Genomic DNA, 144,179 nt, shown 5'->3' on the forward strand with positions numbered 1-144,179 from the left:
GTTTATTATCGACGGCTTATAAATGACGTAAGTTGGAATTCATAGTATTTTGTGATAGGATATATTGTATATCCGCCCGGATAGCGTCCACCGTACACAATTAAAACCCATAGTGGCTCTAAGTGTGTGGTTTTACGGGATCAGCCTGTGAATATCCGGTTCCAACAGGCCGGCATAATTGTGTCGACTGGAGGTAATCACTTCTCGTCGGTCGAAATTCTATTGGACCCCACCTCACTTACCAGTAGGAGACTTTGCGGTGTACGTATAAAAAATTATAATTTTGAATTAGATCACAAAGTAGAAACGAATTTTTTAGCAATCGACATAAGCTTTAACGTCACTGCATATATTGTGTATCCGTGCGAGCGAGATAGAAACATAATTTTTACCATAAAATATTTAATGGTGCTGTAATTTGAATTTCGAATTTCACACAAGATTTTTCTTTTTAAAACGTTCTTTTTAAAATATGTCCATATATTAATTATTGAAACATATCTTATTTACTGCGCGGCTTCACAATAATTCATGATTACAAATTAAATGTTCAATAAACATTTTCTTTTCAGAAATGGTCTACATTAATCATTGCAATTAACGTATTATTTGGTTCATCGAGTTGGATTTGTGGTGGTATCATGGTTGGAAAACAGTATGATGCAATTGAAGCCGCCATATTTGTCACAATCACTAATGTCTTTTATGCTCTTTGCATTTGTATTACAATATTTATTTTCGAGTATGGTAGAGTACGTGAGTGTTTCTTTTTAATATTGTAAATGTGAAAGTTTATTAATATTTTTGGATGTTTGTATGAAGTAAACGCAGCAATTCCTGGTTTAATATAAAGGGTACTTTTTATTTAGATAGCACATACAAGAACGTAATTCGAAAAGGCGGCCAGAGTCGCGTGTGATATTTAATTTTTGTAGTTATTACACGATAGCAATTTATTATATTACTTCACTTACTAAATCCTTTTTTTTAGCATTTATTGAAGACATTTTCAAGCTACCACCATTTACTGTGCTAAGTCGACTTTCGTACTGCATCTATGTTGTACACATGGCTATTGTGCAGAGGAATGTATTTTCTACAAGAATGCCTAGAAAATATGACACTTCTATGGTAAGTTTGACTTTAGAAACGGGTTAAATATAAAAAAAATGCTTCGAGGTATTGAATAAATCAGATGACAAGCATCCACCAAAAATCGAATTAAAGATTTCCCTTACTTACTTCGGTCGTACTGTACCTGAGAATGAGAACCTTTGCTAGCTCTTAATATTTTTTTGTATTAATAATAGTTCGAGCAATAAATCTTTCTTTACTTTACGAATACAGGATGATTTCAATGTTGTGTTACTAAATGAAACTACATAGTTATGTTATTAAAAATAACATTACAATTAGTCGAACCGTAAATGTAAAATAAAGGCATAAGTAACTTTGTACAGAATAAACATCAATAAAAAGTAATTCTATTATTACATACCCTAATGCCATTACTACTCTAAGAGAATTCGTCGCAGCGACATCACACTTTCAGTCAGAAATACACTCACGTACTCACATTTTTCGCATTAAACTACAAAATTATCAATAAATCTGAAAAGTGAAGCCGGGATTTATGATATTCGTTATTCATACATGATTCTTAGCACAATGTTAGCAGAGGTAAATACCAGTATGTGGTTTCATTTATTAATGCAATATTAAAATAGTCCTGTATATTTTTTATTGCTTTCAATGACGAGACGAGCTTGCCGTTCGCCTGATGGTTAGCGATACGACCCATAAACAGCAGAAACACCATATAACCTTGAATTACAAAGTATTGTTTGGTATTCCACTGCGCTCGCCATCTTGAGACATGAGATGTTAAGTCTCATTATGTCCGGTAGTTACACGGGCTATAATGTCTGTCATGGTTGTATATAAAAAAAATAACGAAGTTTTGTAATAAGAGACAAAACAGTGTACAAGTTATATAAATAGTCCTTGTAAGATGTGAAGCCGCAAATACTTCTCTTTAGTCGTTAATTCATATTTTTCCAGATTTTAGATGGTACAGGAGTGTTTGTGCTAGCAAGTATAATCAGCTTTGGCATGTGGTTACTCGTAGAAGCACCTCTAACATCTTTGTGTAATATATTACCAAGGTTAGTATGAAATGTTCTAGAATTTAATGGAAAGTAATTTAAAGCATTATCTAGTAATTTATATTTTAATCCGAATTTTTTAATTATACCATATTTTTGATATTAAATATACGTGAAAATTTTACGAATTGTTGAAGCCATTATATATTATACTAGCTTTTGCTCATGTCTTCGCCCGCGTGAAAGCTTTTCCGAGTTAAAATTCCAGCTATATATTTTACCGGGATAATAAATTGCCCAAGTCCTTCCCAGGGTCTCAAAAAATCTTTATACCAAATATCATAGAAATGCATTGGGTAGTTTTTGAGTTTAGCCTTTTTAGTACGACAAACGCGACAGAGATCTATGTGTTATATGACTAAGAAGCTTTATTCTCATTAGACTATAGCAATGAATCATACGATATGTTTTAATTTCGTAATCTATAACTAAGTAATTATGGCGGTTGATTCATGATAATAATGACAGACATTCTTTACAGAATCATAAAGAAAACTGAAGAATGTAAATCAAGAAATATCGACGCAAAAATACAGAATACTGTACAGCAAAATGGCAGTGAAAAGAAGAAATTATAGCTACATCTATCTTTATTTTAAAAGTATATTTTTACATTTCTATATATCCTAAAAATATCAATTCATAATAATAATAATAAAAACAACATCTTCGGAAGCTGTCAATTGGCCGTTGGGTCGGAGGCCAGATGCAGAAGGCAGTATTGCTGGACACGGCGCGCATTGTAAGGAGATTCCTCACTTTGAATCCCTAACCGCCGGTGGCTTGGATCTTGAGCTTCGCCATCGGACAGTTATAATTTTTTTAAATATATGTATATGTAAAAATGTAAAAAATGCCTTTAAAGTAAAGAGAATTGACAATTATAAAAACAGATAATTAAGTTATTAAATTGCAATTAAAATAATGCATGAATCTGTTTAATAATGCTGAAATCATATGCTACGCTGATGATACAGCGATACTGTTTCACGACAAGAACGGGAGGCAATGTTATGAAACTGCGACGGCTGGTATGGCAGTAGTAGCCGTCACAACCTTGGCTATTCACAATTCCTCTAGAACAAATTGCAACTGTGACAAAACAGGATATATATACTACTGTTTTCAGACAATTGAGAGAAGTTGCAGATCAAACTCTCTTGAAAAATATTTACACTTCACTTTGTGAATCCATTTTAATTTACTGTATGCAAGCATAGGGAGAGGCTGCCATGTCGACATTAATTGTATTAGAAAGAGCCCAGCGGTCACTTCTGAAAGTAATGTTGAAAAAGCCGTATCGTTTCCCAACCTCCCAACTGTACGCAGATGCACAGGTTCTTAGTGTCAGGCAACTGTACATACTGAAAATAGCTCTCACAACTCACAAATTTGTTCTTAACCAACCCAACTATAAAGAATTGCTGAAACGCAGACAGTTTTAGGCGCATGTACCAAAACTCAAAACCACCTTTGCCAGGCGTTTTTTCTCTTTTTCTATCTCCAAATGTTTACAATAGAATTCAGAAATTTTGCTGCATTAAAACAAAAACCATACGAGAAGCGAAAAAAACAGTCAAAAGAATGCTTCTGAATTTGAATCATGATGATACTGAGAGACTTTTGAAAGTTGAGATTTAAATTATTGCGATTTTCACATAAATACATACATATACACACACTCACACATACACATACACTCACACTTACCCACACGCATACACACCCCGAGGCTCCTACTTCTGCACGTCGTCCACTTTAAATTTTTCAACTGTGTTTATAGTTTTAAATTTCTGTATAATTATTTATTTGTGTTAGAATTTTTATTGTTTTTGTTTTCCTTTTTAATTTTATTCAAATGTATGTTCTAGAATTTAGATGGTATATGGTTTGTCCTATTAAACTTTGTTTTTGATGTCCACGATACAGGCATAGCCTAGTGTGGACATCGTTGCTAATTGGTATAATTTGCGTAACTTTTTTGAAAATAAATTTATTTCTATTTTTATTACTATTTTATTTCTATCTCACCAAAGCTATATTTATAAAAATGTAGCATTAAAATCTATAGTATAATCTCTGTTGAACATACAATAATATAATGAAAATCGATGTGTTGTTACAGTTGGTATAATCCTGTTATACTGACACCGTTGTTTTTTCCAATTCCAATCACAACACTTTTTGTTTACATAATATTGTGCGAGTTAAGGCGGTGGCTGTTTGTAATGATGCAGATTGTTTATTAGTGTTTGCAATGACTTTTTAAATTTATATACTAGTTGACCCGACAGACGTTGTCCCGTCTTAACTATGAATTTGCAGCGCGCATTCTGTAAATCGCTGACAGTTATTTCAAACAATTGACAGTTATATAAAATTAATATTTTCATTATGATTTCTTACATTTTCTAAGTTTTCGCGTAATTTTTTGATTATTTTCTTTCATACGAACCTTCTCCTGACAATAACAAACACAACAAAAAAAAAAAATAGTGAAATCGGTCCAGCCGTTCACGAGTGATGGCGTGACCAAGGGAAATAGGGATTTATTTTTATATATATAGATTTACTAGGTGTTGCTCACGGCTTCGCATGTGTCGAAAGCCTTTCTCGCTATAAAAGTTAATATAACGCAGTGCGACACCAGTGCCACACAGCCGCACAGTTAAAAAATCTGATTAAAACATATTTTTTTCCCATGGAAGAAAATTACCCATATACAAAGTAGCCTATATGTTAACTCACGACATCGTCTATTTGTGTACTAAATTTCATTCAAATCTGTTCAGTTTCTGTGTTTACTTCTAATACATTCTGTGTTTACTTCTAACAAACATTATAACACTTTTGCATGCATAACATTCGTTTTAACTAAGATAATATACACCCGCCATAGTGACCCACCTAAGTGTGTCGCGTTCCAAGATCAGCTTATATATTAGGTTCAGTCCGGCATAATTATGTCGACTGGGGGTAATCTCTCGTCAGTCGACATTCTATTGGAGCCCAGTCTACTTACCATCTGGTGTAGAGGGGTCACATTGTCCATATAAAAAAATCTTTACTTATTTCTGGCAAATGTATATGAAATTTTACGACATTCTACGCCTTAACTTGGAATCCTGACAAATGTTTGCTCCATGAGTCCAATCTGATTCAATCTGATTTCGTATGTTATTGGATTTAAAGGTGTACCTGGGAGGAGGGTGGGGGGGGGGTATCGCAATCGTCCAATTGGGCGGATTATCTGTCCTTGTTTTTGTGGGTCATTGATTTAGTTTAGACATAAAAATATTTAATTCTTCTGCCTATGCCTTTAAAAGATCGGAATCTTTACGCGTAAAATATAAAAAAATCTTTGAGGCTGAAGTGACTAGATGTGCTTCTGCCTACGTCTTTGAAGGCGTTACTATACTTTATTATATTACATTTCTTTTTATTTGTAAGGTTAAGCGTAAAACATATTATAAATTCTTGGAGGCTAAAATGTTGACTGATGCACTTCTGCTTTCCTTTGAAGGCGATACTGTTCTTTATTATTTGATTTTTTTTTAAATTAAGGATTTGACCTGTATACTGGTTGCATTAATTCTTTAGTATATGACAAACATATTTTTTTAATATATAGAGGTTTACTCTATACTATGTCCATTACTGCTACCTTTTAAAAATACGTTGCATAAGTCATAAATGGCAAATGATATAGAAAGGTAAATTCGAGGCGAAACATTTTTGTAACGTGGAATAAAGAATTTCTTGATGACAGTTTTTGGTTTAATTACATTGGATATTCTTACCCTAGGCAGATAAGTCAGGTACTTACCTGAAAAGAAAAATAAATAGTTAGTTACAATACATTCAAATTCAACACACAAACATACTTACTTTTAACTATAACAATAAACTTACTCCACTTGATTTAAGAAAAAGTTGGCATTGCTTTAGTACTTAAACATAATCATTTATTTTAGATACATTTCTTAAACATAATCATATATTTTAGTTACATTTCTTTTGCATAATCATTTATTTTAGTTAAATTACTTAAACATAATCATTTATTCTAGTTACATTTCTTTTACATAATCATTTATTTTAGTTAATTAAATTACTTGAATATAATCATTTATTAATTTAAACATAATCATTTATTTTAGTCAAATTTCTTAATCATAATCATTTATGTCATTAATTTAGTTGCACCTGTAAACTATGTAAAATCATTGATATCTTATTTTACATCTCTACCTACCATTCATAATAAATGCGTCACAAAATTTCCTATTTACTAGTATTTGAGTTCCAAGAACTTGATGCTGTTTCCCTTTGAGCTCATGATCAAATATAAATGAAATTAATTCTCGGAATACTGTTGGGGTTTCAGGTGTCACAAATATTACGTTGAGAAGGTTTAGGCATATTGCGAGTTCAATATCTATACATATTATAAAACAAAGTCCCCGTTTCTGTCTGTATGTTATCGATTTTCTCAAAATCTACTAAACTGATTTTTATGGAATTTAGTATGGAGATACTTTAAGACCCTGGGAAGGTTATAGGCTTTTCATTCCGCGAAAATATATAGCGGGACTTTTATCCCGGAAAACTCCCTCACCTAATTTCCTATTAGATTTATGTCGGGTAAATTAGATGGGTTTTGAAATGTAATAAACTCAAAATTTGATTTTTTATTTGCATATTTTCATTTGCTGATTGAAGTTTGATATTGTTGAAAATTTTTCAGAAAATTCATTGAATCTAAAATATTGTGACTAACCAAAATTGCCGTCCCGATTCACCCTATTATTTTTAATTATCAAGTTAAGGCTTAATAATCATTTATTACTCATATGATTATAAATCAATCATTCACTAAGAAGACTTTTTAACATAATTCTTTTATACCGACGAGTAAATTATAAAGGATTTACATTTCAAATGATAGTATATTTTGTTAAATTAACATCATGCACGTAACACAGTCATCAATAAATAAAAACATCAAATACACTTTTTTTTTCAAATATTTTTGGTCCACGCAAACAATATTATATGCCTTAAATGCTATTAACAAATAATGGTCTCTCTTTGTTTGTAACCTTTATATGTAGCACAGCATGCATAGTAAGTACCTATGTTAAACTATAGTGATTTTAAACAAATGCAATAAATATTTACTTTCGCCCTTATTCATAGACGTTATTTATCTAAGGACGGAGCATTGCTGTGGTAACAAGTCTGTTTCTCAGCTTTATTTATCTGGCAGTCAACTAGATTCAAGTTGTATCTCAATATTAGCCAATCACAACGGCCCTATGTCTACGCACTGCGAAGGCTGCCATACCGCCAGCACTGAGAAACAGACTTGTTATCACAGCAATGCTCCGTCCTTAGAAAAATAACGTCTATGAATAAGAGGGTTTGTGTGTAAATGAAAATTCCCAAGTGTTATTTTGTAATAAAATAACATTTTGTTTTTACAAATTCGCTTAGCAAGCAACGCGCCATGAGGCGTCAAAGTTGCATACCCGCCCTGTTAATTAGAGTATAGCCGTTAATTACCAAGACGGGCCGGAATATTCCGTGACGGAATTAAACGTCCACCGCCGATGTGCACTAAGCTTTATTATGCAGGACTGTTTTGTATAAACGAGACATTATTGTGATAATGCCTTTATCAGAATTAGCTATTTACCGTATGCATTTTGAGCTTCGACAGACCGAAGACAAAGCAAAATGGCGTATATTGAAGCAGGCCTATGTCCAGCAGTGGACAAAGATATAGGCTGATGTTGATGATTTTGAGCTAAAAGTATAGCGACTTCTGGCGATCAAAATTTCCAAAAGTGAAGCCGATAGTCACCTATCATACTATTTTATTTCTTATTAACTGTTTATACTTATGTTGTAAATCAAAGGTAAGCCGGCGGTGGCAAAGGGTCTCCATAACACGATTCCTATCGGCTTCCCTTTCCTAATTTACGTAAACTCTAATTATCAATAAAACGGTTAGACCGCATGCATATTGGTACCTATATGTTGTCAGATTCCCTTTTAGATAATTTCACCCTTCGCCTCTGTAAGCCGGTAATAATTCAATTATATAGAGCCTTCACCAGTGACTTTGTGAAAAGGTCATTCTAATAATTGCATTCCAGGGTTAAGCGGTATACATACAGTTATAATTCTGGGAAACGTCAATAGACGTCACTTTAATCATTTAACACTATTTTTGGATTAGATACAGTATAATATATTAAATCAGCACCATTCTTAATTTATTTAAAAGGAAACAGTATACTCTCCAATAACTATACGATGACTACAATTGAAAATTAGTACACAAGAGAATTAAATGTTATATAAATATAATATAATTTCCTTATTAAGAGAATGCTAGCGTCAGATGGTGCATAAGCGGTATAAATATTGGAATAAAATCTCACAAGCTAACTAAACAGAGTTCATTTTAGCTAATTTCGGAAATACTGAAAGGATTAAAGCTATTTCCGACTTTTTGAATAGTTCGGATAATACTAACATACGCAACGATTATCTCCGTGAGGTAGAAATGCTAGTGTTTGCGGTTATTATTTTCGTTTCATGGAGAAAAATCTCTTATCGCGCACGGATTAGACTGTAGGCACTGTTGCCACAAAAATCAATTGGTATTTACAGATAGCATTATAAGTTGATTTAAGAGATTAAAAACATTATCATCATCATCATCAGCCGCAAGACGTACTCTGCTGAACATGGACCTCCTCAAAAGATTTCCTGAGCAACTTGTAAGCGGCTCGCATCCATCGACCTTCTGCGACTTTAATGAGGCCATCTGTCCACCTCGTGGGTGGACGTCTGACGCTTTGCTTGCCAGTCCGTGGCCTCCACTCCAGAACCGTCTTGCCCTATCGGCCACCATTTTTGCGAGCTATGTGCCTTGCCCATCGCCACTTCAGCTTGTTAATCCGATAGGGTATGTCGGTGACTTTAAATTTATACAAACGGATTTTTCATTTGGAGCAGTAAGGGAACTTTGATTATTATAGCTACATGGAAACTTTGTTAGGCGACTATCATGTTTGAAGATATTAAGATCAGTAGATATTTACAAAATGTGCAAATGTAGATCTTAATACCATAAAACTATGGACTGATGCCTAAGATTTTTTTCTGATACATACAACGGTTAAGGTTTTAGTCCTTTCTAAAAAATCTACGTATAATGTGTTGTCTCCTTAAAACAATTAATATTTATCACCAATATTCAACTGCATTTTGACGTAATTAAACGTCTTCACAAAATTCCTGAACGAACATTCACGACGTTTATATACGTCGAAAATGTCCCTTGCCATGTTTAAACTTGTTAACAATTTTAATTAATGTTTTTGTCTAAATATAAGGGTTTAATTATGAAAATATCTGACAATGCGACTAGGGGTAAAAAGTGACCGGATTGCGGCGTCAGCGTTTAGGGACGTCCCGGGAAGTTTAAAGGACGCGTAAAAATATTATTTAGCTAATATGGGGGAAGGAGGAAGGGCTTTTTTGACGTTACCCCATTAAAATGTTAGTTTCATGGTTACCCCTTTTTATTCTAAATGATATCAACTTTCATATTTGTATGTTATTATAAATATTTCTAAAACTAATGTCTAGTAGGGGTAATGTATTAGGAATATTTACACATCGTTACAACGTGTTTCTGAATCTCATGACTAGAAATTGTTCTAGAAATTGATTAAAAAAAATGTAGTCTAACAATAACAACAAAAATTGTAAAATCTTTCTTAATTAATTGTATACAAAATACCAATGTAGTGATACATTTATATTTAATATTTATAAAACTACATTTCTTACACAAAAATGAAAATATAACGGAACAGTACTGAAATGTGACTTCGAATTGCAAGTACACCTAGAACATTAAATTACCTACATTTTTACCGTCACAAGTGTATGTACCCGTCCAAAATCAATACAAAATCACCTTGTGAATATCAAGTTATAGCGAAAAGCTTACGCAAAAGTAAACTGAAGAATGATTTGGACATGTTCAAAGGGAAATACGGTTAACTTGGCAATGCGTGAGCGAAATTTAGATGTAGCGTACAATGTGTTGGCCCGACTGCGCCCGCACTTTTGGGGTAAAAGGGCCGTGAAAATCTATTGTGGCTGGGGTAAGTATTATGTACTTTAGTAATCGTTTCTGACGAGTTAAGACGTATTTTGGTACTTTGGTTCGGGTCTAGGTATTGTGGTTTTTATTTATTTTACTAATACTATTATACAAGTTAGAAAATCATGAAAACAGGTTGTCTTTTTAAAAGGATATACATAATTTATCATCTATAACATTTTGTAACTGACAAGCATCATGTTATTGATAATGATTGTAACAAATATCTCTCTTTTTGCCATCATTCAATATATTAAGTATATATTTGCCTCTTGTATAGTGATGCATAATAATATAGTTTACAGTGTCTCATGTCCAAAGGATTCTATAGGACTATTGATTAACTTTAACAACTCTGAAAAACTCGGCCTCCAACCTTGCTTAATAGAGGTGCTTTTTAATATAAATTTATCCGATAGGACGTAAAATTACTCCATGTTAAAGAATCCCTTAAATAATTATTACGAATTTTCATTGACACGAATACAATTACCCCATGATAAAAAATCCCTAAATATTTTTTACGAATTTCCACTGACGCAAAATAATGGGCTATCAGTTCTTTAGACCTAATGTTTTACTCTAATTATTAATTGGATTCTTAGTATATGTATATTAGGCTACTGTTAAAATTATAACATCATAAGGAAAAAGTTGCTATTTATTAATATTTTTAAATAATGTTAAATTATCCCATAACGAAGGAAGATTTTTATGAATACCATTTTTCACTGACAAAAAAATTTACCTTCAATGTTTCAGATGTAATGGTGTCATCTGAGTCAGAATTTAAAGATCGTAAAGACTTATACCAGAGCCGATCCCTATGGCGCTTAATGGGGGAGGCCTATGTCCAGCAGTGGACGATTCCCGGCTGAATTGATGATGATGAAAGACTTATACGAATAATTGTCATTTTAATCTTAATTTTGACTGTTAATTTCGATATGTAGTTTACGGTCGTTAAGTTGAGACTATCACAAGTTCATGTCTAAAGCATTTAACCGAGAAATACTTCAGCTTTAATAATTCAGGGAGCATGCGAGCATTACAAGCAATTTATCCTAACCCATGTGAAACCCAGTATCAGTTACTATTATAATGAAATAAGTGAAAATGTGCCTTAAGTCGGGTAGCGAAGCGTTTTAATGGGGTAATATTGAAACTGTATTTTTGTATAGAAAATTTAGGGTGTATTGTTAAATCTGGTTATGCGATAAGAGTCATTATTGATTGTACTTTTTATAACTGTATAATATAGAACAGCTAATTTTAATTCAGTAAATACTGCGAGCAAATATAGCATGGCACTCTACTAGGCTCGTGTTCCTGAGATATGTTATGTCTTAAAATGAATTAATCATATTATTGGCTACGATATTTGTCTAACCTGTAAACTACTGATTAGCGACAAAAATAGACCAGCTATAATTAAGACGTGCAGTAAATATTGCAGTTAAAAATATTATAATTATTTATACGAAATTACAACTCGACGATTTTTATAGTACCCCGTGAATTTTTTTATGCTTGCCCGGCAAAGTGACCCCATTTCATCTGATGGTAAGTGGATTGGGGTCCAATAGAATGACAACTGACGAGAGATGATTACCCCTCGAGTCGACACAATTATGCCGGCCTGTTGGAACCTGATATACACAGACTAATCCAGGAACGCGACACTTACGTGGGTCACTATAGCGGGTTTTAACACATTGTTTACCGTGGTTGCTATAGCGGATATAAAATATATCCTACCACCAGCAAATATATAGTCATAAATTAACTCGCATGAGCATATTCCTTGCACCAAACGCCGAGGATACCTAATTTATTAGTAGCACCCTTGTTAAATAGTATCGTGTGCTTGTTTCTGTATCTCCGACATACGACGCCCTAATTAACAGACCTCCATCACTTTTAATTAAGCCTTTGTAAGAAATTTATGAAAAAAATAAGGCGGGAAGGTTTTTATTTAATTTCGTGTGATGGGTGAAAAATGTTTGATTATTTTGAGATAATTTTGTAGCGTTTTCGGGCGCGCAATTTACTTAATATTATGTGGTAAAATATATAGAATACATACAGGTGATCTATGAAACTATTATTCGATTTGATTTATTGGTTGGTCTCTCATATGTAAAAGTCCGTCTGGGTAGGTACCACCGCAACGTCCATTTCTGCCGCCAAGCAGTAGTGTACAGTCACTGTTGTGTTTCGGTTTGAATGACATTGTAGTCAGTGTAACTACTGGACATAATAAGACTTAACATCTTATGTCTCAGGATGACGAGCGCAGTGTAATATCAAACAATACTTTATAATTCAAGGTGTTGGATGGTGTTTCTACTGTTTATGGGCGGTCATATCGCTTACCATCAGGCGAACGGCAAGCTCGTCCTGTCATTCAAATCCATTAAAGGTCTTATTATTTCCAGTAGTTGCACTGGCTACAATGTCCTAATCGGAACACAACAGCGACTACACGCTGCTGCTTGCGCGGCAGAAATGAAATTGCGGTGGTGGTACCCAGGCGGACTCTCACCTATGAGAGACCTACCACAAATCGTACCCATTTTCTATTTTCAAGTCCAGTAGTCACAATTCCGGGATAGAAATTAAACCATTCTACAGTTGACAAGCGGTGTCGAGATGGTTTCCGGGTAGGAGCCGGGGCGAGCATTTGTTTAAAAGATAAATGATTGTTCGCACAACTACTTTGAGATAGTAAATGGTTGCTTCACCACGAAACAGTTTTGTTTTGTTTCATGCATTTACAATTTTAACTGGTTGAACGCTTTATAAATATAATTATAAACTTCGAAAAGGGTATATGTCTGAAAATACTAAGATATATAAAAAGAGTTCAGGAAATAGAAAATTCTTACTATTTTTTGAATAGTGCAAAAAAAAATTTTGGTTTGCAATTTGTGTTCAATTAGCAGTAAAAAATTACATAAATTTTGCTGTTATTTGTTACTATATAAACATTTCTAGATACTTTATATAAGTATGTGAAATTTGTCCTTTTCCAAATTTCATATTCAATTGTTTTTCTTTATGTCTACAAGGAATGAAAGACTTCATTGTAAGGTGACTATTGTGGGTGATACATAAAAAGTATTATTTTTGTATACCGCTGGCGTTAAGTTGCTTTGCAATAAACAGTCTGCGAACCACTATTCGTGTTTTAATACCGAAATCTTATAGCTTCAACTTGTGACTATGTGATCCGTTTCGGAATATGAAGTTTAGAACACAAAGATAATAGTGTAAGACTTTATAATCGAAGCACTACTTATATACAAAGATGAAAGCATAAAAAAAGCAGTTCGAGAGACAAAACACTGATTACAGATATACATGTTTAAATATTTATATTATTGTCAATGTCAGTCAATACAGCCCATGGCCATTTCAATGTTCAACGTACATTTTTCTTCCGCCCAAACATATACCATACGCTTCTATTACACCGAAGCCATATATGATTAAATACCTCCCCCCTCCCCCCACCGAATCGATATTCAAGCAAAACTAGAACGCAGAATTAGTTACAAACGTACATCACAATACCGTATGGAATAAACTTAATCTGGGCAATAAATGCGAAAGGAGGGCACAACGATACATCGCACAAAGAAAATTATAATAACAATATGATACCAGGCACAAAGGGAACTTTCATAACCATTTATTGGATTTAATTGTCAAAGGAATGAAAAGGTTTTACATGTGTGTTCGTGTTGTGCAGACGAGCGCTATGTGGTGCAGTAGATGAGCGCTCTGTGTCGCGCTGTGTCACCGGCGCGTACAGCCGCGTGCTGTCGCGTTTGGTGTAGTAGACGAGCGCTCTGTGTCGCGCTGTGTCACCGGCGCGTACAGCCGCGTGCTGTCGCGTGTGGTGCAGTAGACGAGCGCTCTGTGTCGCGCTGTGTCTCCGACGCGTACAGCCGCGTGCTGTCGCGTGTGGTGCAGTAGACGAGCGCTCTGTGTCGCGCTGTGTCACCGGCGCGTACAGCCGCGTGCTGTCGCGTGTGGTGCAGTAGACGAGCGCTCTGTGTCGCGCTGTGTCACCGGCGCGTGCAGTCGCGTGCTGTCGCGTGTGGTAGAGTTAACTCTATCATTCTGTTATTTATAGCGCACATCAAGCATTTTCTCAGATAACGAACTGCCATTTCTAAGAGCGACACAGAATATCTTATACATTTCCATTTTTTCACGTAGTCAGAAAAAGCGGGCGAGTGTCAGTGTTATCTTGGCAGATAAGCCTCGGAGCGGGGCCGAGACGTGACAAAAAAAACGGAGTCATATCGCGAAAATGTATCTGACGTAATGTTTTTTGCTGGGTATATTAAAAACATTGAGGCTTATTAATGCGTAAGTCGGGGACGTCACGTGTTGCGAAGGTCGCTGTAAGATGGCGCTTTGAAGCTTTATTTTAATTATGTATAATATAAATTGTGTTACGTTGTGCACATGTAAATTTTTGCGTATCTATCTTTATGGTCTGAGACTGAATTTACTAGATTTGTGTGGGTTTTAATAAAAAAAAAACCTTTTAGGTAAAAGTGAGGTAGGAGTGAGAACACACGCGACGTGATATCTATCGATTTTGTTCTGACTTTACATCTTATTACATCCAAGAATCTCATTCATTCAGCCTAAAAATGTGTTTAATAAAAAAGAAATAAAATTGTTAACCCTAAATCTCTACTGTTATAGCTTGTATTAAAACAAACATATTTAAATTCAGTCTATAAAAAGTTAAATTCAACCCTAAACAAAAAGTAATTGGTGAGCTAACATAAAAACTTAACCGTTTAAACGCGCATGTAATTGCCAACTACCAGGGGACAATTTAACCCTCGCATGGACTGTAAAAGTCTTGTACCATTCGGGCCTTTTTGACCCGCAGTTTTAACGCCCCCTGGCGTTTAATTCTCGCAACGATTTATAGTTTTGTTATGCCTTTCAATTCGCGGGGCTTTTGTTGATTTTGTTTTGGAAGAGTATTTTTTGGATTATTATTTTATGTTTTATATAAATAAGGTATTTTTTGCTCGTGGTTATGCCCGTGTTTAGGTACATTCCCGGGGCTAATAAGCCTATTTTTCAAGTCTTGGGTATCAAACATGGATTTTTAGTCTAAAAACCGCGATTTCAATTAAATATTTGTAATTTTTATCGCAAGGATCAAACCTATGATGTTTGTATATACAACAGACTCGTAACTTACTGCGCCATAGCATGTTTAGCTTCATTGAATTTCAAATATATTTGTGGAGAGACTATATTTGTTGCCTTTGTAAATATAAAACTATGTATACAAAACTAATAATATATAAAACTAAATACTACGTCTAGAAATGTAAATGAATTTTATAAAGAATATTTTTTAATAATCTAATCTTTAATTATCTTTCTGTGTCTTACTATGTCGTAAGATCCTACAAAGAATGATTTTAAACCTTATTTTAACTGATTAAGATGCAATATTAAATCTCAAAACATTACTACCTACCTCCTTATTACATTTCAATGTCTTTAAAAATACGATAATAGCAATTAAACTGGAAAATATATTATTAATTTATTTGATACGTAACTTGTCTCTGATGATTGCTATCAAACTCTTTAACTTACTTAATGATATGATATTTTCTAATGTTTGTGTATATTTGTTCTACCGAACCTACAACTCTTGTACTGTATTCTATTTATGAAAGCTTTTAAACCGCTTTCTTATATTTATGAACCTTTAATATTGTTTAATCCATTTGCAAATTTTCCGAAAATAATAAAATAAAACACATTTCTATCTCAAACTTTCCAACATTGTAAAAATAGCATGGAATATATTTTACTGTATTACAATTTGTAGAGTACTTGTCGGTTAGAGGTACTCTTGAGCCAGTTACTCCCACTTTTATTCTGACTGGAGGGGTCTTAACAGCCCGCTTACTGTCTATTGACCCTGTGGCAGAGGTCGAGTGGATGGAAAGAAATATGCCAGCGGAAATAAGTATACTGAGTCGAAAACGACCCGTGCGCGGCGGCGGGTTAAGTTTTAATATTGCTTGTTATAGTTTGATTCCCGCTCTCTTTTCTATATTGTGATATCGCTCTTATATGAGAGGGTTAAAGGATAATTTGTTATATCATTGTTGATTGTTTTGTTTAGTTGCAATTTTTTTTTCATTGAATATTTAGTACAGTGTCTCATGGGGGCTAAGATTTGTTTTAAAGAGATGTATGTGCATCTACACTACTAAATTACGTTGATGTTTTCATATAATAATAAATAATATCAGCCCTGTATTATATACTGTTCCACTGCTGGGCACGGGCCTCTTCTACTACTGAGATTAGGCCTTAGTCCACCAAGCTGGCCTAGTGCGGATTGCTAGACTCCACACACCCTCAAAATTCCTATAGAGAACTTCTCAGGTATGCTGGTTTCCTCACAATGTTTTCCTTCATCGTTAAAGCAAGCGATAATTCACAAAGAATACACACATAATTTATTAGAAAAGTCAAAGGAGTGCCCTTAGGATTCGAACCTGCGGACATTCGTTTCGACCTCCCGTTCCATACATAACTAGGCTATCGTCGCTTATATAATATTTCCCATATTTTACTATAATAAAATATCTAAAGTTGATATCTGATTCATTCAGTAACATATTTTTGTATTTCTAAACAATTGCCTTTGCACACCTCTCTTGCACCCATACAATGTCTAATAAAAAGAAAAATTCACTGATTAAAAAGATCTATTATCACATAACGTAAACAAAGCTTAAGGCGCGAAGTAAAATATCACTTACAAAGCCAACGAAACGAAACTAATAGCGTGTTAACGTTATTTATAACGCGTTATTTCTCGCTCCGTTACCTGCTTAAATACCATAGCGCACGGGTAAATGAGTTGTAAATGTAATGACCATGATTAACCATAAATCAACAGGAGTTTTATTTACACAAATTAACCCATTTGCCATCGGAATGATTGGAATGTTAGCCGGCTAACATGTCAGCTACATGACTTTACGCGTGTCACGGAAAAATAACCTTATTATGTAATAAATAATAAGGTTATATTCCCGTGACACGCGTAATGTCATGCAACTGTCATGTAGCTGTCATGTTAGCCGGCTAACATGTCAAGCATTAAGGCGATACCTCAAGGTCCATTTTCATACATTTTGTTTCACCTTTAATCTGGGTAACTAAACAAGTATTGGCAAGTAAAGAATTTAAATTCACGTCTAGTTAGTGATTAGTTCTCGCAGTTGAAGAAAAACGTAAAATAATTAATAATCATGGATATTTCTGCCTTTACAAAATTAGTGTAGATAACAATTAGTCAGTGGTAGGTGTAGTGTGCGAGAAGCGATCTGGGTCCTTATATGGTAGGATATATTTTATATCCGCCCAGATAGCGACCGTACACAAGGTACATAAGTATGTCGCGTTTCAGGATCAGTCTGTGTATATCCAGTTACAACAGGCATAATTGTGTCGACTGCAGGGGGGTAATCGTCTCTCGTCAGTTAACGTTCTACTGGACTCCACATTTACCATCAGTTGCAGTATGCACTTTACCATGCACATGAAAAAAAAATGGTATTTCGCAATAGATACCATTAGCAGAGTAGGATGCGCGTCTCGTCATTCTTTTAAGAAAAATTGCAAACAATAAATTAATGAATTAATTTCCGAAACTTTTACTCAATCAGGGAAGCGAACTCGAATTACTTCACACTCAGATATCAATTATAGCAATACAATTATATGTGCCAAACGATTATTATCCCACTTAAAATCAATTGCCGTTTCATATTTAACAACGTAACCGTGATAAATTAAACGATTGTTAATTGTTTTTATTTAACTGTAGTTATATTTACAACGCGTGCTGTGCGATTCTACCGCACGCAACGCCCTGCGGCGGAGGGTTTAAAACGTTCATTTCATTCGTTCGTTCAGTGATCCGTTCACTCGCGTTCAACCGTACGTGTTTACATAAATGAAAAAAGATTATTCTTTGACACGAAATAACCGATGTTTTTATTTTAACAATCATTCATTTCGTAATGTCAATCATATTGCATATTCGAAATTTAAATGTGTCTTTTTCATTCATTTTGGATAAACAACAAAAGGCCGATATTTCATTCACTATTTTATAAGAACGTTTATTAAAACGTACGTAATATCATTTTATTTTACGAAATAAGAGAATATGAGGGTATAACGGTTAAGGGATAGACAGAGATTTATCTACACGTCATCAACGATGTGGAACCATAATGTGATAGAGGGCGAGCCCTTCGTATCAGTATAATCTAATCCGAGCATAACTTTTCAAATGGAGTGGACGTTGGGAAATACGAATCGTTTTTTACATTTATATGCGGAATTATGCGATAGTCTGTTTGGAAATATACTATCTATTCTTACACTAAGTAATTTGGAGGACATTATAGCTAGTTACTGTGTATTATGTCAGCTATTGTCGAGTACTGTGAAGTAAAGTCTTCAAATAGTTATACTACTAATATTATAAATGCGAAAGTTTGTAAGGATGGAGGTATGTTTGTTCCTATTTCACGAAAAAACCTACTAAAGGGATTTGGATGAAACTTTACAGTCATATTTGTTATACATCAGAATAATACATAGGCTAGAATTTATAATAATTTTGTGTAATTTGGTCATAATATAACGATACATATCAAGTAAATCGGAAAAAAAATATCCCCGAAAACTCCTTTACACGGCGAAGCCACGAACAAAAATTATTAGTGTATAAGTTCTTTAGCTATATATTAGCATCTGTAGACAGTAATAGACCATCGCAAACACAACACGTCTGATAATTTTTATCTCCCTATTGCCCCTCCTTCCGCAAAAAAACAAAAGTTCAAACTTACTAGTATCACGCGGGCGAAGCAACAAGCAATACCTACCTTATAAACGTCTTAAAATTACCTTGTGTAAATACTGTGTAAAAGAGACAGATATATGCGTTAGTAATTAGAGAGAGAGGGATGATGGTAGATTTCAAATTGTCGCCAGCGCAATATTTGAGATTAAAAGTGATGCCTCGGTTGGCAACAAAACATCGTACATTCAAACGCTACAATGTTTTGCGCATTTTCTAAATAAATATTTTTAATTGGGGGATTTAAAGTTGAGCCGATGAACGTTGGTCGGCTTGACCGGGGCCATACCACAGTCTGGAAAGAAGTCAGGTTTCTGTTGTAATTTATATGGTTTGTCGAGCAATATTATTGGTTAGTGATATAATTATAGAGTACTTCTTTCGCGGGTTCAAACTTAAACACGAGCGGAGTCGTCAGTAATAACTAATACCAGCTAATTTAAAGCCAAATTTATTTTAAGGCATCAATAAGAGATTTTTAAAATCTAGCATAGTAATTTCCAAAAAATAAAGATACTATAAAAATAAAAAAATCATCACGCCTACATATCCGAAAGAGTAGGCAGAAGTACAATTAGGGCACCTTTAGCTTGTGTTATGTCCCATGAGAGGGGTTGGGTCTATCACCATGTCGAGCACTAATTCCAGACTCTGGGTTAATACTGTGTAGAAAAACCTAATATCACCGCCCGACCTGGGTATCGAATCCGAGACCTCAGCGAGGCAGTTTCCAACATGTGTATAAGAATGTAAAACACATGCGACTGTAGACTTATAAAAAACATTCGACAATTAAAAAAACCTAATTAATTATGATATAATCTGTTACACGTGGATTAAAATTAGTTTGAGGATAATTATAAAGACATTAGTATTGCTGATGGCTGCCATCTGTGTAAAAAATATTAATCGCAGAAAAATAACTTAAACAACTCAAAATAATGTAGTTTAATAAATGATTAGTCAAATAAATTTAGGAATTAAAAATTTTAAAATTCAGCACACAATCCAACAAAAGCAACACATTAGGTTATTTGTTTTATTCTGTTCTTTATATCTACCAAATATTTTCGTCGTATAAATTTTATCACGGAGAATCATTAATATCAGGTATAAATCAACAAGTAACGCCTTTAATTTTTTGTGGGAGTAAGTGTCAAGAAACAGAATAGATTCGCAATACGCGCACGTGACGTCATCGAGAACGATGCGTGCGAAAGAAAGAAATAAAGTGATAAATTCATTTCGCATGTTCCCGCCGATACCTCGTGAGTCATTTGCATATGAAACAAATGCTCAAGGCCATTTAGCTTTGAGTAAGGCCTTAAGTGACATTTCGTCTTGCTATATTTTGTCGTACGATCTTTTATTTTTAATCCCATAATTGCTTATATTTGACAATAGATGCCATACCAATATGTCAAGATTTCTACAGTGCCATGCTTAATTTTTTTGGTCATGATTCGAAATTACTAAATATCCTATAGTTTCAATAGTTTTGAAGAAAAGTTAATGCTTTTAAGCAGTAGCTCTTAGCATCAGGTCAGAGACACAACCATATTATAAAAACCCTCATTAAAATGTAAAGCATTCAAAGGTCCCATATTTTACATCCATAAATTACGTTAAATCCATTTAACTATCCAAGAGATCCCAAACTAATGTAAGACGATAGCCCATTACCTCGCAAATGGTTAGAAATTTTATTACAGTTAAAAAATATATTATTCTCTAAGCAATTGACGTATATCAAGATTTCTTTAGAAACCCTTTGAATATAAAGTGTATTATTTGGATTTTTTTAAATCCAGTCTGAAAACTAGTTTTAGACATTTGTAATAAATATAAAGCTTTATTTTAAAATAATGTGAAACCAACCAAATCATTTTGAATCGCAAAGATTTATTTGAAAGAATAATGAGATCAAATCTTTCCATATGGCAAACATCACGAATGTCTAACGTCTTATTGTTCAGAATTTTGAAACATGCTTTCCTTGGGATTGGACCTTGGGACCGAAAATAGCTAGGGTCAGGGCATATTTACACCTCTATAGACGCTTGAAATGGAAAAGGCGTGATGCTATGTATGGATTTGAAACGTTTGTTTATCCAGTAAAAGGCATTGTAGAATATCCTGAGCCTCAGCATTATGATCTCAGGATGCCAAGCGTAAGTCTTGAGATTTTATTAATTAGTGAACAACATTTCTTCTTATTCGTTTGTCACTTTCTTTTATTGTACACCTACCTCCGTCCTCTCTACACCACCCCAAGGTTGACTGGGAGAGAATGCCCATGGCATTAAGTCCGCCTGTATACCATGCGTACAAAGTGTTAATAAATAATAAATAAATAAATTTCTAAAGCAGCGGTTATATTTCCTAATACCCATTTCTTTTCTTTAAGGCATTTATGATCCTTCTGGCATTGTGTGTTTTTACGGGGGAAGAACTGGTCTAAATAAAATTAAAATTTAATTATAAATCTTCTTTGTTTAATACACTGTATGTACGAGTATTTACTTTGTACCTCTAAACTGATTTTTAAAAAAGCAATAGATGTTCTTGCCTTTTCTGGTGGAAATTGTTCAAACTGGTAGTAGAGTTAATTCTTGAAACTTAATAATGTTTAACATTCTATGGATACAATTATTTCATTTCGATAAAGATCATTTAGTATCAAGCTACCCACTCGCTCGTTTGCTACTCTATGTAATGGATTATGTCTTTACGTTTTTGATATTGTTGCGAATAAATGTGAATCAAACGTTTACATAAAAAACATCTATATCTAGAATACAACGACCATTTACGCTAACTTAATCAAGTTCTGTCACGCCAATACTTTCGTATCCATTGTCTTCCCTTCCAAATTCAGTAGCAAGGGACAACACACCTTCATCCAAAAACATAGGACTTCTTTTCGATGAAACACCAGAAATGGCTGATCTGATATTAATTTTGTCTGCGAAAATATATTTATGGACAATATTGTTAATATTTGGAGATTGTTATTGTTGGGTAAGTGAGATTTGTAATATTCAAGTCGACAGTAGCCATAAAAAGAATTTTCTAGAGGTAATGGTTTGACATTAAAGTGACCCGAATAATAGTAATAAACGTTTTTTTATTAAATTCAACGAAATGAAAGAGCTTCCTAGGAATTGCGGAGAAGCAATATACGAAATGGTTTATTAAATTCTAGAGAAATAGTATTTCTCATTCTTTCCAACGTATGTAAGATTTTTTTTTGATGAAAGCAGTTAGTTTAGAATTCTAATTTTACATTCCTTACGAATCGCATCTAACATCAGTAGCAAATGTTATAGTAATAACTCTTTTATGTAATGTAAAAAAAAATCTGTTTTTGACTACAAGACGTTCAGCATCTAGTTTTACAATACTGTAGTTTTTCGACAACCCGATGAAACCGTCCGCGCGTTGCCTTACGTCAGTTAACAAAAGTAAAATCACTTCCCTTGCAATCTCGGGCGAGCCAATCCTTCTAGTAAAATGTTTATTTTTCTTAAATCCTTTTACATCCCTAAGGATAGCCCTCGTTTCGTACATTCCCCCACCCCCTAAGGGAGGAATATCCCAGGTGTTTAGTATAATGACAAGTGTAAGATGTTCGCATAAGGAAAATTATTACTTAACATAAAGAAATTTTATTGCGGGTACGTCTTCTACCATTCTCGCAGGAGTATTTTATAGCATATTACCTGAGGAAACTATTTGAAGCTGACGTATTCTAATAAAACCTTGGATTCTTTTCTGTCTATATATAGTTGATCTCATTTTTTATAGCATGGGCTGGTAAAGGAACAAATCGATCGCTGTATTACCACGCCATCATTCCGGACGAATCACAGATGTGATGGCAGAATTAAGCTATGTAAATATTAAGAAGTGGGCTGTTTGGATCACTGAGAATCCGGTTAACACGTCCAATATTAAGTCATTTGGATTGATTAATGAAAAAAACCTTCCAATATTAAATCTTAAAAAAACATAAACTACTGTAACTCTTACAAAACTAATCGAAACAAAACAAAAATATCATGGGACCATCGCGAGAACTTATTTTATCAAATAAAAAAGGAATCATGCAAATCGGTTGGCAAATATCAAAGAAGTCCGTGTAAATACATGTCGACTTGAAGTCGGTTGAAATTTACAATGAATTTGAATACAATTGTGTGCTCGCCGGTCCTAGCGTCCTAGTTGCCCGGCCGTCCGTGTCTCAACCCGTCCAGCCGTTTCCGTCGAAACGCACGCCTTTTTCTAGATTTTCGAATCTCTGTTTAATTTTTCACGAGTTTCCGTTATGCGGAAGTGTTGGTGTGGTATTTTTAAGATATTCTTTTAGGACAATAAAGCAATGTATGATCTATTGTAAAATGTTTAATGCGCTTATTCCAGCTTCCTTTTGCATTGAAGCATCTTTGCATCTTAATTACATAAGCTTATTTCTGGAGATGTTTAAGTATTAGATGTAAACGAAACTGCTAAACGGATTTGGATGAAATTTGGTACACTTTCTTTTTTTATTGCTTTGAATGACGAGACGTCACCATTTGCCTGATGGTAAACGACACGACCGCCCATAAACAGTAGAAATACCATTCAACTACTTATATAAAAGTATTGTTTGGTATCCCACCGCGCTCGCCATCCTGAGACATGAGATGTTATGTCCAGAAGTCTTGTTATATCCAGTAGTTTCACTGACTACAATGTCCTTCAAACTGGAACACAACAATGACTACACACTGCTGCTTGGCGGCAGAAATAGGCATTACGGTGGTACCTACCTAGGCGGACCCTCACATATGAGAGACCTACCACTAGTAACCAGTTTAACCATATTCTGGACTAGCATGTAGCTTATTTTTTATTCCGAAAAAGTTTGTAATGGGTCTAGCATTCCCGGTAAGGTTTGTCATGCTAGCGAGTCTGAGAGCATTTTCATAGTAGTCAGTAGAATAGTGGGTGCACTAAATCTGCTGACCCATTTGGGTACATAGCGTACGTGTGTATATATATTATCGTCATGTAAAAGTCAACTAGGTATACCAATGTCACAGCAAATATGAAAATAGGCATTCTCGCGAAATGCCTATTTGCACATGTAACGTGCTCTATTTAAATTTGGTTATACAACATCCACCCAATTTACCAACATAAATAACCGACGCACACACGATAGCCCTCGCCCCTAACCGCTATTTATATGTATCTATGTCGCGGTCACTGTGCAAAGATTATGCGGTGTGCAAATTTTCTAGTGTGTTTTTTATATGAAATATATTTCTTGCGAGTTTTAAAATATTTTTGTTACTATTTGTTCCAGTGATGAAATTGTAGATTCTAATTTTAAAATGGCTTTTGTTGTATTTTTTTAATACATATACTGAGTCTGTTGGGAAGTACACTGCAATATTATTAATTGTAATGATCGAAAAGATAAAAGATTATTTTTAAGGCTCAAAAAAATATCTAGTTTTTGTTACCTACTGGCTGAATCGAGGACCCGAATTTTATAAATATGGTGGAATTTTCCCCATGTCCAACTGACGCAATAGAATATAAAATCCAAAACCAATTATATCAAATATATCATTTAACAACAAATCCAACATAAAATCATTTCAAAATCAAACTTTTCTCCATCAGCTCACACTTCGGCTTACACTCAAATTATTATACTTAAATCAGACTTTTCTCCAACAGCCCATACATATCACTATTACTGCAACAAATAGGGACATAATGCGACCCGTCCACAGGCGATCCCCGTCGGTTCGCAAACGTAACATTTCCACCTTATTGACAATATTGCGGGTATTTCAGAATATTCGAGTTTCGTGTAAAAAAACAGTTTTTTTTTGTGTTTTTGATTTCTCAGAGTGCATTACAAATATCGCCCAATCATGAAGGCGTCTGGACAGTTATGTTTTCTCTTACAACCCCTATCAATATTATCTGCCTACATTGATAGAAGATAATAATATAAAAGCGGCGACAGCCTAGTTGGGTGTGGAACGGACTGCTAAGACGAATGTCCGCAGGTTCAAATCCCAAGGGCACGCACCTCTGATTTTTCTAAAATCATGTGTGTATTCTATGTGAATTATCGTGCGCTTTAACGGTGAAGGAAAACATCGTGAGGAAACCTGCACATCTGAGAAGTTCTGTATAGGAATTTCGAAGATGTGTGAAGTCTACCAATCCGCACCAGGCCAGCGTGGTAGACTAAGGCCTAATCCCTCTCAGTAGAGGAGGCCCGTGCAGCAGTGAGACAGTATATAATACAGGGCTGATATTATTATTATTATTATTATATAGGTATATTGATAGATAGAAGTTAGTTAGTTTATAAATAGTACAATTTAGTTTTCGTACATTTTTTGTTTATATAACCCACTTAAGTATTTAAGCAGATGTTTATATTGTTAATTGTTTTTTGTAGCGTCGTTATAATATAATTTCAATTAGGGCATAGGTTTAAAGAAGACAGTAGTCTTAATGTAATTTACTGCTTAAGTATTATTTATAATGATTGTGTTCTGTGCTATGCATTTAAAAAAAGAAGTCAAGCTAACATTTTAGTAATTAACTATCAACCCCAATAAATTTTCGTGAACTGCTAACAAATTATGAACCTCATTTTTTGGTCATGCCAACGTAGACTCCTGTCAAGTCACCCAAGGACCCCTAGGAGTCTAACCACTTTGGGAATCAATGGAATGGATTAACCAATAATTACATCCGCTTTTTAAAGACAATAGAGCTTAGTGGTAAAAATAGACAACGCCACCACAATATCACAACTCGATAAAGTGCTCGGAGAGGCAACAGACGAGTGAAAGAAAGCAACAATTTCACTTAAACGTTAAAAACTTTGTGCAAAGTTAAAAACGACAGCAAACAGACACCTCGCAATAACTGACTTCTAGAACAATTTTACGAAGGAAACCTTTGCAATTTATATTATTTATTATAGATTTTTTTATGTAGAAAATACTTGTTCGGTTGACTATTCAATTCTATACTATTACTAGCTGACCCGACAGACGTTGTCCCGTCTTAACTATGAATTTGCAGCGCGCATTCTGTCAATCGCTGACAGTTATTTCAAACAATTGACAGTTATGTAAAATTAATATTTTCGTTAAGATTTCTTAAATTTTCTAATTTACCGCGTAATTTTTTGAATTGTTTCTTTCATAAGAACCTTCTCATGACAATAACAAACACAACAACAAAAAAAATAGTGAAATCGGTCCAACCGTTCACGCGTGATGGAGTGTCTAAGGGAAATAGGGATTCATTTTTATATATATAGATAGATTATAGATTTTTATGTAAACAAACATGTTCAATTCTATTCAATTCTATACTATTATATAAAGCTGAAGAGTTTGAATGCGGTAAACTCAAGAACTACTAGTTCAAAATGATTTATTTTTATTTTCCCATTCATCGAGGAAGGCTGTAGGTTATATAACATCACGCTATGACCAATAGGAACGGAGCATCAATAAAAAATGTTGCAAAAACGGGAAGAATTTTTTCCTTTTAGAGTTTCCGTTGCGTTTAATTCGTAACTGGTTTAAGTTACGCGATAATTATGTATGACGGAATTGTTACTCTTAAATAGTTCTAAAAAATCATTAAAATTCAAATAAGAAACAAATAACTTCTAAGAATCAAGAAAACATATTTCAATAAACTGATTTCAATATTTAAATTAAAAAAACAAGGCGCATTTCCCTACTCTCTTCATATGAAACAATGCATCTATAATATGATAACAAATCCAAAAAAAGGGCATCAACATTTTAAAATAAGCAATCAATGACATTTCAAATATACGTATTATCAAGAACGAAGTAAAATATCGCGCTGTCTTTTTCACACATTCAACTTAGAATAGCAATGACGTAACATTATTATCCTTTCTTAACTAAACACTGCCCTCTAGGAACAAAGTTACAATCATGTCTTTATACAAAAAATACATAATTTCTATGTCAGATATATCAGCTAAAACCAATTAACTATCACACAATATGCCTAGTAGCGAATATTCGACCAATTTTCAAAATATAAAAAAACAATCATTCATTCGGTATCCGTTACCAATTTAAAAACATTCTTGTTGTAAATCGCAAATGAATGACGAAAAAAGTATTTTCCAAATTCAAAACAATGGTAATTTAACATATAGAATCCAGATACGTAATTGGATAGCAAGTTGGGAGGCACGAACCACTTTGTAATGTTAACAGTTATAATTAAATCATAACAATGCTAATGAGAGTTTTAACGAGGTTCAATTACGTGGTTTATCATCGTCAGTTTAGATATCAAACATGTTTGATGAGTATGATTAACTTGTGAACAATATAGAATCTGAATTATATTGCGATCTCGGAATATATTAAAGTAAATCTGATTTAAGTACCATGTACTCTACACTGCTGGCTTATATCCGCCGGGCATAGTGGCCCACGTGCGTCGCGTTCCGCGATCAGCCTGTGTATATCCGGTTCCAACAGGCCGCTATAATTGTGTCGACTGCCGAGGGGTAACCTCTCATCAGTCGACATTATTTTGGGCTCCACTCCACTTACCATCAGTGTTGTACAAGTATAAAAAAAATACTACTGACTCCGATGGTTGCCAAAATGATATCAGCCACTTTACTGGATATCATATTGACTGTTTCTAGAGCGCGACTGGTTTAAACATGCTACAATGCTATATTGTCAATAACTAGATTCGCTATAGCTCCTAATTAATATGAGTATGAATCTGAAATATGTAGAGATCATTATAATTCAACCACTAACTCATTTCATTAGAGTATAATCTTCATCACTGTGTCTGTCTATTTCTAAACTATTTTATGCAAGAAAGTTTCTTAAAGAACTGTAATTCCTAAAAAACGATGAAGAAAATAACTTCCAAATTGTCACACGTTCAGCAATAACGATAGATCCACGTCGAAATTGATATTTTTTGACCCCCGACCGAATTATCTGAATACGGGATGGCGGAAAGTAATATCGTTTGGCAAATTTATACCTGCCGGAGTAGGGTTGCCCCGTCCGAAATACCGGTAGCTAAAAATTACCGGAATGTTAAATTTAATTAAGGCAAATTATACGTGAAATAATTTTCTTTTTAATGAAATTGTTTTAGTTTATTTTAGGGGTATGTGATGTTGGTTTTTAGTGGTTTTTGTTTTGTTTAAAACAAACCACTTTGGTTTTAACCACTTATTAGATACTAATAATGTGTGACTGCCTCGTTGGCGTAGTTGTACTGCATGCACTGCACGGTACGGCAACGCTTTGAGTTCCTGGGTTCGAATTCCGGGTCGGGCAAACTGATATTTGGGTTTTTCTGCTCAATATTAGCCCGGAGTCTGGAATTTGGGCCCGATATGGCGATAGGCTCGCCCCCCTATAACATCATGGGACGGAACACACTCGGCGAATAATGGGTGCCCTGGTTGCACCTCTGCATACCCCCTCGGGGATAAATGCGTGATAGTGTGTGTGTGTGTAATAATGTACCTCCTATTAGTGATACTACTTGCTGGATACAGCGTTATGTTGGCTTACTCCTCTGTTTATCCTAAGAAAATACAAGTGTGAGCTTGCTTTTTTTATTGCCATGAATAACGAGACGTGTTAGCCGTTCGCCTGATGGTAATGGTATTTCACTGCGCTCGCCATCCCAAGATATGAGATGTTAAGTCTTATTATATCCAGTTACACTGGCTACAATGTTCTTCTAACTGGAACACAACAGTGACTAGCACGCAACAGTACTGCTGGTTGGCGGCAGAAATAGACATTGCGGTAGTACCTACCCAGGCGGATTCTTACTCATGAGAGACCTACCACCACTAAATAATATTATAATTATAGCATGTCATACTGCGTTGCTTGCGGCTTCGCCCGCCAGAGCAGTCTTTACCCTTACAAAGGTCCTCAAAACACCAGTCATCTATTTCGAAATCAGATATTAAAAATTCCATAACTTCCCACAGGAGAAAATTACTGGGATAAAAAGTGGCCTATATTAATACAGGACATGATCTATCTGTGTACCTCGATCCAAATCCGTTGAGTTGTTTCTGCGTTTACTTCAAACAAACATTCAAATATCCAAACATTTCCACAAAGTTTCACATTTATATTATTTAGATTTTAAATGGAGTTAGCTTTGTAACAATATAATCCAAATTTTATTATTATAAACCGTAATTCCTAGGTATTACGAGTTTAACACCTAAAACCACAGGATAATGAGCGCTATGTCATGTATAACATCATAATCTAATTAGCTTGTTAATGTTTAGATAGTTTTAAACCTAAAATCAGAAAGGATATAACTTGCTTGTTAATCTATATATATATAAAAATGAATCCCTATTTCCCTTGGTCACGCCATCACGCGTGAACGGTTGGATCGAGTTCACATTTTTTTTGTTGTGTTTGTGTCAGGAGATGGTTCTTATGAAAGAAAAAATTCAAAAAATTGCGCAAAAAATTAGAAAATTTATGAAAAATAACGAGATTATTAATTATATAACTGTCAATTGTTTGAAATAACTGTCAGCGATTGACAGAATGCGCGCTGCAAATTCATAGTTAAGACGGGACAACGTCTGTCGGGTCAACTAGTATTTAGATAGTTTTAGACCTAAAATCAGAAAGGATATTATTAATACAAACGTGAAACTCTGAAGATGTCTCATGATTGTTAGAAGTAAATGCTGATACCACTGAAAAGTTCTAAATGAAGATGAATGAAGAATGATTAATATACAGGATCATTTTGATATTACGTTACTAAATGAAACCACATACTTATCTACTTGAAAATAACACTTAACAATAAGTTACTAGAACCGTAGATGTAAAATAAAAAAAGTGTATGTTTCGAACATAATATAATGTCATTTTAATTTTACGCGCCCTAATGCCACTACTACTACTCTAAGAGAATTCGTCGCAGCGGCAACATCATACTTTCAGTCAGAAATACACTTACGCACACGTCATATTTGCTTTAAAGTACAAAGTAATCCAAAAAATTTAACGCAAAAACCAAGATTTTTGGTGAATATATTCGTTATTAATGGATTTTTGGCACATCAGCAAAGGTGAAGTAAAGTATGTCATTTCATTTAGCAACGTAATATCAAAATGAGCCTGTATAATGGGGCTCCTAGCAAAGACCCAAAGAAATCATCAAGTATTGTAAATTTACATTACTTATCATGTTCTATTGTATATTAAGTTGAATTTCCAATGTTGACACTCACAGAGCGAGTTACTTAGTGTCCGACAGTTGCTAGGACGTGACTGCAGTCCCGGAGGTGAGTCACGTACTCTAAATGGCTGGTGACCAGATATTTACTTCCTTATTGAAGAATTGGTCTGATGTATTGTGCGGGATAGTGCACAACTTTGCATAAAATAGGATAGTTTCCTATGTTTGATTTAGTTTATTAATTTATATGTAACAGAAAATTATACGTAAAAGAAATTCTTTTGTGAAATCAGCATCAAAATTGCAAAAATAAAGCAGTTATTTATATTTGTAATATTGTTGTGAACAAAAGTTCGTGGTGGGGTTATCGCGCTGTCCTTTTCTCACTCACGCAGCGTTATCGTCGGTGGCGCTCAGTGACGTCATATTTCACTATTACTTATATTTGAAGTGGTTCTTTTTTTTTGTAAACATCTTTTAAACGCTATTTTTTTTTAATTCCGTTGTACGATGTGACAGAGCAAGCCATATTGGAAGCGAATTTAAATGCCTGCTCTATCTGCTGATTTCTATCAGAAATCTAGGTATTAAATCGTCTAGGAACAAAACCAAGAGACTTCTATAATATTTTTTTGACCAAACTTACTGTATTAACAAACAAAATTTAACTAAAGTCCATCCACCCTCCAAAAATCAAACTACAAACTCCACATATCAAACTGAAAGGAGGAAATTGTATAGAATTTATAAAAAAACATACCGGAAATCGAATACGCACACCCCTACACACCCTTTCGCCCTGACAAATGTTACACATTACGCACCACACGGGCCCAATCCTCTTAAGGGGCGTAAATAAAATTAATTCCATATATTCTCTTTTTTTTTGTTAAATTGAAGGTGTTAAGACAAAGAGGGGTGGAAAAAGTTTGCCGAGATTTTCCGTGATTTCGCAATTGGCCCACCCCTATGAGGGTACAAAGTTCACATAAACTTTGACTGCAGAAACGAAAAATGTTAGTTTACATATGTATATATATATAAAAATGAATCCCTATTTCCCTTGGTCACGCCATCACGCGTGAACGGCTGGACCGATTTCACTTTTTTTTTGTTGTGTTTGTTATTGTCAGGAGAAGGTTTTTGAAAGAAAAAATTCAAAATATTGCGCGGAAAATTAGAAAATTTTGAAAACATAACGAAAACATATTAATCTATACTATTATATAAAGCTGAAGAGTTTGTTTGTTTGTTTGTTTGTGTTTGTTTGTTTGTTTGTTTGTTTGAACGCGCTAATCTCAGGAACTACCGGTCCAAACTGAAAAATTCTTTTTGCGTTGGATAGCCCTTTGTTCGTGGAGTGCTATAGGCTATATATCATCACGCTATACCCAATAGGAGCGGAGTAGTAATGTCTTATCTCAGGAACTACCGGTTCGAACTGAAAAATTATTTTTGTGTTAGATAGCCCTTTGTTCGTGGAGTGCCATAGGCTATATATCATCACGCTATACCCAATAGGAGCGGAGCAGTAATGTCTTATCTCAGGAACTACCGATTCGAACTGAAAAATTCTTTTTGTGTTGGATAGCCCTTTGTTCCTGGAGTGCTATAGGTTCCTGGAGTGCTATAGGCTATATATCATCACGCTATGACCAATAGGAGCAGAACAGTAATGAAACATGTTGCAAATCGAGGAAAAATTATTAGTTTTGAGAGCTTCCGTTGCGTGCGCTGCGTAAACGGTTAAAGTTATGCAACAATGATGTATGACGGGATTGTTCCTCTTAAAAAGTTCTAAAAAATATATTATAAAACAAAGTCCCCCGCTGCATCTGTCTGCCTGAACGTGTTAAACTCAAAAACTACCCAACGTATTAAGATGAAATTTGGTATGGAGACAGTTTGAGACCCTGGGAAGAACATAGGCTCCCGGGAAACTACTACTTTTATAACGGAAAACTTTAGCCTGAAAAACTTTATAACGCGGGCGGAGCCGCGGGCAAAAGCTAGTTTTATATAACTGTCGATTGTTTGAAATAACTGTCAGCGATTGACAGAATGCGCGCTGCAAATTCACAGTTATGACGGGACAACGTCTGTCGGGTCAACTAGTATAATATATATTTCATAGGAATAAAATTGTAAACTACAGCCGTGTAAAATATACGCTCCTTTAAAAGAATTTCGTCGCTAAATAAAATGAAATAACTGAAAGCTGTAAACAGAAATTTAAAAAAGAAAGACGCAGGTGTTCCTGACGTCCATACACGTGGCTGTATGGCTTCATATAAAGCAGAAATGTGTTAAATCTCTATAAGTACCTTACGAGCTGTGATTTCATTGGACAAGTTATTTTACGATGTAGTTGAATTAAGTGTTGCTGACTAAAACAGCAACAATTTTTTAAATGATGGTAAATGGCCCTCCAGATAGTGTCTGACGAGAGAATACCCCTCAGCAGTCAACACAATTATGCCGGCCTGGTGGAAAAACTTTCCTCCACTCCCCTGCATTCGCTAAGCTAAGGACATTCCAGTATCCTATTGCAGGTTTCCCCTGGTGGGGACTACGGCGTCCAATACACCGAGAAATCCGGACGGATACAACTATCCCTCAACAAGAAAATTATAAGTAATGAAGTAATCAAAATTAGATCACCTCACTACTGTTTATAGCAAGCTTAACATCGGGAGAGCTGCTTGCTCGTTTCATCATTAAAAGGCAATAGTGTTATTTAGCAAGCGAATTACTCGTCATACAAAAACTATATTCAACGCTTTGCCGGCCCGGCCTAGATTAATCGTACAATGTTTTGAACACATATTTCTATGCAAAAACCTATTGTATATTGATAACAATTTATTTCTGTATGGAATACACCGTACCGCGCATGCAGTCAACTAACCCACTGAGACAGTCAAATGAAATTTAACGTAGGTCGCATTTCGAGTCTTCTTTGAAGATAAGTTATTGTCATTGCTGGTCATTACTCTCATGGTGGTACTAAGGCTTATAGTGTATTACGATAGGTTCAATAAAAAATGCCTTTTTTAACAATAATTAGGACACAAATTTGAGTCGACCAAGATTTGAGTTTATGTCCCAAACAGGCGTATCTTTAACCATAGTTATACTAAGTGTTCCAATTACATTCCTACCTACCCTTCAAGTATAAAGTCGTGAATACAAAAATAAAATTTACCTCAACTTCATACCGCATTAAAACCGAATAAAATTCCGACTTATTTGTAATATTAAAACAGTGCAGTAATAATTCCCAGTTTTGCGCAAAAAGGAACGAAGCGTCGATTCCCAGCTTTGTCCCATTGGGGGTTGAGGGGAATTGAATTTTACTCCATTTATAGAGGTTATATAATATTTTATTGCAACTCTTTATTTGCGTTTCAGTAACAACGCGAAGTTATTTTAAAATGACACTTAAGTTCTTTTATGGTAGATAAAAAAAAAATTATGCGACGGTTCAATGTTTTTAAATATAACTATTTCTTATAATGGCTCACTGATGATCACGATTCACTATTACTGGGGCTACTTTGGAAAATTTATAATAATTAGATATTTCATTTCATAAGCGCCTGATCATAAAAAATAGCAATATTACGCAGAACTAAGAAATTGACCTCATCCTAATACACACGTCACAGTGAGATATAGAAGTTTAATAATTTTGAAAAATTATACCAGGTAGTGTTTTTTCGAACCTTCATTCATTGCTTAAGAACAGGAATAGACAAACTGATGGTACCCACCAAGAAGTATTATCACCCAAAGGATTTATTAATAAATCACACCTAAGTCCCATTATAACACAAAGCCTTGCTTAGCGATGGAAATAGACAAAACGGCCTCCTCGTACACCTAGTAACTTCATACAAAAGTACACATACCTAGTACCAAACACAAACCTTTCAACACCAAAAGAAAAAAGGAAATTAAAAAATCTGTTTACTTTTCGATCCCACGCTGATTATTCCTTAAACATTGCGTGAGCAATCTTTTGTACAAAAAGGGAAAAAACCAAGATAAACTTAATGTATCCAGAGCCATCCCGCTAAATCCCGAGGGAGATGGCTTAGGGCCGGGATAATCGGGATGCGACGCGCACCAGCTGAATCAAATTGAGTTGATTTTTGGATTTGTGTTAACTGAGACTGGATAAAGGTATAAAGGCAAGTGGTAAGTGGCCATTGAGGTCTATGAACATTCAGATATTTTTTTGGTGTACATTTTGACATTGCGTTACGTAATAAAACCACATACTTATCTACTTGTAAATAACACTTCACAATAAGTTACTTGAGCCGTAGATGTATAATAAAAAAGTTTCGAACAAAATAAACAATAAACAGTAATTTTAATTTTAGGCGCTCTAATGCTTTTAAGAGAATTCGTCGCATCGGCAATACTTTCAGTAAGAAATACTCACGCACTCGCCTTATACGCATTTTACTACAATTGATCAAAAAATCAGAACACAGCATAACATAGGTATGCATAAATGTGGTTTGCAAATCGTTCTAATGATAATTTTATTTTACATAGATTACGAAAGGGAAGGAATCGGGTTATATAGACCTTTCGCCAGTGCTATTAAGAGGGTTTAGGCCTTAGTCCACCACGCTGGCCTAGTGCGGATTGGTAGACTTCACACACCTTTGAAATTCCTATAGAGAACTTCTCAGGTATACAGGTTTTCTCACAATGTTTTCCTTCACCGTTAAAGCGAACGATAAATTCATAAAGAATACACACATGATTTTAGAAAAGTCAGAGGTGTGTGCCCTTGGGATTTGAACCTGCGGAAATTTGTATCGGCAGCCCGTTCCACACCCCACTAGGCTGTCGCCGCTTTTAACTGGCATTAGGCTGTTGTAAGATAAATCTTAATTTCCACGACTATAAAGATTATATTTAATAAATACTTTACCATAAACGATAGAATTAATTTAATGGTGTTGGTGTAAATTCTATCATATATGGCAAACAAAAAGGTACATTTTACGTAAATCAATTTAGTTTTTCTATATTTGGTGTATATCATTTTAGTCTAATTAAAGTGATAGATATGGCTAAATATCAAATATTTTTTATATTAATAGATGTTGAGAGGAATAAGGGGCTGGCCTTAATGTATTCGTCATTGTTATTACAAATATCACTTAGCTTTTGGTAAGATATATTATTTTATATCCACCCGGTGCTACACCACCATACACAAGGTTTTAAAACCCGCCATGGTGGCCCGGGATCTGTGTATATCTGGTTCCAACAGGACATAATTGTGTCGACTGTCGAGGGGCAATCATCTCTCGTCAGTCGACATTTAATTGGACCCTACTCCGCTTACCATTAGGGCGGTGGGGTCACTTTGTCATGCTTATATAAATAAAATCAATTTTGCAAGTCGTAGATACTTATCGTTCTTTACGGAAAATACAATAATCATAATTTCAACCGGGTATCATCCACTGCTGGACATAGGCCTCTCCCATTGAGCGCCACAGGGACCGGTTCTGTGCCGCCCTCATTCATCGGACTCCGGCGACCCTCACCAGATCGTCCGTCCATCTCGTGAGAGCCTGCCTACGCTGCGTCTTCCGATTCGTGTTCGCCACTACAGAACTTTTCCGCCCTAACGGTCGTCAGTTCTACGAGCTATGTCTCCTGTCCACTGCCAGTAATTATAATAGTTATTGTGAATTGCATTTCCTCCTATAGTACACATTGATTTCATTTTCAACCAACACTATTAGATAGACAATTTAATAAGGAACAATTTGGTAGTTTAAAATTATCAAAATGACCTAAAATTGATTTTTATAGAAATTATTCGTAAATATTTGCATATTCTTAAGGCCATTTGCTCGGTGAAGGGTCTTAAGTAACTCGGTTCCTTAAATCTTTCGCTTTTTACTATGAAACTTCCCGTAATCGGAGCTCTGAGTTCTGCTTCGTTTAATATTTAAGATGTAATGTACAAAGTTTGTTACTTTACGTTGTGTTTTGATTTTAAACACAGGAGCGTTAAAAAAAACTGTTTGGGTAGGTAAGTTATGTTCCAAACACGGCACGGCTACCGTTTTGAGGTCCAAGGTTCGAATCTTGAGTTGGACAAATTGATATTGAACTGCTCTATAAGATCGGAGACTGGAATTAGTGCCAGATATGGCCATAGGCTCGCTTCCTATCACATCATCAATATATCCTTTAGCGGCGTAAATTGATAGACGCCACTGTAGAGGAACAGATGGTTGCGTTCCTGTGTGGAAGGGGAAGATTTCCAGTCAGGCAGATGTTTGTGACCGGCCGCGGCCCCTCCGACGGTTCCTATTAGGAGGTGGTATATATGCAGCGCGTCGCGCAACTTCTACCATCGCCATCCAGAATCATCTGTCGCCATCTAACGTGATTTCTGTGCGATATATCACTATTGTGTCAATACCACATCGGTCTTCTCGCAGTTCCATTGAAGTTGATGAGATGACGGTGTGTATGCACTAATTGTACCGCCTACCACCAGCACCTTGGGTTTTGAATCGGATTAGCAGTTAACAGGATTCGGTATCGGTAACTCATCGGTAACTCAATAATTATCATCAAATACTCATATTTTGCAAACATCCCAACTAGTCCCGTCGCTCCGTCGACAATTCCAAATATTACCTCGACATCAGCTTATTTACCTAAAACTAAAAACTTCCATCCCGAATTCTGTTCCCACGGGTCAACCGTATTAAAAAAAACAACTGTATCGCTAAAAGCATTGCCATCCACTTCCCAGAGTGTCTTTGTGGGGTATCCTAGTGGGAAATCTCGAGGAAACCCGCTAATGCAGCCTGCATTGCATTAGATTTTCAGCACTGAAATATTATGGCTAGCTATCATTTATTATGGAGCTGCTCGCCAGTTTCTTGCTTCGTCAATATTTGGTTTCATTTCTTGTTAGATCGTTGTGAATGTTAAGGTTGCATAGGCAAACACAAAGCCTTTATAATATTATGTGAACTGGCAGCATAGTATTTGAATTATTGTAAACGAATGATTATCAATGTAATGTTGTAACTAAGCCCTATATGCTGTTTTGTTACGGTTGTATAATGATTTCTTATGTTTACGCGAATGTTAGACATTGAAATTAAACTGTTTTTCAGATTTTATCGCGGTCACAGCAGGGACCATGAAGGCTGCAAAGTCTTCGAAACGTCGAGAGAAAACTAAAATAATTAAAACCGCGATAAAATCCGAAAAATAGGTTAATTTCAATTGTATGGGTTGTGTTCTGACGTGCAATCAATTAGAAATATATAAGTTGTTATTTAACTGAAGACCTGGTTTGCTTTCATTCCATAATCACACTTATTCTGCTGTGCAACTTTGCTAGGACGACTTGAAGTGCAAGAGTGAAATATTATTAATATTACTAGCTTTTGCTAACTATTCAGCCCGCGTAAAAAAGATTTTCTTGGATAAATATTTTTGCGAAAAAAAGGAAACTATAACGTAATGTAAGTAATAAAATTATTTGAACACGATAATCTCAGGCACTACTAAACCATACTAATATATTTATATACCAGTAGCGAAAGGTAATTTTTTTCAAAAGGGAACCCCACAACATATAGGTATTAATATGCATGAATGAGGCTTATAAATCATTGTAATGATAATTAGATTCTACATAAACGGAAGCTGATAGGAATCGGATTATATGGACCATTCGCCACTGCTATATACAGAAGGATTTTGTGGAAAATAACCTTCATTCAAATAAATAATAACACCTCAACAACTCTGGAGTCGAGTTTCGCATCACCTTGTACAGTTAGACCGTTTCATGGGAACGTAGAAACAATACACTTCGTTTGCGCGTGAGATTACCGATTAATGAAAGTTTGTAGCGGTTTTTATATTTAAAAATATAGATTGTTTTTATATGTTGAAGAAACTGTATAGTTTACTACGATATTAAAATAAAATAAAATGCTTTAATCATCACGTAGGCCAACATAGTTGCACTTATGATAAGTCAAGGTGCATGAGAATATTTAATTATTACTTCAATAAATAAATGAAAGACTATGAAGTAAACAAAAAGCCAGTTCGGGCTGGCAGGAAAGAAGAAATAAAAAAGATACATACATACATAACATACATAACATCACGCATTTTATCCCAGAAGGGGTATGCAGAGGCGCAACTAGGGCACCCACTTTTCGCCAAGTATGTTCCGTCCCATGATGTGATAGGGGGCGGGCCTATCGCCATATCGGGCACAAATTCCAGACTCCGGGCTGATATTGAGCAGAAAAACCCAAATATCACTTTGCCCGACCCGGGATTCGAACCCAGGACCTCAGAGCGCTATTGTACCGGACGTGCAATACAACTACGCCACCGAGGCAGTCAAATAAAAAAGAAATAAAAAAGATGTATATGTAAAATCTTAATAAACATAATGGTAAGAACGTTTAGTGGTCCTCACCAGTGGAGACAATAAAAGCCCTAACCTAGCTAACCTCCCAGCCTTTCACTAGCTACCCGAAGAAGAAAGGCAGAAAGAAACTCGTTGATAAGATATTTGCCAGAATAACGACCGTATAAGTAAACTTCACAATTGCTCAGCGCATATAAAAAAAAATATCAACAGTTCTGATTAAGTATGGTTAAGACTAAAGCACACACTTCTGATTTATCGAAGTTATTTGCATTTTTTTATTATTTAATGTTCGTTTTAATAGTGAACGATAACATAGTGAGGAAACCTTTATACTTGAGAATTCTCCGTAATAATTCCGAAGGTGCGTGAAGTCTACCTACACTACAGCGTGGTGGACTAAGGTCCAGTAGTAGAGGAGACCCGTGTTCAGCATTGGGCAGTATACAACACAGAGCTGGTATTATTTTACATAATAGACACAAAATCTTACATTATCTTACTTATAAACATGTTTTAGCGTTAAGAGGTGATAAAGAATTGCTTAAATAGCTGTCAAGAACATCACCGGTCCTAGTTTAAGCCTTATTAAAAGGCAAGATGGCGGGTTTTGACTTACAGCTGATCGAGTAAATTTATATTTTAACAAAACCCGAACTGTTTATAAGTAAGACTGTATATCTCTATATAATACGTTTATTTTAATGTTCGAGAGTGCGCGAAGACGTTAGCATGTACATAAAATATGCAATACAAAGTCTGGTTCAAAACATATAATTTCATTCATATAGCAATGTCAAATATAAAATATTTTGGAGGAAACAAAAGTCAAATATTTCTTTCATTATCTAGAAACAATGAACATTCGTCAAAACTTATTGCTTCTGAATTGAATTTTATTAATAAAACTGTCGTAGATAGTAGTAAAATATGTTTTCTAATTGTATAATGTTGGCAACACTGCTGTGGTACTCGTAAAGACAATTTATAGGGAAATTGACTATTTTATGCTATGCGTTTGTTTTTAAGCAACGCCTGTGCCAAATTTTATCAAAATCAGTTTAGTATTTTAGCTGTAAAGTTGAAACAATTATAATAGGTCTATACTATACGAGTTAAGTTGCTTACATTGTCTATTTCTGTACTTAGGAAGATATTATGGCTTGAAAAACATTCTAACGTAGAAAACTTATGACTAAAGTTCACATCGAATGTCTCAAGTTGACTATACATTGTCATACTTTGCATTTTAAAACACCTATCATGACTAAATAAATTCCTTTAGTCCAATCTTAGAGGAACTTATATAAATACTCAGTATTAATTCTATCAAAGAAATAATCAAATGAATAAATTATCTTATATTGAAAGGCGGATAGAAACTTTAACGTTGTGATGTGAAATAAACAAGTCAAAATATATGTAAGCCATTACACGAAGATCTTGCACGTCTCCTATAAAAAACCAAGCGACATCTTGCTTTTAACAAACGTATTTCTCGCTAAAGAGGTAACCGTCTCTTTTGTCAAAGAACATCAAACGATTCACAAAGGTTCATTCATCAAAGAGCGAAATAAGCTTATCTTTGCGAATACACAAAGAAAACATGAAAATAAACAGATCAACGCCAAAACCTACTAATAATTGTAACAACATAGTAAATTTTGCGGAATGTGCTGCCCGACGCTGCGTACGGCTGGCGTGGTAAGAGGTCCGGGACACACATAGCATTGGTAATAAAATTATACATACATACATACATAACATCACGCATTTATCCCCGAAGGGGTATGCAGAGGCGCAACTAGGGCACCCACTTTTCGCCAAGTATGTTCCGTCCCATGATGTGATAGGGGGCGAGCCTATCGCCATATCGGGCACAAATTCCAGACTCCGGGCTGATACTGAGCAGAAAAACCCAAATATCACTTTGCCCAACCCGGGATTCGAACCCAGGACCTCAGAGCGCTATTGTACCGGACATGCAATACAACTACGCCACCGAGGCAGTTAATATATACGTCTTAAATAAAATTATTTAAGACGTATATATTAACTGGTGAAAGATCTCTTGTTAGCTAATACTCTTTCTGGGCCCCACTCCGCTTTCTATCAGCGGAGTCACTTTGTCGAGTCTTTATAACAAAATACACATCTACATTCCCTAGGTATTTTAGATCTATCCTATGGTGAACCTATGAGGCAAGGATAATCGGTACCCTAGAAACGCATGATAAGCCTTGCACTTACAGGGTCTTCGCGTGGTGCAGGCCTATCGTTGAATTCCCCACACCCTCCAGAGAAAGTCCGTAGCTACGACATTGCATATACGAAGACTATTTCAGACTCCAACCTGGTACTCAATTTAAAGAGAAAGGGTATTTGAGCCTTTGGAAATCTTAACTGGACATCAAAGCGAACTGTCAGTTTACGTTGGTTTCACCGTGAGAGGGGTGCTTGGTCGAGCCTGTTCATATTATAGACTAAACATACACAGCTTTATCTCTATAAATTACAAAAACACATCACGCCTGTATCCCTGAAGATGTAGGAAGAGGTGCAGAACACTACACACTTGTCACCAAATATGTACCGTCCCATTTAGGAGGCAAGTCTATCTCCATATCACACATAAATATCAGTATCTAGCTGAAACTGAGCAAAAACACCCTCTACCAGACTCGGGATAATCTAACAATAAATTAATATCCCATTCCGCACAATGCGGAGTGTATTCCCTCCTAATGTGTCGACAGCCTAACATGACAAATGTTTCTCTAGATAACGCGCAACATATATAATTTATACATCATAAAAGAGAAATAAAGATGGCTGCGGGAACTTAACACCGACGCTTTCATATACTATGTAGAACATCGATATAATATGTACTATGTACTGCATTTGACGTTCCGAACATTCACTGTGTTCTACTGATTTGAACTGATATCCATTCAAACTGACTTTAGTATATTCAATATTGACAGCTTGTGGTGATATAAGAATTCGAGTCTAAGTGTAAACCTGGATTAAAAAAAAAATATTAGTCAAATAAGTAAAATTATTTGTTGTTCAAGTGAATAAATAGGTTGTAACAGTGATGTTTTGTTACCATTTTAGTTCAGATTTTGAACAAATAGTTTATATGGACGTTCGTGTCTATAGAATATACGTCAATGATGTAGGATGTTTATAATAATAATAATAATATCAGCCCTGAATTATATACTTGCCCACTGCTGAGCCCGGGCCTTCTCTACTACTGAGAGGGATTAGGCCTTAGTCGACCACGCTGGTCTAATGCGGATTGGTAGACTTCACACACCCTCGAAATTCCTATAGAGAACTTCTCAGGTATGCAGGTTTCCTCACGATGTTTTCCTACACCGTTAAAGCGAACGATAAATTCACAAAGAATACACACATGATTTTTTAGAAAAGTCAGAGGGGTGTGCCCTTGGGATTTGAACCTGCGGACATTCGTCTTGGTAGTCCGTTCCACACCCAACTAAGCTATCGCCGCTTTTTCCCAACTAAGCTATCGCCGCTTTTTTTTAGAAGGTTGTTTAGAAGCTATATAAACATGGTGAAGATTTTACTAGGTACTCTCGTATACCAGTCTGGCTGTGTGTACGACCGCGATGTCTATTTCAAGTGTGAAAGCGTTCTTGTGTTTCGGTTTGAACAACATTGAAGTGATCAAATAGGCCAGCATAATTGTGTCAACTGGTCGGGGTCATCAGTATAACTGAAAGTGATATAGCCTGATTAGGAACTAAACCTCGCCATGATGTGGTAAAATATATTTCTTGTAATGAGAATGTTAACTTTAGCACGAAATAGCAACGGCGCTCTCTTAACATTTTTTTACATGCCAATTCAGAACATCTCTATCTATTTGTTAATTTCATCCAAATCCGTTCAGCATTTACATCTAAAAGCGTGAATAATATTAAGAGGTTTTTTTTTCGGGGAAGTAACACATCGTGAGGAAGTCTGCATACCTGAGAATTCTCCATAACAATTTTGAAGGTGTGTTAAGTCTGCCCGCACTACAGCGTAGTGGACTAACCAAATCTTCTCTGTTGTAGAGGAGAGTCGTGCTCAGCAGTGAGTACAGTGTCGTTTTGCATTACTAAATGAAACCATAGACTTGGCTTCTTGAATATATCACTTTGCAATAAATTACTCAAACCGTAGATGTAAAATAAAAAAGTATAAGTTCTGAACATCATACATATCAGTAAAAAGTAATTTTAATTTAACACTCCCTAATACCACTACTAAATTCTAAAAGAATTCATCGCAGCGGCAACATCACACTTTGTCAGAAATACACTCACGCGCACGCTACATTCGCATTAAACTTCAAAAGATAAAAAAAAATGACAAAACAGTGATTTTTGGTGAAAATATTCATTATTTATAAATAATTTTTGGCAAATTATTAGCAGAGGTAAACACGATGTAGTTTCATTTATTAACGCAATGGCAATGATACAGGGCTATTATTAGATATATTTCCCAAGTTCGCCCAAAGTTAGACCAAAAATTGAACGTTTAAACTCAGCCAACCGAGCACCAACTCAACTGGCAAAGTATTTGTAAACTAAATTAATAACAGTATCTTGTACAGCATCTTACTAATCTGTGTGAAACTTACCATCTTCAGAGTGGTCGGTAGTTTAGAAACACTTTGTATGTTATGGTGGGATATACATAGATTGATTTTCAGTTAGGTTGAATGTAGCGTTTATGTCTAGAGGATATTTGGCCTAATTTAATTCTTACTAGCTTTCGCTCACGGCTTCGGCCGTGTGAATAAGTTAAATAAAAGTCCCGCTATATATTTCCCGGGATAGAAAATAGCCTATAACCTTCCCAAGGTCTTAAACAATCTTCATAACAAACATAAAAATCCGTTCAGTAGATTTTGAGAAAATCGATAACAGACAGACAGAAAGGGGACTTTGTTTTATAATATGTATAGATATAGTTACATGCTGGTGGTAGGATATATTTTATATCCGCCCGGATAGCGACCACCGTACACAAGGTGGTAAAACCCGCCATAGTAGCCCATGTAAGTGTGTCGCGTTCCGGGATCAGCCTGTATACATCTTGCTCCAACAGGCTGACATGATTGTGTCGACTACCGAGGGGTAATCATCTCTCGTCAGTCGACATTCTATTGGACTCAACTCCACTTGCCATCAGGTGCAGTGGGGGCTCTTTGCAGTGACCATATAAGAAAATCATAAAACAAAATGTTTTATGAAATTGCATATAAAAATTTGTAATTATTATTTGCCTTTAAATAAAATTGACAGGATTACTGGCGTATTTGTCTTGCGTATACAACTATCACTCTGATGTCTCAGGTTCGAATCCCGAATCGAGCAGTCATATTGTTTTTCTACACCTTATCAGCTATCACATCACCGGAGTGAACAGACAAAAAACCGACTACCCTCTGCCTATCCCATCAAATAAACAGCGTGTTAATTATCCTTAAACTCCGTCATAATAAAACAATTCTCACATGACACAGAAACCGAATTTCCTTATCTCGAATACCAAATTCCATACGTCAGCCCCAGGGGAGAAATTCTTGCAAAAATTCAACGTGTGAATATCACACGACATCCGTTTTGATATATTTTATTTTCGACTAGATTCCTCGCGGTTTCTGTGTGGGACAGGTGTTTTTTATTCTATATTTATGTTACTGTTTCTTGTGAGAATTTTGGAATTGTCCGATTGCGTCATTTTCTGGGATAAAAGGTTCATACATTAATCCAAGACATGGTCTACGTATGTTCCCAATTTTATCTAAATTGACATAATTATATTAATCCATAAAATGGTCCCTAAATCCCGCCACACTTCGGCAATTTCTATATTTACTTTTAACATCCAAACAGACCCTTAAGTACAAGACAATATCAAATAAATTTTACCTTCTATAAATACAACACCTAGAAGCTACGATGAACTGAAAAATAATTAAAACATTTTATACAATAAATCAATATTGTGCGGACCAACACTGAGTTAAGTGCATGTAGAAGACACATTTAAAATAATAAAGCCAAAATATGTACAAAACGCATAATAAAATCAAAACGAACCATACCTAACAAGAAAATAATGTGATAAGGTGGCATAACTCAAAAAACAAAGGCCACCGTTAAAGTTTCGGCACTGAATAAACACGGGTAAAGTTGTTGTGTACTCGCGAAGGCAGAGGCGGAGGAAGGAGGCTGAGGGGAGAAGTGGGCCCCACGTTACCCAGGAGTTAAATTTTTTAATACTGATGGACGACTCATTACTTAAGCTCGGCGTAAGCTTCCAAACACAAGTATATTTTGTAACATAAGTGACTGCTAAAAAAGGTTTTTGAAAATTAATATCCTGAGGGTAATTTGGCCACATGGCTTGTAGATGATTAAAGAAATAGCGCTGTCTATAGTCTGTTTGGTTTGAGGACTATTACGATAGTCATAATATAGATTTTTATGTCAACGGTAATCCCAAATTAACATTTCCGACAAACATAGTAACAAATTGTCTTATCAATTGTCTCAGCAGCGGGACTCTGATGATAAAATTGAATTAAATTTCAACGAATTTCCAAAGTAATTTTCATAATGCACGTATAATTTGCTATCTAAAAATTTTTTTAGGCCATTATACACAAACTTGCATACGGGGGGTCACAACCCCTACATATCACAGCTTACTCCGACCCTGTTATAGACAAAAGCGTATTCTTTTAACTCGCTCAAGTTGTGCAGTTAGGAGCGGGCTCGACGGCACCGTACGACATATTCCGAGGGTATTCCCCAAACTTATGCTGTGTTTAGTGGAAATGGGTGAATATTAAATCGCCCGAGTGATTTTGGGCTTTACTATATAATTATAATTAGTGTACAGAGAACTTTAGGCAATATGGTGAATATGAAATGACGTGTATAATTTTGTGTTATATATATTTAAAATGTTTGCGGCTTATTTTCTATGGTATTTACTAGCCAACATGTGTAGAGACGTGGACAATGCGTAAATAAATATATACTAATTATTTTATTATTAGTCACATGTCTGTCTACCCCTTCAGGGATGAAGGTGTATATCTGTGTGCGATAATTTCATTTTGATATTGAGTATGTTAGAAGTTACTTATTTTGCCCGTTTACTAAAAAAAAACTATTTTTAAAGTGTGGAATTTGTGCCCGATATGGCGATAGGCTCGCCCATCATATCATGGGACGGAACACACTTGGATAAACGTGGGTGCCTGATTGTGCCTCTGCATACGCCTTCGGGCATAAATACGTGATTTGTGTGTGTATTTTAAAAACATAATGATGAAATAAACAGTTTACTTATCTGATGAGCCTGGCTAAAAACAACATAAGCCAGAACTTAGAATTACAAATTCCAAATATTTTTAACCGAAACTTATTTCAAAATTATACTTCAAATAATTTGCGAAAACATTTCCGCATTACCATTACGTATTTATACAACCAAAAATAATTTTGGCAACTAACGAAAGCTCAACATAAAAGCTAAATAGAGTCTACGTAGAGTAAGCTTTAGAACTATTTTAAAAGTCATATAAAATCTTGAGACCTCATTCGCGAACGTACGAGGAATAAAAGTTCCTTACGTACTACGTAGAGCGAAAATGTGAATTCCCGCATAGAGCACTGTTCTCTACTTAATAGAGATATCAAAATCTCAGGCTTCAACTATTGTGAAGGTTCAATGGCTTTAACTCTTGTAGAGCTTTTATAGAGACGTATGCTTAGGTTGTGTTAAGTCTATGTTTATAAAGTTCTTTTGTGTTATTCTAGTGTACATTATTCTAGTCTACATTAAGACTTAACAGCTCATGTCTCAGGATGGCGAGCGCAGCGAATCAAACAATACTTTGTAATTCAAGGTGTTGTGATGTTTCTACTGTTTATGGGATGTCGTGGCGCTTGCCATCAGCCGAACGGCAAGTTCCTCTCGTCATTCAAAGCATAAAAAAACTACTTACTAAATATGGAAAAATAATAGTACTAGTTAATACAGAAAAAATATTGATGAAATAATGAATTAGTAATGGGGTGATCTTTGCGAATCATTAGCCAGGCAAAAAAATGACAAAATACTTTACTCTTAAATCCTAATAGTTTCAAAAATGAAACTATCACACAATAAAATACACAGCATCATTGCAAATCGCCTCTATCGACGAAAATCCCAAAACAAAATCATAAATAAAATTCACAAAATGGCGGACGTCATCACGCCAAAAAAAACGAAATTGCAATCCACTAGCCGTCCCGAGGGATGCAATATCGTTCGAATTTGGGTGAAAACTAAACGAGTACCACTAAAACGGGGATAAAACACGAAATTTATGTCCAATGGGGGTGAAAATCTTTGGAATTACGCCGTCGATAAGGGTTGTAAAATGCAAAACGGGTTCGGGATGAAAGGTAATGTTAAGACAGGTTGGAAATGTGCTGGTAGAGGTCAAAGATAGTGTAAAAAGTTATGTCCAATGACAATGAAGTACGATTAAAGATATATACTCACTTTTTCGGATTTTCCCTAAAAAAAATTCTAAATATACCTAAGGCTCTCAGGTATATAAAAGTAGTCTTAAACTTATCAGGTAACCCATAAACTTTTGTACTATTAAATACTTAAGAACTCAACGCAAAAACATAACTAAAAGCGTCACAAGATATTCAAATACGCAATATCATTTAAATGACGTAATTATTTTAGATATTTTAGGTTTTAAAACTTTATTGAAGCGATTCTGAAAAATTATAATCTATGGGTCTAATCTGGAGGTATATTCTTTCCAACACAAAAATAAATTTCCTAATCGGTATATAAAAGAACGAGTTTTGTAGTAACAAATGTTTAAATAAATACACTTCGAGTTGGTAACAACTCCTTTTTTGAAGTCGGTTTTGACAATTCATAACGATTTCAATATAACTAAAGATCCATAATTATACACACCTAGATTACTTCTGATATTAGTTTTAGCTATTGATTAAGTAACTTCCTCATCAACCCATCTTATAAAACATGCAAATTAAGAATTTTAATAATATTGAATAATAGTCCATAACCGTCACGCAATAAAAACGAATGACATCTCCCTTGTCAAAATCGGCCCAAAAGGATCAAATGTAGATTAGAACAATTAAGACATAGGATGTTAAAATCATAACCTTTTCTTGCCGTAGTTGGGTAAAATAGCCCCTAAATGTTACTTATAGAAACAATATCGCTGCTTCTTTCCTTAAGGCGTGTCCTTCGAAGTAATCATGTTATATCTCGCAAAACAAGCTGTATCACCTCCGAATCCCTTTTTATCCCGCTCACGGACCCTTTAATGATCAATTAGAGATGTAACCCTAAAACGATCGGTCTAGGTGCTCGAGCCAAATTGATCCGTTTAAGAATATGAAATCTTTAGACCAGGGACTTTAACTAGGTATAAAAATTCCTTCTCGTTTTGTTAATAAACGAAACCATACACTTATCTTCTTAGGCAACACTTTACTATAACTTATTTTAACCACAAATGTAAAATTAATATCCCCTTCTTTTTTTGAAGTTGGTTAAAAAGTGTAAACTTCGAATACTATAAATAATTCTAAGACATAAATTTGTTTGAGCTACATCTTCATGCTTTCAGTCAGAAATACACAACCACACCATATTGGTACTAAACTACAAAAATACTGAGAACTAAAACAAGATATTTTTGTAAAAATATTTGTTATTCGTGGATGATTTTTGGCACAATTTTAGCAGAAGTAAAAGTGAATGTTTGATTTCGTTTAGTAGATTTATATAATATAGCCGTGTTTAGTTTTTAGATGTTACTGACTAGCGGAATATTTGAAGGAAGATAAAATTTTTGTCTACTTCTATCAACATACAGCAGTGGTGAAGGGTCTATATTATAAACCGATTCCTGCCGGCTTTCCTTTCGTAATTTATGTAAAATCTAATTATCATTAGAACGATTTGCAGACTGTATTTATGCGAATTACTTATATGTTGTATACGGCTTCCTTTTAGAAAATTTCATTCTTCGCCACTGCCAAGCAGTTTGCGTTAGTACTGTTATATCCATGTTTAATATTGCAAGTTTAAGTAAGCATTATGATGTGTAATGTTTAATCTCACAAAATGATAAAAGAATTTCAATGCTACAGTAGAGTAATTTCTGAACGACCATACTAAAATGTTTACGTCAAAAAATACAAAACACGAAAATCAATTTTTCCAATTACGTCCCTTCCCATAAACAATGACAAAATCGACGCTACCTTATCATAGCAAAATCCGAAAGCGTAAAAATTCAATATAGCATAACAGCGTCTAAGCGAAAAGTCTTGTAAGTCGATGGCATGAAGATATTTTTTATACGAACAGTTTTAACCCTAGAACCAACCCGGGTCAGATAGGCCCGCTCGAGACCCCGGTTTATGACCCCCGCTGAAGGGTTAGATGATACGGTCCGTAGTGATGCGCGTGTATCGTGTTTATCGATAAAAGTACTGTATTTTGTTGGATGAATATGAATGGGATTCGAGTATCATCGATTTAGATTCGTAATCGATATGGGATAATATAAATAAATTTTAGAAGATACGGGGATTGAATCCGAGGGCTTAGTACTATAGTTGTTTGCTAATGGTAAGATATATATTTTTCTCTCCGGTCATATCGGATTGCCGTCTCACCGGACTATGAGTGTGAAGGAAGAGTGTACCTGTGTATTGCGAACACACTTGTCCACTATATTTGCTACCTGGGCCCTTATTCTGTATGATAGTGTAAACGCGTAACGCGGCCGTGTCATGTTATCTTTGAGAAATGTGCGTGGAATGGTATTCTGTAAGCCAAATTTCTATAGTCCTAAACATGATGTGTTGTGTTACGTGCTTGTTACGTACTGTTAACAATAACGTGCGGGATAGAGAATAAGGCCCCTGGCTGATCTTCTTTGAGATTGGCAGCCATGGCAGAAATTCGGTTAGAAGGGATTCATATTTTATATCCGCCCGAAAGCAACAATCGTACACAAGTTGTTAAAAACCGCCGTTATAGTCAACGTTTGTATCAGGCTGTGTATGTATCCTGTACAGGCCGGCAAATTGTGTCAACTAGTGTATATTATTTCGTTAGCAGACGCTTTATCTGGCCCCCTCTCTGCTTACCCAGATACAGTGGGGTCACTTTGGCGTGCCTCTATATTAAAAGTTATAAAATACAACTGCTGTCGCGCAGTTAGTAATAGAATATAAGTCTTTCTACCTAATATTTATCCTTAAGACCACTTTATTAGTCTAAGACCTAGAAAAATATTGGACAGTATAGAAATAAATCTTAACTAGTGATGATTTTTCATCTAACTGAAAACTGGTGTTCCAATTTCTTTCCCAGACTCCCGAAGCTAATCTACTTTTTTAACTCCCTATAGGTGCCTCGGGAAATATACTTGTGTACATTAATTTTGCGTCATTTATTTGGCTTCAAATTACAATGAAATCTCATTAACAGATGCAGAACTTTGTGGAATACAATAATATTGCAATTGTTTATGAACACCTCCGAGTTTCACCAAGTGTGTTTTGTCCCATGACGTGATAGAGGGCGGGCCTATCGCCATATCGAGCACAAATTACAGATTCCAGGCTGATACTGAGCCGAAAAATCCAAATATCACTTTGTCCTACCCGGGATTCGAATCCAGGACTTCAGAGCGCTGCTGTACCACGCATGCAACTATGCCACCGAGGCAGTGACGTTTTTTTAAATAATATCGATACATGCCCATCCCTATCAGACACAATAATAGAACAGCGACTATTTTACGGGAGCCTTTTATTCAAATTCGCCAGTTCCGCATCCAATAAGGAATAGAGGGGTCCCGCTATAATTCTTGGACCCAACATGCATTGCATGACCCTAATAACACTGAAGCTGAAAAATTTATTTCATGAACATTGAAGGTATTTGGAAATTTTGGTGACTAGGGTTAATAATGGCTTTGGGGGTAGGTGAGGTCAATAGGCCAATGTGGTGGACTAAGGCTTCAACCCTCTTGGAGTCATTTCCTTTATTACAATTAACAGTCAATTTTGCTGTTACTTTTACCAGGACTAATATCAACCCTCTGTGATATTCTTCATAGCAATTAAACAGCCAATTTTGCGTTACTTTTACCAAAGTAACGACGTTTTTGTTTGGTTTTACACTAGCTACCAGTGGCGAAGTATCCATATGATCGATTCCTGCGGCTTCCCTTGTAGAATCTAATAAGAATGAGTTGCAGACCGCATTGATGCAAGTACCTGCGTTTTGTCGCATTGCCTTTCGAAAAACTTTACCTTTCGCCATTGCTAGCTAATTTGTTCATCGCAATGTTTATAGCTTTGTTCAGTTAATAAAGAAACTAGTTATTAAACAAACAAAACCTAATGTTATGATTAAAAAAGTAATCTCATTCCACATTCAAAAACATGTCCCAAGTAATAAAACATCTCATTACTCGACAAAGCATTTTGCACTATATGTAAATTACACATAAGGTTCTTTATTAGAGGTTTTACGATCGTACCAACTCTGTATTTTTCGTTATGCCATTGTGGATTGTAGTCGTAATATTATGTCATGTAAATGAAATGAAGGTTAGAGAGTTATAGGGCATCTAGATGGCCGAATAATCAATGATGCAGTCTGAGAAGGTTTCAAGATTTTCAAAACCTGAGAATTTCAAAACCATAAACAACCTGGTATTTCTGGTCTGGTCTGGTTTTAAACTAAACCGGTCAGTCAAACATATAATCTCCTCTATTTTTTGGTCTTTTAACCCTCCCTAACCACACAGATTTCTTTGTGGTAGGATGTTTGTATCAGCTTGGATAGCGAAAGGTGTAAATCCCGCTATCACATCGGCCTCTATCTATATATACCTGCTTTTAAACCAACATAATTGCATCAAATGGCTAGGGAAAACCATCTCTCGTCAGTCTATTTGGATCCCATTTCGTTACCTTCAATTTTAGTAAGGTCAATTGCCAAAAAAACCTGAAAAAATTATTTAAATGTACTTACATATAACAGTGAGGGAGGCATTAGCCCGGATCACTTTGTGCATCTGCGCAGGCCCGACCTGGCACTGGTACTCCGCATCATCTTCCAGAGTGACGTTCACGATCCTCAGGTTGTAGACACCGTTCCTCCTGTCTCCGAACATCGCGTACCGAGGGTATCCTGGTATGACTGAGGAGTATCCTGGGAAAGAAATATGAGTACTATTAAACTGAATGATAGGTGGAGGATGGATGATTTATGTTTACAAGAATGTTAGATATCGAAATAAAACTAGTTTTTTTTTATATAATTTTCTCTCGGCGAAGATCGAACACCAAAGCAAACCGGCTAATCGATTTCAATACTGGGTTCATTCGGCGTATACCAGCATTATTTTTTTATATTTTGCATAATTGTAAAATGTGGGTAGATATTGTAGCGTTGAATTTTTGGACGACATACAACTACTACGACGCAGTTCCTGAGATTAGCGTGAAATTCTTTAGCTTTATAATATACTAGCTTCCGCTCGCAGCTTCGCCCGCGTGAATTTCGGACTTCAAAAATGGAGCCGGTCGCGAACGTTCGAGAATGTTCGTTTTACGAAGCTACTCGCTAGGTGATTCGCTAGCCTCTAGGTGCCAAGCAAGCCGCCTGCCCTGTGCGTTCGCGACCTTATATATATACAAAAATAATCCTTATAGCATGATTCAGTATTCACGCATGATGGCTTATTATTAGCGTATTTCATGTATAACTTTGGTGTTTCTATACCGATTTCTATGATTCTTTTTTATGGAATATTTAATAATGTTAATTTTTTAATTAGGGATGACTGAGAGTGTTATAAACGTAAGAGTAGACAAATATAATGAGAAAGCTTCGAACTGCTAAGCTATCGGGAGTTACACGTGTTATTGTGAGTCAACCATAAAAGATAGACATATGCTGTCGTGGGATATTTTTACATAATTTTAAGGAGAACATTTCCGTCATACATGATTTCTGTGTAGCTTTAACCATTAAGGTTGCACACGCGACGGAAGCTTAAAAAATGGAGTGACTTCTCCCGTTTTCCCAACATTTCCCTTCACTGCTCTGCCCCTATTAATTGTACCGTGATGAAAAGTATACTATAACCAGCACAGGAGTATGACAAATAATTGTACCAAGTTTCGTTAAAATCCGTCGAGTAGTTTTTGTTTCTATAACGGTTATACAGACAGACAGACAGACAGACAGATAGACAAAAATTTTACTAATTGCATTTTTGGCATCAGTATCGATCCCTAATCACCCTCTGATAGTTATTTTGGAAATATATTTCATGTACAGAATTGACCTCTCTACAGATTTATTATAAGTATAGATAGATAGAAGATAGACTGGCTTATGCTCGCACCTTCGCCCGCGTGAAGGGGTTTTCCGGGATAAAAGTCCCGCTATGCATTTTCCCGATATAGAAAGTAGAACTATTTAAAACAAATAATCCTACGGTACGTCATTTTTGTCTAAATCCAACGGTTTAGGCAGCGTACGCCAAGATACCAATTTTTTTCCGACTTACTTGATATGCATCGTTATATTATGACCAAAACATAAAATCATTATTAATTGTAGCCTATATGTTACTCTAATGTATAAACAATATTACTGTAAAGTTTCATCCAAATCTTTTCAGTAGTTGTTTCGTGAAAGAGAAACAAACATACATACATCCGTCCTCACAAACTTTCGGATTTATAATATTAGTAGAATAGATGAAAGCTTCGCGCAGATGCTATGAGACTAGTAGAACTAGAACTTCTAGAAGTAGTTACGTGTTTATCGGTCAGAAGAGCATCTGTGCAGAGCCTTACCGACCATAACCAAAAAATTCGGAGCAAGTTCTCAAACAACAGCGGCCATCGCGTGACAAACGATTCTGATAATAACAATTCACAACCATTTTACATTACCATCGTAAAAATAATTACCCGGTACGTCTGTGACGGAATAATCGAGATGTAACAAATTATTAATTTGCTAATCGATACTCGATTGTCATTTCACGGATACGTAATCGATTAAGAGTTGCATAATCGAATCGGATTTGTCCGTTTTATGATTTTACTGAGTATCAATTTTAGGAACATGCATCTTTTTTGACGTAGACTGGCAAAGTAAAGTCAATTATAGCCTAGTGTATGGAACTGACTACTGACACCTCTTACTAAAAGAGAGCTTTGTAACGGTGTAGGAAAACATCGTGGGAAAAATTACATATATGATATGTAATAATAATAATATCAGGGCTGTATTACTGTTTTACTGCTCGGCACGGGCCTCATCTACTACTAAGAGGCTTTAGGCCTTAGTCCACCACATTAACCTAGTGTGGATTGGCTTCAAATATCTTCAAAACGGAAATGTTAATGAATTAAAAAAAACCTCTGAAAGTACTTGAACTGTGCCTGCAAGTTGGCGTGGACTTTGACCTACACCATCTCAATAGTAGAGATTGAAGTCTACTCAAAGGCCAGCATAGACTATGGCACTATCACAGTAGTAGAAGTCCATACCCAGCATCATAATATAATACAGGACTGCTATTATTCCAAAACTTTTTCACTTCACAATTTGCAGTAGCCTGGAGTTCGAAATTTGCGTCTGAAATAACGAAAGACTTGCCTTCCATCATGAGATGGAAAATGACAAAAATGGACGTACTTACGCCTCTGTCTACTTTGTATAAAAGACGTGTACCACTTCCAAACTTAGTTTCTTCCAGTTCGTTACACAAACAGTGCGACCATTACTAACATAGCCTGTTTTGATTCTTCACTCCAGTGGGCAAATCAAACACAAAGGATCCGTGCTGATTGAAAGCAACAATGCGGCAGAACAGAGACAATTGATAGAGAAATTCCGTGAGGTGACAGCAGAGACGGCGAGCTAATTACTCTCTGGTGCAGTTTGCTAGCGGCAGCGGTAATACATATTTTTTTTATTTGAGACAATTGTTTTAATGGTGACTAATGCTTTGATAAATCTTGTGACATAAACTGTTTAGGTTGTTGGGGCCAATAGGTATGAAACCGATCTTGTGATTATTACACGAAGAGATTTAATGAAAGAACAGAATAAATTCAATTAATCTTTATAACTAATCCAATTTCAACATTGTTTACTTAACCCTTCAAAACACTAGAATTAACAGTAACTATAACCTTGATCTCTATACAAAGTCTTACATCAGTCAAAAATGTTACGTGAATCACCGCCCAGCACTCCTCCCTCAAACCGCGTCCATTTACAATCCGATACACATCACAATAGACACGCAAACGTTTAAATCCTGTGAGCTGCGTCGATTCTATTGAAATACGTGATAGCCAGGTCAGACCGCTCCGGTAACTGGTTCATCGGTTCTTTGAAGCCTGAAACCCCTCATTACTCAAGGCTCGGAGGGTTGTCGCACACTTCGTTGCATTGAATGCATGAGAGCTTACGAAATATAGACGGGATTTGTTTATTAGAAGCGTGGTGTATGTGGAATATACAGCGGGAGTGTGAGATAATTCAGGAGCGACTGTGAGACCACGTACAGGGAGCGTGGTGTGACGCGCGGGCCGGTGGAGCGACGAGCTGAAGGGAGTGTATGAGAGCTTAGAATTCTGAGACAGCTTATAGGTATTCAGTTTAGTGTCAACCACGGTATGAGAATACATGAGCAAATCGCGCACAAAGGAATTTAAATTTTCCAACGCAAGTCAGATTACGATATACAAGCAATCCCGGCGCATCAAAAGGAAAACAACCGTTCCTACAAAAACAGCATCAATTCATTTCCCAACAATCCAAGTCAATCCATTAGCGGGCTTGAGAACGAGTCAGTGCGCGAACAATGGTTTCTAGCGATAGAAGAGTAAGAAACGGTTTTTATTGTTTTATGATATTACGAATACAAAGGATTGTTATTGGGATGCTGATTTTGTAGGACAAGGAACGAGTGATAATTGAAAGTTATCAATAATTGGCCTGCCGTGTGGCCCGGTGTGGTATAATATTGCGCTCGACAAACTAAGATCAAATGCTAGTATCATAATTCAGACTAATTACATTAATGTATGAGACATCTCATATGTGAGAGTCCGCGTGGGTACTACTGCAATGTATATTCCTGCCGCTAAGTAGCAGTGTGTAGTCACTGTTGTGTTCTAGTTTGAAGAACATTGTAGCCAGTGTAGCTACTGGACATAATGAGACTTAAAATCTCATATCTCAAGATGGCGAGCGCAATGGAATACCAAACAATACGTTGTAATGCAAGGTGTTGGATGGTGTTTCTACTGTTTATGGGCTGTCGCATCGCTTATCATCAGGCGAACGGCAAGCTCGTCTCGTCATTCAAAGCAACAAAAATACACATGTATAGAAGCCATATCAGACTAATATCTCGTCTGATGCCAGACAATTCTTAGGTCGATGCTCTCATGACCGCGGGCGGCCATATGATTAGATCAATTCAATTGAGTGCACTTTGTTTTTAATATTATCGATAAATGTGATTTGGGATTGCTTGGTGGCGTAGTTACGGTACGTCTGCAGTGATGAGGTCGCTCGTTTGAATCCCGGATCGGGTTTTTTTAGTTAGTATTAGCTCAAAGTCTAGAATTTGTGCCTAATAGGGCTATGGGCTGGTCTCCTATCATATCATGGGATGGAATACACACAACGGAAAGTAGGTGAAGCATTTGCGCCTCTGTCTACCCTTTCAGGGATAAAGGGAGTGAGTGTGTCGAATTTAGGACAAGGTTATGATAGAATTTGAAATTCTTAGAGCCTTAGAAACTTCTGAGTAAATGCTACTTGTCATATATATGTATAAGCCGACTAAATATAAAAGACCCATATCTATGCTCACAAATAAATGTACATAAAATGAGTACTATATACATTGGCTGTTTACTACTATCAAATAAAATTTACTTAAAACTTTTCAAATATATTGTTTGAATTGCCTATTTTACCAGGTATATCATATGCGAAATTCGAGCCAGGTACTAATCCAATATCTTTTTGCTAATTAGCTTCGTAAAAGTGTTGTATGGCGGTTTGAGAGATATTAGATCAAGGATAATTTTTGTACACTGATATTTAACATTTTATGCCGCAATACGTAGGCCAGCTTGCGCGGTTAGTAAGTTCTTTAGAATAAATAAATAATATTCTTGTATAAAGTTAATCTAAAGAACAACCCGTCATTATTATGTCAACTAACGAGGGATAATCAGCCCTCTTCGAAACACAATTAAAACTCTGTTTATTATAATAGAAGATACTTACCAAGAGCGAACCCATCCTTGGTCCACTGCACCTGGCCAGCCAAGTTGGCGACAGCGCACTCCAGGACAGCTTCGGCTCCCTCCTGCACCCTCAGGCTTCGCGGCACCACCCTAAAGTATTGCTGTTGGAATCCTGCCGTACACACCACCACTGCAACAAAAAAATATTTTATAATGGTTATTTGAGAAAAAAAAGGGGTATCTAGGCCAGCGTGGTGGCCTAAGGCCTAAACCCTCTCAGTAGTAGAGGAAGCCTGTGCAGCAGTGGGCAGTATATAATACAGGGCTGATGTTATGTATTATATATATCTAAAGAGATTGGTAAAGCATTTTCCACTTTTACTTATCCCACTCAACGTGAAGTCGACCAAAAAATTCTTATATGTTTTGTAGGAGTTGAGATTTGGAGATTTAGATTCTGATAAAATCATGAGAAGGAGAGATCACCAAATAATGTTGGAGTTGTCTATTGAAATATGTCAAGAAAACAGAGTGCAATAGTTGCTCTGTCTACCCTTTTGGAGATTAACAGCGTGAGTGTAAAAAGTACTCAATTAGTTAATTGAACAGTCTCGTCTCTATTCCGTAGTTTAACACAAATGGACTCTATCCAGTGAACGCAGTGGTCAGCGGTAAAAGGCAGTTTAAATCGACATCCGATTCTCGTTTTTATCGTATCGATTTTACTAGAATTCATTCTGTAATACACTTTATTGGCACTTGAATAAAATTTAAACTTGTGTGTCAGTTTCGTGTACTTAAATTGTGTATATAGATTTCAAGGTTATAACATATACAATAATTCCTTTCTTTTCCAAAGGGGTAGGCAGAGTTATGTAACGCTAGTCACTACTATTTCATGTGTAGTTCGTGCCATAATGTAACAAAAAAACCTATCGCTAGATTTTAAAATGTGGAATCAAGATCCAAAGTTAGAAAATCATATTTTTTTGACAATACGTTACAAACATGATTTAAATATAGTCACATGTTTTCTAACTGATTCCCCAAACCCGCAATAAATGAACTAGAAATCATTCAAAATCTGTTTTCTCCTATTTTCCGCTAAAAAGTACGTCTAAACCACCAGTAGAGGTAAATCAACTAAGTTGGCAACATTAAACATTGCATATCCATGTATCTATCGATAAAAACAATGCTCGTCCGTCGAAACAAAAGGATGCTCTGTCGGTAGCTAATGCGATGGATGTGGGTGTGAAGTGGCTCTACTTATATGGCGACGCGACAAACTCTTGAAAGGTGAACGCACCCTGGTGTGGGAGACAGTGGCGGGCGAAGCAACGGTAAGAACATATCGATGAATTGGTTTGTAAAGAATCGATACATGAATTGGGATTGGTAGATCCATAAAATATTGAAGTGTGCGCAATCCATCTTCGCGCTGTGTGTATCGTAATACGCTTTTTTTTATAAATCTATCAGATTGTTTCATCTATGGAATGTTAAGCATAATTATCGATATAATGAACAGGTCTGAACCGTTCTTACGTAGTGTTTTTTTTTTTTATATTTTAACATAATATAATAAAACTTAATCAATCAGTACCTCTAAAGTAATTTTTGATTAATAATTTTGTAGTCAAAAAGCAAATATTACGCACTCTTATATAACTTAAATGTCAGTAGTTTTGTTTTATAGCAATAATCTCAATTAGGGATTATAATCATGGACACATATAATTAAATATCTATTATTTGTTTTTTATAAAAAAGGGTAATTTTGCCAGAATCGGAGATAAATATAATCAAAATTTCCATTCGAATTGATAGTTCCATTATTCAACTTTAATTAAATCGTTTATTCAGAATGGTAATTATAACAACAAATAATATGTGTAGAAAAATCGATACTTGTTAGATTCATTGAACTACTACTGAGAGGTTATGTGCAATAAGTTTTAAATGATAGTGAAAAACCTAGCTTAGACTAATCTAAATATAAGTCCTAAAATAACTTTAAACGATAGTACCATATTCATAGAAAGATATTTGAAACTTTCCACCGGATACCGTCGATAGCCTAGTTGGTTGTGGAACGCACTGCCGAGACGAATGTCCAGAGGTTCAATACCCAAGGACTCGCACCTCTGACTTTAATTAAGTTATATGTGTATTCTTTTGAATTATCGCTTGTATTTACATGAAAGAGTATATCGTGAAGAAATATGCATACCTGAGGAGCTCTCTATAAGAATTTTAAGGGTATGTGAAATCTACCAATGCGCACTAGGCCAGTGTGGTGGACTAAGGCCTAATCCCTTTTAGAAGTAGATGGCCAGTATATAATACAGAGCTGATATTATTATTATTAGTAACTTTTGAAAAATCATTCCAATTACAAAATGTAACAATACAATCGATATACCAATTACATATCGATACCTGATGTTTCACTGTATCCCCTCCCTAACCTAAAGCACCGTGCACATCGACTGAGACATGCTATAGAATTAACGAACATTGTCACACCGTTTTAGGTTGAAATTATCAGTTCGATTTTTGAAATTTTAAGTTTGTTTTTAAAATTATCGACTATGGATTTTGGTATTTAGTTTGTTTTATTTGTTTTAGTAAGATACTTTTACTTCTTTTATAAATGTGGGATTTATAAGTGTTCCAATGTGTATTAAAAATAAACAAAGAAGTATCTAAATGGATTTGGATAAAATATATTACACAGATAGACTGACATTCACAATTTTTCGTAGTTTAAATAATTAAACGCTATATTTAATCCCGTAAAAATAATGAATCCTTTATTCAAGGGATTTTTTTACATGCTAATACCACTTGTTATGCTATTAACACCTTTTTGCGAAAATAACCACGAGCAAAAGCTATCTTGACCAAAAATAAAACCCATTAAAGAATAATCCAAATCTAATTGGCACAAGATGGCTTGATATCACCTTCAGCACGTTCTATAGCGATTTCACGCGATAATTCATTATCATGTCTAATCGGAATTGTGGCTATTTAGTGTAGTGATCCGGAGTGAATTTAACACATCGAGATATTACTAATAATAAATCGGCGTAAAGTGTGAATTCGAGCAGGCCGGCATAATTATGTCGACTGACGAGGGATCAGGGCCATTCCAGTTACAATTAACTTATGATACCCGGCCCGTATAATGAAATCAGTTCAGCAGTTTCAGAGTTTATTGATTACAAACAAATCTAACCTATAATATTATACACGATGTTTTAGAATTAGGGTAATTTATTGATAAGTTAGTAGTAGTAGGTCTTTCATATGTGAGAGTCCACCTGTGTAGGTACCACGGTAATGTCTATTTCTGCCACCAAGCAGCAGTGTGTCACTGTTGTGTTCCAGTTTGAACATTATAGCCAGTTAAACTAATGGACATAATAATACTTTACATCTCATGTCTGAGGATGGCGAGCGCAGTGCACCAAACAATACTTTGTTGGATGGTGTTTCTACTGTTTATGGGCGGTCGTATCGCTTACCACCAGGCGATAGCAAGCTCGTCTCGTCATTCAAAGCAATAAAAAAGATCTAGTCCCCCATAAACCCAGGGTAAAGACATAACAAGCAGGCAAATGAGAAAACCTCTAAGAATCAATACCAAGATGTCATATTAATTAAGTTAACCAAACACAACTTCGCTCGCGAGTTTGAAGTTGTTTTAACTGTTTGAAAGACGTTTGTTTAACGCAAATTGCTTTTTTAACTCATGGTTCTATTTGGAACCTTGGAAACTATGCTCGTGGTGGCCTAGTTCGAAAGCTGAGGTCCAGGGTCGATTCCAAGGCGGGTAAATTAAGATTTTTCTGTAACGTTTACGCGAATGTTAGACATTAAAATTAAACTTTTTTTCGGATTTTATCGCGGTTTTATATTATAGTTTTCTCCCGATTTAGAAGACTTTGCAACCTTCATGATCATGGAGTGTCTGAGGTGTTGGTCATCCGCAAAGTCAAATTTTAATAAAATTTGCATCCAATATGGTAATAGGCTCGCCTCTATCATTGGACAGAATTCATATGGCGCAAATTGGGTCCACTGGATACATTTCTGTGTTTCCCTTCCTGTATAAAGAGTTGTCACTATTTTATTAAACTATGCAGATAGTTTTAAATTTAACAAATTCTTCCTCAATTGCTTGATAAGTGTGTTGTCCAGATGCCACATTTGAGCGGTGTAATGTTTCTACATATGTTAATTTTGTTACTGGGAAATAACGTCCTAATAAATATGGTTATTTGTACGTATTTTCCTGGTAGGTAATGGCTTGGCTGTACCTCTAACATTGCGAAGTCTATGGGCGGCAGATGCTGCTTACCATCAGGCGGATCCCTTGCTCGTTTTTTATTGCTTTAAATGAAGAGACGAGCTTGCCGTTCGCCTGATGGTAAGCGATATGACCGCTTATAAACAGAAACACCATCCTTGAATTACAAAGTATTTGGTATTCCACTGCGCTCGCCATCCTGAGACATGAGATGTTAAGTCTTATTATGTCCAGTAGTTACACTGGCTACAATGTCCTTTAAACTGGAACACAACAGTGACTACACACTGCTGCTTGGCAGCAGAAATAGTGGTGGTGTCTACTCAGTTGGACTCTTAATATAAGAGAGCTACCAGCACCATTTGCCTAAGGCACTTAAATAATAATAAAACCAAACATTTACTATAAAAGCCTTTTTACATAAACGCCGCACTTTACATTCCAAATAATATTTCTGGTCACTAAAATTTTTCAACAAATCATTTAAGATAAAAATAAAAGCAGTTTTTATGTCCCCTTTCTCCGACGTATGTCAAGGATTCCATTTATCAAGTGGGTTAAAGGTGTTCCTTATCGTTTGGAAAGTAATGTCGAAATGTTTATTTAGGAGACCACCGAGTCTATCCGATAATACTATTATGAATGTGAAAGTTTTAAAAATGTGTGATAGTAATACATGAAATACTTAATAGATTTATAGCTTACTAGTTGACCCGACAGAAGTTGTCCCGTCTTAACTATGAATTTGTAGCGCGCATTCTGTCAATCGCTGACAGTTATTTCAAACAATTGACAGTTATATAAAATTAAGATTTTCGTTCAGTTTTCTTAAATTTTCTAATAATCCGCGCAATTTTTTGAATTTTTTCTTTCATAAGAACCTTCTCCTAACAATAAGAAATACAACAACAAAAAAAATTGTGAAATCGGTCTAGCCGTTCACGCGTGATGGCGTGAACAAGGGAAATAGGGATTCATTTTTATATATATAGATAAATAGATCTAGTCCTACCATCTATATTCAGGGCTTTATTGTAGCGGCACACGGGCGCAGGCAGTACCCCTAAAGAAAATTTTGAAAATATCGAAAATATTGCCAGTAAAAATTGCAGCAAGAGAGGGCGGTAAAAAAAAATATGGAATTACTCTTTCGAAAATTAGCATGCCCCTAAAAATAAGTGACAGGAAAAGTCCTATATATACTAATATATAAAGCTGAAGAGTTTGTTTGTTTAATCGCGCTTATCACGGGAACTACTAAATTGAATATGATTTTCTTTACTATTAGGAAGCTACATTACTCTTGAGTTCTATTGGCTTAGATTATAGATAGTGCTTTTTATCTCAGAAAATCTTTATCACGTGTGCGAAACGCAGGCAAAAGCTAGTAGGGACATACAATATATATGTAGAAATATTTTTACATTGCATTAATTAATGAAATCATACATTCTTTTTTAATTTTGCTATAATTGTGCTAAATATCATTCCTAAATAACGAATATATTTACCAATAATCCTGGTTTTAAATGTCACATTTTTTATGTTAAGTGCGTTTATATGTAGTGTGAATCTAAGTATATTTCTGACTGAAAGTGTAATGTTAACGTTCTGACAAATTCTCTACGTATAATAATACTAGTGGCCTTAGAGCATGTAAAAACATACATATTTTTTTATTAATATTAGTTTTGTGCAATACTTTAAACACTCTTTTATTTTACATCTGCGGTTAGAATACCTTATGGTAAAGTTATTTCAAGAAGACAAGTATTATGGTTTCATTTATTAACACAATATCAAAATGACCCTGTATAGCATCATGCCTTTCTCCCCTTTTAAGAGGTAGGCAGAGGTGTAACGCGCCCACATTTCGCACTATGTTAGGTCCCATGTTGTTAGATATGTTAAGAACATCCAATGATGACTACGATTCTTAGTCATAAGGGACTGACTACTGAGAGAGAGAGAGAGGACCCATGTAATTTGGAGCGAGGATATTACCTACTAAAGCAATAGGGGATCGGACTCATTTTTGTTCTTTAGTATTATCAAATATTTACGTTATATAAATTATAACACAGAAAGAATTATTTGAATCCGAAAAAGTCAATAAGTTATGTCTTTCAATTTCGGTAGAAGGCGTAAGTAACAAAAAACAGAAGAGGCGCAATACCCACGTGTGACGTCATCGGGCATTATGACGCGTGCGAAAGAAAGAGATGAAGCGATATCCCCACTTCGCGCCCCTACGGCACATAGTAATATTTGAAAAATGAATTACTGGCTCATTTTTTAACCAATTTTAATGCAGTTTTCACAGGAGGGTTTCTTTTTCGTATTATTAACCATAACATGTAGAATAATGTATAAAATCAAACACCGGACGGTCCCCTATTAACATATTTGCTAGCTTTTGTACTAGAAAAGTACTTAGGACGTAAATGAAATCTACCTTAAAAGCAAAAGGCTAACCCCTTTAACATTATAAGATGAATATAATGTCTTCTATCTCTCTCTATAATTTAATTTATTAACCAATTTTGTGCATGTAGAACTAGCCTGTAAGATATTCTTGCACTTAGGTATAAGTTTTATTGTTTCCTTTTTTAAATTTTATTGGTATAAACAATTGTTGGCTAGTTAAATAAATAAAAAAAGAATCTTAGGAAACAGCAGAAGTAAGATCATGGGGCCCTATTCCTTCTACGTGGGAACAGTCATTTTTAATTCCAGACGTTCTCATATAGAAATAGCTTTGATAGCCCTATAGGTAAACAGGGGATTTTTTCTCTTTTACCTATATGGCTCCCAAAGTTTATCCTTCGATTAGGAATCCCGTAATTGCTAAAAGATCGCCATGACACTTACATGAAATAGGACCCTCTGAACTTAAATATAAATCTTGCTTGTACTATGGCAAAATGTCCATTCCTTTTATTATGGGGGCAAAAAGACTACAGAATGTACGTATTACTCTGCCTAAACCATTAGCATAAATGCCGTCAAGATATTTTTGACGAGCTAAAATTTCAAAGTTTTTATAATCGTCTAATTGATAATAAATTGCTTTCCAAGACCCTTTAATTAAACAACAATAGTACAAAAAGGGGTCTTAATGAATTTGTTGCCTTCACACAAGGGTTGATTAATCAGAAAGAACAATTATATTATGAACGTGGAATAATAGGGCGGCTGGTGAGTGATGCTGGTGGAACTATTGGTTCTCGATGGTAAATTGTGTGTTTCTGGTGAGTATTTTATGAGATTGCACGATTTTTCGATGGTGCTGGTAGTATTTATGGTTATAGGCATGGGAAAATAATGGCGTCAGAAAAATATGAGTACGAACAAATGATTTTGAGCTTTATAATGTAGAAAAGCGAATACGAACAAACAATTTTGTCCGTTACAATATAGAAAGATTCGACTTCGAAACCTACTAAATTGAGCATTTTTTATTAATAGATAAATATCGATAAATTGGTTATTTTACAAGTAATTAGTTCCTAATTTATATTATTTCAATACCAAGTTTTTTTTCGAGGGAATGGTTAAGTGGCCTGCACATGATAGTAAGTGAAGAGATGCTAATGTTATTGGAGCTATGGATGGAGCTGAGGATGCTAAATGTTACTGGTAGGTCTCACATAAGTGAGAGTCCGCCTGGGGATGCCTAAAAATATATCCGGGAGATAAACATCCTTGGAGGGCACAGTTATGCCGACCTGCTTTGCTACCCGCTTCGCTTAAAGGACTCCAAGTTGTATTTTTTTTGCAAATGATTAAAATAGGAGTTTAATTGATTCGAAATATGGTTAACAAAGTCTCACAAAGGGGATCCCAAGTTGTATTTTTTTTCACAAATGATTCGAAATTAGACTTTATAATATTATCGAAGATGGTGGCAATTGTGTCTCACATAGGGGGAGGGGGGGGGGCGAGGTTCCACTATTTGACCCCATGTTATATAAAGTCGTAATCGACCGAAACTCACTCAAACCTCACCTATTTGTCCTGTAGTAGGGGCAACAGGCTTGAAGCATAAGGGCAACATTAATATGGGGATTAGTTTTAGCCGGGAATGAAACAAGCCCAACATCTGTTTGTTTTTAGCTCATTGTACGGCATATTAAGAGTAAGATTGTCCGTGATTTCAGAAGTTGAATTCGTTTATGATAAATCTGTAATAGACTAAGTTTTACCTGCGGCTTTGTCCGCATGAAAACGTTTTTTCAGGATAAAAATAGCTTATAGTACTTAGGAGTAATGTATCTTCCTATTAGTATCTTCCTATTTGTCACAGAATTTTTAAAATCGGTTCAGTAATTCCAAAGATTAGCCTCTACAAACTTTTCCTTTTCATAATATTAGTATACATTTTTTTTATTGCTTTGAATGACGAGACGAGCTAGCTGTTCGCCTGATGGTAAGTGATACGACGCCCATAAACAGTAGAAACACCAACACCTTGATTTATAAAGTATTGTTTGGCATTTCACTGCGCTCGCCATCCTGAGATGTAAGTCTCATTATGTCCAGTAGTTACACTGGCTACAATGTCCTTCAAACCGAAACACAACAGGGACTACACACTGCTGCTTGGCGGCAGAAATAGACATTGCGGTGGTATCTACCCAGGCGGACTCTCACATATGAGAGACCTACCACCAGTAAATTTATCAATAAAGATGAATAAAGAAAATAAAAATGTCCTAACATAGAAAGAGGAACAAATCCTTTTTCCTCTCTCTAAAACATTAGTGCAATTTAATATTTACCTTCTTAGTTCCACTAGGTATTAAGCCTAAAATAAAAAATATATATATACCAATATACCTTAAATATCAATAAGCTACCCCCTAAACGGGTCCTTACTTATCAAATAGTGTTACACCTCTCCCTACCCCTAACGAAAAGGGCGTGATATTATACGAAATTTCAACTCTCACAGAACAAAGGTCAAAGATGTTTTTGTTACCGGTTCGATATTGAAGGTAACAATGCTTTTATATTAATTAAAGTTTAATTGTTACCCGGGTGTACTAATAAATACAAACACCCTAGTTCAGGGCCGGAATAGGGGTGAGTTTGGGGGGCTAAATTAAATTTTATATATTTTTTATATTGATAAGTTTGAGTTATTTGTATGATAATATTTTTTTATTAACAAAAATGCAAGAAATAGATAATCCAGCAATATTACAAACTTTGTCTAAAATCAGAATTTTCAGCAGGAATTTGTTAGGTCGTCCTATTATATTTGTTTATTAATATTTCATTCATCACTTCAGTTGAAATTTTACATAATTTAAATATAGTCCGTTGGTTACGAGACTTTTCCAATATTTCGGAAAGGAACACTCATCTCACACCCAGATTGCTTCACGCCATAATAATTGCAACTACTCAAACACAAACATAAATGTAAAGAATATATAAAAATATTATAAAGCTGAAGAATTTATTTGTTAATCTCAGAAACTACTAAACCTATATTATTTTAAATTAAGTGGAGGCTATATTACTCTGAGTGATATAGTCTACGTTTTATCCCGGAAAACTTTTATACGCGGGCGGAACCGCAGGCAAAGGCCAACTAACTGGTGGTAGGTCTCTCATATGTGAGATTCCGCCTGCGTAGGTATCACCGCAATGTCTATTTCTGCTGCCAAGCAGCAGTATGTAGTCACTGTTGTGTTACGGTTTGAAGAACATTGTGCCCAATGTAACTACTGGACATAATAAGACTGAACATCTCATGTCTCAGGATGGCGAGCGCAGTGGAATACCAAACAATACTTTGTTGTATGGTGTTTCTACTGTTTATAGGCGGTCATATCGCTTACTATCAGACGAACGGAAGCTCGTCTCGTCATAAAAAGCAAAATAAAAAAAACTAAGATAATTACAGAGCGCACAATAAAAAACCTACATTAAGTTAAAAATATCATACTTTGGACTTAAATAATCCTTTATAATTAAACTTTAACACAGCTCAAAAAAATACTAGGATTTAGTCCACAACTTCAAATTTTAAGACCATTTCTTTTTACCTGTAAGTCTCAAAATGGCTCAAATACCTCCAAGTACTTAGAGACGATATAATTTCTATTAACATATAGAATGGTGGAATATTGAATCGTCTCAGAGCGACCTTTGTGCGAGTTTCAAAGCAACATTGTAAACAAGGTTTCTTTGGGGTGGAAATTTGAAATGCATTTACTCGGGAATAATCGTTTGATGAATGTGAATATTTGTTGACCGATTTGTAAAAAAAACTTGTGAAGTGTAACATCGTACGTGAGTAACTAACAGTTATTTAAGGATCCCATTTTAATTTTTCAAATCCCGAAACTAAACCAATGAAAATAAAACTTTTTTACAGAATTACCGCGGTTTTTTATATTATTATGAGACATGAGCTTCGCCATCAGAAGATAAATTTTTTATATGCATTTTTTTAAAGACATTTATAAAAAAAAATGAAAGTAGATAATAAAGTAATAAACGGATTTTTATTTAATTTATATGACACATTGACGTATATTCTATAAACACGAACGTCCATATTTGTTCAAAATCTGAACTAAAACGGCAACCAAAACGTCACTATTATAACCAATTTATTCACTTGAACAACAAATAATTTTACTTATTTGACTAATATTCAAATCCAGGTTTACACTTAGACTCGAGTTCTTATATCATGAACGCCACTCCGTACACAACCACAAGCTGTTTATATTGACCATACTAAAGTCAGTTTGAATGGATTGCAGTTCAATTCAGTTGACACAGTGAATGTTCGGAACGCTAAATCTAATACGTAGTACATATTATATCGATGATAAGACATAATAAACACAATATAATATATGGACAACTGTAAATTCTAACCGTCACGCTGTTAATAATAATAATAATTATGGTTGAGTAGACCACCTTATTTGTATTACGAGAGAATATAGGTCACAATCCATTTAGTTAACAAATCTATTTTATAGACGAATATTATTTCATTTTGAGGGTACAATTTTGAGTGTGTGTATAGTCTATCAATCCGCAATAGGCCAGCGTGCTCCAAGGCCTAATCCCCCTCAGTAAGAGGAGGCCCGTGCCCAACAGTGGGACACTATTATTAGTATTTCATAATTAGAATTTTTTATTTAATTTTCTTATGTATTTAAAACCACTGTCTTAGTATGAAATGGTTTGAATTGAAATAATACCAGTGATGATGGGTGAAGTTTTCCAAAAGGAAACTCGATACAAATTAAATAAATTATTACTAATCATATATAGATTTTAGCCCACTATAAATATTATTTATTTAATTTTAATGCCTGACTGATTACTGCTTTGATTGCGTAGTTGTACTGCATGCGCGGTACGGCAGCTTACTGAGGTCCTGGGTTCGAAACCCGGGTCGGGCAAAGTGATATTTGGGTTTTTCTGCTCAGTATCAGCCCAGAGTCTGGAATTCATGCCCGAAATGGCGATAGGCTCGCCCCCTATCACATTATGGGACGGAACATACTTGGCGAAAAGTGTGTGCTCTGGTTGCACCTCTGCATACCCCTTCGAAGATAAATGCGTAATGTTGTGTGTGTGTGTGTGTGTGTGTAATTTTAATAGTCTGCTTACATATATTACAAAAGAGAAGCCGATAGGAATCGGATTATATGGACCTTTTCGGCTCTGTACTATCTAGGAATCAAACCCACATCACCTCAACAAGTACTTTTAGTAGTAATACATGACTATCGAATCCCAAAACCGTTTTCACTTAAAAAGCAATCGAAATACTAAGTTTTCGCAAGAAATATGAATAAATCAGATTTGATCGTTTCAGATAAAATAGTTTTTCGTAGATAGGATGAAATGGAAAAACTCAAAGGCACCCTGAACTTGGATAGGTGAATAAGGCTTTGTACTAAAATATATGAAAATATTAAGCTTTTTTATGTATCTATTTAAGGCTTTTTATAATAGTATTAAGATTGAGGATCGAAATTTTTTTTAGGTTAGCTGTTTAAAGAGAAACAAATTACTTCTTGGAACAATTTTTTTTATGAAGTAAATGTGTCTCTCTCTTCATGCCCTGCAGAGTCTACGTTAATGTACTTTCTTTAATTAAAAACTTATATCATAACAATTGTGGAGTGCAATACATTGAATTGAATACATATACTAACTGAGCTGAACAATTAAGAAAAATAAACAACATTATCGGATTGTTTGAGGTTTTCACAAAATATTTCACTAATAGAAATAATATCTCTAAATAAATACACTAATAATTTACTTTGAAGTCTACTTCGAATACATTCGAAGGCAGTATAAGTCGGTCATTTATAAAAAAAAATCAATCATAAATGAATTTAAATTCACATTTGGCTGTATTACTACATTTTTTTAAACGATAAAAACTTGAAATGTTGACATTATTAGCTATTAATATTTATTTGATTTGCTGCTCTGTTCGTGGGAATATTTATTTTTATTGGTAAAAACACATTTAATATATTAAAAAGGTGCAATTTGAATCACTACATCCAATGTCTAACACGCTTAGGAAAATAAGCTTTAATAACATATTTTTAAAAGTTATTATTAATTAAAATGAGATGATTAAATACTGTAAATGTTATTTTACATTGTCTTTTCCTTTTTTAATAGGGTATCACTTGATCAATAGAGGTGTATGAGTTTTAAATTCAAAAAGTTAATGATCATATTGTGATTGAATAAATACTCTATATCATATAATGGGACGGAAATAAGCTCCGTGAATTATAATTATGCCACTGTCTTTCTTTTCAAGGATAAAGGCACATTATATTGTCAGGAAGAAGGTTTAGTAACATTAGCGACATTGTTTTTATTTGACTAGCTTATGAAACATCGAAAAATGAACTCTTTAGAAATATGTATAAAACTCATTATTGATAAAAAGTTGGTTAATTCGTCCCTTCCGTTGACATCATATCTTCGCCTTTATGGCATAATGCCAACAAAGGCTTGAAATACTAAGTGAATTTAGGTTCATATCTAACTTCTTTTTAGGTCAAAAAACGGTATAAAACTATATATTATATAAAGTACCATGCCGAATCAATTTACGCGCGAATTTGTGACCTGGGAATCGAACCACCAACCTCTTGGGTTACTGGAAGCAATTTTTGATATTACATAAATTGTTAGAGTTTAATATTTAGATAATCAGTATTTTTAATATATTGATATTAAATTAATTTTAAGGTTAAATTCTGTAATTAACTTTCAAACTGTATATTATTAGTAAATGTCATAATTTTAGTTATTGTGTTATTTTTTATAATTAATTTAAAAATTCTAAATATGTGGCTATTTTCAACAAATAACATTTTTTTACATGAATACTAGAAAAGTTAATTACATTTTATATCTAAAAACTTCATTTAGTATCAAAACATTTACTTTAATCAATTTATTTATAAAACAGACACAACACTTTTCTTTTATAAGTTACCATGACCTCACAAGGGCCCAGTGCCCCCGCCAACGCCAATCCGCCCCTGCCCCAGCCCCTTGTTTTACGAGAGTTCCGTACCAAATAAATATTGACTACACAATAGAAGTTGAACGTATGTTTTTTGTTTAATATTAGAACAATACCGACCCGTGTTTTATTAGTACAAATAAAATTTCTGATTGTTTAACGTCATTTGTTCTTAATTTAAATGGACGTGATTTTTCTGTTTTGAAACATGTGATTTTAGGTTTTATTTTCAACTTGCTTTTGCTCGCGGCTTCGCCCGCGTGAAATAGTTTTCCTGGATAAAAGTCCACTGTATGATAAAAGTCTTGCTACAAATTTTCCCGGTATTGATAGGTTCAAAATAATTTTATCCCCATGGGGGTTAAATTTATCAAAATCCTATTTAAGCGAACGTCACCACAGTAGCTCCAATCTTTAATTTCAGTTCAATCAGTCGAAAATCTAAGAATATTTATACTTTCATCCCCTATTTTATCCCCTTGGGGGTAGAATTCATCAAAATCCTTTCTTAGCGGATGCCTACGTTTAACATCTACCTGCATACCAAATTTCAGCCCGATCCGTCCAGTGGTTTGGGCTGTGCGTTGATAGATCACTATGTCAGTCAGTCACCTTTGAGTTATATATATTTTGATTGGGTGAGACTTATCCATTATCTACACTGCATTTAATTTGTGTTATATTTTATTCAGCCTCTAACAGTTCTAGCCCGCATGTCGATAAATACTGTAATGATTAGATTGTTCACTACTACATGCACCCATAATCGATGTCTTATTCTCCCAGTGACCGTCTAAAGAGTCTGCTTCGAAAAACGAACGTCGAAACGTCGGTCCGAAACGAAGAAACTACGAACTTCGGATTTAACTCTACTACCAAATTACTTCGGATCCGTCACCGTTCTGAAGCTTACCTTAGTAATAATAATTATAATATCAGCGCTGTATTATATACTTGCCCACTGCTGTAGGGGCCTCCTCTGCTACTGAGAGGGATTAGGCCTTAGTCCACCACGCTGGCCTAGTGCGGATTGGTAGACTTCACACACCTTCGAAATTCCTATAGAGAACTTCTTAGATGTGCAGGTTTCCTCACAATGTTTTCCTTCACCGTTAAAGCGAACGATAAATTCACAAAGAATACACACAAGATTTTTTAGAAAAGTGAGAGGTGTGTGCCCTTGGGATTTGAACCTGCGGACATTCGTCTCGGCAGTCTGTTCCGCACCCAACTAGGCTATCGCCGCTTTTTACCTTAGTGGAAGGATCAATTTTCCGTATATATATTTTTTGGAGAAAGCAGTGGAACTTTATCCTTTATGGTTTTAGAAAGGTACGGTTAATTTCTCACAAATTCCATGTCTGAAATATTGCGATGAACCGATCGGATCCGTCGTCGAATCCGTCATCGGATCCGTAACACTTCGTAGTAAAATGTGCGATCCGTCATTCGAAATTACGGATTTCATTTTTCGAAGTAGACCCTCTGAGCTGAGGTTCGTAACCCGTTGGTTGCCCTCCGGTCGCCTAATTTTCAAAGGTTGCGAACGCCTAAAGCGCTCACCCGAAACTCCGGTCTGTTTGTATAAGCTGACCTTTGCCAGGCTGATAAAAGTAAATTCATGTTAAAAAAAGCTAATAATTTTTATTTAAAAATTAAATCTGCTAATATTGGTATAATTAGCACTGTGATTTTCTATTAGATAATGCATCTCTGAGTTTAAAATTAAAACTGCCCGATATATTCATATCTTACTGGTGGTAGGTCTCTCGTATGTGAGAGTTCGCCTGGATAAGGTCCCACCGTAATGTCTACTTCTGCCGCCAAACAGTGTGTAGTCACTGTTGTGTTCCGATTTGAAGGACATTCTAGCCAGTGTAACTACTGAACATAAGACTTAATATCCCATGCTTCATGATGGCGAGTGTAGTGGAATACCGAACAATACTTTGTAATTCCAGGTATTGAATGGTGTTTCTACTGTTTATGGACGGTCGTGTCGCTTACCATCAGGCGAACGGCAAGCCCGTCTCGTCATTGAAAGCAATAAAAAGAATTAAAAATCATGTAGCATCTAGGGATTGAATATAACGACGAAGCAATAGGTGTTTCTCTGCCTACCTCTGAGATAAAAGGCGTGTGTCTCCACGAATCCTGATCAAGTCTTGTTTTTATAAAGTCCAGCCGCTGGATTCTCGTCTATATATGGAAACCTGATGGTTGACTTCGCCGTACTGTTTACTGCAATCGATCTAGGTACGGGCTTTGAATTCTGACTAGATTGTACTAAAGATGTTTTTAAAACCAGCAGTTCGTGTAGTTTAATTTATTTGTTTATTTTAGGATGATTTACCGACAACTTACGTATCAATAGAGGTTAAACACAAAATATAGTCCTTTGCTAAATCAAAATCTTCGCTAGTAGTTCGAGATTATAAAAATTTATTACTGAAAAATACATACAATTATGTGATAAATACAATCATTTGTGAAAAAATATTAGAACTTTGTAATTAGTCAACAAAATATAATATGTTAAATCAAAACACGCTCTAACTGTGTACCAATCATTTCGAAAATTTCGCCATTTACTTCTAACAAACACGCACAAACTTTCGCGTTTATATTTTTCGACATTCAACTAGATTTAATAGGCCGTAAATATCGATTAGCGATGGATAATCTCCCGTCAGATACCCCACGTGGACCTCATTAATCAGGTGCATTGAAGTCACTTTGCCACTATAGTTCAATACTAATCAAATCAGAAGCCGCTATAAACAGGTTACCCGGGAGCCGAACCCGCCACCCTGGAAATGGAAAAACTTCTCCAATACATAAAGTGAAGCAATATCTGTCCAACTTGTGTAATATAAGAACTCAGCGAAGTTGGACCTGACGAAAATGTTTGCATGCTCAGTCTACAATTTAGAATCACGCCTGGTCTATTAAGGGTGGATTTTTTTTATCATTGCCTGCGAAGACAGTAATAGAGGTGTGTGTGTCTTATTGCTTCCGAAGGTAGATGAGCTAACGACACACCTGATGGTAAGTGGTCATCGTCGGCAATAGACGTCAGCAATGCCAGAGGCATAGGTAAGCCGCTGCCTAGCGTAAACATTTGAGTTAGAAAGAATGTAAGGCACTTTGCCTATTTCCAGTTTAAGACAAGTAAAACGAGCTGTCTAGTTTAATTCTATGAAACTGGCATTTGTTGATACTAACCGTAATTTTCAATAAACAATCGCTTTATTCAAACTATTTCAAATATGGACCAATCAGAACGAATGTTTTTTTGACATACGTGTCAAAGGAGTTATATTGATTGGTTCAATTTCAGAATGAGATTAAAGATTGAGATTGGCATCGTTTATTGAAAACTGTTGTGAATTGCTAAAATAATTGAGGTTGACTTAATTCATTGTTGCATAGCCTCACTAGGAAAATAAAAACTTTAGCCATTTTACGGTGAAAAATATTAACTAATTTCTTGTACTGGCAACGATAACTTTAAAACGAAAAGCAAAATGGCGCCATCAAAGCAGGATTTTATTCTAGTCAGATTATAATTTAATTTCTAGATTAGCTATTATTTCTATTATGGCTCTTGAATTGTTTAAAAGAATAATTTGTATTTCAATAAGAATATAACTGGACACAATCTGATCTCTCCGTACTATGTGTACACATTCACTAGATCTATAATTATTATTTTCTGAAATTCAGAGGCGTGTACTCTTGGGATTTGAACCTGCGAACATTCTTCTCGGCATTCTTTGTGAATTATTGCTTGCTTCGGTAAAGGTAACCTGAGAAGTTCTCTATAGGAATTTTGAGGGTGTGTGTAGACCAATCCGCACTATGCCTGCGTGGTGAACTAAGGCCAAATCCCTCTCAGTAGTAGAGGAGGCCCGTGCCCAGCAGTGGGACAGTATAATACAGGGCTGATATTACTATTATTTATAGTGAATAGTAAATCTACTTACCACTAACAGCAACAAGTATTATCCTAATTTGGGCGTACATTTTCCTATTTTTATGTTGAACTCACGGCACATACTTTACTTTGACTACAGTTAAATCACCTCCACATTTTAACTGTCACAACACTATCTTGTCACTTATGTCACAAGTCCTGTCACTACAAGTCACTGCCACAGACCACTGACACACTCCATGTCACTGAAGGATTCGCGAATCTGTAAAGAAAAAAATATTTTTTAAGGCTTTTTTTCGGAAAAAAGAAGCCGATAAACATAGAAAAAGAAATATTTTAAATAATAATGAGTTTTTATCGATTTATTTTATATAATGACTAATTTAAATAACAACATTAGATATCGCTTTTTTTCTTCTCTGTTTATAGTATCACTGTTTCAATAAAAATGATTGTTTATTCGGATATGCTCTTGCGTTTTATACAATTAGAGGCATTGCATGCAAGTACTGCTATTCCTTTTTAAGCCTTATTTCTGCTCCTTGAAGGTCTATAACGCATCTAATATTAGCCTTGTTTATGTTCATGGCCGTTAATAATTTATTGATTAGCTCAACTTAAAGTGTATATAGCAGTAAGCAGAGATTTATACCTACGTAAAACCGCAAAGTAAAAGCTCGGTAATCACTAAACAATTTAAATAGAATCGTGAGTCAAAAACTTTGTATAGGTATTTTATTCGAAAACGTATTATTAATAAGTCGAAAGTTATTAACTGTCACAAAAATTACCTACAAATCTTAAAATTGAGTAATCTGTATACAAAAATACGTTCGATCGTTTCCTTTTGAAGTCAGACAATCAACTTCCCTCCATAATAAATGTAAAAAAAACCTTAAATATTCATATTTAAGACATATATTTAAAAGCCATTACGCATATAATAAGTTGTCTGAAATATTTCGTGCATGAAAGCCGTATTGTAAGAATTTTAAAGTACAATGCAGTCCTTTGTAGCAGTTGGACGACAGCTGTCTTCCGTGTCTGACTGTACATGTCACTGATTGTACCAATAATCGTAAAACAAAACCAGATGGCAGATGGCGCTCTGTGCTGATATCTTTTGGAGTCAATTTTATCGCTCTCCTAATCAATTTGAACGTTTGAAATGTTCAAAATGGCTTCGTCCTAATATAATTTTGATGTATGAATAATAGTTACAGTATTTTTTGGTTATGTGTGTGAATTACATAATATTAAATCATCATTTTATGTAATTCAGTAAGGTTTAAGTTCCCATATTTATTTTTATACTCCTATCCAAATAGTAAATAAAATGTTTTTTTTATTTATTTAAAGGCGATAATCTCCAAAACCTTTGGACGGATTTTGAAAATTATGTCACTGATAGCAAGCTTTATTATTTCTTAATCTTACAGGTTACTTTTATCTTGAAACAGAACTAAAATAGGGGCAGAATCGCGGTTCAAAGCTAGTCCATCAACACCATCTGGAACCTTTGTATTCCCAAGCACTGCATGATACCGCATTGCGCTCGTCTTCCTTTATCAGGCGTTGGCTTACAAAGAAATTAAACTGGCTTAAATATCCTTTAAACCAGAATACAAGAGTTGGAGAGTAGTAACAGAAATAGACAAAACGGACAAAAACCCTTTTTTATCCGATGTAATAATATAGTAATCTTTCACTGTTTAGTCCTTGTGTTCAAATCTATTTATTCATTAACAAATTACATACGAAGTTTTAAATACTTGCCATTCTAAAGTATTTAATGTTTATAACTTAAAGTGGCGAAGGGTCCATATAACTCGATTCTTACCGGCTTCCCTTATGTAAAATTTGCGGATTGCATTTATGCATATTAGTATCATATTAGAAGTATATGTTGTGTCGGATTCTCTTTCGGAAAATTGTACCTTACGCCAATAATAACTTGTCTCCTTTTCCCTCGTATTTATTGTCACATTCTCAAATAACACACAGATTTACAACTTAACTCTAAGCAAAAAATCACATAAAATCAGTTTTCATTCCGAAGGTCAACACGTGGGCGATTAAAAAAATCATAAAAATGCAAAATGCGTCTAGACGTGTGTCAGAATCAAAAAATGGCACATTTTATAGACCCATAATCATAAACCATTAAATTTGTCGCCCAAACGGGTCCTAAGTAAACAACTATGCATATTTTTATCGGAACAAAACAGGCTTAACATAAATTCTGGGGTTGTTGGGACTTTATACTGTTTTTCGATGACGGGGATGTTTTGTTAAAGGATTTATTTGCTTGCGAAGTCATCGAAGGGTTTGGGATGACAGCAATATATGACAGAATTGGTTACATTAAATTCAGAGTATTTAGTTTAAGTTAACGAATACTCTATACATAATATTATAAAACAAAGTCCCCTTTTTTGTCTGTATGTTATCGATTTTCTCAAAACCTACTTAACGAATTTTTATGAAATTTGATTGAAGGCTACTTTCTACCATGTTAAGCATTATTTTACACTAAATTAATAATAATTAATTTCTTTTAGCATATTATTATTATTCTATATTCTTAATATTTTTTAGTAACTAATTTACAAAAGGGAAGCCGATATTAATCTTGTTATAGACAATTCGAACCGTTAAACTTTATCAGAAAAGCCGTCACACATCACTGTCAAAAATATGAAGTGAAATGTTCAGTTATTTAGCGGGAATAATTTTTACGACTCCGAGGGTCGAAGTTGCGCCTGGAGTCTCGTAACGCTGTTTTTATCTATATTAATGTCGTTTCTTTACGAGCCATTACAAAAAAGTCTTTGGGTATAAAATGATTTTATTGCCGCAGATAAGTTAGCGCCGTATTTTATACTTAGTTGATTACTGGTATACTCGGTTAGAGGTAGTACTTGCTTCCTTAATGTAGTATACTTTTTTTTGTTTGTCGCAGCCCGGAGTCAACATCGGGGGAAATCTGCGATAGAGATTCTGCAATCCTCCGGCTTAGGGACTGCAGGGCCCTGAAGGAAAGTCGGGAAGATATCTTGGGAAGGAGATGGAACCATTTTAGGATGGGAGGAGGGGAGAAGGCCAGGAAATGTTCACGAGTCCTAGGCATCTCTAAATTGGCAACCATGAGGTATAAACACTTAACTGTGTGCCTAGGGCCGCGACAAATGTCCCCCGTGCGAGCGGGCATTCCGTGTGGAGACGGAGTGAATAAGAATTGCTTCTGAGAATAATTTTAATTAAAAATTAGCCACCATTTTTTATTGCTATATCAGAAATATTATTGTAAATTATTAATCGTAAGCATGGAGCTTAGTGGCGTGTTAATCAATAATTTCACTTTTGTTTCAATGTAAAGATGGCAATTTAGTTTACGTCCTAATAAAGTGGGATAAGACGAAGCATTAACTATGATAATTTTTATAACTAATGTAATAAAAAGGATACCAATTTTTTTTGGTTATATTAATTACGAGCAGGTGCGTTATCACCTGCTGTGACAAAAATACAAAAACAAACTTTATTAGTACGTGTTAAAGTTCCAAAAAGAATAATCGACAAATTTTGTTGAGGATGATCAGCAGGAAGTATATTTCAATACGTCCAACCCATGTGAAGGAACTAATACTGGTCAAATCATTTTAGTGAAACACGTACAAATTATTGTCCTGAGTTTTTTTTTATTTTATTTGATCTGAGTTAATCCCTCCTAGCTGAATTTCGGCTACAGCAGGCTAATGCCAACGGAAATTAACCAAGTACGCAAGAGATATTATAGTACACGAGTGTGTGCAATACACAGGTGCACTCTCTGTTCCTTCACTGTCATAGTTAGGTTTGACGGCAATCCGACATGACCGGGGCGAGATCAAGCGCTGGACCAACGGCTATATAGTATCGAGGCACGGGGGCATTAGAAATGCAATTTTCTAACTTGGACATGCGATTGAGTGATTTTTAAAATGAACTATTATTATTGTACTAATAAGGAATGGAATACTGATTCTATTCTATACACTGTATAAAAATACTTTTTTAAAGTCTACAATTTCACAAACCTCCCACTTAAATACAAGAAACATTGTCCAGTCCAAAAATCATTACTAAAACTTGCCTGCTTACGACATTTGGCCCACGCGTAGCCTACTTAGGGTTAGGTTGTGGTTTTTATTGTGAGAGTTAGCGGTTGTATAATTATGATACATCATTTTAGTTTGTTTCTAATCATAATATTTGGTATAAGAATATTTTGCATTCTAAACAATTAGTTTTATTATGTCATGCAATTATTTATTACTAATTTTATACAACATAGTTCCTTAAATAGTACTTTTTTTTATATTTTGCAAACAAATAGTGACATGGAAACGGGGAAATGTAATAGTTGTGCCTGTTCAGTGAAATATTTAAAATAAGTAATATTTATACAATTACACGCTGTAAAAATGTTAACATAAGAAATAAAATCGAGTTATCGCTACATAACTACAAAACCTGCATACCTAAGAAGTTCTCTATAGGAATTTTTATGCTGTGTGTAGTCTATCAACCCGCACTAGGCCAGCGTGGTGGATTAAGTCCTAATCCCTCTAGTACACGAGGCCCGTGCCCCGCAGTGGAACAGTATATAATACTAGGCTGATATTATTACTATTTATTATAATCGGTGCATTAGATCAGCTAATGCAATCCCGCCATCTCTCCTCACACTGACCATCCCCCAACCGACGTAGGCGTTCGAACATTTGCACGAGGAAATTATATATACATATGCAGTGTTTACGTGTACACTGTACGTCTGTGTATCACAAACTGGTGTCCTTTGATGCAATTTCATCAATATAGAACTTGTATTACGAATTGATTTTGCTTGTCGATACCTACAAGTATAAGTAGATTTTGGGAAATTAATACTGTTCAAACTATTTTTTAAATCATCGTCAAGGTAGAATATTACATTAATATCGGTTCTATTTTTACATACCTACTTATAACAAATAACAGGAGATTTTATATGTATCTGATTTTAGTAACGTGCGAGTGGGTATATGCAAAAAAAAATATATACCTATATACATTATTTTGTATAGATTAGAATTTGGATTTTTTTTCCTAAATAATACAATGCTGATGGTAGCATATATTTTATATCCGCCCGGATAGCGACCACCGTACACACGAGGTTAAAACTTGCCAGGCCGACATAATTGTGTCGACTGCCGAGGGGTAACCATCTCTCGTCAGTCGACATTCTATTAGACTCCACTCCACTTACCACCAGGTGCAGTGTGTTGCCGTCCTTGCATAAAAAAATTAAGCATTATTATGAAATGTAACCTTACGACCTTTACTTTATCTCATTACACATTACACTATCAAAGCAGTTGCTTCGATCACAAGCACATATTCGACTACGAATCAACGTCTGCGTGAAGCCTATAGTTATGGGTTACTTTTTCCGCACTTAGCCCGTCAAGTAGTCAGGCCATTGTGCGTGTGCGTGAAGCCTAAATCGCTGCCTCTCGTAACTCGAACCATGCTCATGTAGGCGTCCAATGTTTACATGAGCCAATTATATCAACTTAGCGTTAGTTCGTTTGTCCCTTTCTAAGGGCCGTCTTTGTATTATTTTTATTTGTCTCTACGTGTTAGTTTTGGACTGGGGACATTTCGTATCTGGGGCTAGAATTATGCTTTAATAATATGCTGTATTATATACTGTCGCACTGCTGGGCAGATCTCTACTATATTGGGGGATCACCACTGGCCTAGTGTGGGCAGACTTTTTATCCAAAATTCTTAAAGAATTTCTCAGGTATGCAGGTCTTCTCACGATGTTCTCTTTCACTGTTAAAGCAAGCGATAATTCACAAAGAATACACACATAACTTTAGAAAAGTTAGAGGTGCACGCTCTTGGGTTTTGAACCTGCAGACATTCGTCTCGGCAATCCGTTCCACTTCCAACTAGACTCGCCGTTTTATTGCATTAATCTTTTTTATGCTAGACAGTATTTAATCCAGTCATATGTCGCTGAAATCTACTTAATACTGAAAAGCACATAATCATTTCTGAATTAACATCAGACCGAAAAATATTCAGGGACTAATACCAGGGAACTTAGTTTGAATATCGTAGGAAATATAAACAACAAAGATATAAAGATCTCAAGCCCTTTAAATATGGATGCGTGGGAACACGCAGCATCTGCCCAATGCAAATCCCTTGCAATATGTTGACTTTACGAGTGTTTGAACTTTTATTCTCTTTTGGATTAAATCTGGAGTATAGCAGGTTGTTTTTTGTTACCACAATAATTACTATACAGTATAAGTACAGGGTCAGTTTAACATTGCGTTACTAAATGATACTACATATTTATCTTGAAAATAACATTGCAATAAGTTACTCGGAACGAAGATGTAAAGTAAAAAAGTGTAAGTTTCGAATGAAATAAATATCAATAAATTTTAATTTTATGCGCCCTAATATAAGAACTCAACATCATACTTTCAGTCAGAAATATACTAAACTACGAATAGTTAAAAAACATAAAAGTAAACCTGGATCTTGGATGAAAATATTCGTTATTCTTGGATAATTTGTTGCACGTTAGCAGAAGTAAAGACGAGTATGTAGTTTCATTTATTAAAGCGTCAAAATTACCCAGTATAGTATGACGCAATTTATGGGATTTCACCATTTATATTGTAATTTAGCTCTAGGCTTTGCTCGCGTGAATAAGTTTCCCAGGCTAGAAAGTAGCCTATAACCTTCCCAAGGTCTCAAACTATCTCCGTACCAAACTTCATTAAAATCCGTTCAGTAGATTTTGAGAAAATCGATTACAGACAGAACAGGGGACTTTGTTTTATAATACGTACTGATGATCAAGTGAATTGCTTTTAAGTTTTAATGTGGCCCCAGCATTAGAATTTACTTCATACCTACCCTAATCAATACATCGACATACACAATGCACAAGAAAAACAAACATTGCCTGCAAACAATAGGTCAGACGTGAAATTGTTTGGACAATGTGTTTAAACAATACTTGTAGACAATTTATTTGCATACTGATTCGAGTGCTTTACATTCGATTCCTGGGTACAGATAATTTATCATTACTAAGTGTAAAATACTTTTTCGGAATAAAATTTCGGGATAAATAGCAGTCTTTATTTCAAACTAGAAAATAGTCTGTGTGCTAAATTTCATCGAAATTCGTTCAGCAGTTTTTACCTACTTCTAACAAACGAAAATCATTCAAAATTACTAAATATCTAACAGTTCTATATTTTACATGAATTGCACTACACATTTTGAAACTGCATTAACTTTGCAGTCCAAAAATTTACATATTTTAAGCCGACTAACTCAATAAAGATATGCTTTTTATTTTACTCCAATTGCACACATTAAGTGCAGTAAACTTTGAACAGAAGGCACACTGTTTAGTGAATAAAATCTAGATATTTTTAGGTATACCTATATAATAAGCATTGCCAGCGAAAGAAACCAGCCCACCGCCACAACACTTTATTTTTGCAATAATTCCAAGTGAATCCAAGTATAATTGTTTTTTACGTCCCATGTGCGTGCTAAATATGGTGGCCACATTGGGCCACGTGGGAGACGGCCTGCGACGCGTTGTCGGCTCAAACACAGGGTGTTTATTTATAGACATAAAAATATGTTTTTTTTTTCTGTTTAGTGGGTTTTTAGTTGACAAAGCTGCCGTTGTTTTTAACATTTTTAGAAAAAAAGACATGTGTAAAAAATGATTATAACTCTACATTAAAAATTTTAAACTTATTATTTTTCTATGTATAGTATTCTCAAGGATTTATATTTACAAATACTTTTATTAACTAAACTTTTACTAGAATATAAACAAAATCAAAAGTGCTTTTGTTAGTATGTCATTATTTAACATTGCAACGAGCAATCTATTCTTTTTTTATATGGACCGAGGAGTGATATAGGTTAATTATAATCTCAGAAAAAAATGTTTATTAATTTCGACGATGATCAAAGACTTATTGAACCACACCAAAGCTAGCAATTTATATTTCAATTTTTTTTATCAGAATCCAGAATGTTTATTTGCTTTAAATTTAGGAAAACAATATATAACACTTTATGATGACTTATTATGGTGGTCTGTCTATCTTTTTTGATTGAGTATTTTTGAAATTGGGGTTTTCTGCTCAGTATCAGCCTGGAGTCAGAATAATGTTTATATCACATCAGAAGACGAAACACGAGGGGAGGAGTGGGTGCCCTGGTTGCCCGCCTACCTACTCCTTCGGGTATAAAAGCGTGATGTATGTTTGTTTGTTTGTTTTTTGTATATTTACGTAGCGCTGAGTATAATACTTCAATAATAAGTATTTATAAAAACAAACCGATTGAAATCACTATTGAATATTAAAACCTCGAAATAATGAAATACCTCACAGAAAATGTATTAATATTTACTAATAAACGTAATATAATTAATTTTACATGGAAAGCTTTACAACATTCTTCTCATAATAAATTTGATTCGTCAAAACAAAATAATTGTTGGGAATTATTTAACAAATACAGTAATATAAACAACAGGAATATCTGGATTTCCCAGAAGGGAAGGAGTAATGTAGGGTATATTTCTAGAAATAATTGTATTTCATTAACAAAAATAGTGTAATTTTTTTGACTTAATTTGTATAACATATTTTGATATCCAGGTACCGAAAAAAGAATTTTAAGCTGTATCAGTTTTCTAAAAAAAAGTATATTTAGTATGAAAAAAAGTTACTACATTATTTTTTTTTTAATTCAATAAACAAATCCTCATTATCGAAAAAAATATGTAATATAAAAAAATGATTTTCGCATCACGCTGTATAACGACGGTTACCAAACGCGACAACAGTATTAAAAATATTAGAAACAGACCAACGCATGCGCAATAAATATAGATACCAAATTGTCTGACTTCCTAATGCCAACGGGTGAATACACAATATAAAATACATTATACTTTATTAGACAGCATAATAATGTTGATTGTATTTATTTATAATTGTTACATTATAACTAGCTATGTGTAATAATAATACTAGTGGTTGCTCGTATGTAAGAGTCAGTCAGAGAGAGTTGGGTAGGTACCACTGGAATGTCTATTTCTACCAAGCAGCGGTGTGTAGTCTGTTGTGTTCCAGTGTGAAGAACGTTGCAGCCAGTGTGCTGGACATAATAAGACTTAACATCTCATGTCTCAGGATGGCGAGCGCAGTGGAATGCCAAACAATACTTTATAATTCATGGTGTTGGATAGTGTTTCTACTGTTTATGGGCGGTCGTATCGCTTGCCATCAGACGAAAGATAAGCTCCTATCCTCATTCAAAACAATATAAAAAACTTAAATGCGTTAAAGAAAACCTTTATATTCTTTTTATTTTTATCAAATGTACTAGTGCCTAGGGGGGGGGGGAGGCCTTAGTCCTATTTGTTGAAATTACCTTTTTTTATCTCGCCCGTTGCCTTGTTGCGACAAATTTAATGTTTGCTCAAGGCAGCGAGAAACTACACGGCGCCGAGACATAAGAGTACAATATATATAATATAATATCAGCCCTGTATTATATACTTGTCCACTGCTGAGCACGGGCCTCCTCTACTACTGAGAGGGATTAGGCCTTGTCCACCACACTGGCCTAGTGCGGGTTGGTAGACTTCACACACCCTCGAATTCTTATAGAGAATTTCTCAGGTATGCAAGTTTCCTCACGATGTTTTCCTTCGCTGATAAAGCAAGCGATAATTCACAAAGAATACACACATAACTTTAGATAAGTCAGAGAGGTGTGTGCCCTTGGGATTTGAACCTGCGGACAATCGTCGCGGCAGTCCGTTCCACAACCAAATAGGCTATCGCCGCTAATAAGAGTACAATGAACATCATAATTTGGAAACTAATAGAAACATTGAGTATAAAAGGAACTAGTTTAACTTAACTGATCGATAAGTGATATTTACTTGAAATGAAATGATTTATTTGAATCCGTAAAATGTTATACATTATTTAGATTCTGTCAATATTAACTCTACCAGTTGGGAAAGCAGTTCTCACCAGAGAAGAACGGGCAAGATACTCTGGTGTTGCTCGTTTCAAAATTATTTTTAGGTAAACAGTTCAGTACATGATATAGAAAGGAGAGAAAAAATCGAATTCGTTTTTTATTGTTGTTTAGAGCAGTTCATTTATAGACTCGTAAAATAAGGAATAACTTAATTTAAATTTTCATATGAATGCAGAACTCTCTCAGGAATCTTGAACTAACATATTTGACTAGCAAGTTCTCGGAGCAATGTTGCGCAAGAACTTCAAAATTCGTCAACACTAACCGCAATATCCCAATAATATACTTACGTCTTTCTGCAAGTTTTTCAAGCATCATTTGCAGAAGTCTCCATGTCATTGTTTACACGGTAAATATTGCTTGCAAGTTTTCTTACTAATCTAAATTTAGCTTAATAACTCTTACAAATATTGAAGGCGGTTTAATACGAAAACCGCTAGATGGCGCTCTAAAGCTTTAAGAGTGCAATTTAAAGGTCTATAAAGTTTATGGCAATTTTCCAAGAGTAATATCCTCTTTCTATTGCCAGCGTTTGCTTGTAAAGTAGTCGTGAGTTCGAATCCGGGGTCAGTCATTTGATGGATTTTTTTTTTTTATTATAATTCAGACACATTTTTATTTTGGGTTAAAACTAGTTTTCGCATTTTATCGCGTATTTTTATATTTTAACTAGCTGACCCGACAGACGTTGTTCCGCCTTAACTATAAATTTGCATCGCGCATTCTGTCAATCGCTGACAGTTATTTCAAACAATTGACAGTTATATAAAATTAATATTTTCGTTAAGTTTTCTTAAATTTTCTAATTGTCCGCGCAATAATTTGTATTTTTTCTTTCACAAACACAACAAAAAAGAAATAGTCAATCGGTCTAGCCGTTCACGCGTGAAGGCGTGACCAAGGGAAATAGGGATTCATTTTTATATATATAGATAAAATATATATAGATATCATATACGGGGCGGACTGATGTGTAGGTCGTCCGAGAAGTAAACTTTCTAATATCTACCCACATTTTATAATTACCCCCAAATATCAGCTGCCAGACTTCAAGACCGAACCGTCACTTGCAAATAAAAAAAAGTATAATAGAACACATGAGATTATGAGAATTCTTTTCTGTTTGTTTATTAGCGCACATCTCCGAAACTACTGAACGGATTTTGATATAGTTTTAACTTGTGGATAGATTGTAATATGGGGAAAATATAGGCTTTGTTTCATTCATATCTAATACTGAAAAAAAGTTATAGTAATTTTAAGATATTTTTATTTACTTTAAAATTACAGTTTCTTATAAGTCCAGACAAAGTTGTGTATTAGTACCAAATATATAAAAAACTGTATCTGCCTTCAATATCGATTAATTACGAAAGTAATTATCTATAATCTCAGCGATATGAATGATCCCACGGCGGCCGGATGTGAACTCACTACGACCGGTCGAGAACCGGTTCCGCCGCACCGGCCCCATGAGATTTAGGGTCAATGAAAACTTAGAAGTTACTTCATCGTTGTCATTAAATTTAACTTTACTAATATCGGACAAAGTAATGTTGGGTTTTTGTATTCAGTTTCAACTCGCAGTTCAGATTTGTGTTCGATTTCGAATAACTCCTTTATCACATCATGCGACGGAACACGCATGGTTGAACCTAGGTGCTATGCTTTTGTGATTAGTACGCCTCTGCCTACCTTCAGAGGTGAAGGTGTGATTGTTTTGCCTTACAAATGCAAATGTTTGTATGTATACAAAGAAACCTCAGTAATAAAAGAACCTAGCAATGAAACCGTATTATCAGGTCTGGTATTATAAACACAGAAACAGTAGAACGGTTTTTTGAAATTTAACATATGAAACATATAATAAATTAACATATTAACTTCTGAGAAAATGGTATTCGTGACATAAATATATAACCCGACCAAATACAAAAGTCACTCTAATCTATGTTTCCAAATAAATTGTAATAAAATGAGTACTACCTACATTAGCTGTTTAAATAAAATTTTCTTGAAACTTGTGAAATAGACTTTAAGGCTTTATTATAGCCTGGATAAGTATACTGTAAGACGTTTATACTTTAACACGATCGTAGCACATACTTAAAATGTCAAAATAATTGCAACTGACAATTTTACTGATCGTAATCTGTTGAACTGAAAATCAATACAAATACATTTTTCATGCGAGTCCGGATTGCCGATTGGACACTGCCGCGGGACCTCTCGACTCCGGGATGAAATGTATCCTGTAGAGACGTAATATAGATCGGGAATCGTTTTTATTTGTGTTTCAATAGATAGTATATTTTCAATATGTTTTAGAATCGACATGAGATTTTGAATAGGAAAAAATATTTAAAATCCCCGAAAGATAATAATTTGAATTTACATATTAAAATATCAGACGATGCCTAATTCAACTCAGGGCATTTGCTTGTGGTAGGATATTTTATATTCGCCCGGAAGGCGACCACCGTACACAAGGTTAAAAGCCGCCATAGTAGCCCACGTAAGTGTGATTCGGGATCAGCCTATTTATGTCCAACAGGCCGGCATAATTGTGTCAACTGCCGAGGGGTAATCTCTCGTCAGTCGCCATTCTATTGGACTACACTTACCATCAGGCGCGTAAGTGTGTTGCGTTCCGGGATCAGTCTTTGTAGCCGGTTCCAACAGGCCGGCATAATTATGTCGACTGCCGAGGGGTAATCTGTCGTCAGTCGCCATTCTATTGGACTACACTTACCATCAGGTGCAGTGAAATCAATTTGCCGTACCCGCATTTAGAAGTACTTATGCATATTAAAATAATAAACAATGCCTAATTCAACTTAGGGCATCAAAACACCTGGCCAAAGAGTTAATTCGTCCATCATGTAACTTTTTAAAACTTCTCGAATCGGAGCCGGACCTACAATTAACCAATGATTTATCAATCGAAACGACCTCCAAACACCGATAATATTTAGGGGCGTAACCTTACTTATCTACCAGATACAAGCACTGGTCAACGTATTGCTGTCATACTGATTAACTAGCGATATTTGGTTATTGAATTTTATAGATTTTTTTTAAATGACGAGACGAGCGTGCCGCTCGCCTGATGGTAAGCGAGACTATTTTAGAAACAGTAGAAACACGAAACACCTTGAACTATAAAGTATTGTTTAGTATTCCAGTGCGCTCGCCATCCTGAGACATGAGATTAGATTATGTTCAGTACTTATAATAAATGATAAAAAGCCTATGTGTTAACCTAGGACATGGTCTATCTGTGTGCCAAATTTCAACCAAATCCATTCAGTTGTTTCTACGTTTGCTTTTAACAAACATACAAACATTTTTTCAAACTTTGGCATTTATAATATTAGTAAGAAATTAGTAAGATTCTCAGGTATGTAAGTTTCTTTCCAATGTTTTCCTTCGCCGTTAAAGCGAGCGATCACTTTTATAGTAATACTAGCTGACCCGACAGACGTTGCCCTGTCTTAATTATGTATCCACGCGCGCATTCTGTCGATTGCTAATAGTTATTTCAAACCTCTGACAGTTATGTAAAATTAATATTGTCGTTAAGTTTTCTTAAATTTTCCAATTTTTTGAATTTTTTCTTTCATAAGAACCTTCTCCTGACAATAACAAACCCAAAAAAAAATTGTGATATCGGTCCAGCCGTTCACGCGTGATGGCGTGGCCAAGGGAAATAGGGAATCATTTTTATATATATAGATATGTGGTTATTTACCCAACTATGATGATGCAAAGGGTAGTGATGTTTTTGGCTCTGATCCCACTCTTTATACAGAAATACCTGAATCACGATTTCAGAATGTCGGTGACAAATTAGCATTCTTTAAGTCATCATTTCCGATTTTAGGTTATTCTTGGCGATATATTTTAACACGTTAGTTGTTCTAATGAATACAGTCACTTTTCAATATGGCGTCAGATGTAATATAACACACATAAGAACGAAGAGAAAATTATTTGGACTAAATATGGTAATTTTATTTTTAAACTAGTCTAGACTATTGTCATAAATACTAGATCAATACTTTTACAAAAAATATAGGTTTTTTTATACAAGCATGGCAAAGTGACCCTTCTGTATCTGATGATAAATAGAGTGGGGTTCATAGTGTTGACTGACGAGAGATGATTAACCCTCGGCAGTCGACACAATTATGCCGGCCTTTTGAAACGGTATATACACAGGCTGATCCCGGAAAGCGACACACGTACGTGGCGGGTTTTAACACCTTGTGTGCAGTCGCTATCAAGGCGGATATAAAATATATCCTACTATGAGAACCTTTTGTAATAATAAAAAAGTTGAAATTAAACTAATTTTCGGATTCTATCGCGGTAATTAGTGTTTTATTTTCTCTCGACGTTTCGAAGACTTTGCAGCCTTCATGGTCCCCCGTGACCATCTTCGAAACGTCGGGAGAAAATAAAACACTAATTATCGCGATAGAATCCGAAAATTAGTTTAATTTCAATGTCTAACATTCGCGTAAACATAAGAAACAAAAAAGTTACCAATAAATATATCAAGGACCTAAATAATCTCTTACCCAATATTTTTGCATCAATATCGAAGTACAGTTTAATCTTTAAAATACAATAAACGCTGCCTACACTACTAATACTTTAACATATCGATGTACCTCACCCTATGCAGTCTAAATCTAAAAATATTTTCTAAATTCACAAGAAAATACGTCTACCCACATTTAATATTCATGGATTCTTTAAACTTGTTTCATATGTTATTCGGTTGGTAAAAGTCCCACGATTACCTTTAAATAACTAGGTTTTCAGCGTGGCTTCGCCCGCGTAAGTCGATGGACGACGTTTAAAAATAGTTTTACAGTAGGCAGTGTCTAGGTGCACCTGGCAATGGCATTGTTCATGGGCGATGGTGTACACTTTCCATCAGGCGCTTTGTTAGCTCGTCTGTCCTCGGCAATTTTATTTTTTATTGCTTTGTATGACGAGATGAGCTTGCTGTTCGCTTGATAGTAAGCGATACTATCGCCCGTAAACAGTAGAAACACCAACACCTTGAATTACAAAGTATTGTTTGATATCACAGCGCTCGCCATCCTGAGACATGAGATGTTAAATCTTATGTCCACCAGATACATTGGCTACAATGTTCTTCAAATAGGAACACAACAGTGCCTACACACCACTGCTTGATGGTAGAAATAAACATTATAATGGTACCTACGCAGGCGGACTCTCACATATGAGGGACCTACTATAAATCCAAAAAAACATATATTACATCAACTTGATAGTCGAACCTGAGATATCACATTCTATTCCATAGCATTTTTACCGTAACTTGGTCATAATTAAATCCGAGTTTACATAATTTCGCTCCAAAGTTAAACTCAATACCGGTTTAAACCCGCATAAACTAAAAGTTAGTTTAATTTACTCTAATTTTAATTCAGCTTAACCGTGTGGTTAAATTCGTGAAATAATAAAAGTTAGGACAAAGTTGTGTAAGCCTATTTATGAAACGTGGCTAGGCTGATGACAAGCAATGTTCCCCTAAACAGTATCAACATCATACAGAACTAAAGTATAGGCTCTACTGTGCTTGTCACCCTAGTTCATTTAGCGACCTTAGACGACGCGAGGCCCCAGGCGAAAGCAAAAAAACATGAGGCCCCGAGCGGAGCAAATAAGTTCTCTGGTTTCAAAAAATAGGGTAGACTTAGTTTTATTTATAAATTTTATAGAATATGTACGTCATATAAATTCAAAAACAAAGGAATCATTGAAATGTGGTGAGAAATCTACAAATTATAATATAACTAGCGACCCGCTACGGCTTCGCACGGGTGCAATAATGGTGCAACTAAATATTATACATAATAATATTTAGTTGTAAGATTGTTTTGTTTTTATTTTTTTAATTCCTGTAATAGTTTTAATTTTGGCAATTAACGTTTTTATTATTATTATTAAATAATAAAAACAGAATCTCAGAAATCGGTCCACAAATCGTAACGTAATTTATAAATACATAAAAAACGATTACACAAATTGAGAAACTGTTTTTAATGGAAGTTGGTGAATAAATGTGTGCCACTTTTGCTTCTGTCTACCCCAGGCATATTGGTAAAAGAACTATCCTTCGTAATCTTACGCGGCCTTACGTTCCCCTTAAATATTAAAGGAAAGTTCACGTCCCGGTTAATATTAAGGACACAATTTATCCCGATCCGTCACGGCACTCCCGTGGGACAGCCTGGAGTCAGGACTGTTTGAACAAGATGGCATTTAGATGGAAAGATTTGTATAAATAGGTCATATGAATGTTATGAAAACAACTGAGGTATCGGGTTCCATGCCCGGGTCGGATAACATGATGTTGGGTTTTTCGACTCAGTATCAGCCTTGGGTCTGGAATTTTTGCCCGATACCGAAGCCATCACCTTGATATTATAAAAAAACAAAAAATTTAATGATTGGTTGCCATTATAGGTTACTGGTTCACGACATCAAATTTCATTTATTTATTTTATTTCACTGAATTGTAGGCTGTTTTTTTAAATCGACTGAACGAATGCGAATAGTCAATTTAAGAAAAAAACATTTTTTTATTAATTTATTTTACTGAATTTGTGCCTGATATGGCGATAGGCTCACCACAATCACATCATGGGACGAAACACACTTAACGAAATGGGTGCCCTGGTTGCGCCTCTGCATACCCCTTCAGGGATAAATGCGTGTTTTTTTTATTGAATTTAGTCTAGTTTTATTCAGAAAAGCAAAAATAATATGATAAACCGACATGTTAATAAAAATTATGCTCGATATGACATTACTCTACGGTAATTAACTTTAATTAAAAGGCATCGACGAACAAGATTCGCAAGTAATAAAAATGGTATGACTAACTAATGTGATATGGAGCTGTTAATTCGAACCGGCTTAGTTTAATAGAGGTTTTCCTATTTTAGCTACTGTGAGAAGTTTTCGTGTAACAGAAATAATATCTATATATCTATATATATAAAGTGGTGTTACACTATTTATAACTTAAGAACGGATGAACTGATTTGGCTGAAAATTGGTGGAGAGGTAGCTAAGAACCAGGAGACGGACATAGGATACTTTTTATTCCGTTCCCACGGGAACGGGACGTGACATAAGACGTGGTATAAGAAAGCATAATTAGGTATGGAGATAGTATACGACCCTGGGAAGGTTATAGGCTACTATCCCGGGGAAATATATAGTGGGACTTTTATCCCGGAAAACTCCTTCACGCGGACGAAGCCGCGAGCAAAAGCTAGTTTCGAAATAAAACAATTTTTCGGATTTTATATCGATTTTTACATTATGATATTCTCTCGACGTTTCGACGACTGTTCGTAATCACATAATATAAAAAATTCCAAAAAACTGATCTGATCCGAAAAACATTCAATAAATCAGTAAGTAAAGGCACGAAATAAGACCATACAGGGTATAACTTAACTGTACTTAAACACTCTTCGCTTTGCCGTAGTCGGGTAAAAAAGAAAATTGATACGTATGTGTTTTCTTTTTAAACTCCGTATAAGTAAAGTTACCATATTAAAAAAGTGCCTAAGTAAAACTTTAATGAATTAGAATATGTCAATAAATTTTCAAAATTTAGGCAAATTAGAATACTTATAAAACAATACGCATTACTTTAATGAATACTCCTTCATGTTGGTTATACGCCAGAATGTGGCTAACTTATACTATTCCTGTGTAAACTCAATGTAATCTTATAAATAATCTAATATAAACAAATAAAACAGATATAAGCCCTAAATAGATTATAAATAAAGATCATTTGAACAGGTTTTCGTGCTCATGGCCTTAAGCTCGTAAATCTTCTTTTGAAAAACATTCCATTGATACCTATGCCTACTAATGAGAAATCTTTTTCACCTCCATTCCCCCCCAATGCGGGGTTGACGCATCATATAAACGATTTGAATTAGGTATTATAATCGGAAAAGCGGCGATAGCCTAGTTGGTGGTGGAACGGACTGAACACGAATGTCCCCAGACTTTTTAAAAATTATGCGTGTATTCTTTGTGAATTATCGCTTGCTCTAACGGTGAAGGAAAAAATCGTGAGGAAACCTGCATACTTGAGAAGTTCTCTATAGGAATTTCGTGAAGTCTACCATTCCGCACTAGGCCAGCGTGGTGGACTAAGGCCTAGTCCCTTTCAGTAGTAGAGGAGGCCCGTGCCCAGCAGTGAGACAGTATATAATACAGGGCTGTTATTATTATTATTATATTATGTTATAATCGCCGGGTTTCAACTTGGCAAATTTCGGAAAAATTGTATTATATTTATGCAGGTCTCTCATATGTGAGTTCGCCTGAGTTGGTACCGCAACGTCTATTTCTGCCGCCAAACAGTGTGTAGTCACTGTTGTGTTCCGGTTTGAAGGACATTCTAGCCAGTGTAACTACTGGACATAAGACATAACATCTCATGTCTCAGGATGGCGAACGCAGTGGAATACTAATGGATATTTTGTAATTCAAGGTGGATGGTGTTTCTACTGTTTATTGGTCGTATCGCGTACCATCAGGCGAACGGTAAGCTCGTCTCGTCATTCAAACAAAGAAAATTGCCGACTTATTTAAATCCTAGACCTCAGTATAGTGGGTTTTGTAAAACGTTAACGGAGCGTACATACCAAGTAAATAATATACAATTAGGGAGCCCTAGTCCATCTACTAGGGCATATACATCTTTTGAAATTACAGGCGCTTTAATCGAATGATAGCTTCGATAGTTGCAGGTATGGGTAAGAGTAAAAAAATCCACTATTTACCTATGAGACTTTATAGTATAGATAGTACTATATATTACAACCTTAATACAATAAAATATTACACTGCATACAACACAAATATACAACAAATCCGAATGATAATCCTATTAAGTTAATTAAATTAAAAAACATACGATTATGCAATATTAAGATCAATTGATACATAAATTGGTTTTAAATAATGACATTACGAAGCAATAAATGCTTACATACATATCACGCATTTATCAGGGGCAGGCAGAAGTGTAACACACCCACATTTCCCTAGTTATGTCCCATGTGTTAGAAGCCTACAGTTATTTTCGTACACAATTCCAGACCCCGGGCTGATACTAAACAGAAAAAAATAGATATATTAGATAATCCCAGTAAGAAAGAATTTAGAGCCAAAGTTTCAACCGACTTCAAATAAGGTGGAGGTTTTAATTCGTTGTGTATTTTTGTGTTATCTCAGATCTCCGTCATGGAATTATTTTTTAGCTGTCTGGGTCATCCTGGGGTCACTTTAGTTGTCAACACATAGATAGTGGCCATATAGATACCTACAATACAATATGGCCACCGCCTACGAACACCCACTATAACAGAATTGAATACAATGGACATTGGAAAGTTGCGTATATTTTGGATCTTCGAGAATATAATGTATTTTTGGACCTCTGTACTAAACACGAACAAAATGGTTCTTTAGTGTTTCTTGTGTGGTAAGACCTCGGTCTAGCAATAAAAAACGTTCCTTAAGAACACGTTACCACAATTATCCAAGATCTACCAATAGAATAAATAAATTCTAAGATTATATAGAGCGAACATTGGGAATACTGTCATACAAAAATTTTGCGCTAATGTGACGGTTAGTCAATCTACCGCCAAATATCAAACATAAAATACTTCACATTACTTCCATATCATTTGCACGTTTTTAATGCTCATTTAAGCATATTTTTTGTAAATGTTATTTTTGTATTAATATAAGGACGCTGTGATATGTAACACGAATATTTCAAATAAGATGACATCAATTGGTAATAACTTTTGGAGCATAAATTTGGTCCCGATTTTCGGTCTATAACTAACTATACTGCTTAATGTCTTTGAACATTACAATAAATATCTTGTTTTCAAATATTTTGTTAAGATAGATAACATTGAACAATATAGGTAAATGAATGTGGGTAGATTTTATTAAGTTCGTACTTTGAATTGTATTTAACGAAAGTAATTTTATTTATTACAGAAATTATCTACTGACATGTTGATAATTTGATATTAAGTTTTAATCTAAAGGATAAAGGCTTCTTTTGATTTGTCATAAAACTGACTCCACGGTGAAGTAGTGAGCAAATTATTAAACACACACACACACACACACACACAACATCACGTATTTATTACATTTGTATAGAAAATCTCTGCGTCATTCGTCACTTGAAGTTAGTAAAAGACTTCAATTTACAACGTATACTAAGCCAATATAAGTTAGCTTGTATCTCATGGGACGGAACACATGGCGAAAAGTGGGTGCCTTGCGCCTCTGCATACCCCTTCGATAAAAGAAGTTCTATTATGAAGCTGAGTAAATAGTTATTTTTTGAACGCATTCACTTATTACTTGCTCTAAATAAATAAAAAACTTAATCTCTTAAAAAGAAACTATCCCCTAACTGCTGACTTCAGGCAAAGCCACGAGCAAATCTAGTTTAATAAATCAAACACAAAGGGATTCATGTAGGATCAGTACTATTTATAAAACTATTGTGATTCCGCCCACAAATTTTATGCGACGAATGTAATAGGATCTAGAACTTATTGCCAATTGGTATAATATGAGCTTTATACCCTTTATTATAGGGGCTGATTTGATTAGTCTGATTGAGCAAAAATAGGCACAAAGATTTTTTATGTTTACACGAATGTTAGATATTAGAACTAATTTACAAGGCTGCGAAGTCTTCGAAATGACGGTAGGAAATTATTACATAAAAACCGCGATGAAATCCAAAAACAATTTAATTTTAATCATAGACACAATATTGAAAATTAATTAATGCTTTCTTGCGACATAATTTGAAGACAAAATGCCCGGATCGCTAATTAATATTACAGACCTTAAATACTAAGTCGTGTTTTACGAATTTCAAATTTAACCAAACCCTTGTAAGCCTGGATAAGGAATTACGAACAGGAATTAAGTAACACTAAACTGTTTACCCGCAACGAAATAAATAGATACAAGTATCAAAATTTTAAAATTTATGGAGTATATTAATTGATATCGGAACCCAAGCCATGTATAAAAGTACAAGTTTTGAAGACATTAATAAAAAACAGGCGACTGTAACTTCCGCCACCTGTCATGGCAAGAAAACGGCAGGTGCGTGATGTTTATTCACTTATATCCACCCTCCTGGTCGACGGGAATATAATAAATAATATATATATATACTATTCATCTATATAGGTTCGTATGGTTGAGAAAATACGCTGTTACTCATTATAATTTTTTTCGGCATTATATTTATAATTCAACCTCATTCTAAATATGAATATTAAAAAAAAAACACGTTTAATTTTGATAAAAAAAAATCCAATTTGAATTTCGAACGCGCAAACGACGCAACACTAAGGCGAGCCATTAAACATGTTTTAAATAATAAAAATCACACTAAACCTGTATCTGCGGAAATGTACACATCCAGTTTCCATTCATAACACAACACTGATCACATACACTGTAATCCTTCGGGTCTGCCGCGTCACTGGGCGCCACAGGTGTGCGCGGGGGCTCGGACGCACGACCGTCCGCCACGGAGATCAGAAACCGTTTGCGGCTTTCGGAGGCTGCGCAGAGGGGAAAGGCTGTGATCGGTAAACTCGCCCGGGATGCTCAGAGCTTGGCTGGATGGCGGCGGGTTGGCCGCGTCGCCGCGAGCGAGCGTGCGGCCCGATGTATGCTTCTATTTTTGAATTTGAAATTATTCCTTTTTATTTTATATTTCGAATACAATTGAATTTAGAATGAATGACGGTTACAAATTAATTTTATTATTCGTCTAATCAAGCTTACTTCTTTAGTCTTTAGCTTTTTTAATTCCAAAACGTTTTGTAATTGTAATAATTATGAAATATAGTACTGATTAGGTACTGTCTTCAAGTTATTAAAAATGATTAAAATAAAAAGTTCCAAAGTAAAAATGTTTAATGACTCAAACATAATGTCCTAATTAGTTGCTTTAAAAAGGGCCCGGGGTTCAATTTCGGACAAAAATATATGGAACCATATTATTTTTAGATCTGAATATGGTGGCCCGTAAATACCACACCATACGAAAGATTCCTAGTGTGGGGCAATATTGAAATTTCAAACTTCATCCCTACCTTCGTGGGGTAGACAGAGATGTTTATAGTACACGATATTTCATTCTTCTAATAATTCATATTTACATTATAAATGGAAAGTAACTCTGTCTGTCTGTTACATTTTCACAACCGAATCACTGAATCGATTTCGATGAAATTTAGTATATAGATAGTTTAATACCCTGGGAGTGGCATAGACTTTTATCCCGGAAAAATATTACTCACGCGAGCGAAGCTGCGAGCAAAAGCTAGTAATTACATAAATGCAAATTTGTGTATAGTTGTTTACATTTTTGTTAGAAGGAAAATTAGAAGCCGCTGATTTGGATGAAATTTGGGAGACGGGTAGACTATATCTTGGGTTAACATGGCTACTTTTTATCCTGCAAAATATATAGTGACTTTTATCCAAGGAAAGGTCTTACATACAGGTGAAGTCGAGAGCCTATAGTGTCATAAATATGACTACTGATTAGTTATTTATATATGTTATTTTTATGCATAATACTTTATTTATACTAATATGTAAAGTTAAGAGTTTATTTGCACTAATCTCAGGAACTATCTGTTTGAAATGAAAAATCTTTTAGTGTTGGATTACCCATTTATAGAGGAATGCTATAGGCTGTATAATGTATGTATACAGTGAAATAGTAGATCTTTGTGTTGTTTGTTTATTAGTGCATCACGTAAAAAACAGTGTTCAATATACACACACTGGATTTTTTAACCTCGAAGGGGTAGGCAGAGGTGTAACTGCACTCCATTTTCTCCATGCGTATTCCATCCCATGATGTAATAGGGGCGAGCCTATCGCCATATCGGGTCAAATCCTATACTCCAGGCTGGTACTGAGTAGAAAACCGAATATCTGCCCGACCCGGGCATCGAACCCGAAACCTGAGCACTACAGTCGTACCATACAACTTCGCTACTGAGTCAGTCATTAGGTATACATTATTATACATTACATTATCAACCAAAATTTCGAGAAACATGTTTATAGGATGAAAATATATATTTTTTAATTTAAATTAAACTATTTTACCATGTGACCATGAAGGCTGCAAAGTCTTCGAAACGTCGAGAGAAAAGTAAAATATTAAAACCGCGATATAATCCGCAAAAATAGTTTAATTTTAATGTCTAACATTCGCGTAAACTTAAGAAATCATTATATATTTTTTCAATTATATTTACTTGGTACCTATATATTAAGATATAATACAATCAAGATTTCGAATTGCCATACATATTGACTCAAAATATCTTTGTGTAGTCGGTTATGCTTTTAGCAGCCTAATTAAATTGAAATTTTAAATAAAATTCTAAACAGGCGATGTCGCATAACTATTAATTAACATAAAGATTTCATTATAATACATTAGTTCATTCATAATCTTTGTTTAAGTGATGTAATCGTTTAAAACTAGTTAATGGTTTGACGGTATTCCGAAATTTTAAGGTGTGTGTCTACCTACACATACTCTAAAAAAATTTTATTACATAGATACGTTGTCCGAGCTCAATATTGGCAAGACGAGAGCAAGGTAATTGCCCGACATTCACTAAATCAACCTCCAACCACTGTCGGCTTACTAACTTTTTGTATTTTTGGTGTAGGTTAGAAATCTTTGGAACAGGTCCATGTGTAGCAGTGGACATTCTGTGGCTGATGATTTGAAACGGATTTTATAATTAAATTTTATATGTTTCGTCGAATAACATTAAGAAAAATACATTTTAATATCACAATTTCCTTCAGGAAGTCGTTTATATTACTCGGTGTTATTAGATATAATTTCCTTCAAAGCGAACACCCTGCCTAATGGCACAAATAGACAAAGACGTGCTTATAAGAAAGACCCACCACCTCGTATTATGATGCGACAAAAGATAGATCAAACTCTTGAAACATGTCAAGGATAGTTTTTGTCATCTCACATAAGTTTTTAAGATTGTTCAAAGATTGTCTCGGGACGTTCAATTTTCATTACAAAACTTTGGTAGGTCTGTTTTTTGCTAAAATGTCGGGTAGTTTGAGATATTTGTGTCAGCGGCGGTCTCGACTTTAGTATTGTACGTAAAGTGATATGATTATAACAAAACTAGTTGACACGACAGACGTTGTCCCGTCTTAAATATGAATTTGCAGCACGTATTCGCTGACAGTTGACAGTTTTCTTAAATTTTCAAATTTTTTGCGCAATTTTTTAAATTTTTTCTTTCATAAGGACCTTCTCCTGACAATAACAAACGCAACAAGAAAAAAATAGTGATATCGGTCCAGCCGTTCACGCGTGATGGCGTGACCAAGGGAAATAGGGATTCATTTTTATATACATAGATGTCTTTATCCCCGAAGAGGTAAGCAGAGTCACAACTAGGGCACCTACTTTACGTCGTGTGTTGAGCCTAAATTTTAGACTCCAAGCCGATACTAGAAGACCCATTAATACTAAAATTAACTGTCCAAAGGATTCATTTAACAATAGCATATGAATAATAATATCAGCCCTGTATTATATACTGTCCCACTGCTGTACGGGCCTCCTCTACTACTCAGAGGGATTAATCCTTAGTAAACGCTGAACTAGTGCGGATTGGTAGACTTCATACAACCCTAAAAATGATTATAGAAAACTTCTCAGGTATTCAGGTTTCTTGACAATGTTATTCTTGACCGTTCCTGTTGACTTATGTCGAGGCTACTGGCCCTTGATAGATTAATACGCCATAGTGGTTCATTCCTTATGTTCCTGGGTCAGCCAGAGTGCAAGGTATACAAGGCAAAAAATAAAATCAGAGTTGTATGTTCTTGATTTCAATTATACTTAATAAATCAGCTTACCAAGTGAATGTATCTCTGTTGTTGCTGTATTGTAGCTTTTCTGTGACAAAAGAATTTAAAAAAATGTGAATAGATAATAAATAGTCTAACGAGTAAGATTTGTCAAAAGTGATGATTCATAAACATATAAAATGAAAGTGATAATTCATTTCGGTTTTTGCATAACCGAATATTTAATTATAACTTTATTAAAAAATCAGAATAGAATAAACGAAAGCGAATTTTATTTAACGAAATAAATGTATTCTAACTATTTTTTGTCTCATTTCTGTGGCTAGACGCACACGGGTTTGAAAGAATAAAATATTTTTTTATAGTTAACGGACGCCACAATCTGTCATCAAACTTGAAACTCCCGAAACCAATAAAGGAAGACGAGACACAAAGCACCTGTTATTCAAAAACTTCGACCAAAAAGGCAAAAAAACTCCACCAAAACAAGAGCGGCCTCTTGAAATCCACCGTCTAAACGCCATTGTAACAAAAATTCCGAAAGCCAGACCACTATCAACCTTAGTGATATAATAATAAGGTTGTAGATGAATTAATACGCCGGCAGACGATATTCTGGTTGAAGCCCCAAAAAACTCGGCCCAAAAAAACTAAAACGTGTTGCGTGTACACAAAAAATCAGGGTAAAGATGCTACCGGGGTGTATTGATGAGAATGTATGTCAGCATTTGCATCGGGTCGAGATTTTAATGGATAAGAATTATGTATGAGAGCTCAGGAGTGAATGTGAGACCACGTACAGGGAGCGTGGTGTGATGCGCGGGCCGGTGAAGCGACGTGCTGACGGGAGTGTATGAGAGCTAAGGAGCGAGTGTGAGACCACGTACAGGGAGCGTGGTGTGACGCGCGGGCCGGTGGAGCGACGAGCTGACGGGAGTGTATGAGAGCTCAGGAGCGAGTGTGAGACCACGTACAGGGAGCGTGGTGTGACGCGCGGGCCGGTGGAGCGACGAGCTGACGGGAGTGTATGAGAGCTCAGGAGCGAGTGTGAGACCACGTACAGGGAGCGTGGTGTGACGCGCGGGCCGGTGCAGCGACGAGCTGACGGCAGTGTATGAGAGCTCAGGAGCGAGTGTGAAGCCATGTACAGGGAGCGTGGTGTGACGCGCGGGCCGGTGGAGCGACGAGCTGACGGGAGTGTATGAGAGCTCAGGAGCGAGAGTGAGACCACGTACAGGGAGCGTGGTGTGACGCGCGGGCCGGTGGAGCGACGAGCTGACGGGAGTGTATGAGAGCTCAGGAGCGAGTGTGAGACCACGTACAGGGAGCGTGGTGTGACGCGCGGGCCGGTGGAGCGACGAGCTGACGGGAGTGTATGAGAGCTCAGGAGCGAGTGTGAGACCACGTGCAGGGAGCGTGGTGTGACGCGCGGGCCGGTGGAGCGACGAGCTGACGGGAGTGTATGAGAGCTCAGGAGCGAGTGTGAGACCACGTACAGGGAGCGTGGTGTGACGCGCGGGCCGGTGGAGCGACGAGCTGACGGGAGTGTATGAGAGCTCAGGAGCGAGTGTGAGACCACGTACAGGGAGCGTGGTGTGACGCGCGGGCCGGTGGAGCGACGAGCTGACGGGAGTGTATGAGAGCTCAGGCGTGATTTTGAGACCATATACAGAGCGTTGTGGATACTAACAAGTACAGTTAGTATGTGGGTGACTGTACTTGTTAAGATTATTTCAATACCCCGCGGTCTGCCAGCGTGCCCAATCGAAGGCCAAAAGTGGGCGGGACAGCTCAGAAGCCAGTTGTGAAGTCTATTTGCAGATAAAATATAATTATATAATCCAATAGGCACGATGTAGGCTGTATGGGAGTCAGTGACCTCCTTACATACTCATAACAAACCAGACATAAAAGACTCCTTAACATCAGCTATAAAATCAAACACGAGCTCTTTCTATGCTGGCCACTAATTACTAAACGTCCAGCTTTACGAGAGCTGTAACTGCCAACATTTAATAGGTGAATAGGGGTCTATACCCGCGAAATAGTTTCCAAACCACACGCGTGGGATTGGAAATAATGGTATAACATTTCGGACAGTAATAAAATTGTTTATAAATATAATTTTTATTTGATTTTGATCTTAATCTGGTCATTGATTTATAGTGAATTGTCATCCGAAACGGTTAATGTGTCTTCGAAGTTTTGTTAATAGGTGGACAGGGGAGCATTGGAATTCGTTTTTTTATCATTCGAAAAGCCTTAAGTCCCTTTTATGTTCTAATACTGCTCGTAAAATTCGGAATACAGTCTCAGGACATTGACGTATACTCTATAGACACGAACGTCCCATATAAACTATTTGTTGAAAATCTGAACTAAAACGTCACTGTTATGGCCTATTTATTCATTTGAACAATAAATAATTTTACTTTTTTGACTAATCTATACTATTATATAAAGCTGAAGAGTTTGTTTGTTTGTTTGTTTGTTTGAACGCGCTAATCTCAGGAACTACCGGTCCAAACCGAAAAATTCTTTTTGCGTTGGATAGCCCTTTGTTCGTGGAGTGCTATAGGCTATATATCATCACGCTATACCCAATAGGAGCGGAGCAGTAATGGCTAATCTCAGGAACTACCGGTCAAAACTGATAAATTCTTTTTGTGTTGGATAGCCCTTTGTTCGTGGAGTGCTATAGGCTATATATCATTACGCTATACCCAATAGGAGCGGAGCAGTAATGGCTTATCTCAGGAACTACCGGTCCAAACTGAAAAATTCTTTTTGCGTTGGATAGCCCTTTGTTCGTGGAGTGCTATAGGCTATATATCATCACGCTATATTCAATAGGAGCGGAGCAGTAATGGCTAATCTCAGGAACTACCGATTCGAACTGAAAAAATATTTTTGGGTTGAATAGTCCTTTGTTTATGGAGTGCTCAAAGTCATATATCATCATGCTATGACCAATAGGAGCGGAGCAGTAATGGCTAATCTCAGGAACTACCGGTTTGAACTGAAAAAATCTTTTTGTGTTGGATAGCCCTTTGTTCCTGGAGTGCTATAGGCTGTATATTATCACGCTATGATCAATAGGAGCGGAGCAGTAATGAAACATGTTGCAAAAACGGGGAAAATTATAAGTTTTGAGAGCTTCTGTTGCGTGCGCTGCGTAAACGGTTAAAGTTATGCAACAATGATGTATGACGGGATTGTTCCACTTTAAAAGTTCTAAAAAATATATTATAAAAACAAAAGTCCCCCGCTGCATCTGTCTGTCTGAACGTGTTAAACTCAAAAACTACCCAACGTATTAAGATGAAATTTGGTATGGAGACAGTTTGAGACCCTGGGAAGAACATAGGCTCCTGGGAAACTACTACTTTTATAACGGAAAACTTTAGCCTGAAAAACTTTATAACGCGGGCGGAGCCGCGGGCAAAAGCTAGTATTTTATATTCACATCCAGGTTTAAATTTAGACTTGAGTTCTTATATTATGAGCGCAACTCCGTACACAACCATAAGCTGTTAATATTGACCATACTAAAGTTGAATGGATTGCAGTTCAATTCAGTTGAACACAGTGAATGCTCGGAACGCCAAATATAGTACGTAGTACATACATATCGATGTCTCAGGATAAATAAGTGATGATTAAAATTGGATAAGAAGAGATATACCTACTATCTATTAAAGACGATTTAGTATAATGACTGAGTACGTGGGTTCAATTCCCAGGTTGGACTGCAGTTTATGTTTCTAAAAGGATTTGTTTGTATTCTTTAGACAGGGTTTGTCAAGACATCGTAAAAGCTAATTCGCTTTCTGATGTGCAACGCTATATAGCTTGACTAGGAAAATAAAAACCCTGCTTTGATGACGTCACTTTTGCTTTTTCGTTTTAGATAATGTTATCAGTACAAATTAGTTCCACAATTTAACACATTAGGTCTTTATTATCCTTGTCAGGCTACACATAGTATACCGGTATAATTCTAGCGATATTGAAAGATTTATAAAGCAACTAGCTTTTGCTCGCAGCTTTGAACGCGTAAAAGAGTTCTCCGGGGTGAAAGTCCCAATATAAATTTTCCTGGGATAGAAAGTAGCCTATATCCTTCCCTGTGTCTCAAACTATCTTCATACCAAATTTTATCGAAATCCGTGCAGGAGTTTTTGAGTTTTTCGTGTTTAGACACCCATGTAGTATGTGTACTTAGTATATAAGCTATTTAACGTATTGTAATAAGTTAGTATAATGAGTGCAGTCTAATAAAGAACCTGAAACCATAAACACGTCTCAACATATATATCCATCTTTCCATTACATGGCGACCCTGCCAGTCGCGTCGGCGCAGCCTCGTGCTAGCGCGCGACGTTCAGTGAAATTATTTTAAATATTAAAGAAGAAAAACTATATTTAAATTAAGATAGAAGAAAGTATGAAAAAAAAACGTTAAAAAGATAATGAAGAATTACATTAAATATTTTTAAGAAATAGATGTAAATTAAAAGGAAGAAAATATGTAAGAAGAACGAAAAATTAAGATAGAAAATTATATTAATTATTGAAGAAAGTAAATACTAATAAGCAAGAATGAAAAGTGAAGATTTAAGAAGATAAAATAATATGGAAGACATATAGAAAAAATACATGTAAGAAGAAATATGACTAGCAAGTATATATGAAATAAAATAATTAAGAAGCAAGAAAAAAGAAGAAATCAAGATGTTCGAGCGGTGTCCAGGGTAATCCCAGCCCAAGGAGTCCAGGGTATAGTCCGGCCCATCCAGCACGCAGTACCAGAAAGCAGCCCAGCCGCATCGTCAAGCCACGCGCAAGTCTTCGAGCTGTCTTCATGAAGAATGAGCAATTCTTCAATATCCTTTTTAAATTTGATTCGGTTTAGACTTAATATAAAGGCTCATATATTAACTTACATTGAAAGCATATCTTTAAAATGACCATGGTAAACGAGATTTATTATTTTTGATATTTCAATAATTTTTTTTTTTTTGTTCTTACAACATTAACAATTTAAGTAAAAATGGCAGATAACTTTGATTTTGAAACTGCTCTAGATTTATTACCGGTTATGAGAAGGGAGGATACTACAATAGAACTAATTACAAACATAGATTTTTATAACAGCTTGCTTAACGAGAAATCAAAACCTATATTAATTAAATTTGTTTTAAAAACCCGATTAACTACAATAGCAAAATTTAACCTAAAAGAAAATTATAGTAATGTGCAAGATTTATTGTCAGATATGGTCCATTATCTCTTACCAAAAAAAATACAAATCGAGTTAGAAAACAGTTTAAATTTTAATAAGCAGGCTAACAATGAATCAAACATAGATCATTCGTACACCATATTAGCGAATCAAAACAAGGTGTCCAGTAGCGAGTGCATTTCGCAAGATCAGCAATCATCGCATTGCGACTTGTCCGAGTGCATCGATTTGAATATTTTTAACAACAGCGTAATGAAATCTGATCCCAGCCCTGTATGTGACGATAGTCAAGTCGATATTTATACTAGTGTAAATGTTTGTTATGTAAATAAAGTTGATGTAGTAACAGGTATAGAGTCATCAGAACCTAAAAATGAATTAATTGAGCCTGATGATAAAATAAAACATTTTAAGAATAATATTTTAAGTTTAAAACAACCTCAAGCAGAAAATGACAATAAATCAGAAAAAGGGATTGTAAAAAACAGGTCTAAAGATGCAGAATTGAGTTTTGGAAATAATACAGGATGTATAATTAAAAGTAGGAGAATTTTTAAATCTAATGAAGGTTTTTGTTTTTATACGCCTTTAGAAAATAAATTGTATTTAGACTTAACATTTTTAGAGATAGGTAAGAATTTTATAAAAGATTTAGAAGTATTTTGTAGAAATAAAAATATTAAGGTACTGAAAATGAATAAGAATAGGAGTAATAGAAAAGATATTAAAAAGTTTATAAGAGTGATAAGAAAATATAACGTAGGATATCCAAGAATAAAAATAAATAATGATTTTATAGATATTATGAAAGTAAAGGAAGTAACAAGTAAATATACGAGAAATGATGATGTGAAAAATAAAAATAATGACATTAAAATGTCGACAAAGGTTGAGACTATGAATAATAAGAAGAAAAAAGTTAAGTTGTTAAAGAGTAATGATAAATGGTCAAGTGATATATTGGATAATGTTAACGATAAGAATAATGAAAATATAATAATTTATAAGATAGAAAGTGAAAGAAGTAATAAAGTATATTGCATTAATGAAGAATACAAAGAAAAATATTTTGTAACACTATGTGAAATGTATGACAAGCGTTCTGTAGGTATAACATAAGTTTAGAATAAACTCTGTATTGTGGTTATAACAAAAAAAAAATACTTGCAAGATATTTTGGTCAAATGTTTATTTTTTTTTAGATCATGTGTTATTGTTCTACATTCATATTATATTAAAAAATATAAGAATTTTATATAAGATAAAAAAAAAATAAGAATGTGTAAACATTTTATTTTTTTTTCCCAAAGGGGGAAGATGTAATATGTGTACTTAGTATATAAGCTATGTAACGTATTGTAATAAGTTAGTATAATGAGTGCAGTCTAATAAAGAACCCGAAACCATAAACACGTCTCAACATATATATCCATCCTTCCATTACACCCAGACTTGGGACTTTGACTTAGGACTTTCTTATATAATATAGTTTTTAGAACTTTTTAAAAGTAAGAATCGTCATATATGATTGTTGCGTAACTTTAACCGTTTACGCAGCGCACGCAACGGAAGCTCCCAAAAAGAGTAATTCTTTCCCGTTTTTGCAACATGTTTTATTGATGCTCCGCTCCTAGTAGTCACAGCGTGATGAAATGAAAATGAAATGAATCCCTCCTAGCCAAATTTTAGGCTACGGTGGCTAATCTCAACGGAGATCAGCCAGGTACGCGGGAGTTATTATAGTGCACAAGTTTGTGCGCAATACACAGGTGCACTCTCTGTTCTTTCACTCTCATAGTTCGGTGAGACGGCAATCCGACATGACCGGAGAGGGATCAGGCCATATTAAGCCTATAATAGCCTTCCTCGATAAATAGGCTATCCAACACTAAAAGAATTTTACAATTCGAATCAGTAGTTCTTGAGATAGCGCTTTCAAACAAACATACTCTTCAGTTTTAATAGTATAGATATAAGTAACAACTATCGATATATTATTTTAAACTTACCATGTGGAGTAGCTGGCAGTAAAACGTCAGCAATCCAGAAATTTAAAAATAAACCCATTTAGGTTTTTTCTAGGGTATGCAAGTTATAGGTTTTATTTCAAACCGGTTGTGAGGGAATCTAGATTACTGTTATTATATATTGCTATGATTATATGGCTCGGGCTGGGAACGTCTGTAATTTCTAGATTTATTCGTACACATGCCATATTCCATCCCATGATGTGATAGGGTAGCCATATCAGGCATTCCAGATTCCAGCGTGATACTGATTATACTGTGTTACTAGTTTGATGTTTTGAGTTCTAAGTGTAAGATAGCAACTCAATTTAAAGCCTAAAGGTTGAGCAATGATTGCTGGGAATTATCGGTTTTTGAATATCTGTCAAAACAAAGTATACATCAACGCGGGTGGGAATACGCCGTCGCGCATGTCCAGAGTAACGTTTTTAAGCAATAATTGCGTACAATAATTGTTAGCAATCGATCCATCATTATAAGCCTTTACTTCAAAGGTTTGATGATTGTTAGAAGCAAACGCTGCAACCAATAAATAGATTTGAATCAACACAAAATTTCACTATTGATTCCGTTTTGGAATAACGTAAGTTATTATTTCTAGAAAAGCAATTAAGGTGGTGTTTTATACCGGGTTTTATGCGAGCCACGCCAGTAGATATCACATATTTAAGAACTAAATTTGATTCTTTACATTCTTAAATAGCCTCACCGTAAGAATCAATGTACCATGTTTTGTTTTTCAGTTAAATGACGAGACGAGCATGCCGCTCGCCTGATGGTAAGCGATATGACCGCCCGTAAATCTGATTCTTTACATTCTTTAATAGCCTTGCCGTAAGAATCAATGTACCATATTTGTTCTTGCAGTTAAATGACGAGACGAGCTTGCCGTTCGCCTGATGGTCAGCGATACGCCCGCTGTAAACAGTAATACAATACAGAACTTTGAATTACATGTGTGGCACTCCACTGCGCTCGTCACCTTGAGATTTTAAGCCTCATAATGTCCAGTATTTACGCTACCATATCCTTCAAACGAAACATGTTAGTACACACAAACAATAGTGCATGTCTACTGTTGATTGCTGAGAGAAATAGATATTGCGTCAGTACCTACCCAGACAGCCACTTAATTATGAGATACTTACTTACTTTATATCTAACTTCTATCGAAGTCTAGAATGTGAAAGATCTTAGCATTCAAACAATTTTGTTTTTAGCTAAGTTATCAATACAAATTGATCAATACTACTATGGACATTTGACACTCAATCAAGATTCAAATACAACTCGCAATTAACAACCTATTAACATTTCGACGAGTATTTGTACCAAATAAGCGCAGTTGGTATTTAGCCTATGAAAAGACTTTATCACATTTTCCAAACCTGACTAGAATTAATAAAACAATTTGAAATCTGTCTGGGAATTTGTAATGATCTTTTTGTTGAACGGTTTTGTATGGGAGAATTTTTGGGTATGTACCTTTGCAATGTTTCTGTAGATAAGCAACATTGGACGTCTTAGTTTGAAGAACACTATAGCCTTGTAATTACTGGGCATTATGAGGCTTGACATCACGAAGAGCAACGAACAAAATGTTAATTCCATCAATCTTTAAAACTACATCTTTGGGGCTTACAGTAAGGTTAATTAAAATTATTCCACGGTTGAGGGTTTGGCTTTGTCTAGCACTTAGATGAAGTTGACTATAAAGAAAGCAAATTCATGGCAGTTTAGGTTGACTGGTAGAAAATGGTGTTAAGTTCTAAACAGCATATGAAGAGTAAATAATTAAAAATGTAATGTTTAGAAAGCAGTCGCGAGCAAAACCTAGTATCTATGGGAAGATGCAACACGCAGGCTTGAAGATGCCACAGTTACGAAATCCAAGGACGAGCCTTCACAGCGCAAATGTCATCGCGTTGGATGCCTCTCACATTCGGAGACTACACAAACACTGCGGGTCTTGCTACTTGATATATTGTTATCCTGACTCTGGATCTGGTGGTATAGTAATTCATTTCAGACGTATGACTATCGATGGTGGATAGTTCAAAGCATTGCTTGGAAAATGACCTGGCAGGTATCCTGATTCTGTCCATATACAAAATATCCGAAGGATGGATGAACTGCCTTAAAGCAAAGAAATATGAGGGAAGGAAGGGTGTTGTTTGGATCAAAGCTCCACTATACGAAACACAACAGGAACATTTATCTCTTGTTTTTTTGTGAGATATGAGGCTGTACCCCGGTCAATCTTTAGACAAATATGTATACAATTATTCTCTTCGATAATAAATATACTGAAATTTTGCTACTGTATGATTATAATAAATTTCAAAAAAGGACTTTTAAATTCCAAGAAAACAAACTAATTGTTAATAATTTTTAGAAAACGTGTAACCTATAGAAATATCGAAGAATCTCGTTAAATGATCCTATTAAATCTTCAGCTAAATTCTAGAAGACATAAGGAATTTACTAAAAGTACTAAACAGTAACAAACAAACACACAATCCCATTCTATAGACCAGACAGGTGCACACGCGGTCACGAATCTTAGATGCATGTTGAAATGGTCATGGATAGCGAAATATCGTAATTATATTGTTTATAGTGAATGCATTGTCTGCTCTTGTCACTATAGGATAGGACCAGTACTAAATGAGCGAGGATTGGATCGCCTAAAGATTTTTAAGGAGTAATATCACTAAGAGACACTTCAAAAAGATTTTTTTTTGTTATAATATGCTCACGGCAGTCACAATATAATTTTAGAAAAATGAAAGTTGTGTGCCTTTGGGTTTTGAAACTACGGACGTGCGGCAGTCCGTTTCATATCCAACTAGGCTTTCGCCGATTGTGTCGACTGGCGTAGGATGATCTCTCACCAGCCGACTCTCTATCTCAACCTCACTCCATTTACCATCAGGTGAAGTGGGGGTCACCTTGGCATGCCAGTATAAAAAAATCATAAGTGTTTTTATTTCATTTTTATTTCTTTCTTTGAATGACGAGAGGAGCTTGTCGTTCACCCAATGGTAAGCGATACGACCAATAAACAGTAGAAACACCATCAAACACCTTGAATTACAAAGTATTGTTTGGTATTCCACTGCGCTCGCCATCCTGAGACATGAGATGTTAAGTCTTATTATGTCCAGTAGTTACACTGGCTACAATGTTTTTCAAACCGGAACACAACAGTGACTATACACTGCTGTATGCATAGATATTGCGGTGGTACCTAGCCAGACGGACTCTCACATATAAGACCTACTACTAGTTTAGTAGTGAAGTGTTAACGTCTGCGCAGAACCTTAGATATTTTATATCGTCACTGCTCGGTGTTTATCTATACTTTATGTATGCTGTTATCTAACCGCAACTTCGTTAATTACTTTATCCACGATTCTTTAGTCCCGTGGGAACTTATCCATTGGATATCGTAAAAAGTTTTAAAATCAATTAAGTCATTATCAAGAACTGTATATCCTCTATCACTGAAGGGTAGGCAGAGAAACTGGTAAGCGTAATTCGATTACTTTCGTTGCATAAATTAAAATAAAATAAAATAAAATAAATAAAATACTTTATTTATCACGTAGGCGAACAAAGTTGCACTTATGATACGTCAAAACAAAGAATAAGAATAATTATTATTTCTAAACAACTATTAAAATCACTTATATAACTATGGAGATTTTAAATTAGGGATAAAGTTTATACAAAAGACTAGGTACAAACCGAAGTAACCAGCTCGGGCTGGCAAGTAGGGGAAATAGAAGGGTAACGCGTCGCGATCCTCACCGGCGAGGACATGAGCCCTAACCTAGCTAACCTACCAGCCTTTCACTAGCTACCTAAGTGATGACTACCCGAAGAAGAAAGGCAGAAAGAAACTCCGGGCTTTCTTTTTTGTCATCAATTGTTCAGTACTTCTTTTGTATTTTTTTCCAAGTCTTTCTTGTACATAGTCACAATAGTTATATAAGCTAATGCACGCACATCACCGTTAACATGGGATAAGATGGGATAATTGGTGAGACTTCGCTATATATGATATGACTTTAAATCCTGGTTAATGGTTCATTATCGTATTTAAATGATAATTTTTTGTTTCTTGGGTAGGAAATCGACGTCATAATTTCTGTCTTCACATTACAGTTTTGATATCTTTAGAATGAAACGATTTCATACATCTTCTATTTAAAATTATTAGTATTAACGGATTTACAACACAACTTAAAACTATGGTTCTAGAACGAAATTCGGCCTAAAAGTACTTTAGTAATTTACATTCTACCATTAATACATCTAATTAAACAATTTGATTACATCTATACATAATATTATAAAACAAATTCCCCATTTTTGACTTTCTGTACGTTATCGATTATTTTAAAATCGACTGAACGGATTTTTATGAAATTTGGTATGGAGATAGTCAAAGACCCTTGGAAGGTTATAAGCTACTTTCTTTGGGAAAGTATATAGCGGGGCTTTTATTCCGAAAAACTCTTTCACACGGGCGAAGCTACAAGCAAAAGCTATTTAGCAATATACGCATTTCAACACCTTCATACCACATATTTATTCTACTTTCTATTATAAGAAACTAAAATACTTCTTCGATAAAATAGTCCTATAAATTATTTATCCCAATCAATTCATTCCAGTGTTGGCAAACCTCAAAAGTAGGCCCCGGTGAGGGGTTCTTTACAAATCCGGTGTGCGAGCTACAGGGAGATATCGCCGTCTCGCTCTAACGCGGGCATGCGCCTGCGCTTGTATTAAGTACTTCTTGGATTCACTGTCGTTCTTTTTTTAAAGCCACAGTAGATATAGTAAAATTGTAATATCCTTGTATTATAAATATTGATGTTTGGAGTAAACGTTAACACTGCTGAACCGATTAAGACGACATTTGGGCACAAAATTAGACCATATATAAGAATAAATAGAGTACTTTATCCAAAAAAGATATTCAAAGCTTTTAAGTTCAGCAAATAACCTTGAGAAGGTAGGAAGGTCTGTAAACAATTTTTAGTAAGGCACTAGAATTTGCCATATACATAGAGAAGTCCCGAGTCCATTGGATTCAAATTTTATACCAGATACTATTTTTTTTTTGATTATTAATCATAGGTAATGTCGTCTAAGTAGGTATCAAGTCCTGAATCTCACAATATACTGGTTCATTGCCACTAGTCTAATGAAATGAAGTTTCATTATCTTTTTTATGTTAGAGGGGAAAACATGCATACGGTTCACCTGAAGGTGTCCACCGCCGCCAATGAAGATCTGCAATACCAGGTAACATAGAGAAGCTTTACCAGACTTTAATAACCAGTTTTTTTTCTCTTTGATTTTTTTAAGGACTTTGAGTCTCTTAGCGACTACGTTAGTCCTATTGTATAAAATTGTATTACTGCTGCAACTGTTGTTAAAATAATTATTTTATTTTAGTGATCCTAGAATATTAGCTTTTAGCAACATCACACACACACAACATCACGCATTTATCCCTGAAGAGGTATGCAGAGGCGGAACTAAGGCGACCACTTTTCGTCATATTGGGAACAAATTCCAGACTCCGGGCTGATACTGAGCAGAAAAACCCAAATATCACTTTGCCTGACACGGGATTCGAACCCAGGACCTCAGAGCGCCTGTCGTACCGCGCATGCAGTACAACTACGCCATCGAGGCAGACATCAGGTCAGCCAGTATACATTAGAATATAGACTACTGTTAATTACTCAACATAAAATTCTTTTGATTCGCAAGTTGAACTACTGCATTACATTTTACACTGACATCCTGTCGGTTAAATTTTCTGCACACGCGTAAAAAACGTTAATGCGTGTCCCTTTTAGATTGTACTTAGTACGAGAGGATGTTGCAATGTTGAGCCTGTGCAATTTACATAATAGTCCTAGGTTTAGCTCAGTAATCCTAGGTATTGGTAGGCCTAAGGCTATTTGGGATATTGCTTCTTTGATTATTGAACTAGGTTATGCTTCATTAGTTTACTGCAGCATTGGCTATGTATTTTATGTTTGATGCTATGGTAATTTCTTGTTTTTAGGATTTAATGAAACGCAAATGAGTAGAATTTTGTGCTTGATAGATATGCTCTATTATCATGACATGGGGCGGATATAATCTTGGTGAATTTTGCACTTGTAGGGTCTCTGCCTGCCCTGGAATTAACACGTGAGTGTATACTTCTTGGTAATCGTTTCTCGGTATATATTGATATAGATGGACTAACACAGATTAGCATAAGTAGTTTTTGAATACATCAGCCTTTAGTTCGTCAAGTTTTCAATACGTGCTATAACACTCTTAAGGCCTATTGAAACCTGCAACTTAAGTTTAATACAGACGTGTCCACAAGGAAGCTCGATTGGACCCCACCTGTCTTACACAACACTTACCGCGCGCTCTGAACCATGGCATGACTCAGACCACGGGTCACTGGCTATATGACTGTCGTGGGACCCATTTTTTATAGCCTTTTGTTTAGTTGGGGCTTCTTGTAGGTGACGTAAAGCTTACTCATTATTTTTGAATCTGATTTGCTTTTTTGAAGTTGGTGTTGGGTAGATTAAAAAAATATATTGCGGCGTGCTGTCGCGTGTTGTGCAGTAGACGAGCGCTCTGTCGCGCTGTGTCACTGGCGCGAACAGCCGCGTGCTGTCGCGTGTGGTGAGGTAGACGAGCGCTCTGTCGCGCTGTGTCACCGGCGCGTACAGCCGCGTGTTTTCGCGTGTGGTGCAGTAGACGAGCGCTCTGTCGCGCTGTGTCACTGGCGCGAACAGCCGCGTGCTGTCGCGTGTGGTGCAGTAGACGAGCGCTCTGTGTCGCGCTGTGTTACCGGCGCGTGCAGCCGCGTGCTGTCGCGTGTGGTGCAGTAGACGAGCGCTCTATAAAAAAAAATTGACAACTTTCCCACAATTAAAAACTAAGTTTTCACACTATTAAAAGCACGTAAAAGTGTAAAATCATTTCCCATGATGTTCCGTGCTCCATTAGATCGACATCTGCATATCGAACATACAAAGTTTTTGTTCCGTTAATATAAAATATGTAAATAAATTCATACAAATCATCATTAATTATGTATGTAGGGTAATTTGCGAGGGTAATAGTGTTGTTCAAGTTTTCAAGAACATAAAACCGATACTTAATTGTTTGGGAAGCGTTTGTATGAAAACATCCTGAGTTGAGGCTTATGAGCTTACTCAAACGTCTTGAACAAATGTAGTTTGTTACTTGCGTGAGTATTTTAAATTTAAAAGAGAACACTTTATAGCTCAGTGACGGTTCTGCGCAGCTATCCTAGGGTTGTCCGATGAAGGCCACCTCGGATTTTAGTTGGTATACCGGTGTGCATAGGGGTAGGGACTCTAGTGCTCGCTCGGACATTGGGTTTTTTTACCCAATATCAGTCCAGAGTTGAATTAGTGCCCGATATAGCGATAGGCTCGCTCCCTATCATAACAAGGTCAGAACACACAGACGAAAAATGAGTGCACTGGTTACACCTCTACTTACCCTTGAGGGGACAAACGCGTACTGTGTATGTGCGCTTTGTCGACTGTCGAAGGTATTGTCTCTCGTTAGAACCCCATTACAATCAGATGCCATTGAAAATGGATATATCTTCCTCATATCGTCTATCGCTATCCAATCATTCATATTTTCTTGATATATCAAACTTGTTCCTAATACTCTCGATAATTTATTCAGGTCACTCGAATGCGAACTATTTTTCCATTTGTTATTCCCTTTTGTTCAAGACTTGGATCTGTGTAAAGTTTACATTACTTAAATAATAATTTGTTCTTAAATAATACGTCCTATTATAACCCCATTATCAGGATGAGTAGATTATATAATGAACTCTATGTTAAACATGGTACCATTGACATCATGAACAGCGGGCCGGACCTGTTTTTAAATAGTATTCGAAAATTAAGTAGTTTATAGGTAATACAATTAAGTTTCCATAGAATTTATGTTTATATAGCTCAATTAAGTATAAGCAGATGTTTATATTGTTAATTGTTTTTTGTAGAGTCGTTTCCATAGTATAATTTCAATTAGGGCATAGGTTTAAGGAATATAATCTAATCTTAATGTAATTTAGTGCTTAAGTATTCTTGATAATGACTGTGTTCTGTGTTATGCCTTTTGTTAAATAATAATAATAATTACTCCATTCAGAAGTAACGAGTTAGGATGAAAGCCGTACAAATAGATTTTTACGTAATTTTTCACTATTTAAAAGGAACAGAATGGGTTTGGAAGTAAGACGTATAGATAGACTATGCCTAGACTAACATAAGCCTTTGGCCTTGGAGAAATACAGTGAACATTGAAGCTGTGAAAAAATTATCACGTTTGAAATGGGACCTAAATTCCGCTAGTAATAAAATTCAACTAAAATCTAATTATAATATTAAAATATTATATTAGACTACACGCAGATGATGTAAACTTGACGGCAAACACCACACAATTATGAAACTGATGGTTCTTGAAGTTGCTGGAAGTGGTAAGGCAAATGTCTTTTTTTTCTTTATTTTATTGCTTTGAATGACGAGACGAGCTTGCCGCTTGCCTGATGGTTAGTGATACGACCGTCCATTAACAGCAGAAACATCATCCAAGACCTTGAAAGTATTGTTCGGTATTCTACTGCGCTCGTCTTCCTAAGGCATGAGATGTTAAGTCTTATTATGTCCACTAGTTACACTGGCTACAATATATATTAATCTAAACCTTCCTCAAGAATTACACTATCTTCTAATAAAAACCGTACAAGAAGCACGTACCGCGAGCGCAGTGGAATACACTGCCCTCGCCGTCCTGAGACATGAGATGTTTAGTCTTATGTCCAGTTACACTGGCTACATATTCCGTTGTAATGCAGTGTTACTGTTGACAGAGTAGGAAAGTGTTAGAGTTTATATGTGCTAGGCCAAGTGACCCCACTACACCTGATGGTAAGTGGAGTGGGATCCAATAGAATGTCGACTGCCGAGAGATGATTACCCCTTGACAGTCGACACAATTATGTCTGTTGGAACTGGATATACACAAGCTGATCCCAGACCGCGACACACTTACGTGGGCCACTACGACGGGTTTTAACACATTTTACGGTGGTCGCTATCCGGGCGGATATAAAATACATCCTACCACCAGCAAACATCAAATAGTATGAAATGTATTAGGCTTGTTGTCCCTCTAAAACTATCTATCTCGTTTTATAAGTTTATATATGTTGCTGTATAAAATGAAATGTAAATATAAAATGCACGTAATATTTACCGTGTTTCCATCCCGGTTTCGCAAGCTCTTCCGGAATCAGGGAACAGGAACTAATTCGATGTCGTTGAAGAAACAATACGACAAATATACGTGGATAATGAACTATTTCTTTACTTTGGTAACTTAATAAGTAAAGGTAAAGTTGAAACGCTGTTTTATTTATATTTCATGAGAATTTTCATTTATGATGTATATCGTAAATTTATGTACTCATGCTGATTATTTATTATGATAGTAATATAGACGGCCTCGTAGGCATAGTTGTATTGCGGTACAACTACCGTGTTGAGGTATCGATTCGAATTCCGAGTCGGGCAATATTGGGTTTGTCTTCTTAGTATCAACCTTGAGTCTGAAAGTCGTATGACGGTGAAAGGTTTGCCCCTAATCATATCATGGGACGGAATACACATTGTAAAGAGTATGCTTGCTAGTTGCATCTCTGTTTACCCCCATGGGGTAAATGGGTCATAGACTGAACCTGGGTCTTTTAGCGGTTTGGCCAATGTTAAATCTGTCAAAAATTTCATTACGGATATTGGCATTCGTAAAAGCTAAGGCAAATCATGCAATATGTTTAAGAATGTTGCGTCGCCCGAAATATTTTGAGATTGAACGGCAGTTGGGAAACCATAAGATCGTAGCAAAATTAGGTAGTCTTGCCTTTAGCATTAAGGAGTAGTATTAGCCCAACGTTGGGGAAAGGCCTCCTCTCCCCCAAGATCCTTCCATAAACCGAAGTCCAGCGCTAAAGAGAACCAGTTACTTAAATGAATTCAATTCAACCCGACATTTTGTAATATTAGACTTATCGTTATTCTTTTATGAATTGTAAAACATAGTGTCAAATATTCTGTACTAAAGAATCCAAACATGTAGTTAAATTGTCTAAATTAAACGTTACTGAAGTAAACATTTCCTTTATCAAGTGAAACCATATCCTTTGAATAGATTTCAATTCAGATTTTATAACAGTTAAATGTATGGTAAGTATACATTTAGGGTTAGTATTTGATTATAAATGCTATGGTTTTATGTTAAGCGTCGCGCTGATGTAACACAAGACAAAATGGCGTATTACTAAATATTTCGTTTATAATTACTGTGAAATTGAAAAAAAATTACTTTTCGGATTTTATTTCGATTTTTTACATTATTATTTTCTTCGTGTTGAAGACTTTGCAGCCTTCTTGATGACGGAGGAACTAAGGTCTTGCTCCGTAAAGTCCAAGTTACAATATCTACCTACATTTTACAATAATAGAAAATATCAAATGTCTTTGCTAGCTAAAAGTCCCCCCTGTGACCATGAAGGCTGCTAAGTCTTCGAAAAGTCGGGAGAAGTTTATAATATAGAAAACCGCAATAAAATCTGCAAAATAGTTTTATTTCAATGTCTTACATTCGCGTAAACATAAGAAATCATTATACTGGAAAATTATCTGTTGTTTTGACTAAACTATCAACTTTGTAGTATTTGTGTAAATAATAACAATTTATATCAGATGCAATGTAATCTTGTGCTCATGTAAACAGGTAGATATTGGAATGAACTGTACAGTACTTGCCAGTCGACATAATTTTGTTTGTACCGGCCTGTTTGGCATATACATAGGCTGACACGTGAGCCACTATGACGGGTTTTACATCTTGTGATGCTTTACAATTCAGCGGCTATCGCGCTTGATGATTTGCATCCGCTATACGTCGTTGGATACGGTGATTTCTTGACCGCTGCAGCAATTATCAAACAAGGGTACCAATAATGAGCTTCAGAAAATATGATAGATATTTACAGTCAAACACAAAAGAAGCTGCAATTCAAGACTTCAAATCACCGTTATGTTGTTTATGAATTTTTTTTCAAGTTATGTCAAAAAATATATATATTTTTTTATTCTTATAAATATTGAAACGGTTTGAAATTTCGTCAGTTACTTTTTCTTATATAACCCACCTATGGTTAAAGTGGTGACTACCTCGTTGGCTTATTTGTATTATGACTCGACTGCAGTGCGGACGTCTCTATAGAGTTTGAAATGGGCTATCCAACACTAAAAGAATTTTTGTATTCCAACCAGGAGTTAAAAAAGCGGCGATAGCCTAGTTGGGTGTGGAACGGGCTGCCAAGACCAATGTCCGCAGGTTCAAATCCCAAGGGCACACACCTCTGACTTTTCTAAAAATCATGTGTGTATTCTTTGTGAATTTATCGTTCGCTTTAACGGTGAAGGAAAACATCGTGAGGAAACCTGCACATCTGACTAGTTCTCTATAGGAATTTCGAAGGTGTGTGAAGTCTACCAATCCGCACTAGGCCAGCGTGGTGGACAAGGCCTAATCCCTCTTAGTAGTAGAGGAGGCCCGTGTTTAGCAGTGGGCAAGTATATAATACAGGGCTGATATTATTATGTTATTATAACCAGGAGTTAATGAAATTAGCACATTCAAAAAGAAGTCTTCAGCGGTAAAGTCCCCTTTTCTGTCTGTCTGTATGCTATCGATTTTCTCAAAATCTACTGAAAGGATTTTTATGAAATTTAGCATAGAGATAGTTTAAGACCCTGGGAAGGTTATAGGCTTTTCTCGGGAAAATATATAGCGGGACTTTTATCCAGGAAACCTTCTAAACTACCGTAAAACTTTGTCCTATTTTTGTATTACGCATTATTGTTACAATCAACTTCGATAATTTTCCTAGAAGTTAATGTCATGTCATAACTACTAGTCGTAAGCATTTCAAAAACGCAACCACATATAAATTACGTCGGCATTGTGCGAAACGTACCATTAGCCGGACTTTCATTTAGCGGTCATATTTCCACGGCATGCGGAAGACACCATAATTGCTGTCTTCGCTGTATCTTGTTTTTAGTTCGCTGTTTCTTGTATAATCCCGTTGGATGTAGATGTTGGGATCAGTCAGTTTTACTGTTCGCAGTAGTTCGCAGATTTACTGATCTTTCTTATAGTTGAAGGACGAATATCAGTGATTTATTGTACAACTGCTGACCGTGGGCTTCCTGGGCTTTAGGGTATACTAGCAATTTACTATCCCACTACTGGCCTGGCCTTCCTTAGGTTTGAGTACGCCATGGTGTACTCAAGCCTATTTGCGATAGTTAGTGTATTTTCGTTACGTGAAAGAATTCTCAGATCCTACTTATTCTTATACCGTTACTATTAAAGCGAGCAATATCTGTTTAAATTCCAAGGGGACAAGAAATGACTTTAATGAAAAAAATGTGTATTCTTTGTGAATTATCGCGTGCTTCAACGGTGAAGGAAAATATCGTAAAGAAACCTGTTTACCTGAGAAGTTGTCTATAGGAATTTTGAGGGTGTGTAAAGTCTACCAATCCGCACTAGGCTAGCGCGGTGGATTAAGGCGTAATCCCTTTCAGTAGTAGAGGAGGCCTGTGCAGCAGTGGCATAGTATATAATACAGGGCTGATATTATTACATTATTGTTGTAAATATGGTATATGTTCTTAGTAATTAAATAAAGTTAGTAAAAAGATGTTATTGACATGAGTGTTTATTTCGGACTAAAGAGAAGTAACTATGGCAAACAAAATACAATTAGTTCTAAAAATAGAACATATAAAAAATAATAAGTCACGACGAAGGTTACAATCTCCAACAGCCGCCCTTAATCGCAGTTGTGACAGAAACAAAACAAATAAAATAATTTAAGTTTCTAAACCTAAGTTAACTACACATCGTTTGTGTGCTAGAGGTCCGAGGGCCTTCGTTAGTACATCAGCAGGCATATCGTTACTTTTTATATATTCTAACTTAACAATATTATTAGATACCTTTTCCCTAATAAAGTGAAACCTAGTATCTATATGCTTCGTCCTGCTGTGGTGTACAGGATTTCGAACAAGATTAATGGCACTTTGGCTGTCAGAAGCTAAGTTAACTGAACAAAGTATACCTGTTATCTCGTATATAAACCGACGTAAGTAACACGCTTCCTTCGTGGCAGACGCTAATGCCATATATTCTGACTCGGCCGAACTTAACGCAACAGTAGGTTGCTTCTTGGATTCCCATGATACTGGACCTCCACTTAACTTGTAAACATAACCGGTGTATGACCTTCTGTCGATTGGACAGTTTGCCCAGTCTGCGTCACAAAAACCCTTTAAATGGTTCTTCATTCTTATGACTTGACCATCCGTTCTTCTTGCCATATTATTTTAAACTAATGGAGTATCCACGGTCTTACACTCCTTCATATTAAACTTTTCTAATATAGAAAGAATATAATTCAGAGATCTTTTAATGAAAAATATCTCGACAAATCTTTTCAAAAATTCAAATTCTTGACAGTGTCAAATGTCAAATTAGATTTAAAGAAGACTATTATGTTTATCATTGCTATTATGTCATCAACAAAATTCCCAATATCATAAGTTCTTTACCATAGAGTTTGGTAGTTTAATTTTGTAAATCCATTTACATGGCATAACCTTTTTTTAGGCTTATCTACTAAATTCCATGTATGGAGTTTCATTAAAGAACTATACTCACCAGCCATATTATGGTGCCACTTATCAGCATCATCGGCATGAGTAGCTTTGTAATATGTCGTAGGTTCATTAGAATCTACCATTGACGTATTGTAAGCTTTATAAAAATTTGTTGGTTTTCTGTCTCTGGAAGGGTATCTGCGCTCAGGGTGCGATTCCTGTTCCAAATTCGCTGTCACTTCTTCCACACTAGGCAGCCTTAAGTCAATGAGAGACTCTCGCTGTTCCAGAGTCACTGACTCTTTTGCACTTTCTAGATTTACTGGTAAAGTTGCTTCAGCCGCCGGGCTGATACTCTCATCACAGTCATAGAATTGACAGTCATGATCAAACTCAGAATCAATCTCTTTTTGCTCATCAAATAACAATATAGATTCTGACTGTGCGACAGATTGCTTCTGCTTTAGCGCTGTAAAGCAATTTTCAAAAAAGGTTGCATCTCTGGATATAATAACTTTTCGTGGGTTAGCAGGATCCCTAAAAATATAAGTGCCTGGATTTTCAGAATAACCGACGAAAATTGCTTCCTGTGCCTTGACATCTAATTTCTTCCTGTGACACGAAGGTATATGGACTAGAGCTCTACAACCAAATACTTTTAGATGGCTAAGATCACCTTTTCGTCCATACCATTTGTCATAAGGAATTTGTCCACCTAAGGCTCGATGAGGAGACCTATTCTTAAGGTAAATGGCAACTTGGAATGCATCTTCCCAGAATGCTTTCGGTAGTGAGCTTTCAGCTAGCAACGTTCTTGCCTTTTCTGTAACCGAACGATGGGTGCGTTCCGCTACTCCAACTTGCTGAGGACTATAAGGCGTCGTTGTTTGATGTTCAATACCTTTTGAAGCAAGATAATCAACAAACTCTTTATTCACGAACTCCTTACCTCCATCAGTCCTAATTGCTTTAATTGTTTTATCTAACTGATTTTCAACAAAACATTGAAACACACAAAATATATCTTTGACTTCTGTTTTAGAAGAAATAAAATAAGCAAACACTTTTCGCGTATAATCGTCTACTATTGTCAACATATATCTATTTCCTTGAAAAGAAGTTGTAGACACCGGTCCCATCAAATCCATATGGATCAGTTCCAAAGGGGAAGTAGCCCTATTAAACGCTAACCTTTTGAAAGGTTTTCTTGCTTGTTTACCTTCCACGCAAGCGATACAACTAGTTTTATCTACTCCTGTATACTTTATACCTACCTTGTGATTTTTCAGTTGGTTCATGCCTATACGACACAAATGTCCTAACCTCTTATGCCATATTTGATAACTATCCTGACAACCAGAGTGCACATCTTGGGTCAAAAATTATCCGCCACATTCTCGGAAACATTTACAGTACCATCTAAAACGTACAGTCCACCACAGGGCGAGGCATGAGCAACAGATTCACCTGTAAAATTAAAAGTATCAGATTTATAAAAGTTACATCCATTTTTATCAAAAACACAAATAAAACCCTTTTCAACAGTTTTATATACAGATAACAAACTAGCTTTCAAATCTGGTATATAAGCAACATCACTAATATTGTTGACCACGTTCTCGGGCGTGTTTATTGAAATATTTCCAATTCCGCAGCACTTAATCTGTTCTCCATTTGCGACAGTAACAGTACCTTGATTCTGTATCGAGATATTCTGAAACCAGTCCCGTCTAGAAGTCATGTGTCTAGTACAACCTGAATCTACATAAATTATGTCCTTTCTTGGGTTTCCAGAAGTATTAAGACTTGTAAATATCGTATCATTGGTATTTACCGCATTGCCTTTCTCCTTCTTGTTTCTCTGTGGACAGTCTGGTCTCTTATGTCCAGGTGTCTTGCACTCATAACAAACTATATTCTTCTTCATTGACTTAGGCTTCTTCTTCGCATGAAAGACAGAGTCTAATGATGTAGCCACATCTTTGGACATTTCATTAAGCAGTTTTGTTTTCACCAACTCTGTAGTCACGTCTACATTGCAATTTTCTAAAGCCATAATGAGAGGTTCATACCTTGGAGTTAGACCTCCCAAAAGTATTGCAGCAATAGACTTGTCCTCTATGACTACATCAATATCCGCAAGATCCTGTGCGGTTGACATAACTGCGTTAATATATAGTTCAATATTTTTGAACTCTGATAGACTCAACCTGTACAGTCTACGCTCCAAAAATAATCTTCGTCCTATTCCCTTATCTTCAAAGGCTTCTTGCAAACAAGTCCATGCCTCAGATGCAGTTTTCGCACATCTTATATGGGTTATTGCTGCACCTTCTACTGATAAGCATATCTTTGCTAATGCCTTTGCGTCTTTGCGTACCTTTGTAGAGGCAGGGGTTGTGTCTCCATTTGGGTATCCACCGATTGTTTCCCACAGATCCTCATGCATAAGGTAATTGCGCATCTTAAATTTCCATGTAGGATATCCATCTTTTATCCTCAAACAAGGAAATGGAAAAGATGTGATCGACGTAGGGGAATTTTTCATACTCGAAACATCTCCAGATTCATGTGACATTTTCAGACTATTACTATTTCCTAGTCACACAAAAAATATATACAACTTTATTTTACCAAATAACGTGAAAAAAAAAAAACTAAGAACTAAGCGTTCGTGCTGATAACGTGTTGTAAATATGGTATATGTTCTTAGTAATTAAATAAAGTTAGTAAAAAGATGTTATTGACATGAGTGTTTATTTCGGACTAAAGAGAAGTAACTATGGCAAACAAAATACAATTAGTTCTAAAAATAGAACATATAAAAAATAATAAGTCACGACGAAGGTTACAATCTCCAACAATTATTATTATACAATAGGTTTTGCTCACAGCTTTGCCCGTGAAGCAGTTTCCTGGGATAATTTTTCTTTCCGACTTATTTGATATGTATCGTTATATTATGACCAAATTACACAAAATCATTATAAATTGTAGCCTTTGTTATTCTAATGTATAACCAATATTACTGTAAAGTTTCATCCAAATCCATTCAGTAGTTTTTTCGTGGAAGAGGAACAAACATACAGACATCCATCCTCACAAACTTTCGCATTAGTAAGATTGTTTAAACATTTGTCCAATTAACTAATTTGAAGATATATCGAAATATGTTGTAGGTTGTAAGGCAGTTAATTTTTAACTCGTAATTACGGCTATCCCACGCTGCATGAATGAGATTATTCATAGAGACCTGGCGCGGTTACTAAGGGTTCGATGCGACTTATAGTGGCACAGGGTGATTCATTTTAGGACGGTAAAAAACAATGACGATATGGCTAAAAAAAATATTGTTTATAGACGAAAGATGTTTTAAAATACAGAGTTTGAAATGAAGCCTGGAGTAAAAGATATTCCAGGTTGTTGTTGATTGTTTTAGACATGTTTTAAATCAGGTCCCCAAGAACACACACTATATATTATCATGTTTAATAAAGAAATACTTCACGTAAATAAAGATACCTAATTTTAAATACCTGTATTATAAGATAGATTCAGAGTCACTAACCTATACTTTAAATAGGATGTATTATTTCATTACATTGAACGCATCTTACTGACCTGTTACAATATCCTTTTTAGGGCTGATTATTCAGTCGACAAATAAATTGTAACCCGATTAAATAAAGAAGCCAAATAATGAAACTGTTTTGTTCATACGACCGCAATTTTCAATTTATTCGTGTTGTATCATATTCTATTAATTAGCTTTTGCTCACGGCTTTTATTGCGTGATAATGTTTTTCCAAAATAAAAGTCCTGCTATATATAATAATAATAAGAAATAAAGTAGGAAGTAAAAAAAACAAATAAGACTTAGATAGGACTTCAGTAATGGAATAACTGTAACTAACATAGTAAGACTTAACATCTCATGTCTCACAATGGCCAGCGCAGTGAAATACCAAACAATACTTTGTAGTAAAAAGTGTTGGATGGTGCTTCTACTGTTTATAGGCGGTCGTTTCGTTTACCATCAGGCGAACTGCAAGCTCGTATCGTCATTAAAAGCAATAAAAAAAATCTAATACTAAATCTGAAATTTACCTTTTTTTCCACATTTTTTTTTTGCTTAAACTCAATGACCACAGAAAAGGAAACACCCTGTAGAAAGTTAAAGACGACGTTATCTCAGTAACCCTACGCCCGGTCACACTCTGTGGAACACTGTGGGAGGGTCCCACGGGCCTCTAGCGTGGAGGAATATTGATAGTATTTTTGATCTCTTTTACTGACATTAGACAAAGGTATTTTGGCATGCAGATAGACTATCATAACATAATATTGTTTACATATTTTCTTTATAAATAAAAAACAGTTTCCATATGTAATAACATTTTGACTGTTTCCTTTTTTTTTTGTAATCCTAATTATGAGGATACGGTTTATAACAAGGAATAATTTCGGAAAATCAACGAGAAATGTTGGTAAATTTGGTGATATTTTTACATGAAATACACCCTACAGGTACTTGTACATCTTAATCTTGGACATTTCCAAACCGATTTCAATGAAATATTTGTGAGAGTTTATAAAAATAAAAATAAAATACTTTATTTATCACGTAGGCGAACAAAGTTGCACTTATGATACGTCAAAACAAAGAATAAGAATAATTATTATTTCTAAACAACTATTAAAATTACTTATATAACTATGGACATTTTAAATTAGGGATAAAATTTATACAAAAGACAAGGTACAAACCGAAGTAACCAGCTCGGGCTGGCTTTAGTTAGTTATAGCATGGATCATAGGATAATTTATACATGATATATAAAACCTAAAAGATGAGAGGTGATTTACATAAAGTATGATCCGTGGCAGGTCAAAGTCTGCCAGATCCACTAGTATAATATATATAAAAAATAATGTGTATGTATGTTCCTTATGGACTTCAAAATGGCTGAAGTAATTTTGATGAAATTTTTAGATAATCTTCAAATGAGATCAATGATCCTGTGAAGTTTAGTTGGGATCGGTCGAAAAGACATCTGGGCCTTTATTCTGTATGATAGTGTAAACGCGTAACGCGGCCGTGTCATGTTATCTTCGAGTAATGTGTGTGGAATGGTATTCTGTAAGCCAAATTTCTATAGTTCTAAACATGATGCGTTGTGTTACGTGCTTGTTACGCACTGTCAAAATAACGTGCGGGATAGAGAATAAGGCCCCTGGATTGACAAAATCTACATTAACCTTTAAATGATGTCACGCCTCTCTAGGGAGCGAGAATCCATTTCGAAAAGGGATAACTTCTTTTTTTTTTGTACTTGCTCAGCAAAGTGACTCCTCTGCACCTGGTGATTAGTGGAGTGGAGTCCAATAGAATGTCGACTGACGAGAGATGATTACCCCTCGGCAGTCGACACAATTATGCCGGCCTGTTGGAACTGGATATACTCAGGCTGATTCCAGAACGTGACACTCTTACGTGGACCACTATGATGAGTTTTAAGACCTTATGTACGGTGATTGCAATCTGGTCGGATATAAAATATATCATACCACCAGCAAAAGCGATAGTGTTACTCGTTGATTTCACGTTTTTAGTAATTTAATTTTCTTTTCTACCTCCTCATTATTATGTTTTAGATTTTAATTCAATATGTTGTTAGTGGTAAATACTGTGTTCACCTATTAGTAGCACACATATCAGATGCTGTACCTTATTGCTTTTTATTAATATTTATTTATGTAATAAATAGTGCTGTTGGTGTACCTTTTTACAAATAAATAAATAAATAGTGTTTTTTTTAATATTAAACCTTTGCGTCCTTGGTATACCGCCTTGAATGACTAATGAATTTCGTCCCTATGGTAACAAAAACTGTCTACAAAAAACCTAGTCATAAGATGTGTCAATAAGGGACACAGACTAGCAAATAGTCCAAGGCTATGTAAAGCGGCAGACGTTACTTCAAACGCCCGCGGCCTACAGGTGCTGCGTACACTGTCGGACAATACGAGATGCATAGCGTATTATATAAATTATTTGTTGCCTTGCATTGCCCATTAAAAGCCTATTACCTTATTGGGCACAAAATACAATTTCACTGTGTCTTTTGAATAAAAAAAACTCACAAATTGATAGACACATCACAACTACAGCCTGTAAACGATATAACTAGTGAGGTGATATAACAATATTATGATTTCAAAAGAAATGTTGTTTTAGTTATGGTACTAAAAAAAGCAGTTATAGCCTAGTTGGTTGTGGAACGGACTGCCGAGACGAATGACTGCAGGTTCAAACCCCAAAGACACCTCTGACTGTTCTAAAAAATTATGTATGTATTCTCTGTGAATTATCGCTTGCTTTACCGGTGAAGGAAAACATCGTGAGGAAACCTGCATACCTGAGAAGTCCTTTATAGGAATTTCGAGGGTGTGTGAAGTCTACCAATCCGCACTAGGCCAGCGTGGTGGACCAAGGCCTAATCCCTCTCTCAGTTGTAGGGGAAGCACGTGCCCAACAGTGGGACAGTATATAATACAGGGCTGATATTGTTTATTAGTTGTGGGGTAAAATTTGTTTGAACGCACTAATCTCAGAAGCTACTAGTTAGAATTTAAAAAAAGAAAACTAAAGTCCGAATAGCACATATATTGAGAAAGGCTATGGAGACAATTTTGACACCAGAAAAGACGTAGGCTACTTTCTATCCTGGGATAATAAATAGCAGGACTTTTATCCCGTACAACTCTTTCACGCGTGCAAAGCCGCGAGCAATCTAATAATAAAATATGAAATTGTAGGAACAAAATTAAATTAAATTTCTTAAGTGTGTAATTATGAAGTTTTGTATACTTTATTAAATCTACTTTGCTTTTATGTTCGGCAGAGAGTGTAATTAATGTTAAATAAGTAATTACCTTGCTTTATAAGTTTAGTGGTAGATTTGATCGACTCTTACTGATGGTAGGATATTCTTATCCATACTGCTAGCAATGGCCGTACGCGTGGTGTAAATACCGCTCAGTAAGCCACGTAAGAGCGTCGCGAATTTAAAACAAGCCGGCGTAATTGTAACGACTGCCGAAAAAGAACCATTTCTTATCAGTCGACACTTTTTGGACCCTATTCCGGTCATCTGGTACAGTAGGGTTCCTTTTTTGTATGAACATGGAAGTCCTAGATTCAATTTCCAGGTCTGACTTGGTACAGTCTAGGTTCATAGAGGGAGTCGATGTCAGACACTGTGTTTCGACGACGCCATACTGGAATAAGACAGTGTAAAATAAAAACATATGTGTAACAGTATTACGTTTACCAATAAAGTGTTAAAACGATTTTTTACAAAATTAAACATTATGTTAATAAAAATAGTTACAGAATATAAATTTAGACATTTTTTACTACGTGCAACCAGAGAGAATAATAGAATAGTCGCCGCATCACATATCTTCTCTTCTGCCAGCCTGCCCGCGCAGCCGAATACTTCCGGAAACGCCCGATGTCATCGGCTAGGATAGCGGCGCGTAACAAAAGATTATAATCATTATTAACACTAATTAATTTCTCATTTTTTACGGGAAATAATGAAATAGTTCCAAAAGATATATTCGACGGAGTATAGCTTCTACCATCAAATATTCACAAAACATAAAGTGAAAATACCAAAAATTCAATAAAAAACTCAAAATCATTCTAAAAACACAAAATAAAATTATAAAATCGTTCCCGTTTCATCGGCCTACAGTGCACCCACTTGAGCCATTGTCGCCACCTGTGCGGCTGCCTGCGGCCTCCAACGCATCCCCTGCTTAAAGCAGCGACCGTTAGGGTAAGTTTTTGGGTAGTTAAAGTTTGGGTTTTTAACCATGTGCATGAAATGAGTGGTACATTTTTCATAAATTAACTATATTATGATTTAGTTAGGTACCTAGTTATACCATCTATACATATAAAACAAAGTCTCCAAAGGTATCTGTCTGTATATGGTTGGTTTTCTCAAAAACTACTGAACGGATTTTTCCACGGATTTTATTAAAAGATAGATATAATATATATTGTAGCCAGTGTAACTACTGGACATAATAATACTTAACATCTCATGTCTAAGGATGGCGAGCGCAGTGAAATACCAAACAATACTTTGTAATTCAAGGTGTTGGATGATGCTTCTTCTGTTTATATGCGGTCGTATCGCTTACCATCAGACGAACGACAAGGTCATCCTGTCACTCAAAGCAAAAAACAAAAAATAACACAAGAACTCGCCTCGTCATTCAAAGCAATCATAAAAAAAAATACGGAATGGTTCTCACATACGAGAAATCTTTTTATCATGGGGAAAATACTCTTGGATCCCACTGGAAACAGGATATGTCGTATTACAATGGGCCAAAAACCCTACATTAGTCTCTGCATATTGATAGAGTTCTGGGACCTCCAAATGAACACGTTTGAATTTCAATGCGTCGCTTGCAAAATTGGACCTCGGTAAAGTAATAAGAGTAATCCCCCACCTCCCCCCACTAATTTCACCACCAACCAATGGCGAAGGGTTCATTGAAGCCGATTCCTGCCGGCTTCTATTTCGTAATTTATCTATATATATACAAATTAATCCCTATTTCCTTTGGTCACGCCATCACGCGTGAACGTCTGGACCGATTTCACTATTTTTTTTGTTGTGTTTGTTAGGTATTGTCAGGAGTAGGTTCTTATGAAAGAATAAATTCAATAAATTGCGGGGAAAATTAGAAAATTTAAGAAAACTTAACGAAAATATTAATTTTATATAACTGTCAATTGTTTGAAATAACTGTCAGTGATAGACAGAATGCGCGCTGCGAATTCATAGTTAAAACAGGACAACGTCTATCGGGTCAAGTAGTGTACAATATAATTATCATTAGAATGATTTGCAAACCGCATTTATGCATATTAAACACACATCACGCTTTTATCCCCGAAGGGATATGCAGAGGCGCAACCAGAGCACCCATTTTTCGCAAAATGTTACGTCCCATGATGTGATAGGGGGCGAGCCTATCGCCATATTGGGCGCAAATTCCAGACTCTTGGCTGATACTGAGCAGAAAAACCGAAATATCATTTTGCCCGACCTGGAATTCGAACCCAAGACCTCGATTTATGCAGATTATTAGTATTAAAATGTTGTGTTGAGTACCTTTTGGAAAATTTCACCCGACTCCACTGCAACCTACTGGCCATTGTAGCAAACAATGGATACAATAGAATTAAACTAAAACACGCATAAATTAATAAATAACAGTAATAAAGATCAACAACAACGTAACAATTAAAATAATGTGTTATAAATTAAATCGTTTAATCTAAACTGTTATGCATTACAATAATACGCTTCAATTATTGCTTCGGCAAACGCAGACGACCGATTAAATACGGTACGACAAATTGGAAGAATAAAACAGGATATCTTATATTTAAAAATATGGGCTTGTATAAAGGAGTAATAAAATTTTACTTTATAAATGCGAAAGTGAAGATATTTTTTTTATTGCTTCGAATGACGAGACTAGCTTGCTGTTCGCCTCATGGTAAGCGATACGACCGCCTGTAAACAGTAGAAACAACATCCAACACCTTGAATTACAAAGTATTGTTTGGTATTCCACTGCGCTCGCCATCCTGAGACATGAGATGTTAAGTCTTATTATGTCCAGTAGTTACACTGGCTACAATGTCTTTCAAACCGGAATACAACAGTGACTTTTGTATGACAATCATCCCAATGTCAAATCTATAATCTAAAAACTATTTGATCAAACCCACCCATTCGAACCTGAGACTTACAGTAGTCATACGGTAATACAACGCCACAGAGCCAATCAAAGTATACCGTTCAGAAACGGTAGTCTACGTTCAACGTAACCTCTTCGCATTGTTACGGGATATTAGTTTCGATACTTATTGTTAAATATTCAAATGAATAGGCTTGTAAATTATATTTTGCGTTTCGGTAATGCAATATTTGACTCATTGTTTTTACTTTTACCAGGCTATTCGTGGCTTCGCTTGTGTGGATGAGATTTTTCGGAGTAAAAGTCCCGGGATAGAAAGTAGCCTATAACCTTCCCAGGGTCTTAAACTGTCTCCATACTAAATTTCATAAAAATCCGTTCAGTAGATTTTGAGAAAATCGATAACATACAGACAGACAAAAAGGGGACTTTGTTTTATAATATGTATATACTAGTAGGCCCAGATATTTTCCTTCCACAGCAGCCTTTTATGTAGCACGTTTTATGTGATCTATCTTTCATATTTTTAACTTGGCAGCGAAATCTATCGGGTCTAAAATTATATTTTTAACTGAATTTAATCAAACCAATCACAAAATTTTATTGAAATCGGATCAAGATCTGAACGGATCTTGATGAAATTTGTCACATTGATAGAGCTATCCTGAATTAACATAGGCTACATTTTATCCCGACGATTTGTTACTTTCTGAGTATGTTATATTGTAACAGATTTTTCGCTGCAATAAAAAGATGACGTGACCTTTCTAAATAGTCTAAGGACTTGCTAGCCAGGCTATAAAACAAATGCCAAACTACGTACAAAACTGCAAGCCACAATAACACGAGACTATATTTTAGGCGCAATGGAGTTAAATAGAAAATAAATACGACGGCCCGGTAATTACTTCTATCCGGCCATAATCGCCGGTATTGCCGGTTTGCCCAAATTATCCGGAATGTCCGGGAACGCATAAATTCCAGGATATTTACTGTAATTTAAACCACCGCAAATAAGCGGTTATGCGAAAACTGTTGAATATTTTAACGGTCTTTATTTACTGCCCTTGGTGATAATTATTTTCTTTAGACTTAGAATTTTGAGGATAATGAAATGGGGTAAGTACCATTAAATATTGTAGATTGGTTTATCCATGATCTACATTCAATCTTGATATTGTAATAAGGCACTAATTAGATGAAGGTCTTACTGGTGAAACCGAAGAATTATTACAAATTGCTGGCGGTAGGATATATTTTATATCCGCTCGGATAGCGACCACCGTACACAATTAAAACCCGCCATAGTGGCCCACGTAAGTGCCGCATTCCGGGATCAGTTTGTGTATATCTGGTTCCAACAGGCCAGCATAATTGTATCGACTGCCAAGGGGTAATCATCTCTCGTTAGTCGACATTCTATTGGACCACTCCACTTTCCATCAGGTGTAGGGTGGTCACTTTGTTGTGCTCGTATAAAAAAAAATATTCCAGTGTATTAGTGTACGACTGCAGTGCTAAGATCTCGAGTTTGATCTCCGGGTTGGATAGTAATTTTTGGTTTTTCTACGCAATATCAGCCCTGGAATTTGTGCCCGATATAGCGATAGACTCGCCTCTATCACATCATGAATGATGCAAGCGAACGGCAAGCTCGTCTGGTCATTCAAAGCAAAAAAAGTGACCTCGAAAATTCAGACGTGCGTCTTAGGTCACCTATTTATTATGTTAAATTATATTAAGATGAATGATTCTTAATATACCAAAAATGAAAAGAAATCTCGAAATATCTGTACGCACCTTTAATAATGACATTCATATAATTTACAAAAAAATCGACAGAAGTATATTCAAGAAAATAATTTGGAACACGAATATCAAAAGTTTTGATATCAAATAATGAAACCATGCTTTATATTTGATACGTTTAGGTTGTGGCTACGCCTGCGTGAAGGGATTTACGTGCAAATATCAGATTTCTATACACACAGGTTCCTGGAAAAGCCATTGTATTTATCCGGATATCGAAGTAAATTTGCTAAATTTTATTCATCACTCAGCAGTTTTTGCATTAACATCAATATATCTGAAATTACATATATTTACAAAAAGATTCGCATTTATAATAGAGTAAGAAGTAACATATACCTAAAACAATAATTGTAGAATACTAGAATGGCTGCGGAATTCCAAAAGAATTCATCCGCGTCCTAGTTTCCACCGTCCATCAGGCTCCCCTAAGGAAATCCTTGGAATGGACTCCATTAATTAATGACGCCATTAACGGCAGCTTCACCATCTCGCCGGCCTCCATAAATTCATTAATTTATGTCAAAATGGTCCTTATTTTTTCTTTAGATAGAGGCCATTTGTATAACTTAGTTATTTGCCACGTAACTTAGCGCGTACAGCCGCGTGCTGTCGCGTGTGGTGCAGTAGACGAGCGCTCTGTGTCGCGCTGTGTCACCGGCGCGTACAGCCGCGTGTGGTGCAGTAGACGAGCGCTCTGTGTCGCGCTGTGTCACCGGCGCGTACAGCCGCGTGCTGTCGCGTGTGGTGCAGTAGACGAGCGCTCTGTGTCGCAATGTGTCACCGGCGCGTACAGCCGCGTGTGGTGCAGTAGACGAGCGCTCTGTGTCGCGCTGTGTCACCGGCGCGTACAGCCGCGTGTGGTGCAGTAGACGAGCGCTCTGTGTCGCGCTGTGTCACCGGCGCGTACAGCCGCGTGTGGTGCAGTAGACGAGCGCTCTGTGTCGCGCTGTGTCACCGGCGCGTACAGCCGCGTGCTGTCGCGTGTGGTGCAGTAGACGAGCGCTCTGTGTCGCGATGTGTCACCGGCGCGTACAGCCGCGTGTGGTGCAGTAGACGAGCGCTCTGTGTCGCGATGTGTCACCGGCGCGTACAGCCGCGTGTGGTGCAGTAGACGAGCGCTCTGTGTCGCGCTGTGTCACCGGCGCGTACAGCCGCGTGTGGTGCAGTAGACGAACGCTCTGTGTCGCGCTGTGTCACCGGCGCGTACAGCCGCGTGCTGTCGCGTGTGGTGCAGTAGACGAGCGCTCTGTGTCGCAATGTGTCACCGGCGCGTACAGCCGCGTGTGGTGCAGTAGACGAGCGCTCTGTGTCGCGCTGTGTCACCGGCGCGTACAGCCGCGTGTGGTGCAGTAGACGAGCGCTCTGTGTCGCGCTGTGTCACCGGCGCGTACAGCCGCGTGTGGTGCAGTAGACGAGCGCTTTGTGTCGCGCTGTGTCACCGGCGCGTACAGCCGTGTGGTGCAGTAGACGAGCGCTCTGTGTCGCGTTGTGTTACCGGCGCGTACAGCCGCGTGCTGTCGCGTGTGGTGCAGTAGACGAGCGCTCTGTAACACTATGGACAGTTGATTGCCAGCGCGTGTAGACGTGTGCTATATTTCGTATTACCTGCTTTTATAGCCCCAATGAACAAGCGCGTTACCCCTGAATGGTTAACCAATAAACCTGTTGTAACAAACAGCCATTAAACCGGGCAAGCACTTAACTAATAACTATTATTGGTTTGCTAAACAATAGGCTGAAACATTTATCGTCTACCCATGGGAACATCAGTTAGCCGGTTGTAACTGCATTAAGCCGGATAATAATGTAAATTACACCCGGATAGTGGCGGATCGAACCGGTGTTTAGCATAATTGAACCGGTAATTAAGGGTGTTTAACACTCGCTGGGGGAAAAATTAATTTGTCGCTTTCTGCAGATTGCGTTCACTTCGTTTGTGGTTAGGAAAATATTCAATTGATATACATATTAAAGTGTGCATCGAAATTAACTATTAATAAAAAAAAAATTACACTAGTAGATATTTAATAAGTATGCATTGGCAAGTTATTGACATATTACTAAGTATTCTTTTGCATCAATATTGTGCACTTACAAATGCTAAGATCTACTGTTTATTACGTTTTGTTATTAATTAAGAAATCGATGTTCATACAAGTCGGCACGGAGATGGCTGCAACCCTGTAACGAAACAACATTTTTTATATAGGTAGCATTTTAATAATAGGAGACAAATTAATGCTACTTCATAATATTTCCTACTTAGTTCAGGTATACACAAATTTCAAAACAGACAACAACAACACACAACATCACGCATTTTATCCCCGAAGGGGTATGCAGAGGCGCAACCATGGCACCCACTTTTCGCCAAGTGTGTTCCGTCCCATGATGTGATAGGGGGCGAGCTTATCGCCATATCGGGCACAAATTCCAGACTCCGGGCTGATACTGAGCAGAAAAATCCAAATATCACTTTGCCCGACCCGGGATTCGAACCCAGGACCTCAGAGCGCTGCCGTACCGCGCATGCAGTACAACTACGCCACCAAGGCAGTCAAGGCAGGCAAGTTTCAAAACGATTATTGCTATTAATATTTCAACAGGGAAATTAATCTAAACTGACTCAAGATTGGTGGTAAGTCTCTCATATGTGAGAGACCGCCTGGGTAGGTACCATGGCAATGTCTACTTCTGCTGCCAAGCAGTGTGGAGTCACTGTTGTGTTCCGGTTTGAAGAACATTTTAGCCAATGTAACTACTGGACATAATAAAAAAAATACGTTTCTTGTAGCTTTGAGTTAGGTACTAGCAATATCATTCTTCTCTAATATTAACGAACCTACGTACAAAACTAGTAATACAGTGACACATATATACAACAAATTCAATTCTCAAAGGCACCTTTAATAAAATCAAGTAATCTGAAATCTTTAACATTAAGGTAACGGCGGAATTCCCTTTCAATATCGGAAAGGTCGGATCCGAAAGATCCGGATTATCCGGGTAAGCTGCCGGATAACCGGTGATCCCCATTCCATCATCAGTTATATTTTTAGCGCAGCAAAATTTAATTTATTTTTTTGTCTGTATTTTGATTGACTAGTTTCGTTCGTGGATTCGCCCGGATTGTATTCTCCAGATTATAAGATAAATAAAAATAGTCTAAACTTACTCAGAAATAACGCATTTTTATAACATCAAAGATTTTTATAAATGTTTAGTAGTTTCAGAAATTTTCTACATAGAAAAATAATTCTTCACAATAATAGCATATGGACACCCAGCTTCGATATACCCGGTTTTAATAAAGTTTTACGGTCTTATCCGGGTTTTGGAGCTACCTTTGTCATTTACGTTTGGTCCATGGGAACTACGTATTGAATTAAATAATCTCTCCTACCCGAATTTCGGCCACGGCGGCCAATAACAACGGAGATCAGCCACATAGGAGATATTATAGTGCACGAGTGTGCGAAATACAAAAGCACTCTCTGTTCCTTAACTCTCATAGTCTGATGAGACGGCAATCCGACATGACCGGAAAGAGAGACATTAGTGTTTTGCTATTTCACAGGAGATTGAGTAACCATCGCATAAGCGCAAAATTTTTTTATGACAATTTTTTTAATGTCCACTCTATGTAATTAGAACTCTTTGGTCTCAAAACTTCCAATAAAATCAACAAAATTGTCTACAATATAATGCCATCTACCGTGAAACACTTCAATTACTTTTCTTCCATCTTAAATTTACATCCATCTCTCTCCGTTCTATATGTCCGTCTCGCTCGCCCTAATTGGTGAGGAAAGCTAAAACTGATTAAAGTCAAAAATATGTTATCAAATGCACGTAAGCTGATTATTTCTTCCGGGGTCCCACAAAACGCGTAATGACGTATGTCGTGGGTATTTTGGCTGTTAGACATTATGTAATAAGTCTGGCTAAGTAATTATAGGAATACCGTCTTTAAGTATTAGGTTTGTTTCCTGGTTACGGGTATTAATTTTTTTCAGTCATGGTTATGTGTTGTACGATTGATGGAGTGAATTCTAGGGTTTCATACCCAGGTTGTGATGTTGGGTTCTTCTGTTCTGAGAAGTTCTCTATAGGAATTTTAAGGGTGTGTGCAGTCTACCAGGCCACACTAGGACAAGGTGGTGAAACTAAGGCCTAATCCCTCTCAGTAGTAGAGGAGTCCCGTGGCCAGCAGTGGGACAGTATATAATACAGGGCTGATATTATCATTATTTTATGAAGTTTACATTATCTAATAATTTATCTGGCGATATATATTTAATATTTAAATATTGCTAAAAAAAACTCTTGCATATCTTTCAAACCCTTGTCAGTTTAGAACTACGGTATTTGATCTCAAAGTTTGAAAGTTTTATGCATCACGCAAACTCTTATCCCACGGGCAAAATTCATCTTAGCTTCGTAGGTTTGGTATTAGTTTTCAATGTTTTTGAAAAAACATTTTTAGTTTATGCAAATCGAAATAAAGTCGATCAAAAGGTGTTCAAAAACAAAGGAAAAAATTCGATTTTATTTCGTACAGATTTGTGTGTAAGTAAATAGAAAAAAAAATATCAAATGGTGTTAAAAAAAATATATTTTGTTAAGTAATAAAAAATAATTCAATCCTTAGTTTATTTTTGAAAAGATTTTTTTTTGTAATGTAAGTAAGTATCAACAGTTAAATTATATTATTAAATACTTTCATAACTTAATAAATTGTAGATCCTAATACAGCTAGACCTTACTTTTTTTTAAAACTAAATGTGAGAGATAAAATGGCAGTACAGTCACATACATAAATAGCTGAAAATTTTAAAATTATGAATCGCCTGTACACTTTTGTTATCTAATTAACACATTTTCTTCACAAAAACAAAATAAAGGAATTTGCTTTTCTTCAAAAAATAAACTATTTAACTTAATTGTAGAAGCGATTTGAATTTTATTGACTAGCTCTTGTAAATGACTGTACATTGACTGTATGCTTGCTAGCTTATTACCTACTTAATTCGACTGGTAAAGCTATTTATTTTTGTATCAGATATCAAAAATCATAAAAAAAATAATACTAAAATTCGCAGACAAAAAATCCACTAGTCATTTCACAGTTTTCCTTAACCCCTACAGTGACAGTAGCGTGCATCACATCTGTCTGTGCAGGCGCACCTGCGGGTATCGACCTGTTACTGTCACTTTTTATACACACAACCGGTTACAGTGGACCGCGTTATGCTGGATGTGGTGAGGAATGTTTTTTTGTTTGTTTATAAATAAGAGCAGGTATTGGAAAGCGGATAGCCTAGTTGGTTGTGAAACGGAAGGTTGAGACGAATGTCCGCAGGTTCAAAACCCAAGGGCAAACACCTCTGACTTTTCTAAGATCATTTGTGTATTTTTTGTGAATTATCGCTTGTTTTAACGGTGAAGGAAAACATTAAAGGAACTTGCATACCTGAGAAGTTCTTTATAGGAATTTTAGGGGTATGTGAAGTCTACCAATCCGCACTAGGCCCGCATGGTGAACTAAGGCCTTATGTCAGTAGTAGAGGGATAAATAATAACTCAATTGCATCTGATGGTAGCTGATAGTATGTCGACTAACGAGAGATTACCCCTGATGAATGATGAACTAGAAAACTCAGCACTGCAGTGGTACACACTAATACTCTTTGATTTTTTTTATACGGAAAGGCTAAGTGGCCACACTGCACCTGATGGTAAGTGAAGTGGTCCAATAGAATGTCGAATGACGAGGGTAACCTTGACAATCAACACAATTATGCCTATTGTAACCGTATATATTCAGACTGTTCCCAGAATGAGACACACATGAGCCACTACGGCGGGATTTGATTGTGGACAGTGGTCGCTATCCGGGCGAATATAAAATATATCCTACCAGCTTCCTGATCACATGTGGCATGACACATCCCGTGCAGTCGCGCTGGACACGTCCAAGTCTACTTTTTCAAATCCTTTGCTATAGCGGGATGCACTTTGTTCATAGTCTATATCGTGACATAGTTAATGTGTTCAAGCTACTCACACATACACACACCATCACGCATTTATCCCCGAAGGGGTATGCAGAGGCGTAACCAGCACCCACTTTTCGTCAAGTGTTTTCCGTCCCATGATGTGATAGGGGGCGAGCCTATCGCCATATCGGGCACAAATTCCAGACTCCCTGCTAATACTGTCCACATTCCGATATTATTTTACCAACTCAGAGATCGAACCCGCGACCACAGCTCTACCATCGTATCAAAACCACGCCACCAAATATGTGTTTATCATTTAAGCCCTAAACATAACCTTAAAAGCATCAAATTCTAAAACAATATACCTCTATTAACACCTACTACGCTTTTAGATGTCCAAATTTGGGAAAGAATGCCCAACAAATTATGCACCAAAAATGACCCTACGTAAAATTGTTCTAATACAATTGATAGACTTATCCCATATAAGGATGTGTCAATGGTGTCAAATTGGAGTTGTTTTTTCCCACCATAGGATATGTTCGTATATTATGATGGTAGATGGTTGGTGGAGAGAACGGACTCCCAAGACGAAGGAAGTAGGTTTGATTCAAAGTATTACCGTGGTTTCGAAATTATAGTTCGTTTTGATGGCGTAGAAATTCATGGTAAGGTAACCAATATATTTAAGTATTTTTATGATTTTTGATATTGGCATGAAGCAAATATGGTATTATGTAGTAGAGGAGGTCCATGCCCAGTAGTGGGATAGTATTTTATACAGAGATTAGGGACTATATAATCAGAAACGAACCGATGCGAGTAATATCTCGACTAATGCGTCTGTGCTGTAAACGCCACAAAACTTTCCTTTCTAAAACATTGCACACTTCAAAAAACACTGTTAATTTTATAGAAATGAATAAACAAAACTGCAAGTCACGATTATGTTTTTAGAAATATTCCTGGAAGGTTAATTACCTTCATTTGTTTAGACCTTTCAAGGCACGTAGCAAGTACCGTCAACAGTCAAGTTAATATTTGAAGAATTTTTTATTAGCTTTAATGCTGAGCGCAGCCATGTATTGCGAAAGAACTTTAAAATACATTAATATTATTGTCATTTTTTTTTATTATTATAATTTCAATACTTCTATATGTGCGACTTGCCGCAACTGCTTTAAGGTTCAAAATTCGCAGAATATTTGTTGTGATTGGTTAAAGTTGCTTGCAGAAGTTCTGCTAGTTTTCTTACTAGTCTAGTTTGTTTTAGTCCTTATTTTACTTAAATTAAAACGTTTTGCACCAATTACATAAATTCTAATACAAAAATTAACAGAATATGACAATATTAGATTATTAGAGAGAGATCCTACTTAAAAGTGAGTTTAGTTTATTAAAACAGCGCAAAGCTTACACAGTATGCTTACAGTATGCCGGTTTCCTCACGATGTTTTCCTTCACCGGTAAAGCAAGCGATAATTCACAAAGAATACAAACATAAGTAATTTAAAAAAATCAGATGTGAGTCCCTTTAGGATTTGAACCTGTAGACATTTGTCTCGGCACACAATTCCACACCCAACTAAGCTATCGAGGTGTAACATACAAATTTATATCCTTGCGAATTATTCGAGGCATTTCAACCGAAGCCACGAGTGAGACCTAACATCTAATACACGTTCCGACGGAAACTTATAACATGTTATTGCTCTGCCGGTCCCAACCTGTTTTACAGGATATCTTCAATACAAACTTATGCTTTATTGGTTTAATTCTTACTGAGTCAACATTTCTGTCTCGGTGGCGTTGTATTAATGTACTAACGTGCCGTGGTCTCGCGTTCAATCCCGATATGATATTATTTCTATACATTGTATTGGTTTAGAATGTGTGCTCAAAATAGATTTGCTTTCTGAGCGTGGTTAATGCACGGGCTAAGCCTCTGATCCCTTGAGGATGAAACGTGTGAATGAGTGTAAAAAATAACTCTGAATATATTTTGTCTCGATTGTTTATGCTATTATAATATTATTCATAATTATTTGGCTTATTAGTTATTGATCAATATTTATGTAATAGTTTAAAATTGGTTAGAATTTGAAAGTGAATTTGCGGTTTATTGTTTAGTTTACAATTAACATTGGGACAAAGGTGTGGATTGTACAATGATTTGTACTTATTTAATAAGATTATTAGATTTATAAGTCACTTGTGCAGATGTTTTTTGTGCCAAATAAAATAATAAAGTTGTAATTGTACACGGTACAAGTACGACTACCGCGCTGAGGGTTTGAATCCCGGGTCGGGACAAATATTTGTGACTTCATTTTTCCATCTTATAAAATTACTCAGTCGCTGCACGGAGTCAGGAGGTTGGCGGTATGATACCCCTGTGCCTCGGAAAGCACGTAAATCTTCGGTCATGTCGGGTTGCCGTCTCACTGTACTATGAGAGTGAAGAAATAGAGAGTATATCTGTGTATTGCACGCATTTGTGCTCTATATCTCCTGCGTATTTGGCTGAGCTCCGTTGAGATTGGCGGCCGTGGCCGAAATTCAATCAGAAAGGAATCATCATTATAATTTCATCGGAATTACAATCAATAACATTTGAAACGCATCAAACGGCGACACCGTTTTTTAACGAATAATACTTGTTTTCATTTCTTTAACGAATAAGTCTTTCTGATATACAAATTATATACATAAATTATAAGCAAAAACGATCCATACAGCCACGAAAAAGGTTTTAACAGAACCCTATTTGACAAAATTACAAACGTTACACATCCTGAAGGCACCTTCGGAAGAGGAACTTGCTCGTTTCCACCAAAAAATGTGGGGGTGTTTTTCGCCCTGCCGCGTCCTGCGCGTCGGGGTGTGCTTCCGGCTGTGACGTCACGTGACGCTCGCGCCACATCCGGCGTCACGTGTTAAATGTGGATAATACTGAATCATTGCTGGTATTTATTGTTTTGTGAGGCAATTATGCTATAAGTCGGACGTCGAGATAAAACGGCACATGATTAATATAAAATGATGTTTTGTTTCAGTGGCATTATATTGCGGGTACTGGTGGTAGGTTTCTTATATGTGAGAATCCGCCTGGGTAGGTACCTCCGCAATGTCTATTTTTGCCGCTAAACAGGAGTGTGTAGTCATTGTTGTGTTCCGGTTTGAAGGACATTGTAGCCAGTGTAACTACTGGATATAATGAGACTTAAAATATCACGTCTCAGAATGGCGAGCGCAGTGGAATACCAAACAATACTTTGTATTTCGGTCGTATCGCTTACCATCAGACGAACGGCAAGTTCGTTTCATCATTTGCAGCAATAAAAAAATAATATTGCGGAGGTAAAGTGCCTGTTTTACTGAGGTCTGGCGTTCGATTTCAGTGCGGATATAATGATATACAATTTTATACTATTTAATAAGCATATACTACTTAACATAACTGGCGATCATACATCTGCCCACCCCTGAATCAACAAAAGCGTGATGCTACTTCTAAATATTTTCACTAAGTAAAGAGAAAAATCTCAAATACTTGTGAAAAAGTTTCACAGTTAAAATGTACTTACAATCTCGAGGGTTCCAACGACTTTAATGCGTCAGACGTTTTTGAAATTGTTTGTGAAGCTACAATTGTTTTGTCGGGACGTTTGTTCTGAAGATCTGGATGCAAGGCAATTCTAATAGCTTTGCAAATCTTTCGGCCTATGTAAAGCGTTATGATGATGAATTATGAAACAAAAGACTTAAAAAAGATAATTTATGCCAAAAAAATGCACTCAACAAATATTTATACTAATATAAAGCTGAAGAGTTTGCTGTTTGCACGAGCTAATTATTTATTTATTTATGAACTTTATATACATATGTATATCGGTGGACTTAATGCCAAAGGCATTCTTTCCCAGTCAACCTAAAGGTGGTGCAGAAATAAATAAGATAGGTTCATCAAAATTAATCTCAGGAACTATTAAATCGATTTTGATTTTTTTTACTTATAGCAAGCTAGATTAGTCTTGAGTGATAAAAGCTAATTTTTATACCGGAAAAGATTTCGCGCAGACAGAGCTGCAGGCAAAGCTAGTTCTTAATAAAATGGTGTTACATTCAAATAATATTGTAGTCCAGGATAATGATAAAATTTAAAAGAGAGGGAGAAACTAATTACATTATTATTTTTATATATATTCCTAAAGTAATATTTTCATTTTTATATAAATACAAGTTGACCCGACAGACGTTTTCCTTTCTTAACTATGTATGCACGCGCGCATTCTGTCGATCGCTGACAGTTATTTCAAACCACTGACATTTATGTAAAATTAATATTGTTGTTAAGGTTTCTTAAATTGTCTAATTTTCCGCGCAATTTTTTGAATTTTTTCTTTCATAAGAATCTTCTCCTGACAATAACAAACACAACAAAAAAAAATTGTGAAATCGGTCCAGCTGTTCACGCGTGATGGCGTGACCAAGGGAAATAGGGATTCATTTTTATATATAAAGATTTTTTTTATTTATTTATTTATTTATACTTATATTATAACACCATAACAGTTGATACTAATGCGATGTTAAACAGATTTAATCTTAATTGATGTCAATACATCTTTGAGCCATTTCTGTGAATTCTGACAGGTTACATATAAATATATCCAAGTTCTGAGATATAGTGTAGATATATCTCAGATATATATAAGATATCTTAAAATATCAATATCGAGTATATTTATATATTTTTAACCCACTAGACTACTCTTTTTTGTTAGATTTATGCCATCTAATGATTGTTTGTAAGAGATTGCCTCAAGCGATAAGACCGCCAATTGTACCTCCTCTCTTCATTCATTGTTTTTATTCTTAAGTGCAGTGTTTTTGTTTTTAATGTACAATACATTATAAATAAAATAAAAAGAAAATTATCATTAACAGTATTTTTCTGAATTCTGAAAGCTTTTTCACGTATAAAAACTTTATTATCTTTGAATATAAGTTAAGTCAATG

The 144,179-nt window shown here is 35.7% G+C and overlaps 1 protein-coding gene across 1 annotated transcript; it reads right to left on the reverse strand.

The window, feature by feature from the left end:
• Positions 1 to 52,179: 52,179 nt before the first annotated feature.
• LOC119189235 (irregular chiasm C-roughest protein-like) lies at positions 52,180 to 97,107 on the reverse strand. Its single transcript, XM_037438330.1, has 4 exons — positions 96,959 to 97,107; positions 75,324 to 75,536; positions 57,516 to 57,665; positions 52,180 to 52,388 (listed from the first exon to the last, which is right to left on the reverse strand). The coding sequence occupies exons 2-4, from the start codon at positions 75,361 to 75,363 to the stop codon at positions 52,195 to 52,197; spliced, it is 384 nt and encodes a 127-aa protein (XP_037294227.1). The 5' UTR covers positions 75,364 to 75,536; positions 96,959 to 97,107; the 3' UTR covers positions 52,180 to 52,194.
• Positions 97,108 to 144,179: the final 47,072 nt, after the last annotated feature.

Source organism: Manduca sexta, chromosome 2 (assembly GCF_014839805.1).
Source record: "Manduca sexta isolate Smith_Timp_Sample1 chromosome 2, JHU_Msex_v1.0, whole genome shotgun sequence".
NCBI classification, from domain to species: Eukaryota; Metazoa; Arthropoda; class Insecta; order Lepidoptera; family Sphingidae; genus Manduca; species Manduca sexta.

Coding starts and splice junctions, on each gene's coding strand:
- LOC119189235 (XM_037438330.1), bottom strand. CDS start 75,363: ATGTACGCCCAAATTAGGATAATACTTGTTGCTGTTAGTG. Junction 57,666..75,323: donor AATACTTGTTGCTGTTAGTG/GTAAGTAGATTT, acceptor TTTTTGTTGCAG/TGGTGGTGTGTACGGCAGGA. Junction 52,389..57,515: donor CAAGGATGGGTTCGCTCTTG/GTAAGTATCTTC, acceptor TTTCTTTCCCAG/GATACTCCTCAGTCATACCA.